The sequence below is a fragment of the Paramormyrops kingsleyae genome, chromosome 4, assembly GCF_048594095.1.
Source record: "Paramormyrops kingsleyae isolate MSU_618 chromosome 4, PKINGS_0.4, whole genome shotgun sequence".
In the NCBI taxonomy this organism is placed as follows: domain Eukaryota; kingdom Metazoa; phylum Chordata; class Actinopteri; order Osteoglossiformes; family Mormyridae; genus Paramormyrops; species Paramormyrops kingsleyae.
The window spans coordinates 40974486-41115583 of record NC_132800.1 but is presented as its reverse complement, the minus strand read 5'-3'; the positions used below and the strand labels follow the sequence as shown (position 1 = coordinate 41115583).

At 42.1% G+C, this 141098-nt stretch overlaps 1 protein-coding gene and 1 long non-coding RNA gene across 5 annotated transcripts; both read left to right on the top strand.

The window, feature by feature from the left end:
- Positions 1–7809: 7809 nt before the first annotated feature.
- LOC140588853 (uncharacterized) lies at positions 7810–14468 on the top strand. Of its 2 annotated transcripts, none has more exons than XR_011990062.1 (4): positions 7810–8112; positions 13278–13361; positions 13835–13935; positions 14346–14468. It is a non-coding gene; the product is annotated as an uncharacterized lncRNA (long non-coding RNA). The 2 variants fall into 2 exon arrangements; XR_011990061.1 differs by having other exon boundaries at positions 7810–10524; positions 12706–13361.
- A 65372-nt stretch (positions 14469–79840) lies between these two features.
- LOC111849743 (vasoactive intestinal polypeptide receptor-like) lies at positions 79841–140726 on the top strand. Of its 3 annotated transcripts, none has more exons than XM_023822888.2 (13): positions 79847–80236; positions 89264–89357; positions 94297–94407; positions 112582–112688; positions 114109–114206; positions 123368–123500; positions 127959–128112; positions 128220–128280; positions 130765–130837; positions 133216–133307; positions 133907–134036; positions 136106–136147; positions 137539–140726. In XM_023822888.2, exons 1-13 carry the CDS (start codon positions 80180–80182, stop codon positions 137728–137730), a joined length of 1344 nt encoding a protein of 447 aa, XP_023678656.1. In that variant the 5' UTR covers positions 79847–80179; the 3' UTR covers positions 137731–140726. The 3 variants fall into 3 exon arrangements, with proteins under 3 accessions (XP_023678657.2, XP_023678656.1, XP_023678658.1); XM_023822890.2 differs by lacking the exon at positions 79847–80236 and adding an exon at positions 88385–88493; XM_023822889.2 differs by lacking the exons at positions 136106–136147; positions 137539–140726 and adding an exon at positions 135553–136085 and having other exon boundaries at positions 79841–80236.
- Positions 140727–141098: the final 372 nt, after the last annotated feature.

The following is a 141098-nucleotide window of genomic DNA, read 5'->3' as shown; positions in this document are numbered from 1 at the left end:
ATGTTTTACAATATTTCGACTTAATGATGCATTGGCCTATTCCAATTCTATTCATCTCACACTGCTTTCGGCTTGCGATAAGTTTATCAGAATGTAACCCCATTTAGTGGTGGATAGTTCAGGACCGGAAAGTAAAAATCCAGACTATGATTCTGTTCCAATAAGTTGCATACTCTGTGAGTGTCACTCTTTATCCTCAACTGCTTGGTTGAAACAAAATCTTGGTCTGGATTTTTACTTTCTGGGCCTGATCTATCCACCTCAGACCCCATCAAAATCCTGGGAGCATCTGCATATGTCAGTCCTTGTTTTAAACAACAGATAAATGTCAGTAAAAGGAAGATTCACAGGAAGTGAAGGGGAAGGAGGGATGAATGTGCTATGGAAAAAATTTGGTGAAGAGATGGACTGATCCTAATGCCAAAACTACAAAAATGACGGATGTTAAAAGCAACTATTCGAAAAAATTAAAAAGCAGTTTCAAATAATATGAACGCCCGCCACTGCACAAAACATTCAGCCTGAATTGTTTCTGTAACAACAAAATATGAGTTGTTTCCGTAAAAATGTTTAAGTGATACGTGAATGCTTTGTATAAAAACATTCGCTAAGAGGCTTAAAAAATCTAACCTGAAAGATGAAATTGAACAGCCTATCAGATCTGCAAAGGCGGCAATTATGCAGCAGCGCGATCGTCGCTCGCTGAAACCTCAGAAGCCACAGTGTGGGAGATATTCCACAAAAAATAAGCCGTCTCGCTAATTAAATGTCATCCTGTCTCCGCTCACTCTCACTGAAATGAATAAAACATGCTGTTAACAGTTTTACTGCTAAACGCACATTACAGTGGCAGCCATGTGTAACATTATAATTACATTACAACAATACTGTGGATTAATCATTTTAGCCGGAACACTAAAGTAATTGGAAATGGCAACGCATAGTAAAATTCTCCTCATTACTAAATGGGGTAATTTGCAGCATTACATGAATATTTGACCACAAACGGAAGCAATTGGTAAAAAATAATAAGGAACCCCACAATAAAACGTTTTTCTGGGTCAGTATTACTAAGACATATTTTACAAACTAGCAAGTTGCATATGACTGAAATACTTTCTCCTTCCAGACAGAGGGCCGTTGCTTTCTAATTCAGCTCAGAGCTAATTTACCTAATTACTATAGACGTGAAGCTGTGATATTCAAAAGCCGTGCTCTGAGCGTCCCTCTCGCTTGGTAACGAGGCATCAAAGGCAGCATCTTATTAAAGGATCTCGTAGACGTTTCCTAATGGTCAGCAGTGCATTTCAAACAGGCCCTGCATTAATAATGGACGACCTGGCACGCTGGGGTCTTTAGTAATAGCAGATTTCGTCGTGTTTTAGTAAGGCTGTGTCTCATAAACACAGCGGCAGAGATTAAAAAAACTCCACCAATGTTTTCGGCGATTGTAGCCAATCTGAATACACGGATCCAATACAGAATACACGGATAACTTGCGGCTAACGACCGGCAGATAGACGGCGTCGCTAGTCATTTAAAAGGTGCAAATCCCCGAATATATAGAACATAAGGCTGAGATATTTTCCTAAAATAACAATTAATGCCTGTGAACATTTTATGTCGGCAATCGACACCATTCAATGCCCTATATCACGGTCAACGTGAGCATTGTGGTCCAAGCGGAGATTGCTGCAGCCCACGGAGGCATGGCCGGAGGGGAGTTACCCTTTGTTAGCTTTTCTTTTGGCACTCCGTGCATCCGGGACTGGGAAAAACTTGCAGGAACAAAATGTTGAAGACTTTATGGTGAGTATAAACGCCTGACAGGCAACAGATAGGTTATGCATTGCGGGTGGTGGCCAATGGCGTAAATTTCATTTAACAGTAGGGGGGGACAATAAATATAAATTTTCTCATGAGCAATTTTTGAAGGGGACACAAATAATACAATCAAATTGTACTTATAAAGATATGTCCCCACAATGAAAAACTTTGCTTCTATCATTATTATTGTAGCACGGAGACTGCGTCATTATGGTTATTTTCAAAGTTTTTCTCAGGTTCAATGACAAAGCAGATTTTTCTTCAAAACTATTTATTGCATTGTTTGTTGTTTACAGTCAAGCCATCAACATACAATAAAATTTAAACGACTGTTTAAATACATAATAGAAATTGATTATACAAAAATACAGTGGGGTCAGTTCGGACGTAGCACAGTGCTCATTTAGTAAATGTACAGCTAAACAATATGCTAATTGTGGCCGTTAATGTTAAGTTAACATTATGCCAAGTCGTCACAAATAAAACAATGCATGGGGAACGGCTTTGGCGTGTTAGTTGCAGTGCAGTATGCAACAAGCTATTGTAAACAAGCTAACATTAACTAGATAAGTAATATTTTAATCGCTAATATAGCAGATTCATGGAAAATTACATCGGTAATCAGCATTTTTACCGCAACTAATTTATGAATGAGTCTGCATCAACTACATTAAAGAGAATCGCTTTGTTTAAAGTGAATAAAATACGTACCTACTTACTGCAGTTCAACATTAATTGAGCCGCAGCCACACACCTGATTCGTGTGTGTAGAGTAGGTGAGATGAACTGGGAAAGCAGGCAGTTGGCCAAACCACTGTGACGAAGGGGAGGGGGAACTGTTTCTAAATACATTTTTTGCGTTTGTTTTTTTTCCTACTTACAGAACGAATTATTTTAGGTATACATACAGTACGTATATTTTTCACAATAGATAGTGCGATTAGGGTGGGACATGTCTCCTCCGTCCCCCCCGAGATTTACGCCCATGCTGGTGGCATTTGCGTGTAACTCCCTTTTGGCTGAATGCCCCACCATGGTCCAATGCACAATCTATATCCCGTTTATCCCACGAGAGGACGGTGGATTGGATTTGGTGTACCAGTGCCCATGCACGTATCACCCTAAATAACCTCATCACGATGCATTGGTAAAACAGAAAACACGTTTCCCCGTCACAGTTGCTTAAATATAAAATACCACCGTTATATGTTCAGTTTTTAAAATGTAAATAAAGCGTAGTGGCGGTTGGTGGTTATGTGTGGATGGTTTGACCGCATTCTGAAAAAAAAGGGACGTAGGCCTATTAAACATTTTACAATCATGTCAACAGTGACGTTTTCCAAATAAGTGAGAAAATGTGATTTTAAATGACAAAATTATATTAAGAAGTTATGAAAAAGTTACTTGATTCATAATTTAATCTCAACCCAGCTAACAAGCGACGTCACCGTGACATTTTTGGCCGTCCAATTTTGGTCCGCCAGGTAATGTTTCATTCACAACGTTAGGTGGACGTCCGATTTTGGTCCGCCCAGTAATATTTCATTCACAACGTTAGGTGGGCGTCCGATTTTAGTCTGAATCCTTGAAATAATTGTATTTGATCGTTTTCCTGACAGCTATCTTCTTAAACAGAGCCACCATACGCAGTAGTTTATTTTTTCACTGCTAAGTTTGGATCAGGAGTTGGTTATTGTAAAAGAAGTAATGTACGTGCATGCGGTGATATTTGTATAGCTTTTATCTGCACCCTTTTGGCAGTGCGGCCATTGCAGTCGGGTCTCGCACACTATGACAAGAAGTTATCCGATTTGACTGCAGTCACTTTATATTCCACCCCTGCAGCTGCAGGCAGATCTCGCTCAATATCACATCAGCTGCAGACAGCCCAAGTCGAACGTACCCAATTTCACACACCATACCTGATAATTCACACGCCGAGAAGCGATAAAGTTCGCGAGAGGATGCGCAGGCCAATAGCTGCTCTAAGGGCATACAACTGTCTTGACCTAGCAACCTATCAGCTAATCATAAAATAGTGTTGCCAGGTCAAGTATGATAATTATTTTCAGTTGTAAGCGCGCGCTGTTCTCATGCGCTCTGAATGCGTCCATAGTTTGCAGACAAGCTGTAGAAGGACACGCAAGGTAATCGTTTGTTATACATTTTCCATTTTGTTACATTTCATTATGAGCTAAAGTGCTTGAATGCAAGCCGCTATCTTGGTCGGGTGTGGCGTGTGAAATTATTTAAATGCTGGTTCCCATGTATCGTCACTCAAAACCTCTTTAAAATAAATAAGTTGAAGACGTTAATTAAGCAGTATTATGCGATAGGATCAAAATTAGACGCCTGAAGAACGTATTTGTAAAATATCACCTGTCTGTAACATTCACAACATTCCCAAAGCCTCTGCCTAATGTTCTGCATGAAACGTTACGTGGCGGAGGAAAATCAAACGCCCGCCATACATTGTGAATAAAATGTTACCTAGCAGACCAAAATCGGACGCCCGCCGAATGAAACTAGCAGCACTGGCGGACCAAAATCGGACAGATTCTCTCAAATGAAATGTATAGTTTTACTAAAATGTATACATTTCAATACAAAAAAAGACATTTGGCCACAAATGAACCCCTTAAACAGTGGTCTCTCTCTTAAATACGATCGAGCCCATATCTGTCCACGCGGCATTAACATCCGCTACAAACGCTCATATCGTGAGAGAGAAAGTGACCACACGTTGGTAAAGTTAGTTTGCGGTTCGTTTTTCACGTTGCAAACGGCCATAAAAACCTTATATATGCACGAAAAAATACGAATTATGGCTCCTTGTGATAGTCCTGTTGTGTGAATTCAGAAAATATAAATACATTGCGTAAAAACAGCCTTTAATGTATTTTGACCAGTTATTTTCATTAGCTTCTCACGTCAAAACCAGACGTCCTCATGACTCAAAAAGCGTCTCATATTAAACATCCTGATTTGTGAAAAATTTCACAACTGATAATTAGTCCATATATCGCGTGTAAACCCATAAAAAACACATTGAAAAACGCGCGTTTTAAGGAGGACCGGACAGATAGTTCTTAAGGTGGACCAACAGTATAGCCCAAATACACACATTTTAATAATTCCATTAATCATACATGCATTTAAACTGGTTAAAACTGATCAAGATGACTTGTGATGGTCAAACAAAGACCTTTCACATCTTCATATACCCCTCAGACACTGACATCGATTTGTTAAAGCTTTCACAAGTCATATTTTAAGAGTTATGACTGATTAAAGGCCCTAATAATTACCAAGATGACCTCTGACTGACCAAATCAAAACTTTCACACCTTCATCTATCCTAGAAGGACTCACCCTGATTTGTGAAAGTTTTCACAAGTCATATTTCATGAGTTATGACTGATTAAAGTACAGTAGTATTTATGGCGGATCAAGGTCTCAACCTAGGTGAATTCAAAGGCCCTAAAAATGACCAAGATGACCTCTGACTGACCAAATCAAAACTTTCACACCTTCATCTATCCTAGAAGGACTCACCCTGATTTGTGAAAGTTTTCACAAGTCATATTTCATGAGTTATGACTGATTAAAGTACAGTAGTATTTATGGCGGATGAAGGTCTCAACCTAGGTGAATTTAAAGGCCCTAAAAAGGACCAAGATGACCTCTGACTGACCAAATCAAAACTTTCACACCTTCATCTATCCTAGAAGGACTCACCCTGATTTGTGAAAGTTTTCACAAGTCATATTTCAGGAGTTATGAAATATTTATAATAGTAATGACTGAAATCCTATGACATGAAATAAGCACAACAGTACATGGAAATTCAGTTGTGATGAACATCTCTGAAGTCCATGTGTGCTCCTTGACACAACAGAGAGCCACAACAGACATTACAACAGTGATACATGAACTTCTCTGGGTTGTGAAAGTTCAAAAATGTTATGTTGAAAGTTGAACATCATTTTATTACAATGAACTATTAGTGTAGTTTAAACATGACATCAAATAGAACAGTAACATAATATTTAACAAATCACAATTATTAATAAACAATAAAACAATAACTTAATAAAATTCACAATGTTAGTTTTTACATATTATGTACAACATATACAAAACCATGTTTTGTTTGGGTTACTGATGGTGTCAATTTCCTATTCTGTGAGGTCTGTGCATTTCACGTGTCCACAACATGCACTCGTCACATTGGATCTACACAGAAAATCACCCAAACAAAACATGGTTAAGGTTAAGACCTTGATCCGCCAAAAATACTACTGTACTTTAATCAGTCATAACTCATGAAATATGACTTGTGAAAACTTTCACAAATCAGGGTGAGTCCTTCTGGGGTAGATGAAGGTGTGAAAGTTTTGATTTGGTCAGTCAGAGGTCATCTTGGTCATTTTTAGGGCCTTTGAATTCACCTAGGTTGAGACCTTGATCCGCCATAAATACTACTGTACTTTAATCAGTCATAACTCATGAAATATGACTTGTGAAAACTTTCACAAATCAGGGTGAGTCCTTCTGGGGTAGATGAAGGTGTGAAAGTTTTGATTTGGTCAGTCAGAGGTCATGTTGGTCATTTTTAGGGCCTTTGAATTCACCTAGGTTGAGACCTTGATCCGCCATAAATACTACTGTACTTTAATCAGTCATAACTCATGAAATATGACTTGTGAAAACTTTCACAAATCAGGGTGAGTCCTTCTGGGGTAGATGAAGGTGTGAAAGTTTTGATTTGGTCAGTCATAGGTCATCTTGATCCTTTTTAGGGCCTTTAAATTCACCTAGGTTGAGACCTTGATCCGCCATAAATACTACTGTACTTGAATCAGTCATAACTCCTGAAATATGACTTGTGAAAACTTTCACAAATCAGGGTGAGTCCTTCTGGGTTAGATGAAGGTGTGAAAGTTTTGATTTGGTCAGTCAGAGGTCATCTTGGTCCTTTTTAGGGCCTTTAAATTCACCTAGGTTGAGACCTTGATCCGCCATAAATACTACTGTACTTGAATCAGTCATAACTCATGAAATATGACTTGTGAAAACTTTCACAAATCAGGGTGAGTCCTTCTGGGTTAGATGAAGGTGTGAAAGTTTTGATTTGGTCAGTCAGAGGTCATCTTGGTCCTTTTTAGGGCCTTTAAATTCACCTAGGTTGAGACCTTGATCCGCCATAAATACTACTGTACTTTAATCAGTCATAACTCATGAAATATGACTTGTGAAAACTTTCACAAATCAGGGTGAGTCCTTCTAGGATAGATGAAGGTGTGAAAGTTTTGATTTGGTCAGTCAGAGGTCATCTTGGTCCTTTTTAGGGCCTTTGAATTCACCTAGGTTGAGACCTTGATCCGCCATAAATACTACTGTACTTTAATCAGTCATAACTCATGAAATATGACTTGTGAAAACTTTCACAAATCAGGGTGAGTCCTTCTAGGGTAGATGAAGGTGTGAAAGTTTTGATTTGGTCAGTCAGAGGTCATCTTGGTAATTATTAGGGCCTTTAATCAGTCATAACTCTTAAAATATGACTTGTGAAAGCTTTAACAAATCGAGGTCAGTGTCTGAGGGGTATATGAAGATGTGAAAGGTCTTTGTTTGACCATCACAAGTCATCTTGATCAGTTTTAACCAGTTTAAATGCATGTATGATTAATGGAATTATTAAAATGTGTGTATTTGGGCTATACTGTTGGTCCACCTTAAGAACTATCTGTCCGGTCCTCCTTAAAACGCGCGTTTTTCAATGTGTTTTTTATGGGTTTACACGCGATATATGGACTAATTATCAGTTGTGAAATTTTTCACAAATCAGCATGTTTAATATGAGACGCTTTTTGAGTCATGAGGATGTCTGGTTTTGACGTGAGAAGCTAATGAAAATAACTGGTCAAAATACATTAAAGGCTGTTTTTACGCAATGTATTTATATTTTCTGAATTCACACAACAGGACTATCACAAGGAGCCATAATTCGTATTTTTTCGTGCATATATAAGGTTTTTATGGCCGTTTGCAACGTGAAAAACGAACCGCAAACTAACTTTACCAACGTAGTGACCACTGCTGTTTAAGGGGCTCTGGCGCAAAACGTCACTAAACCGACAGAACATGTGAGAAACAAAATTAATTAAACGATTACAAAATGGCATTAACATTGTTAACGTAGTAAGTCACGGAAATGTGAGACATATCCCAGCAAACATTGGTCCGACGGCGACATTGTGTCCCCGGCCAAAAACAGTCGAGGTAAGACGGCATAAATCGGTAAAAATATGTGACACAGAACATTGCCTAAAAATGCATTCAGATACATTTGTACATGTCTACAGTTGTCTGCGGTTGCATGTATAGCTGTCACTTTGAGTTTTAGCTAAGTGCATTTTAATAGTGAGTGCATGCCCAGCAAACATTGGTCCGACGGCGACGTTGTGTCCCCGGCCAAAAACAGTCGAGGTAAGACGGCATAAATCGGTAAAAATATGTGACACAGAACATTGCCTAAAAATGCATTCAGATACATTTGTACATGTCTACAGTTGTCTGGGGTTGCATGTATAGCTGTCACTTTGAGTTTTAGCTAAGTGCATTTTAATAGTGAGTGCATGTGTGAGCGAAGGTCCACTATGTGACGTCCTTTACACGTGCATTTACAGTCCATCATGATCCTTTATTAAATCCACTGTGAAATTGAGCACGAAACATGCAAATGCGACTGTGCTTACACCTTGGTTAATACTGCAATAAAAAGTAAGTGCCCCGAGTAGTTTTTAAGAGGTTGTGAAAAGACGGCCACTGACGTCCTTTACACGTCTATTCAAGCAAGACTCATTGTGGGGGAAAAAGGATATATTTTTTAAATGAAATGCACATTAATGTTTATTTACATATTGTTTTATGACAAATTATTCACAAAGTGCTCTGTGATTGTGAAGCCACGTACTGCATTTGGCATTATGCGCTCCGTGTTTTCGAATATTAAAAAATTATTTTATTATTTTTATTAGGGGTGCACCGATTGCAGTTTTCTGGCCGATCAACGATCACCGATCCTTAGGCAACCTTACCTGCCGATCTCGATTTTTTTTTGCCGATCTTGTTTCTTTCATAACTAAAAGACAGTTACTTCAATGTTTCCATTTTTATTGAGTAAATTGATATGAATACTCACAAAATACGAGGTAGTGTCCTCAAATATAAATGAACATATAAATGAGCATTGCTGTTTGAACTACAAAATCATATTTTTTCTTCCAGACTTTAATTTCTCTAATTTTGTAAAAAAAAAATATATATATAGCTGTTATGACACACTTGTCCAAAAAATAGGGAGGGAGGCAGCCTGCACTGCACCTCTCTCGGGAATGGGAGAAAAGGCTGATTTAACCCTCTGGGGCCTAGGGGTAGGAAACACACTTTCACTGACTGGGGCATGATCACACATTTCATCACACTTAATTCATGGCAAATAAATTATTTCTTATATATTTGTTTTGCCATTACACTCATCTTTATTTTAATATATATTGTAAATATGTCAGATTTTTGTTAAGTTTGAAATTTGACATCAAAGTATAGACATTGCAAAATGCAGTTTGGAACACTTGCAGAAACATTATAAAAGTACATAGTAAGCAATGCTGGCAGTTTGTTTTGATCCCAGATATCTGATCACCAGTCTTGGCTACATGAAGATGACTAAATGGTGTAGATGCAACATTAATTTGGATAAATAAATAAGAAAAACCTAACTCATGTAACTATTTCTGGCTCCTTTCATTGAATATGTAGCAACTTTCATGTGTATGAATGAGCCATTGTCACCTGGCCACGTCCCCAACCCCCTTTTATGGCGCTGAAGGGGATGTATCTGGATTGCGTTTCACCGTTGCGCTGTTAATCAAATTACCATGCGAATGCGATTTGAATACGCGCTAATGCGGCTATTTAGAATGTGAATAGCGATCTTCGGGTGAGAGCGGTACTACACGCCCCCGATGCAGGTAAAACAAAGTAAGATGACATGGTTTACTTTTTTGCCGATTTAACCTAATTAAAAAAACTTTAATACTTCCGACAATGGACGTTTTGAAAAGAAGACAGATTACGGATTTAGCCAGCGTTTTTTTCATGATTATACATTAAGATTTCAGCGAGATATTTATAAACTGAAATAGACGCGAAAAGTACGCGATGTCGTCGACGACATACTCGACCCCAAAGAGTTAAAAGCATATAACTAAGATCGGTGGATCTCATGGGAATATGGTCGATTTCTGATCCCCTCAAATTAACGTGATCGAGGCCGATCGATCGGTGCGCCGATCGATCGGTGCACCCCTAATTTTTATGAAATTTATGTATTTACATATGAACAGGTATATACCTGGTTACCATTTAAAGTCCGAATTGGTTGTGGATTGTCAAATAAAAAAAAAGTTTACTCGCTTTACTCTGCATGCGTTTTATTTCCCCATGTGGATACATAAAGTTTTTTAATTTGAATTTGGAAACAGTTGGCAGTCTCGCGATATACCGCGATATTCCAGATTATCTTGAGAGAGGGAGAGGAAAAGTTAACGCATTTTCACGAGTCTTATTTACTGACAAGGAGAGAGGAGGGTGAAAGTTAATATATCTATATAAAAAAACTACTGTTGGGTAAGTCCATTTTGTATTGTTTTATAAATTTTACGTTTGACACGAAGTAACTAAAATGTAGTTTGAGTTTGGCTAAAATTAACTAGCAGGCTAAAAGTTAGTAGTGTTAACGTTAGGCTGCTCCTAAAAGCAAACTCTGTTCGCAGGTGTAAAGCCCCATGCGGTCTCTACACTTAAGTTGAGCTATTTTATGCAGTTGAGCAAACGTCTTGGTGGAAAACTGATAGCAAAATGACCAAGTCCCCAAAATATTAAGTTTGCTGGATTTTGTTTCACTGCCTTAAAAAATAATTACAAATGAGCAGAGCAGTTTCATGCTACTGCAGGAACATGGTGTAATAGATATGGGGTTCCCAACCCTGGTCCTCAAGGACACCTGGCCTATTTGTTATCTAATTATCCTTGCCCTACCCACTGCTGGTTACCTGGATCAGGTGTGTTCAGTCAATCAGAAGCTGGAAGATATAATTTCAGATAAGATTGGAGTGGGGGAGGGCAAATCAGTAGTGCGTTTGGTAGGGCAAGAAGTGCTGTTGTAACTGCTTAAATTGACTTTAAAGCGAGATGTTTAGTGAAAGATCTTTTAAATAAAGTAAAAAAAAATAATTTGTTAAAACCCAAGCAAATGGTAAATATTGTAGTAGCTATGAAATTCAGTCGATAATAGCATACCATGTTTTAATGATCCAGTAAGTTTTACTGTTCAATGTAGCCTTTTGAGATTTTTCAAAAAGTAAATTACCTGAAAGAGACTGTGAAATGTTGAGCAAAATGTAGGAAGAGCTCAAGAATAACATGGGCTGGCGTCTGTAAATGAATTTTAACATGGATGTTTTCAGTAGAGGTCGACCGATATTGAATTTTACCGATAGCTAGGTTGGTCCGTACTTGCCGATAACCGATAGTTTTTAAAATGGATACTGGATTAAAAAAAAAAAACTAAATTAAAACACAACACTACATGTAAAATAGTACTAAACTTTATTACAAAAACCAAACAAAAAAACAGTACTGAATCATGAAAATGTGCTATATGAAATAAATATGAATATATTAATAAATATTGAGGTAAATTAAAGACATGCTTTCAAACTGAAAGAAAAAGTAACACTCCAAAAAGTAACTACAAAATGAATTATAATAATAATTATATAATTATATAATATTATAATTATATATAATATTAATTATATAAATGTATATTATATGTGTAGTCTCCCACTATATTTGCTTCTATTTTGAAAACCATAGGCAGAGGCTCATTATATACCCGTCTTTTTAGGCAAGAACCAGATAATGAGTGTCACGTCATGAAATGGTTTTAATACGAAGGGAGCTGTATTACGTGATAACAAATTTAATAAAAACATCGTAAGTTAGGTCTATAATAGTAATGATTTCATTTCAAACAACAAATATATTATATAGAGAAGGTGAGCAAAGTATCAACAGAGCTTTTTGAAATCAGTAAAACACTGCGTCGCAAAAAGATTCACTGTTTCGAAGCGCTCCAGTCGGATCCCCCCATCCCCCCGGCAAATCGCACCCTGTGCCTGAAGATAAAAAGAACTGAAATCGAATGCATTCCTGATGGTAACAATCATGACATTAAACATTTGGGTCGGACTTGCGTGTATTTTTGCCACATTATTTTAACCGCTTGATGTACTGCTAATGTTAGCGTCCTCTCAGCCTTGTCGACAAACATACTGCTGTTCTTTCTCCAATGCAGAATCTAATCAACAAATAAATTACTTTATATTGAGATGAAAACATGTACTGTAGTGTACTGTATACATAAGTTTTCGCTGTCTGTGTTTTAAACATGCATTTGAAGTGTCAGCGTTGTCCGTGCACCGCGCTCTCTCCAGGCAGCTTGCGCTCTCTTTGCAACTAACAGTATCACGTGTCAAAACAAAAGCATGTGCTTTACAGCGATTTTCGCCTATAGAGGCGGCACTTGCCATAGATATATATGTTGGCTCTCGCACTGTATAAGGACAACGGACCGTTCTCAGCCGCTTCAGCTCTGACGCAACCCGGAAAAACTATCGGCGTGGATTTTTGCCGATAACCGATAGTTCCGGGAATCAACTATCGGTGCCGATTAATCGGCAAAACCGATACATCGGTCGACCTCTAGTTTTCAGTAACTACTTTAAAATAATTTTGTAATTTTAGATTTGCTAAACATGTCCTACCAGAGGAAGTGGAGACGACGAAGGGCAAAGGTTGATTCCTTAGTGGAATATGATAGCAGCTCTGATTCTGAGGGGTCAGTGGAGCCAGCCTTGGTGGGAGAGTGCAGTCCCCTCACGGAGGGATCAACACACGACGAAATACATCCTATGGTGGCCTGTAGTTCTTCTGTTAGCACAGCAGTGGTGTCAATTAGACATGAAGAAGAATACAATTATGATACTGATTCTACTGAAACTGAGTCTGAGCAGTTGGATGAGGCTTCACGTTCAATTGTTGAAACACCATCTCTTCACAAGGACTTGGCTAGTTGGGCAACTGCTACAAACCAGACCCACAAGGCATTAAATGAGCTTCTGGATGTGCTCAGACGTCATGGCCATCGACTTCCCAAAGACGCTAGAACTCTTCTTGAAACTCCACAAGGAGTGCCAGTTCAAAATAAATGCAATGGACAGTATATTTATTATGGTATTGAACGTTATGTTCTTGAACATTTTTCAAAAGAGACACTGCCAGGGAAAGTTGAACTGTGCTTTAATATCATATTACAGATTGTGATGTCACATTTAGGTTCAGCAACTGTCCAGAGTTGGGGGATATTTTCTCAGGGACTGTGTCAATAAAGTCATGAACAGGTATGTATTTTACCTTGCATTGTTTGTATTGCTGCATAATTCAGAAATAAAATGTATATGTAAATGTATATTCTGGCCAAAATAAGAAACCCAGCTTTGGGTATTATTTTTTTTTATTACAGATTTAATCTTTCACACATTATACAGTATCTCCTCACATACATGCCTATTTTCTAGTTCAGAAGGTTTTAGATGTCTACTGACTTAGTCTGCCAGACTGAAAACCAAAAAATCAAAACATAATTTCAGTGTAAGCCATTAATGACTAATTAGTTGTCTCAAAAAATGTGGATATGGATAAGAACATAGTTCAGGGAACTTGTTACCTGACAGATGAGTGGTTGTTAAAGTGTATGATTTAACATTGCATGCAAGTAACATGCTGATAATATTACAACTACAATAATTGTAATATTGACCTTACATGTAAAATTTCCTGATGGTGAAGTAATCCTGAGTAATTTCTTTCACAGAATCATGTCGAATGCCTTAATGGCAAAATTCAACATGAGGGGTGGTGGCCAACTGCAAAAGAAGCCATTTAGAGATACAATCATATTCAATATAATTCAAGGTAATTTTGGCCTTATGACGTGAAATTTTGTACTTTTAAAAAAAAAAAAAATTTATTGGTACCTATCTATTGAAGGAATATTGTCTTAAAGACCACAGAAATGTCCTGTTTACTTTCACACAGTTACACACCTACTTATGGAACTTGCTCAACCACAGTGGTTTCGAAGGGGAAGGGGACATGCTATTTTTTCATTCACCTAGCACACATTTAATGCAGAACATCTTTTATTAACCAAAGATTATTCAACAGAAAAATGTCGTGTAATGCATGTTGATTACTTTTTTCAAATGTTTCGTTAATGAAACTGATAATGTTGTTCCAAGATGTACTTTTAATGTCGTTGTAGAATCATAAAGACAATTTTGCCCTTTTGTAATATATATTTTTTTAATATTCAATTCCCTCAGATGCAGTAAAAAGATGGAGCGCAAATGCAACAGACTCCGAGATTGAGGCAGCAATGGCTGAACACCTAAAACATGCTCCAGGAAGAGTTGGGGGTGGGGGATATAGGAAATGAGCCCGTTGACAGAAATAATTCATGTGTGTGTTCATGTTCTTGTTCTTTTCGTTCTTGTTTAACTAATGTTTAATTGTTACTATTTACAGTTCTACTATATATATATATATATATATATATATATATATATATATATATATATATATATATATATATATCAGCCTTTGTTTAAAAATGTATACTTTTATATTTGTATGTGTGTATGTATGTGTTTATATATAATGCACACAAATATATTTAAATATATTATATATATTTATTTGTATATTTATATGTATGTATATGTTATATAAATATATATATTTTTCTTATTTAATACAAATAAGAAATGTTTTGTAATGTAAACGTCGATTAAACGTTGTATAGACGTTGAGGTCTGACTGGACTGATTTTGGACGTTTTTTGAACCATTTATATTCTGATGTGCATTTCACAATAAGGACGTTTATATTCAGGCTAATAAGTACACTGACATAATGCAGAAACACATCTTAAAAACATCCAGACGACGACGCATTAGACGTCCAGAAAAGATGCCAAAAAGACGTCTAATACACGGCAAGTTGACGTCAAAGACGTCCGTTCAACTTTCATTTCGGAACTATTTTTCAACCATAACGGGACGTGTCGGAGGGACGTCATTTCAACGGTCATCAAACGTCCAAATGTTTGCTGGGATACTGTGGGGTGTGTGATATGTTATACCTTATAGCAACAATGGTTCCGGTCAGAGTATATGAGCGGAGCGGAGTGGGAGCGGAGCGAAGCATGGAGCGGCATGATTTTGCCTGGAGCTTGGAGCGGATTTTTTGAAAGTCGGAGCGTCGCGATTTTCTCTCGCTCCGAGAGCGCTCCACTACCGCTCCGGCCCATAATGCAACTGCATTAGCTATAGCATGAACGAATTCATGTTGTGCAAAGCACAGTTAAGCACCACTGACAGAAAGATGGATTTTCTGAAATACTACCTTAAAGAAGGTGATCAAAAATACAAATGTATCTTAAAAGGTAATAACGATAAAGGAGAAAGCGAGTGCGGGGAGGTGGTTACAACGACAAAAGGTTCGTTGTGGAATCTTAAAAGGCATGTGTCGAGAAAACACGATACAGTGTTCCACTCACACTTGGACAGCAAATCTAAAGGTCGGTGGTTCATAATACATTTCTTTGTCTCTCTAAATATTAGAGGTAGAAATTATAATTTTCTAATATAATCGCCGTCTCACCTGAAATGCTTTAACAACCCAGATTGCCAATACCAACTGCATAAATCAATTTGTTAATAACTTAAATATTTAAAATTCATTTTAGCACCGTAAAATGTGTAATTTAAATTTATTTACAGAGGAAGAAGCACAGAAAGCAAGCAAAGAGGTAGAGAGCAGTAGATTTAAAAGCTTCTTTCAACAAAGAACGACAAAAATAAATATTTTGCAGGAGAGAGAGTGAACTTGACCAGGCCTTCTTTAAAATGATCTACATGGACTATGAGCCACTCACCAAGGGGGAAAGAGAAGGGATGTGTCATTTTGCAAACATTGCACAGCCAGGCTACATCCCACCTTGCTATAGCACAGTCTGTGACACACTCATGCCACATGCCTTGTTAGAGTTGGAGAATAAGTTGCACGATCTGCTGCAGCACTGCAATGGACTCTCAGTCAATGGACTCTCATTTGCTGTGGTGGCAAATCAGAGCGCTGCACCCGCCCCCGCTGCTGAACCGGCACCTCTGATACTGTCTGAACATGATGTGAGGAGAGCTCTGAGGGCAACCAACTGCAGGAAGGCAGCGGGACCAGATGGCACCATATTTACGTGTGCTAAGAGTATGTGCAGATCAGCTGACCACGGTATTCACCAGCATCTTCAATGCCTCCTTAGCCCAGCAGGTAGTCCCCACCTGCTTTAAAACATCAGTGATTGTTCCGATCCCGAAGAACACCCGCCCAGCCAGCCTCAATGATTATCGCCCAGTAGCCCTGACATCTATAGTGATGAAGTCCTTCGAGAGGCTCATGAAACCCTTCATCAGCTGCTTCCTTCCCTCTGACTTTGATTCATTGCAGTTTGCATACCGGACAAACAGATCCACCGGAGACGCTGTTGCACAGGTCCTGCACACCACATTGAGCCATCTTGATGAGGGATGTGGTAACTATGTGAGAATGCTGTTCATAGACTACAGCTCAGCATTCAACACCATAGTCCCCCACACCCTCTCGGAAAAGCTCCAGGACTTGGGTTTCAGTACGTCCTTGTGCAGGTGGATACACAGCTTCCTGACCGCAAGACCACAGTCAGTGAGAATAGGGGATGTGTACTGCCATACACTCACACTGAACATAGGGGCCCCCCAGGGATGTGTGCTGAGCCCCCTTCTCTACTTCCTCTACACTGCGGACTGCAAGGCCAGGCACCCCACTAACTCCATTGTGAAGTTTGCTGATGACACAGTGGTGGTAGGACTCATCTCCAGGAATGACGAGAGGGCCTACCGGTGTGAGGTGGATGGTCTAGCAAAGTGGTGTAAGGCAAATCACCTCTCCATGAACATCAGTAAAACAAAGGAGATGGTGATTGACTTCAGGAGACAGAGAGATGAGCAAACTCATACCCACCTCCAGATCAACGGAACCCCTATGGAGAGAGTCTCCCACTACAAATACCTCGGCGTCCACATTACTGAGGACCTCACCTGGAATACACACACAGACTTCCTCATCAGCAAAGGCAGACAGCGCCTCTATCACCTGAGGCGTCTAAAGAGGTTTAAGATCTCCGGAAACATCCAGAGGAGATTCTACACTGGAGTCATTGAGAGCATCCTGTGCAACAACATCACGGTGTGATACGGGAACTGCACTGTTCAGCAACGGAAGGCCTTGCAGAGGGTAGTGCACACAGCAGAACGCACCATGAGAACCCCTCTACCAGCACTGCAGGACATCTACACTGAAAGGTGCAGATCCCGGGCCATCAGGATCACCAGTGACTCCAGCCATCCCACCCATAAACTGTTCAGGCCACTGAGGTCTGGGAAACGCCTCTGTAGCCTGAAAACAAGAACGGAACGGTTTAGGAGGAGTTTTTACCCACAAGCAGTGAGACTCCTAAACCACAGCACATAACTGGGCAACACAATGGACAACTACACACACAACTTAATTTCTTCCATCTGCAAATTATAAAAACATCTGTACCTCATGGCACATCTGCACCTTACCTTGTCTGCACCTATGGCACTTTATTTATTACATGGTAAATGCATATTTACTTCTGTATATAGATGTATATAAATTCATTTTTCCTCTTTTTATACTTACCCTCTGTTAGTACTTATATACTTATCCTACGTCTAGCACAGTCGGAGTTCAGCCAGGAAAACACATTTCACTGTATGTTGTACCAGCTATAACTACATGTGACAAATAAAGAATCTTGAATCAGTGGCCATTGATATTTGGACAAGCCGACGGGGTCACAGTTTTCTGGGTATTGTGGGAAGTTTTATTGATGAAAACTTTAAAGGCCACACTGTTCTGCTGAGCTGTGAACACTTCCAGGGACACCACACAGCAAAGCACATTTATGAAAAATACGAGGAGGTCCTGAGACGCTGGAATGTCCAGCATGGTGTGATCAGAGTAGTTACTGATAGTGCCAGCAATATGGTGAAAGCTTTCAATCTGCCTGGTTTCAGTGAATTTGGGGATATCCTGGACCATGATGTCGGGGACGAGGAGACAGATATTAAGGATAATGCTCCAGATGATGCACTCCTGCAGCTCCATGCAGACCAGCTGGCCAATCAGTTGAACGTGATGGTGGAGCACTACGTCACAGAATCAAATCTTCACCTGCGATGTCCGACTCACTCCAACTGGCTATTAAAGATGCAATCGCAAAGCATAGTGCAGTCAATTCAATAATCAACAAGGTCGGAAAAGTAGTCAAAACGGTCAGAAAAAGCACACTGAAGTTAGGTGTTCGTCCCACAACTGCATGCGCAACCAGATGGAACAGTCAGTTGCGGATGATTGAGTCGGTGCTAAAAATGTTTGAGAAGGATGCGCTGTGGCAAAACAGGCTGACTTCGATCACAGATGATGGGAAAATCACATGCAATGATGTTCTCATGCTTCAAGGCTTAGTGAGAGTACTCACAATATTTGCCGAACTGACAGATTGTTTGCAAAAGGAACTGGGAAACCTGGGGATGATCCTGCCAGCAGTTGCAGAAATACACAGAATGATGGCTGATGTCTCCAGTCCACTGGAAATAGCCGCATTCGCAGAAACTCTAGCAGAGAACTTTTCAAATCGTTATAAAAGGTTTTATGATGACACCCACGTTATTCTTGCAGCATTGTTAGACCCCCATTTTAAGAACGAGTGGATTGCAAGAGATGAAAAGGCAAGTAATTAACTACACAAAGCCACATTCAGAATTCCATGGTTTTATTACAGTAAATGTGTATTAACAATAGTTTATATCAACAAAAATAATACAACATTGATTATTGTGAAAACAAAAATAAAACAATCGTATTGTTCCTGTAGGTTAAAAGGAAACAGATTGAGATCAGGGAGTTGCTAGTTCATCAAACACAACTTCTCTGCAGTATGAATAAAAAAATTACATCCCCTTCCCTTGTCGCTGACCCTGAGCCATCAACCTCAAAGAAAGTCAAGTCAATGTTCCAGTCATACACAACTGACACATTCATCTGCAGCACTCGACGTAAAAGGAGAAGTTGAACAATACCTGGCAATGCCAAGAATGAACCCCGACGTTGACGTCCTTTGCTTCTGGAAGGACAACTCTATTATGCTGCCACAACTTTCACACATTGCAAGGCGCATATTCAGCATCCCCAGCATCTCGGCCAGCTTAGAAAGGGTGTTTTTTATTGCTGGCCTGATGTCAAGCACTAATCGCTTGTGCTAGATACCCTCCACTCTGCAAAAGCTCGTTTTTCTCAAAGTGAATGCAGCATTGGAGATTTAATTTTGATCATTAAAAGAGTGACTGTTCAACCAACAATTTGGTTTAAAGAGAAGGCAATAATAGCCTACATGCGTATTTTTTTTTTCGTTTGGCCACTTGTTTAACTTATTTTAGTTTAGTAATTTATTTATTTTATTTAATGTAATGTTTTTCTTCTGGTTATTTATTTAATCTAGCCACATCCAGCATTTGTATTTCATTTTGTTCAAAAGTGAGCTAAACGATAGTCAATATATATTTGGCTTGGGCTAATATAGCTACTGTTCTACTAAAGCACGTTGATATTTTTCTCCGAGTATTGTGTATTTGTTTTTCACTGAATGCACAGAGGTTCGATATAAAAATAAATAAATAACGCTCCACTGTAATTTTTCATTAATTAGAGACATTTTTTTTCATGGAGCGAACATGGAGGTGTCACGGTCGGGCGTAAGGCGAGCAGGGAAGCAGGGAAGCAGGCGATCGGAGCCAGTAAGTCGGTTCGAAACGGGGATTTATTGCGGAACACCAGGACCGGGGAAACACGACAAGCAACATCAATGACGAGTCTGGGGACGACTGACTCAGACGAGGACTAAATACAAAAGACAAGCCACGGATAACGAGCCACAGGTGAGAACAATCAGGGTGAAACAGGAGGTAATGAGGTGGGCGTGGCACACATCGGGAGCGGACGGAGCGGGGCGTGACATATTTTATTTGTTTATCTTTTATTCGGGGAGATCAGTCATTCTGTCACGGTCGGGCGTAAGGCGAGCAGGGAAGCAGGCAATCGGAGCCAGTAAGTCGGGTTGAAACGGGGATTTATTGCGGAACACCAGGACTGGGGAAACACGACAAGCAACATCAATGACGAGTCTGGGGACGACTGACTCAGACGAGGACTAAATACAAAAGACAAGCCACGGATAACGAGCCACAGGTGAGAACAATCAGGGCGAAACAGGAGGTAATGAGGTGGGCGTGGCACACATCGGGAGCGGACGGAGCGGGGCGTGACAGGAGGGAGCGGGGAGGGAGCGAGGAGCGGAAAATGGTAAACCCAGAGCGGAGCTGGTTCCGACCGCCAGGAGCATGATGCAAGATTGAGGCAGGTCCTGGAGCTAATAAGACAGTCGAATCTAAAATTGAACAAGGAGAAATGTGAGTTTGCAGTCAAGAGCTTAACTTTCGTGGGAGATGTTTTGTCTGAGGAAGGGGTCAGGCCAGATCCAAGAAAAACTTCAGCAATAGTCAACATGGAACGGCCTCAAAATAAAGAGGAAGTTAGGAGATTCCTTGGAATGGTCACGTACCTGGCCAAATTCATTCCCCAGCTGTCAACGCATTCAGTTCCACTCAGATGTCTCCTTGAGCAAAAGAATGAATGGATGTGGGCTCATGAGCAGGAGATGTGCTTTCAAAAATTGAAGCGCATCATTACAGAGGAGCCAGTGCTCAGATATTATGACCCGCACAAGAGCACATGAATCTCAGCGGATGCCTCACGATATGGCCTAGGTGCTGTGCTTTTGCAGCAACATGCTGAGAGCTGGCAGCCGGTAGCCTACGCATCAAGGGCCTTGACGAGTGCAGAAACCAACTATGCACAAATCGAGAAGGAACTTTTGGCTTGTACGTATGCCTGTGAAAGGTTCCACCAGTATGTCTATGGACAGTCCTTTGAAGTGGAAATGGACCATAAGTCACTGGTGTCCATAATGTCTAAGGCTTTAAATGACTGTCCCATGAGAATTCAACGAATGCTCATCACACTCCAAAAATACGATGTCAACATGGTCTATACACCGGGAAAATTCATGTTCGCAGCTGATACACTCTCTCGGGCTGTAGACAAGCATGAAAGCCTTACCAGTGAGAAGGGTGCGGACATACAAGCGTATGTTGACATGATTGTAATCTCTCTTCCCGTGTCCTCAGAGAAAACTGAACAAATCAGAAAGGCAACAGATATGGATGGAACAATGACACAACTTAGAGAGGTCATACTAGAAGGTTGGCCAGAAAAGAAAAGTGACTGTCCAAAGCAAATTCAAGATTACTGGTCATGCAGAGCAGAGCTTTCAGTAGTAAATGACATCATCTTCAAGGGAAACAAGTTTGTCATTCCAGTGTCGATGCGCAAGGAGATGCTGCCCAAGGTTCATGAGGGGCATCTAGGAGAGGAGAAATGTAAGCGCAGGACCCGTGAGGTGATGTATTGGTCAAGGATAAATCATGACATCAGTCAGCTTACAGCTTTATATGAGATATGCTTCACATACAGACCCAGGCAACAAGCGGAGCCACTCATGCCTCATACAGTGCCTGATTATCCATACCAAAAGGTTGGGGTAGCCACATTGTAGTTACTGATTATTTCTCAAACTATCCAGAGGTTGCAACACTTCAGGTGACATCCAGCCAAGCTGTTATTGCTTTTCTGAAGACAGTCTTCGCAAGACATGGAGTTCCCTGTGAAGTGTTTTCGGATAATGGCCTGCAGTTTTGTAGTAACGAGCTTGATGTCTTCGCTACAGAGTGGGGATTTCAACACACCACATCAAGCCCAAACTACCCTAGGTCCAACGGGCTAGCGGAGAGTTCTGTAAAGATTCTGAAGGGTCTCATGAAGAAGAGTTACGATGGAAAGACAGACTTCCACAAGAGTCTAATGATTTACAGGAGTGCTTCTCTTCAAAATGGGTTGTCCCCAGCCCAAATGCTGATGGGTCAAAGGATACGCACTAACTTACCCATCCATCAGGACTTGTTGATACCCGCTGGGGCGAACGAAGTCAAACAAGAAAAACAACAACTTAAAGACAAACAAAAAGAAAACTATGACAAGAAAGAAAAGATCCTGCGAAAACTCAAGCCTGGGGATAGAGTTCAAATCCTGAACCATGCATCAGGAACATGGACGCGATAAGGTCGTGTTGAAAGAGAAGTACTACCACGCTCGTACGAGATTCAGACCGAGCGTGGTGCAATTCTAAGAAGGAACAGGGGGGACCTAAGACCACAAGTGACTGTTCAAGAAACAGAGTCGCGATCAGATGAACAAGATGTGTCCGACATATTCGCAAGTCAACAAGTTGACAAAGATCCTGTGGATCACACTAACTCTGATCTGCCAAAAGAAGTTACTGCTTCACCTGGGCAGTATTGCAGACCAAAACGCACTGTTAGACCTCCTGAAAGATTAATTGAAATCTGTTGACTGTTTAAAACAAAAAAAAAAAAGAAAAAAAAAAGATTGATTATTGTAAAAGTTCTGTGATGGTTTGGTTGTGATGTTGTTATGAAGATGTTATTTTGGCAATAGAACAAACTGATATAACAAAAGATTTCAAAGGAAAGTTATTTTCTTTTAAAGGGGGGAAGATGTGATGTTATGCCTTATAGCAACAATGGTTCCGGTAATGTGTTGTGGACCGGACAGCTGTCAGCGGTGCACCGGGCTGTAGAAGGAAGTGCAATGGGTGTGCGCACTGAAAAATATAGAGGGATTTTGCAGCAAGTCGTCATCCTGTGGCATTATTACAGTTTTTCCCAATTGTTTACACACATTTTCTGAAAGCATGCCTCATATTGTCAGAACTCTACACACAAATCAAAAAACACACACACAATGAGCAAAACCCTTCAATTCTCCTGCAAAATGAAACTTTACATTCAAAACAATGTAATTTCAAATGACACACACAAACCATCATATGAACAGACATTTATAAGAACCAGTTGATCACTGATGTGCTTAATGTAAAACACTATGACCACTTCTCCATTCCTCATAATGACTTACTGTAAGCCTTTTTTTGTTCAGTGTTACACTTACTCCAGACAGTACATAGGCCTACATAAGTGCACTGTAAAATATTTCAGAATATTGTTTTTATACAAAACACACAAATACACGGTACCAAATGTATTTTACTGTATTTTTCCCACAAAAACAATGTACACAGTGTTCATGCCAACCAACACAAAGTTGCACATACCGTGGTCTACATATACGAACAGAAGAATTTACTGAATACAGTTACAGTAAAAAAAAAAAAAAAAAAAAAAAAACTATGCTGCATCCTCTCTTCTGTTTCGGTCTGGCCACAGCACCTCATCCACATCACAAGCAATGTTTGCCCTGGCCAAGCAGCGGGGGAAATATCGCCTAGCATGGCGAATCCAGCCATGAAAAGCATCAACTGCTATATCTCCACATGCATCGTCCATAGCTTGGAGAAGGGGTATACGTGTGTGTGGATTTCGGTCATGCACTTTCCATCTCCAGGCAGAAAAAAATTCCTCAATAGGATTGAGGAATGGAGAATATGGAGGGAGATAAACAACTAAAAAACGTGGGTGGGCAGTGAACCAGTTACGAACCAGAGCAGCCCGGTGGAAACTTACATTGTCCCAAATGACAACATACCTGAGCTGCTCTGGGCCATCCATCTGATCTGGTGGAATGAGTGTGTTGTGTAGGATTTCCAGGAATGTGATCAGATGGGCAGTGTTGTAGGGGCCAAGGGTAGCATGGTGATGGATGACACCATGGTTGGTAATTGCTGCACACATTGTGATGTTTCCACCACGCTGGCCAGGAACTTCAACAATGGCACGCTGGCCAATGACATTCCTTCCCCGCCTTCGTCTTTTTGTGAGGTTGAATCCAACCTCATCAATGAAGATGAACTGGTGCTCCACTGCAGCCACCTCTAGCTCAAGGACTCTCTGAAACACACATGATACGTAATACAGACTTGGAGTGGTCACTATTGTGAAGCACAATCAGAGTATGATTACTGTACAGTACTGAAAAAGGTATACTGTAATTTATACAGTGTTGAGAGTATGCATCAATTGTGGGATTGTATGGGACTTACTTGCACATAGTTATATCGCAATTCTTTGACTCTTTCTGAATTGCGTTCAAATGGCACCCTGTAGACCTGCTTCATCGTCAGATTATTTCTGTGCAAGACACGGTCCAGTGTTGATAAGCTTACCCTATCAATATTTTGAAATATGTTGTTGTTTTCTATTATTTTTCTTTGTATTTGCCGTAATGTTATGGCGTTATTTTCTAGAACCATGTTTATGATTTCAGTCTCCTGTTCAGGAGACCGAAGACGCCCCCGACCACCTAGTGTTGGTAATCTTTCAGTTCTGCAATAAAAATAGTATAGTGTAAAATACTGTAAATAGGCCTACTGTGTAGGAATACAAAGTAGGAAAACATTTCCCAAATACTTGAAACATACTTTACAGTATTTTCACAGTCTACAGAACAGTCCACAGGCAATACTGTACTACAGTAATGTACTCATTGAGTACAGTGAGATTTCTTACCTATTCTCATTTCGGAAAGTCCGGATGATGGATGCTACAGTGTACCTGCTCAAATTTGGCTGTACTCTTTGCCCAGCCTCCCTCATTGTTAGACCATGGTTGACCACATGGTCAACCAAAGTGGCTTTGATCTCAGCAGAGATTACATTCCTTGGCCTTCCTCTTCCTCGTCCTCCCCGTCCTCCTCCTCTTACTCTCACTCCTCTGGCTCTGCCTCTGTTTCCAACGTTGGCATCCATTGCTCCAAAACTGAAGAGCTCACCTGTTGCCCTTTTATAAAGCTCTGATTTCTAAATTGCAATTATGTGTAACAGGTGTTTACCCATGTGATGAGTTAGTATGCAAAGTAGGGCAACTGACTACAATTTTGAATGACAGTGTGTTCCTTGTGAAAACAAGAGATTTTATTCATGAAAATTGTGCCAAATTCAGAGAATTGTGTTTAGTGTTTTGAAAAAAGTGTGTTTTAAAACTGCGATTTGAGTGTAAAGCAGGAATTGTGCTTGTAGTTTAGCAGAATTGGTTCAGGGGGTTGGTGCATCAGTTACATGTTGTAGTCATTGTATCTCAAGTACAAGTAATTGTGTGTAAACAACTAAGAAAAACTGTAACATAACAGGGTGCGTGTAAACACGTTCTTGCACTTGTTGTCGAGTACCGCGGTGAAGTTGGTTTTATGTTCGATATTCGCTACATTTACTAAACTGCAATATCTTCGGGATCATGACGGCAATTCTTTTCAGATTAGGCTCCACATGTGAAGTTAAACAAGGAAAATATTTCACACTTTAAGTTAGCTCCACATTCTCCAGCAATATGAATTAAAAATACAAAGCAAGATGGGAATATCTTGCAAACACAAAACTGCCGGAAAATTTAGGGACCGTCTTGAAAGTGCAATGCCAATCAGCATAACACCACTTGTACAGTATGTGTCCTATAACCGTCTATCAATACTGCTGTTGGAAAAATTGTAATACCTCCTTCATTTTTAAGCCAATCAACATCAAACCAAAATCAGTGTGTTCCTCTGGCCCTCTCTCATCTTTCACACCCTATGAGGAAATTTTCATACTCATCTATTCACACCCATCCATTTTCACACCCACCAATGGTGACGTGTGGTGATGTTTTGTAGCGCAGGAAAAGGAAAATAAAATGTAAACTATGAAGAAGATGCATCATTGTCAGTTTTCTATAAATTTGCTGTTTTTAATTTAAGCAGTTTCAATAAAGTGAAATTCTCAAGTGACGACCATTTAGCTACTTTGCTTTTCATATTAATGTCAACATCTTTTTTTTATATTTTGTTCATTTTTGGTGTTCTTTTGTCTCTGACATTTATAGGAGCTATATTGCTATTGGCCGCGGAACAACGCTGCCAAAATGGTGAAAAGAGGGGATATGGCAGACAAACAACTATGCCCTAAATACCAAGTCAGAGTCTTCACGTTTACGGGTAATTTTCATTGGACACGGTAGTGATGATTTTCTCTAATCATATACAGGTGCTGTTGTTTACTGTGAGGGATTTTTACTGTTTATGCCAAATTGCTTTATCTACAGACAACTATCAATTAGCAAGGAACAGGGTGTCATACCCTCGTGTGTGCCACGCCCCTCATTACCTACGTGTACTACCCCGATTGTAATCACCTGTTGCTTGTTCGGTTCAACCTGTCTTGTATATTTAGTCCGCATCTGCGTGAGTTTCCCTAGATCTGTCATTGGTGATGTTAGTCGTTGTCTATCGTGCTGTCTGCTTCCCTGCTAATAAACCTCTGTTTCTACCCATCCTCTCGGCTCGATTTGCCTGCTTCCCCGTTCGCCCGCACGGAAACGTGACACAGGGCACAAAAAGGACTTGAAACATCTAATGTTGAGTCCGATAGGGGCAGTGTGAGGAAGGTGCGGCATCCTGCAAGATTTATAGAGGACTCCTCCAGTGAAGGTATTATTACATTTTGACATTAAAAAAAGTTGCAAAATTGGGTTGCATTACTCCATTAAATAAGTAACTTAAAATCATACCATAAAATCAGTGATTGTGATGCAACCAAATGATCTATCTTCATTAAATGAATGTGAGTATGGCAATGAAATGTTTAAATTCTTCTCATACTGATTGATTACATTGTTTACTTGTAATTATTATTTTCCCATTAACACAGATGGAGTTCCTGTTGCGAAGGAATAAAGCTAGGTGTTAGTACTTTAAGTAATACACATTTGAAGTAAAGTGAGCAAGACCCTTAACCCCAACTTGCTTCAGGGAGACTGTCCCTGAATTTAGAAAATGGAAGTCGCTCTGGATAAGAGCATCTGCTAAATGCTGTAAATGTAAATTATCGTAACTGTCACGCCCAGCTCCGTCCGATCCTAATGTGTGCCACGCCCACCTCGTTACCTCCTGTTTTTGCCTGATTGTCATCACCTGTTGCCTTTTCCTTTTGCCTTGTCTTGGGTATTTAGTCCGAGTCTCAGTCAGTCTTCCCCAGATTAGTCATTGTAGTGTCCGTGGATGTCTCTACCTGTCTGTCCTTTGAACCATTAAACCCCTGATTACCCGTAAGTTCGGCTTGCTTTCCTGCTTCCCTGCTCGCCTTCTTGCCCAGCGTGACAGTAACACTGAATAGTTACATAAATGTCATTAAGACAGAAGTGTGTTCTTACATGCATGTGTAACCCCTATGGAATTACTGCATCACAAATTGATTCTTATTCTATTATACTCACACTTTGATTTTCGTTCATTCACCCATAGTGGATACTCCCTAAACACATTAGTAGTGGTGAGTTATTTGCAGACACTCCCTAAGTACTTTCCCAAGAGAGAAGAGACTTATGTTTTTTTTCCGTTTTTTTCGCATACTCGAATCACCCCGAAAAAAGCGAGGAGACGTTAACTTTAGATTACACACCGAACATCACTACACAGCCATACACGGACACTACGAGGTTTTTCTCCAGATTTCTTCGGAAATTCTGTCTTTTATTTGAAGATATCCTGGACTGATAGATTCCCAACGAGGGAGTGGTAGGATTGGAATACTGTGAAATGCACCTTTTTTTTTTTTTTATGAGAACGCGGAACACTTTCCCCATAATGGTTTTCTTCTTTTTGCTGTTTTTTTTTTTTACTTAACTCTTTTCCCACACACATTATTTTTTTTTCCTGAGATCTCAGAACCTTAAAGACTGATATACTCCCTTTTAAGGGTTATTTGTTTCAACGTGTTCTAGTTAACAATTTATATTGATATTCCATGCCATACTGGGTTTACCCTATAAATGGTTTACATTAATATCTCATATCATACTGTACTTGTTCTATATTGTCTGAAGTGAACTGTGATCTGAATTGGAATTCATATTACCTCCGAACTGTTAAGGGATTTTATTTATTTATTTATTTTTGACAGTACCCAATACACCGTGAGGAATGTACACATATGCATACATATATTGACCTGAAGCCATAATCAACAATACAAGATTCTCTTTTATAAATCCTGATTGGTGTTTGTATTATTGTGGGTTGGCGTAATACAATAATCAGTATTCACTACCGCAGTCCTCCTGTACGAATCTTGGACAGAGTAAGTAGACTTGACTAGTAGTGATTTATTAGGCATCAGAGCCCACCTAAGTAGGCAGAGAGAGAGAGAGAATTGCATAGTTACAGCAGTGGCGAGCCAGCCAGGAGCATTGCCATAGGTAGTTACCCTGCCTACTCACAATACGCTGAAATTTACCCTTTCCTCCTTTACCACAACTCCTGACATAATGGATCTCTGTGACTGTTTTAGTGTAAATGGCCGAAACTCCCTTTTTGTCACTGGCATTGAAGACATCTATATTGATGCGGAAATAGAACAGGTATTTTCAGTCAATGGAAACGTTTCTCAGGTCGTTAGAATCCCAGATGAACAGGATGAGCCACAGGGTAGAGCTCTAATAGAATATTCAACAGATAAGTCCATTTCTAAAATTGACCCCGTAGTCTTAGGTAACATACCAAGCCCAAATGACCCAAACGTGACATGGCATGTCAGGACTGTAATAAACATGTGCGAAGAGGAGGCCAGGAAGCGACTAGCTCAACACTACTTGAATTAACTTAAGGCTGTTGTTGGAGGTAATACAACAGGTTTTCTGAGAGCACTTCAAGATGAATTGCAAGTCATTAACGATACTGATTGCAGCACACCTACCACCCCTAGTGATCCGAGTGTGACAGTCCAACCCACGTCAGGTCCACATGCACACCGTGCATCCTCTCCTAGCAATCCAGCTAGCCCTGTTTGCATTGATCAAAGCATTGTGACTCCCTCACACATCCTGAAGATGGTTGTTGAACATGTCATTCGCAATGAATCGGTCCCATTACACTCTTTCCCTCATCTTAGACTTCGCACTTTCTCTGGGCGCACACCAAGGCCCAATGGTGAAGTTGACTATGAGACCTGGCGCACCCAGGTTGACCTTCTGATCAGCGATTCTTCGTTGACTGACAGTCAGAAAGTGCGAAAGATTCTTGAAAGTTTACTGACTCCTGCTACTGATGTAGTAAAGCCACTTGGCATAAACTCATCTCTGAGCGCATATGTGACTCAGCTTGATTCTGCTTTTGGTGTCGTGGAAGATGGAGAGGAATTGTTTGCAACCTTTCTGAACTGCAGCCAGAACAATGGTGAAAAGCCCTCCATTTATCTTAACCAACTGCACACTCTCCTCACCAAGGCCATATCTAGAGGGGGAACTTCCCTTAAAGATTCATGCAAATTATTGCTCCGTCAGTTCTGTAGGGGCTGTTGGGACCAGAGCCTCATCATCAGTCTGCAGCTTGAGCTCAAGAAAGAGGAGCTGCTGGCATTCTCTGATCATCTTCTTCTTATGCTGAGGACTGAGGAGGACCGTAGGTCTGCAAAATACGACCGCATGAAGAAGCACTTAGGAACCACTAGAGCTGCTGTACATGCCCACTCCATCCTTGGCATGCCCACTTATGATGCTGACCCTGTCCTGATGCCTCAGCACAAGCACAGCGAAAACACAAAGCAAAAAAAAAACCCCGATTCAGCAGAACAAACAGGTGGAGAACCGAGATGACACCGGTGAACTGGAAAAGAAAATTGAAGCCTTAAGACAGGTAAAAGAGCTGTCACAACGTGCAAAAGACTCCAGAGGATATGGTAATACTGAACGCAGTGGGTGTCTTGCAGTCAGTTCCACTCATCAGAATACTACAGTGCCCCCTGGCATGCCCCGAGCCTGGTTTTGTTTTAGGTGTGGTGCAAATGGGCACATCGCTGCCAAGTGTACGCATGATGCCAACCCAGGGCTAGTTCAGAAGAAAAAAGCTGAACTGAGGAAAAAGCAAGACGACTTCAGACATCAGCAGGACCCCTTTCACCCTTCTTTAAACTGTTGACAGCTCCTGCTAAGGGACACCCAGGAGCTGAGAGTTCAGGTAGCTTATGTCCCATCCCAGCAGACTGTAAAGTCACTACACAGAACCCCACTGGAGAATACCATCGAACCATTCCACCCTTACCCTCAGGACTCATAGGCTCTTGCTGTGCAGCACCAGTCTTTATTGAAGGTGTGCCATATGAATCCATATTGGATACTGGTTCACAGGTCACTACTGTTTCTGAGTCTTTTCACAAGAACTTTTTGTCCTCTCTTGTCCCATGCTCTTCTTGAAGTTGAGGGTGCTGGTGGTCAGAACATCCCCTATCTTGGCTATGTTGAAGCCAATATCTCTTTCCCTCAGACCATAACTGGTAAGGAGGAAGATCTGATGGCTCTAGTGCTTGTAGTTCCAGAAGATCAATTGAACAGCAAGATTCCCCTTTTGATTGGGACCAACGTCCTTGACCAATGTGGCATTGGGCGTGATGGCCTCAAATCCCTTTTCCATGCCCACTCCCGTGGTGGCTATGCTCAACTTTTCCAACACATTGCTCAGAGCCATAATACTAAAACCCGCTCACACACTGTTAAACTGCAAGGACGCAGATATCTCACCATACCCGCTCAACAGAGGCTATGCACCACTGGCATTGTCAGAGTAGGCAAGACTACTCACCACACTGATTTTGTGCTTGAGCCACAGGAACACCATTCATTGCCAGGTGGAGTATTCCTTGAGTCTGCTCTGGTCAATGTCCCGTGTGAAGCAAGCTGTAAAGTCCCCATCGTCCTGCAGAACATGAGTGATCATGAGGTTACACTGCCTCAGCAGAGTGTTCTTGCACAGATATCAGCAGTTCAATGTGTCACCCCACTTGACTCTGACAGACATGCTCCATGTCTGCCCAAACCATCTTCTAGCGAGCTCACGTTTGATCTTGATAAGTCGCCCATCACTGAGCAATGGAAGAGGCGTGTTATGGAGAACCTTAACAGCATTCCTGAGGTGTTTGCCATAGATGATTTGGTCTGTGGGCACACCACTGCGGTCAAACATCACATTAGACTGCAGGATGACACCCCATTTAAAGAAAGGTCGGGACCCATCCATCCATGTGACATTTGAGAGAATTACTTGATGCAGGGATCATCAGAGTCTGAAAGCCCATTTGCTTCCCCGATTGTAGTTGTACGGAAAAAGAATGGAGCTATCCGACTATGTGTCGGCTACGGGAAACTGAACACTCACACCATTAAAGATGCATACGATCTCCCAAACATTGAGGAGACTTTCACTGCTCTAAATGGAGCTAAGTGGTTTTCGGTGATGGACCTCAAGTCTGGGTACTATCAAGTTGAGGTGGCTGAGGAAGATAGGTACAAGACAGCATTTGTGTATCCATTAGGATTCTTTGAATTTAACCGGTTACCTCAGTGTGTGACCAATGCACCAAGTACTTTCCAACGCCTCATGGAGAAGTGTGTTGGCGATTTGCATCTGAATGAAGTGCTCGTTTTTCTCGATGATGTGATCTCAGAGACGTTGGAGGAACATGAAGAGCGACTAATGAAAGTACTCACACGCCTGAGGGACTATGGATTGAAACTATCCCCCGAGAAATGTCATTTCTTTAGGACATCAGTAAAGTATTTAGGTCATGTAGTGGATGCTCAGGGAGTTCACACAGATCCTGACAAGGTTTCAGCCCTCAGGACCTGGCCACGTCCTTCTAACTGGAAGGAGCTGAAATGTTTCTTAGGCTTCGCAGGGTACTATTGGCATTTTGTCGAAGGGTACTCGAAGATAGCCAAGCCACTGAACCATCTGACAGCGGGTTATCACCCAGCAAAGAAAAGAGGAAAGGTGTACAAGCAGCACAGTGTGGAAGGTCACCCCAACCCAAAAGTTCCGTTTGGAGATGAGTGGATTCCTGAATGCGACACTGCCTTTCAGACATTGATCCAAAGATTAACATCTGCTCCAGTCCTTGCCTTTGCCAATCCGCAGTTGCCATACATTCTTCACACAGATGCCTGCAGGCAGGGTTTGGGTGATGCTCTATATCAGGAGCAAGAAGGACGGCTCAGAGTTGTGGCTTATGCCAGCAGAGGACTCTCAAAGAGTGAACAGAACTATCCCACTCACAAGTTAGAGTTTTTAGCTCTTAAGTGGGCAGTCTGTGAGAAATTCCATGACTACCTATATGGGTGTGACTTCACGGTTCTGACAGACAATAACCCCCTCACGTATGTCCTGACATCAGCTAAGCTGGATGCTGCTGGCCATAGGTGGTTGGCCGCCCTCTCCACCTACCGCTTTAATGTCAAGTACCGGCCCAGCCAGGCCAATGGAGACGCTGATGGGTTGTCTCGGAGACCCCAAGAACCTCCACGTGAGGATTATGTCTTTGCTAAAGAGAAAGAGAGAATAGAAGACCTCAAGAGGCGGCTCATGGATGTGGCGGGCACCACCATCTTGTGTGAAGTGCTCTCAGCTATATGTCAGCGTCATATTGTGGCCTGCGTGAATGAACACTGCTCAGGCACCATCATTGCCGAGTCGCTTGCTGTTGATGCGTCATTGGTGCCTGATTTCTTTGGTCAAGACGTCCTACCATAAATGACGCCAGCCAACTGGCGCAAAGCTCAAGCCGATGACCCACACATTAGCCGTGTTATTAGATTCCTCACCAAAGCAGCAAAGCCCAGTTGCTCAGAAGCAGTGTTAACTCTCTGGGGTCGAGTATGTCGTCGGCGACATCGCGTACTTTTCGCGTCTATTTCAGTTTATATCTCGCTGAAATCTTAATGTAGAATCATGAAAAAAACGCTGGATAAATCCGTAATCTGTCTTCTTTTCAAAACGTCCATTGTCGGAAGTATTAAAGTTTTTTTAATTAGGTTAAATCGGCAAAAAAGTAAACCTTGTCATCTTACTTTGTTTTACCTGCATCGGGGGCGTGTATACCGCTCTCACCTGAAGATCGCTATTCACATTCTAATGTTGACTTTAACATTTAATAACATTCTAACTGTCAGCTTCGGTGGGGAGTGCGAGCAAGGAAGCAGGCAGCGAAGCCAGAAAGTCCGGTAGAAGGTTTATTTTTAGAGGCAGAAGGACAGGTGCGGACATCGACGGACTATACAACGATGACAGATCTGGGGTACACTGACTTAGACACAGACTAAATACAAGACACAGGCTAAGGGTAACGAATCACAGGTAAGAGACAATCAGGGAATCACACGAGGTAACGAGGTGGGCGTGGCACACATCGGGAGCGGACGGAGCGGGGCGTGACAGAACCCCCCCCCAAAGGCGCGCACACCGGGCGCGCCAGAGAGGAGGCGACGGACGGGACGAAACCGGGGAACAGGACCTGAAAGACAAAACAGAACGTCAACCAAAACCAGGGAACAGGATGGAGACGCAAAACAAGAACAGGGACGAAAAGAAGGACAGGACCTGACAGAGGACAGGGAAGGCGGACAGACAGATCAAGAAGGGAGACACAGGGGGAACACCCACAGGCGACACGAAAGGGCCAGGAGTGCCAAAAGGAGGAACAAAGGGACCAGAAGGAGAGACAGGCGGGACGAACGGAAAGGGAGGAGGAACAAGGGGAGCACGAGGAAGCCCAGGCGGGCGACGGGCAGCGGCCGGAGGGGTCGCAGGCGGGAGGGAGAAGGGAGCTGAAGGGGACCACCCAGGGGCCAAGGGAACGGGACGAGGGAGTGACGGAGGGGACACGGAGGAAGCAGGAGGGAACACCGGTGCAGGCAGGCAGAAGGGGGAAGCCGCGGCAGGCGGAGGCGCAGCCGGAGCCGGCGAAGGCGCCGTCCGACGCCCAGCCGGAGCAGGGGGGCCCGGAGGCGACCGACACGGACCCGGAGGCGGGACCGAGGACCGGCACCGAGGATCCAGGGGGGGACCCGGCGGTGACCGCCGACCCCGAGCCGGAGGACCCGCAGGCAGCCACCGAGCCACAGCCAGGGGCCGAACGAGCGAGCCAGGGGGCAGGGCGGGCGGGACCCGGGCCCTACGCCTATGTCCCCGTCCCTTGCTGGAGACGGAGAGGCGGGGTCCTGGGGGGCGTCGGCCTTGCCGGGGTAACGGCGAGGGAGTCAGGGCCTCAGGCAGGGCCGCGGGCAGGACGGGAGAGGCGGCCTCAGGCAGGGCCGCGGGCAGGACTGGAGGGGCGGCCTCAGGCAGGGCCGCAGGCATGACGGGGGAGGCGGCCTCAGGCAGGGCCGCGGGCATGACGGGGGAGGCGGCCTCAGGCAGGGCCGCGAGCATGAGTCCAGCAGGGGGCGCCTCGGTGGGCTTGGGTGCAGGCGGAGGCGGCACCGGGACCTCAGCTGCAGCTGCAGGCACCACCAGCACGTGGCCAACAGGGGGCGCCTCAGCAGGCACCACCAGCACGTGGCCAACAGGGGGCGCAACCGCGGCGTGCACCTCAGGCAGAGCGGAGGCAGCTGCAGGCGTGCGACCAGCAGGGGTCGCTTGGGCAGGCGCCTCGGGTGTCCGGTCAGCAGGGGGCGCCTTGGCGGGCGCCGCCAGCACGCGACCAGGAGGGAGCGCCACGGCAGGCGCCGCCATCACACGGCCAGCAGGGGGCGTAACCGTGGCCACCTCAGGCCGTTCAGGCGCCGGCAGGACGGGCGAGACAGGCAGTTCAAGAGCCGGCAGGACAGGCAAAGCAGGCAGTTCAAGAGCCGGCAGGACGGGCAGTTCAGGTGCCGGCAGGACGGGCAGTTCAGGTGCCGGCAGGACGGGCAGTTCAGGAGCCGGCAGGACGGGCGCCACCATCACGCGGCCAGCAGGGGGCGCCGCCATCACGCGGCCAGCAGGGGGCACCTCGGCGGGTGCCGCAGCCATTTGGCCAGCAGGGGGCGCCGCAGCAGGCGCCGCCAGCACGCGGCCAGCAGGGGGCACCGCGGCGGGTGCCGCAGCCAGAGTGGTGGCAGCTGCAGGGACTGCAGGCAGAACAGGCGGGTCAGGTGGTGCCGCTGGCATTGCGGCGGAAGCTGCAGCAGGCGGTGCCGCAGGCAGAGCGGCGGCAGCTGCAGCAGGCAGGACAAGCAGGGCAAGCGGGTCAGGCAGGACAGGCGGGTCCGCTGGCAAAGCGGCGGAAGCTGCAGCAGACTGTGCCGCGGGCAGAGCGGCAGAAGCTGCAGCAGGCAGGAAAGGCAGTGCCGCTGGTAAAGCGGCGGAAGCCGCAGCAGGCGGTGCCGCAGGCAGAGCGGCGGCAGCTGCAGCAGGGAGGACAGGCAGGCCGGGCAGGTCAGATGGGACAGGCGGGTCAGGCAGGACAGGCGGGACGGGTGCCGCTGTCACGTGGTCAGCAGGGGGCGCCTCGGCGGGCGCCACCAGCACGCGGCCAGCAGGGGGCGCCTCGGCGGGTGCCACCAGCACGCGGCCAGCAGGGGGCGCCTCGGCGGGTGCCACCAGCACGCGGCCAGCAGGGGGCGCCTCGGCGGGCGCGGCCTCCACGCGGCCGGCTACAGGGACTGCAGGCAAACCAGGCAGCGCAGCCGCGGGCAGATCGGCGGCGGCAGCAGGCAGCGCAGCCGCGGGCAGATCGGCGGCGGCAGCAAGCAGCGCAGCCGCGGGCAGATCGGCGGCGGCAGCAGCAGCAGGCGACGTCGCGGGCAGAGCGGCGGCATCAGCAGCCGGCGGTGCCGCGGGCAGAGCGGCGGCATCAGCAGCAGGCGGTGCCGCGGGCAGATCCGGAACACGCAGGTCCGGAGCCGGCAGGAAGGGTGCTGAGCGCGTGGGGGCCCTCCCTTTCCGGGCTTTGGGAACCCGGGGAACGCCGTCTCTTGCGGCGCGAATTCCGCCTTGCCCCAGACGCTCCGGCCGATAGTAAAAAGCCTCCATCGGAGGGGGCTGCTCCGGATGCGAGCTGGCCAGGCTCGTAGCGATGGTGTCATCAAAGGCGGGGAGGAGATAGCAGGCTCCCAGGAAGAGCGACGGAGTCTCTTCCTGCAGCTTCTCCCCTCGCTCGGCGAGCCGGCGTTGTAGCCGACGGAGGCATTTCCGGGCTTTGCCCAGAGGGTAGTCCTGCCCCGACGGGCGCTCCTTCCGGAGCAGGTCCCGGCCCCGGCTAGCCAGCTCCAGGGCTACCGGGTCCTCCTGTACCTCGGGCTGGGAATGCCAGTACACGAAGTCCTGCAGCAGTCCGAGCCGGTGGTGCTCGGACTGCTGCTTCGTGCTTTCCGAGAGATCTGTCATTCTGTCAGCTTCGGTGGGGAGTGCGAGCAAGGAAGCAGGCAGCGAAGCCAGAAAGTCCGGTAGAAGGTTTATTTTTAGAGGCAGAAGGACAGGTGCGGACATCGACGGACTATACAACGATGACAGATCTGGGGTACACTGACTTAGACACAGACTAAATACAAGACACAGGCTAAGGGTAACGAATCACAGGTAAGAGACAATCAGGGAATCACACGAGGTAACGAGGTGGGCGTGGCACACATCGGGAGCGGACGGAGCGGGGCGTGACACTAATGTTATTAAATTTTTTGATGTTAATAAAGTGAGATGACTGAAATATGGAATAAATGCATTATTCATATTTAAATATATATCTGTCCATCCATTATCCATACCGCTTTATCCATCTGGGTCGCAGGATTTAAATATATATTATAATATAATTATTTAAAATTATATATTGCATACATAATGGTTTATTATATTTATATATAATATATACAGTATATATATAATATATATGTATGTATGTATATATATAATATATGTATATGTGTGTGTGTATATATATATATATATATATATATATATAAAACATTTTTATATAGGTTTGTATACACACACACACACAATTTACAAAACATTACATGTAACAGTCTTGGTGGTGTGGTGGATGAGGTCTGTTGCTTCACGCCTCCAGGGTTGAGGGTTCAAATTGTGTCCCTTCTCTGTGGGCTTGGCGTTTGCATGTTCACGTAGGTCTCTTCCCTGGTCTCCACTCCCTATACAGCTCCTCATCATGTTTGTTTGCCCTGTGACGGACTAGCATCCCATCCACGGTGTACCCCAGCCTTGTGTCCTATGCTGTTTCGGATTGCCTCCCTTGTCCCCCTAACCCAGCCCTGGATAAATGCTTGGAGGATACAAACAGTGGTTACATAATTATATACAGTATTGTTACTTTTGTTCATACAGCAGGTAATTGACTATCTGCAACCCTGCAGGGAGTTACAGGTGGATGTGTGAGCGCTATGGAGCAGGTGGTACCTCCCGCTGAAAGACACTGACATCCGCACATTGTCAGCGGCAGCAGTGATGCAGTGCCCTTATGAGAACACGCTTCTGACAACAGCCACAAGGGCTCCTCTTTTCTTTGTGCTTTGTCTGCCGCCTCTGTAAACAAGCTGGTTCAAAGTCTAGGGTTTCTTATAATGTAGGTAAAAGGTGAACAATCATCAGGCATTTTTGTATTTAAATCAGTGAAGTGTCACTGTTTATGAGGACAGCTTGAACTTTGTAAATGAACCCTAGCATGACTTACATTGTCGGTGAACTGTAATACTTATAAGACCTACCTGATCTTTAATATTTTGGTCAACAGGGGGCAATATATTACACACTGTAAGAATAATGGTCTACTGCTAAGGCTATTGGAGGAGAACTGTTGCATATTTCATATTTAGTAAATGTGCTCCACCTTGTGGAGAAATGTATATATGCAAAGCAGGGAAGAATCAGTGTTGAACTGAATGTGTTCCTCAAAGTAACACAATGGAAGCATCTAAAATTATGCAACAGGTTTTGCAGAAAATACTATCTTCAGAAGAAAATGATTGGAAAGTGGCTTATTCATGGCCATGTATTGGAGGAGAGCAGGGCTGCCAGTTCTCATGCATTTGGTGTGGCACTCACCCTTTCTGACACTCATGCTCTCTCAAGAAATCTTACGGCAAATCTATATTATTCCATTATACTGTAAACCTAAAATTAGCTACAGCAGAAGCATTGGGGTTTGCAAACCTGACAGACTATTTTCAAGGTAATAAAGCTGTTATATGTATGTAAATATGCAGACTTGTCTTGAACTGACAGCTGACCAAACTTGACAACCCTGGGAAAGTATTTAAGAAACAAAAAAATCTAAACCCTAATTCTTTTCTTGTCACTTATTGTAGAGGTACATACCACTATTAACTCTGAATTAATGTAGTAAACATGAGGGTCTAGAAAACATATATTGCTGAGCTGTATACAAACAATATCAAAGGCAGTACAGTAAATTAGTTATTATTGCCTTGCATTGATCAGGAGTCACATCCAATCAGCAGTTTAGTGGCCTTTTGTTTCTCCTGCAGCCTCTCTAAGGCCTGAGCTCCAGGCCCTGGCCCCAGCCCAAGGCCTGCTCCCCTAAGGAAGCAGGCTAGCCTTGTTCCTCTAAGGCACCCAGACAGCTTCCTTTGTTAGGCAAATCTCTTTTGACAGTTGGCAGACTGTGGAGTTTCAGTCCTAAATCATTCTACTCAACATCCCGCTCTTACTGTGTCTCCGGCCTGCTTTTTAGAACACAGGTAAATCTACAACCACCACCCCTCCCCCCAGACCAACAAGAACCCCCAAAGATACACAGCACCAGTCATGTCTCCTACCTCCCTGTTCTTTCAGTATTACAGTACCATCAAATGGCACATCACCAATCACACCAAGCATTCAGCTAAAGACACTGGTATGGATATTGCACATTGGTACATTCCCCCCCAGGTAATATGAAACAGAGGTTTGTCAGAGGAATGTGTACTGCACGTATTCCCTGAGCAGGACAGGTGCAAATGCAGCAGACTGATGAGTGAAGTTAAATTTTGCTGGCCTTGGTCAGAGGTAACCTTGGTGACAGGTGACTTTCGCCAAATTTGGTTAATGGTAACCTTGGCAACAGGTGACTTTTGCTGACCATGGTTGGAGTGCATTTCCCAGAATTCCTCAGCAATGATGGAGTCTGACCATGTACAGCACAAACTGCACTCTGTTTGATGAATGAAAAATGGCAGATGCGGATGTGTTGACGCAACCATTCTTCGTGGTTTGATGTGGTTATTCACGTTAAGACTGGTATTAAATGAAGCAAACAATTTCTACAAATATTGGGAATAATCAAAAGATACCCGGTGTAAGAACCTTTCCTTGAACCTGTCCCCTCAAGCCATATCACCTTGCATTTGCGGAATGAATGAAAGTTTCTCATAATTCATAAAGCTGTCTCCAGGATTTTTTTTTTTTTGCTCGTAGGTAGGCCTGTGATTTATCATGAACAAATTCTCCAGTGTGCTTTAACAAAGCTCACCCAGGGAGGACGATGACATATTATACACATGAAACGAGAGCTGCAAGGTCGCGTGTGGCAATATTACGCAACTCTCTGCCTCATTTCTGCTGTGCCAGGTTTGCAGCAGCAAATATACAGGTCGCAGACTGCCTTCTACCAGGCTTCCATGAGTGGACAAGTTAGGGCTCATGGCTTCCAAAATGTTACACAAATGGGAAACATCTATTGAACTTGGCTTTGTTAAAAAGCCCATCCACTCATATGTTCTTCATGATGTGAAGACTTGGAGCACGTCCCAGGAAACACGTGTCATTTAAGACCCAGTTGCAGTTCATATCCCTTATAGCAGTGTTTCCCAATCTGGTCCTCGGAGACCCACAGCCAGTTCACGTTTTTGCTCCCTCCGATCAAGCTGTGTGACGGTCCACAAAAACGTGGGCTGCCTGTGGGTCCCTGAGGCCCAGATTGGGAAACACTGCCTTATCGAGTCAGTAATCTGGAAAATATGTTGTCCCTTTACATGCATTTATAGGGTTAATGATAGGGTTAGGAAGGTTAGTGGAAGGATAAGGATTAATATTGGAGTTAGTGCCATGGTTAAGGTTGAAGGTAATGTTAGTGGTAGGGTTAATGCTAGGGGAAAGGTAAAATCTTGGCTGTGTTTGGCCTGAAGCTGCGATGGCTTACGGCCTGACCATATAAGCCCCAGCTGCTTGGGGGGGGACAGACCCTCACCGCACCCACCACGGATGTTATTTTTCTTTGGCTTGCTGTCTGCACAGCATATCAGAAACCTCGCCTCTCCTATCTGCAGACGGCTGCGGTGACCACTGGCTGTTTGAATTCCTTTCTTACTGTTTACCTTATTTGGATAAAGCAAACTGAGATTAACTCTCTTTTTTTAAATTCCATGGTCTTATTTGGTGACTCTCAGCATGTGTTGTAATGTATGATGTACCTGTTAACTATGGGAGTGACTCATTCATCCCAATAGAACACGAGATAAAGGTATTATTTTTATAATAATGTTGATTTCAGGTATATTCCTCATCCAGCATGTCCCCCGCCTTGTGTCCTGCGCTTCTTGGAATAGACTCCAAGCTCACTCTGACCTTATACTGGATAGGTGGTTATGAAAGATGCCTGGGTGCTTTTCCATACACACTGGTAAAACCTGTTAATATTTTTATCAGCTGAGTAGTTTCTCTGAAATTTTACCTGTAAGATTGCTTGCTTGCCTTGTAAACGGATAGATTCTGTTTTCAGTCGCCAGATGCCTGCTCGGACCCATTGCCCGTCCTCACCACTGTGCCCGCAATTGCTGCCTGATGCCCAAGCATGCATTATTTGTGTTCGCTTCTTTTTTTCTGATAGAATACAAATCAATTGAACCCCCCCTCCCTCCCCCTGCCCACTTCTTCTACGCGACTTTTGGGCCAGCAATGAAATCTCAAGTCAACTAGACATTCTTCAGTGCAAAATGTGTAAAGTCACAGATTAAGTTTCAAAAGGAAAAAAAAAAGTTTCTCGCTTGGAAGACATTTTCCTCACTCTCACACCACATTCCAGTAAATTTTTTATTCCTTTGTATTTTATTACCACTCATGTTAGTGTAACTTGGTGTCATTTAATTTTTTAATTGCTTATATGCTAATTATGGTCCCCCAAAGAGAGTTTAGAATATAGACATGCAGATATCTGTTCATTTATAATACTGACATGCAGATGTCTGTTAAGTGTCATTTATGTATAAATGAGGTCGTGGGTTTTCAGTCAGCGCCCCTAACCTGTCTCTGTTCTACTCTTATCTTGATTACTTTATCTGTGGCCATTTGAAGGACACAGCCAGACCAGTAAATTTAAGGTCGCGGATTCGCAGGAAAACGGCACACAGAGACTTGACCGTAGATGTGGATGTTTTCCGTAAAATACAGGTTGAATGCAAAGGGAGATACAGGGTGGGGGCATAAATGACATGGCGACACTAGAAATAAAATAATAGTTCTGTGTTTATGGATGCCGAACATGAGGTGACACAAGACCCTTAGTCATCCATCAACATGGGAAGATAAAAGAACATACAAACCAAATGAGGGAGAAGTGTATTGACCTTCATAAGTTAGGGAATGGGTATTAAAAAATAACTACTCGCCTTAAAATGCCCATTTATACTCTTAGGGGAATAATAAAAAAAGTGGACAACAACTGGAACTGTTACAAATCTGCCTGGAAGAGGACCCAAGTTTATTTTTCCCCCACGTACAGGGAGGAGGATCATAAGAGAGGCAAAAAAAGTTACCACTTCTCTGAAAAAACTATCAGATGCCCCCTTCATGCAGACAGATTATTAGGAAGGTATGCCAGAAAAAGCTTTTTTTTTGTCAGTTAACCACAAACATAACATAACATAAGTTTGCGAAACACTACTACAACTTTGACTGGAACCAAATTCAATGGTCTGATGAAACAAAAATTGAGATTTTTGGCAATAAAAATAAGGTAGGTTTGGCGTAAAAAGAAGGATGGCTATAATGAAATTAACTTTATCCCAAATGCAAAATATGGTGGTGGTTCTGTGATGTTGTGGGCTGTTTTTCCTCTAAAGGTCCTAGAAACCTGGTTAGAGTACATGGCATTATGGACTCCATGAAATACCAGGACATTTTAAATCAAAATTTGGCTGTCTCTGCCAGGAAACAAAAACTGGGCCGTCATTGGATCTTCCAGCTGGACAGTGATCCTACGCATATGTCTAAATCAACACAAAGATGGTTAGCTGACCGCATAATCAAGCTTCTGCCATGGCCATCTCAGTCCCCTGACCTGAACTCCACTGAAAACCTGTGGCTGAGCTGAAGAGGAGAGAGCACAAGAGATGGCTAAGGACCCTGGATGATCTGGAGAGTTTCTGTAAAGAGGAATGGTCTCAGATGCCCTGCTTGGTATTCTCCAACCTTATAAAATGTTATAGAAGAAGACTCAGTGCTGTTATACTGGGAGGTTGTACAAAGTATTAAAAGCAGGGGTGCCAATAATCGTGGCACATGTGTTTTTGTTAAAGATAATTATTTCTCGATGAAGGATTTTTTTTCTTGGAATAAATTAATGTTAATGAAAGGTTGGATTTTTGACATGAAGCTACTTCCCCAAAAGGTGGATTTTTTCTAACCCTTTTTACAAATCTTTACAAGGGGTGCCAATAATTGTGGAGGGAGCTGTATACACACACACACACACACATGTTGGTGTACTAAATGGGTATGTAAATGGGGACCGTCCATTAATTTCTATGGGAAAATCCCTAATCCCAGTCGCGACACCCTTAACCTCTACCCATCTCTAACCTTAACCATAAGTAACCAACCGAAATACAAGAGTTTTGGCATTTTTACTTTTTTGATTGCATTCACAGATTTTTATAAAACTGAGGTTATCCAAATGGGGACCTCAAAAGATGTCCCCAAAAGCAGGGAAATTTTAGGTTTTACTACACTTTGGGGACAATTTAGTCCTCAGATGTGATCTATGCAAACTCACACACAAACACACACACACACACCAGCCCAGTTAAATGAACCCAGGGCCCCCATTGAGATTTTCTACATTTGCAAGCTACCCATGTAACATTTCCTGAAAATACACTCAATATTCTTTGCTAACAAGTAAATGTACAGTATGTTCACCATTTCAGTACCTTTATTAGCAAGAAAATGTCCATCCATCCATCCATCCATCCATTTTCTCCCGCTCATCCGAGGTCGGGTCGCGGGGGCAGCAGTCTCAGCAGGGAAACCCAAACTTCTCTCTCCCCGGCCACTTCATCCAGCTCCTCTGGGGGAATCCCGAGGGGTTCCCAGGCCTGCCGAGAGACGTGTCCTGGGTCTTCCCAGTGGGACATGCCCGGAACACCTCACCAGGGAGGCGTCCAGGAGGCATCCTAATCAGATGCCCGAGCCACCTCATCTGACTCCTCTCAATGTGGAGGAGCAGCGGCTCTACTCTGAGTCCCTCCCGAATGACCGAGCTCCTCACCCTATCTCTAAGGGAGTGCCCAGCCACCCTGTGGAGGAAACTCATTTCGGGCGCTTGCACTCGCGATCTCGTTCTTTCGGCCACTACCCACAGCTCGTGACCATAGGTAAGGGTAGGAACGTAGATCGACTGGTAAATCGAGAGCTTCGCCTTTTGGCTCAGCTCCTTCTTCACCATGACAGACCGATGCAGCGCCCGCATCATTGCGGACGCCGCACCGATCCACCTGTCGACCTCCCGCTCCATCGTCCCCCCACTCATGAACAAGACCCCGAGATACTTAAACTCCTCCACTTGGGGAAGGATCCCATCCCCGACCCGGAGAGAGCATTCTACCCTTTTCCGGCTGAAGACCATGGTCACTGTCCCAGCGAGAGCCGAAGGTCACGGTCTGATGAGGCCAACAGGACCACATCATCTGCAAAAAGCAGAGACCTAATCCTGAGGTCACCAAACCGGACACCCTCAACGCCCTGGCTGCGCCTAGAAATTCTGTCCATAAAAGTTATGAACAGAATCGGTGACAAAGGGCAGCCCTGACGGAGTCCAACCCTCACCGGAAACAAGTCCAACTTATTGCCGCCCATGCGGACCAGACTCTGACACCGGTCATACAGGGACCGAACAGCCCTTAAAAGGAAGCCCGGCACCCCATACTCCCGGAGCACCCCCCACAGGACTCCCCGAGGGACACGGTCGAATGCCTTCTCCAAGTCCACAAAACACATGTAGACTGGTTGGGCAAACTCCCATGAACCCTCCAGAACCCTGCGGAGAGTATAGAGCTGGTCCACTGTTCCACGGCCGGGGCGAAAACCACACTGCTCCTCCTGAATCCGAGGTTCAACAATCTGGCGGACCCTCCTCTCCAGAACCCCCGAATAGACCTTTCCAGGGAGGCTGAGGAGTGTGATTCCCCTATAGTTGGAGCACACCCTCTGGTCCCCCTTCTTAAAGAGGGGGACCACCACCCCGGTCTGCCAGTCCAGAGGCACTGCCCCCGATGTCCACACGATGCTGCAGATGCGTGTTAACCAAGACAGCCCCACAGCATCCAGAGCCTTAAGGAACTCTGGGCGGATCTCATCCACCCCCGGGGCTCGGCCACCGAGGAGCTTTTTAACCACCTCAGCGACCTCCGTCCCTGAGATAGGGGAGTCCACACCCAAATCCCCATACTCTGCTTCCACATCGGAAGGCGTGTCGGTGGGATTGAGGAGGTCTTCGAAGTACTCCCTCCACCGACCCAAAACGTCCCGGGCTGAGGTCAGCAGCACCCCATCCCCACCATAAACAGTGTTGATGTTGCACCGCTTTCCCACCCGGAGCCACCGGATGGTGGACCAGAATCGCCTCGAAGCCGTCCGGAAGTCGTTTTCCATGGCCTCGCCAAATTCCTCCCAAACCCGAGTTTTTGCCTCAGCGACCACCAAAGCTGCATCCCGCTTGGCCTGCCGGTACCCGTCAGCTGCCTCTGGAGTTCCACAGGCTAAATAGGCCCGATAGGACTCCTTCTTCAGCTTGACGGCATCCCTCACCACTGATGTCCACCAGCGGGTTCGCGGATTGCCGCCGCGACAGTCACCGACCACCTTACGGCCACAGCTCCGGTCAGCCGCCTCCACAATGGAGGCGCGGAACATGGCCCATTCGGACTCAATGTCCCCCACCTCCCCCGGGACTTGGGAAAAGTTCTGCCGGAGGTAGGAGTTGAAACTCCTCCTGACAGGGGATTCCGCCAGACGTTCCCAGCAGACCCCCACTATACGCTTGGGCCTGCCAGGCCTGGCCGGCTTCCTCCCCCACCAGCAGAGCCAACCCACCACCAGGTAGTGATCAGTTGACAGCTCCGCCCCTCTCTTCACCCGAGTGTCCAAGACGTGCGGCCGCAAGTCCGACGACACGACTACAAAGTCGATCATCGAACTGCGGCCTAGGGTGTCCTGGTGCCAGGTGCACATATGAACACCCTTATGCCTGAACATGGTGTTCATTATGGACAATCCGTGGCGAGCACAGAAGTCCAACAACAGAATACCACTCGGGTTCAGATCGGGGGGGCCGTTCCTCCCAATCACGCCACTCCAGGTCTCACTGTCATTGCCCACATGAGCATTGAAGTCCCCCAGCAGAACAAGAGAGTCCCCAGAAGGAGTGCTCTCCAACACCCCTTCCAGAGACTCTAAAAAGGGTGGGTACTCTGAACTGCCGCTCGGCGCATAAGCGCAAACAACAGTCAGAACCCGTCCCCCCACCCGAAGGCGAAGGGAGGCAACCCTCTTGTCCACAACGGTAAACCCCAATGTACAGGCACCCAGCCAGGGGGCAATAAGTATACCCACTCCCGCTCGGCGCCTCTCCCCGCAGGCAACTCCAGAGTGGAAGAGGGTCCAACCCCCTTCAAGGAGACTGGTTCCAGAGCCCAAGCCGTGCGTCGAGGTGAGCCCGACTATGTCGAGCTGGAACTTCACAACCTCGCGCACCAGCTCAGGCTCCTTCCCTATCAGAGAGGTGACATTCCATGTCCCAAGAGCTAGCTTCTGCAGCCGAGGATCGGACCGCCAAGGTCCCCGCCTTTGGCCACTGCCCAGCTCACAATGCACCCGACCCCCATGGCCCCTCCTATGGGTGGTGAGCCCATTGGAAGGGGGACCCACGTGCCTTGTTCGGGCTGTGCCCGACCAGGCCCCATGGGTATAGGCCTGGCCACCAGGCGCTCGCCATCGAGCCCCACCCCCAGGCCTGGTTCCAGGGGGGGGCCCCGGTGACCCGGGCAAGAGAAAACGTGTTTCCAATTTTTTTCTCATAATAAGGGGTCTTTTGAGCCGCACTTCGTCTGGTTCCTCACCCCGGACCTGTTTGCCTTGGGTGACCCTACCAGGGGCATAAAGCCCCGGGCAACTTAGCTCCTGGGATCACTGGAACACGCAAACCCCTCCACCACGATAAGGTGTCGGCTCCAGTATGTTCACCATTTCAGTACCTTTATTTGCAAGAAAATGTCATACATTTAATTCATCAAAGTAACCTCCTGTAGCAGTTATAACAGCAGAGAAAATCGAGGCATTCTTTCTACAAGGGACATTAAATACTGCACTGTTTCATAGGATGAAACAGTTAACTACAGTAGTGCATTTAAAGCTGAAGGACTGCCTAGAATTTGACTACGCCATCACCAGACAACCAGTAAATAGGATGTCAGACATGCATTGTTACGTACTCTTTCCATGTTGTAAAGGAAACTTGTTCTATTTGACTGGTATTTGACTTATTTTCATTTATTGTTGTTCATTCAACTTTCTAGTGCTTAACATAAATAAAAAATCTGCAGTTTATGAAATGAATGGAAAAACGGTAAAAACCTGTGGTCTGCACAAACTTTTGACTGGTAGTGTACAGCATTGGAAACCCAAGCTCACTCAGTCCTCATGTTATCCAATAGAACTGTCGTTGCATTTTCTCAAAAATATATCTTGTGGACTGAGTGAGTTTTGCAAAATTTCTCTTCAATTTTTTTTTTTTTTTGTCCCGCCACCACCCCCCCTCGTTGGAGGACAACTTTATATTTATTTCCAATTGTGTATAAACAAAAATTTCTCCAGACAAGCCCACATCACCCCAACAAACCCACATCACATTTCTCTTAAATTTTTAATAAAAAGGGAGATTCAGTGCCATGGAAAGTCCACCAGTGACTGTCTGCTGACATGCTATTTTCCTGTGAAGTTCAGGATAAGGCCGTAAAGAAACGACACTTGCCAGCCAGGCTTATCGTCTATCCGCAGCCTTGCTCAGTGGCTGTCAGCTGTGCGACTTCCTGTTGCACAACAGTATCAGCAGGAAAACAGCATTGCACCACTGGAAAGGCAGAAAAATGGCATATGTAAACACTTGTAAACATTTTACAAAAACAAATTATCCATATTCAGTGAAACATTGGCCCTTTTATCTACCACACTGCCTTTACCAATAACATGGTGTCACTTAAAATACAAACAGATTAAAATACAAATGCTAACATGGTGTCACTTAATATACACACATGTTCATAACTATGTAACTTTTAGACTAAGTATTTAAAATAATATAAATTTATTGTATACTGACATTTTATGGTAATGAAACATTATTTTTTTTTAGTGAAAGGGAAGACCAGCCACCATATAGTGTTTTCAATATAACAAAATGAATCTCATCCTGATGCAGAAGTTCATATAAATTCAGTTTAGCTATTAGACATTAAAACTAAATGTAATCATTAAAACTGGTTGTGACTCTCACTTCTGAACAAAACACCCCTACTCCCATGCGATGCTTAAAAAAATACAATTTAATGAAATAAAATGTAAAAAAAAAAAAAAGCTGATTTGTAAAAGTCCATTGCAGGTATTATTCTGTGGCCCTGTATCTCAGCAAAGAAAGCCTGCGAACATCATGTTTTAGCAAATTCACACTTAATAGCATCAGTGTCTGAATGGTGTGTTAATTATGCTCTTATTATGCTATTTTGGATCCCCGTTAGGGTCATTATGGTCCAGTTCTTGGGCAGTGACAGTGATCATGGTCCCCACCTGGTACAAGAAGCCATAAGGACACTTTAAGTGTCACAGCTCATCTGAGCGACATGGGCAGTGTTGGCCGAAATTGGGTAACATCTGGCTGTTTAAACAGGATATCGCCACTAGAGTCTGTTTCGCCTGCTTTTCAGGGTGTGTCATGACCGGTGAAGAGCTGCTTTAAAACAGGCCTCTGGGGAGGGGGGCCGGGAGGGGGGGGGGGCTCCCCCTGCCATAAAGCAGAGTGCTATGAATTATGAAACTCTACCCCTCAATCCTTCTGAGCCCTTTCCTACTCGGCTGAGTTTATCCTTGTACTCATGGGGCCCAGTTACACATAGAGGTTATATAAGGTGAGGGACCAGGGTTCCAGGAGCCTGTGGCACAGAAGCACCATCATCGGCAGAGTCCATATGTAAGTGCGGCTTTATAATGCCCCACCGATCATTAGATATCGGGCAATTTGTACAGCATAAAGGAGGTCCAGCCAAGCGGTCGGTGGAAACGCCAAAGCCGTGCCGACACTGGGAGGTCAAGGTGCAAGTCGACAGGCAGTTCGTCTCACCCCAAGGGACACAAAGACACCTTTCACAACTGCTCGCTGGGTGAAGGACAGTTAGACTATTTTTTTTGTTATTGCAGTGTTGGGCCACTTGGGTGTTGCTATCCGAACCAGAATGGCCCTGTGGCGGCCATTTTCCAGTATGATTTGTGTCTGTTTGTGCCAGGCACATTTCAGTGTAACTCTCTGTGGATCCTGCTAAACTAATCTGAGCAGAATTTCCATCATCTCTGATTTGTGATATGGCGAACCGAAAGGTTTGCGGTTGTAAGCCGACGGCTCCGCGGAGACCATGATGTTACGGCCGTTTGTATGCCGAAGGAGTTTCGGTCCTGCTGCCAAGTGGCAACTTTCCAAGCCTTGCAAGTGGATAAAGGTCGAAACCACATTAAAGAAGCCTAAACTTCAGCTATCAGGAAACAGGATGTCCTTCTTACAACAGGCTGCTTCCATTAGTGGAAAGTGTGCATTTATTAAATGGATACAAATAAAGTCAATAGCCTGCATAATACTGTGCTGGAGACGATAAGCTCCGCGGTGACAGAACTATGAAAAGCAAGCATAGACTGACAGGCAAACAGACAGTGATTTCTCAGACTGCACAGTGTCTAATGTCATCACTCGAGGACCCCAGCCTCCAGCCGTCAGGAGGAAACTGTCAGGACTGGCCCTTAAACAAGCCTTCTTTGGTCGGGAGGTGCAGACGTCTGGGGCTTAAGAGGTGCGCAGCGGAGGAACACGAGCAAGAGTCATGTTTGGGACCCGGGTCCCCCAGGTTTTTCCTCTATGTCAACAAAGTCATGTGATTTGATGATGTCTTATTTGGCATTTATGTAAAAATGAGTACAGATGTATTGGAATGCTTCTTTTCACATATCCCATCTTACTCTCTTTTGAGACACACACCCACATAGAGGTGAGAGTCAGGTGCCAAGGACTGGCTCCCCTGGGTCACACACCAACCCAGGATATTGCTGTTAATGAGAGTCACAGACTAGGACCACTTATATGTCATATTCCAGACACCTACTACTGTGTATTCCAGAACTATTATATATTGACCTAAGTGAGCTCATTACATCATTTATAATCCATTTATTATAGACAATGTTTCATAAACATAATAACAGAGCCACACAGAAAGCATTTCATTAGCTTAAACTTGGATTCCTGTCCCCGTGTCATCATTAACTTTTTAATTGTACGTACAATAACATTTCCTATGAAAGAAAGCCTACAAAACAGAACAGTTATAACTTCCTTCTGTGTGACGAAACAAAAATGAAACCTGCTTCACTGGGTGTGAGGTTTATTAACCAATAATAAACACTTCAACAATCATTATGTCACATTCACTCTTATTTTTGGAAAACAATTTATTCAGCACAATGGGGCCTATTCATCCAACAAATTTAAAGTTGTTTGCTCCACGGCTGCTGAAAGCCAGATTGCATGACCCTGATTGCACACATGCCTGCCTCATCGGAAGCGTATATTTTCATACCACCATAGACTCATACGAATGCAGTCAGTCATGAACCACAAATCCACAAGTCACAAGAAATGGAGGCTGCTGTCTGGATGAGGTCACAATCAGTCTGTCTTTATAGATTTGTTTCTGTCCAAATGTATTTCTGCTTATTTTAAAATTCAAAAACAATCCACCCTATGCCACACACACACACATACACACACACACATATATATATATATATGAATATATATAACATTGTGTATAACGATTAATTTACTATCTTTTATACAGCTTTCACTTTGCATTTCAAGATTTATATAGTGGACTATAATAGTTGTAATTACAGATTTTCTTGACGAAAAATCTACTGATTCCTTTAAACAGAAAAATGTGAAAGGATATTGTGAAAAAAATAGCACACAAGCGTGTGAGTTTGGAGTGTTATAAATGATAGAAGGGTGACTGGCTGTGAGGTGACCTTTATCTGAAGTCATAACGAACATACTGTAGATGATGCTGTGGTTGATAATGGATGTTATAGGGAGGTGAGAGTAGAATAGAGGATGTCAGAAGGACATGCAGAGATAGGCAGGGCTGGAAACCTCCGCTACACAATGAGAGCTCTGCAATCCCACAACAGAGAGTTAGCATACTTGTGTTATTCTGTCAGAAATACTGACAACTGTTTCTGCCTCCAGAAACTCCAAGAGCCAGCCATCACACAGGAGTCTGGACCTCTGAGGTGGCACGAGATGATCTTCACCTGAGGCAGGAGGACACTCCCGTTTAGACTGTCCCAGAGAGAGGAGAAATTAGGTCCTGAAACACAGTGGATGGGATTTATAAGTGCTGCTGGCCACTGATTGGTTTAGCCCATTTTCCATTGGTAGTTTTATTGGTGCTCTTTGGTTTAAGCGGAAATCCTACTCACTGTGGTTTTTAAAGCTTTATTTGCGGCTCTACTTTTTAAATACATGTGGCTGGGGGGGGGGGGGCGGCAGGTGAGGCTTGGGAATGTTTTAAAAATCAGGTAATTGTAGTTTTTACACATGATCTGTGGAAGTATAAAAGAAACAGCATCGCTCACTGGAATCAGAGACGTACATTTTTTGTGCATGTAATACAATCCATGAACCATACTGTGTTACTCATATGTTGTATCAGGTAATTTTAAATAGTTAAACAAAAGAGCAGAGAAAAACACAGTGAAGAAGGCAGCCACAGATGTAAACTGGTTGGTGACATATCGTGGTTTTGGTGAGCTTGCTGAGTGGGTGCTGGCAGTTAAGGGGGGGGGAGCAATTAAGCCGACTGTAAACATCCGTGATTCCGTAGAAGGTCGGGCGCTGCTTAAATCCTCCTCCTCGGACAAAGCGTGTCAAATCACAAGAACATTGCCCCTCTAAGTTTGTTTCGTAAAATCTTACACATAGTTTGTCTAAGTATTTATGACCTGGTTGTTATGATGTGAATATGCAATATCTCTGCACATGTTTCAGAGGGATTTATCCGTATCATAACAATTTACAGGCCACGTTCCTCAGAAAATTCCATCATTCATATTATTTTCTCCAGAAAATAGGAGAGTAGAACAATTTCTCCACTACAGGGCCAAATGAAAAAGGCTAGATGGGGAAGATCTAGGCTGATCCAGACTCAACTTATTTATTTTTCCATTGCAAACAGGAACGCGGACCAGGGTGCTGATTCTAAGGTGGTGTTGATTGACATACAGTAACTGTAGTATTGGCTGAGCTCACATACCACCAAATAACAGCAAAATAATAAATCATAATAAAAGATAAAGGACTCTAATTTATATATATTTGCAGCCTAGACGCCTGAGCTTAACTAAAAAAAACCTTTATTACTGCACAAATGATACTGCAGAGCCAGCTACAGAGGCATGAATTATTAAGGGACATGGAATGCGGACATGAAGCACTTTTCATTTCCGACCGATTGCTTCGAATCCCACTGGAAAAATCACTATACAAACACACATGAGGGATTATTTGTGTGCTTATTATTTCACAATATTATTTGCTTTTACAATATGGAGCCGCCGAAATGAAGAATGAAATGTACAAATGCCACAGTTCAAAGCATTACTCAAGCAGACCCTTTGCGATGGCAGGAGATCATAGAGTTACAGAACTCCGGATCGCTGGTGTGGATGGTTCCCGTGATGGAAGCTTGGCAACAAAAAACACTGTGAAAAAGACCATAAATGGCAAAATAAGCGCATCTGGGACATGAACCAAATCTGGCTTCAGTTACTTTTTTATCTTGAATTTTATCAACTTCTATCACTGTCTTGCTTTTCAGTTCTGATGGATAATGTGCCCAGTGCAGGTAACAGACCCTCCTCTTTGCCACCCCCCTACTCCATTTGCCTATCTGAGGAGGCCACTCACTCCCCTTCTGCTAACGCGACTGGCAAACTTATCAGCCTGTTGGGATATTTCTACTCAACACTGCACTACAGCCATATCATAACATGTAAACAACAATAGCACGTTACAAAATAACTGGAAATGAAACCCATCGCAAATATTTTGTGGTGTAACAACATTGCTAAAAGAGCTTCTACGGACACACAGAACAATGTGTCTTAGGGATGTAAGGATAGAATAGGGCTATTATTCTGAGACGGGAGTAGATACGGGTTCGACGAACGGTGTAGGGAGGGATGAAAAAAACAGCCATCTAAACATTACGTGGGAAAAACATTCAGTAAAAGGGTCCTGAGGAGCTGCAACTGAGCACAAGGTTAGGCATTGGGGTCTGGGTTACCCCCATTTATCTGTACTGGGGAGCAGGAATGAAGAGCTGGTGTGCTTATCTCCTGAATTTGCCCTGCCCCACAATCTCTTGTACATGATGGTAGATTTAGCAATCCACTAACAGACAAATAAGACCACTGACTGCATAAGACAAGGTACAGTAGCTGAATGACATCCCCAAGGACTGGGAAATTTAACATACATTCATATGGAGAAAATAATTTTACAGAGACATTTTTGGGGTGTGTGTGTGTAGGGGGCGGGTGGGTTTTATGGATTTTTTTTGGGACCTGATACCACAGACAGAATAGCAGTGTGTATAATGTCAGAGTGGTGCATATTATGTTATAGGTTCTCATTTAGGAGACGAAATACCCTGTACGATTTACCACCCACAGAAACAGCACAGGACAATACATATTCCCAACTACACTGTAAAACTATAATCCAGGGAACATAACAGTGATGAGCTTTTATTACCTACAGATTCTAGACATGATGCAAGCAAGAAATGTCGTTTAAATCAAATGCAATACAAACAATTCCCATGTGTGCTGCCCGCGCTCTGCCCGCTCACAGTGATTAAAAAATAATTTATAAATGACCCTGCGCGGTTTATTCAAGCTGTACGCTCTCTTATCTTGCTGCAGCTCTGGGTTAATAATAGCCTCATAAAGACACAACACGCAGTGTCTTCTTGACGGATGCGCCTTTCATCTCTCTCGGTATGCGTGTCCCACACAGCGAAGGGATCTGACCTGCTGCTGACTCTCAACCAACGTCATTAGTGCCCTCAAGACAGAGAGTATCATCAGTCAAGCAGTAGGGGGCGCCAGCGGCCATGTCTTAATGGCGAATAGTGCGCGCTGCTTTAAATGCAAGCGCCACAGTCCCATCGATGTCCCAAAGGCAATGAACCTTTGCGGTAACGCGGTCTTGCTGCAAGAAGGGCGTGCAAGGAGAAACCAATGTGAAGAGAACTGAATGTGCGCTACAGTCATACTTATGAATATCTGTGGTTTCGTTCGGCTTTGCTTCTGACAAATGTGTAGATTTTAAACAACATCAGGAGGCATTTTACTTCGGTCTGGGGCTGCGCTCTGAGTAACCGATTTTTGTAATCCCTGCATTTTGTAAGTGAATTGGAAGAAAACAAATACTAGAGGCAAGTAATGTACATCATGGTCTGAAGAGGTGTGTGCCAATTATACTGGTAAATATAGTTTTCTTCCTTGGAAGTAGCACATTTATAATGGCCGGATTGCATGGAAAGGCCCGCACTCTTCGCTGTGAGTCTCGTGGGAGTGCTGTGACCTCAGCAGTCCCCATCGGCATTCCTGGGGGGGTGTAGCCGCACGTCTCTCCAGTGCACATCATTTTCCTGACAGAGGTCTGAGCAATTCTTTTGCCCTCCAGTCAATCTCCATGCTTAGTCACCCAGCGAAATGGGGAACCATGAAACCATTGATCTGACCGTGTAGTACGATGTCCCGCAGTGACCCTGTCCCAAATAAAAAAGGTTAACTGCGGATCTCCAAATACATGTTTATTACATACAGCTACATAGACATTAAAATCAATGTATGTGCAGAATCTAAGGAAAATGCCTCTGTAATATTGTTAACAGTTGTGCACCTTCATAATGCATTCATTATGCATTCATAGAACATTCATAAGCAGCATGCAAGTACACCTTAACATCCTAACATCCCTTAACAGCTTTAATATACATTAATAACAAACATTACATGATTATACAATTATAATGTTTGTTATGATATAATGTTTGTTATTAATGTATATTACAGCTGTTAATGGATGTTAGGGTGTTATGGTATACATACAGTACATGATGTTTATGAGTGTTTTATGAATACTTAATGAATACATTATGAAGGTGCATTTAATGTAAAGCGTTACCAATTAAAGACAATAATAGCCTCATCCGGGGTGTACCCCAGCACCCCTGTAACACTGTAAGTGGTTGGAAGATGGATGGATGGAGCATTATTCACAGAACATTATTGAAGTTGAATTATTGTTTTATGTGGGCATTATAATAAATTAGAGGAATTCTGAAATTTTTACTTCAGCAACGGTCCACACTATGTAAACATGATAAAATACAGCAACTGCAGACATTTGTCATTCTCCTACCATAAACCCATTTTCACAGGTGTACAGGTGTACTGAATGTTTTATGAATGCAATATAAAAGCATTATGAAGGTGCAGTTCATGTAAAGCGTCACTATATTTTACACACTTTAATTGTATTAAATTATTGCCCCCTTAAAGATGGAGGAGTCCTGTGCCTGGTATAGTTAACAGATGCTAAACAGGTTGAAATAATTAACCAATAGCAGCCAGCATATGAGTAGTATTGACACTGGCCCTGTGTTCCGTTACGCTTGGATTCACCTCTGTCACGTTGCACAGAAAGCTGAGAGTCAGGCGTGTGGATCGCATCAGGTGGGTGTGGCTCCTTCAAAACCCCTTCCCCCCCCAGGTTTTGTTGTCGTTGGAAAACTCACATCAGGCTTTATCTTCTAATGAACTCATCAGGATATTTGTGAAAATGAGAAGGTGGTCGCAAGGTAGACAGTAGGCAGACACAGGCAGCGTCCTCGACCTCGGTCACTGAAAGCGATCACGTTATAATCCACATACATGAAAGGAGGTTGCATGTCATGACTTAATTTCTGGTTTGGAATTTTGCCAAGGAAATGGATGCAATTAAAATTGCAAAACACTAATTAAAGTTGGCAAAATAAAATACTGGCTCTAAGATAATTATAGGATGGTTTCATTGCATGATATTGACAAGAAAATATTAATTTGTACCCAATGTTCATTTGATTGTCTTTGAATGAAATATGACACATTGTGGAAGTAGGGGTTCATGTGAATATTGGGAGGGGGGGTTCAACTTCAACCCTCCTATGCCCCCTCACATGAAATGGAAATAAAAGCTCTAATTATTGAGCCATATACCCCACCCCACCATGGGCACAAATGTATTCCATCCCCATTTTTGTAAAAACCCAGTGATGCCTTTAAATTGCTCCACATAAAAGCAATTCCTATTGTTAGTTGTTTTGAATCTTATCATTCAAGGAGTTTCAGTGAAATGAGGTTAGGAAGGTCATTATATTATTCAAATAAAGTCTCATGAAGAATAGATAAAAATACAGGAACGCACTGGGATGTTTAAACTTCACCTTCATTATGCTTTCCAGTTTTATTCGCTCTGGTAAACAGATCTGACACAGCTGGGCAGCTGGTGGCCTTGTGCTGATGGAGGCGTTTGTGTAATGGTGCGGTTTGGTGCTCAAAGTGCTCATTTCAGACCAGACAGCCTGCCCTGGAAGATCTGTAAACTTTAGCATAGCATAGTGAGCATCGGCGTGTTTGTCTAGAAGGCAAAGATCACCCACGGTAGGGTCCTGCGGTGCTGCTGGGAGGGGATGGGGGATGCTGAATGTGCATTCCCCTGGGATGATGTCACGCGGGGGGTGGATATGGATCAAGGCAGTGGTATTCCCCAGACGGGATGTTGATAGGGTTACGATGAAATTGCTAAATGCATACGGTATTACACTGAATCAGTATCACAAGCAATATTATACTATTTCGCCTTCCACAATACACTTCTTATTCCAGGGATTCAGTGAGCATATTATATAGCACATAGGAGAAGTGTCTTTTATTGCAATCTTATCTCATTTTCTCTCTGGTCCTAGTTCTTTGTTTTTAACACTGAAATGAATTCAGTATTAAGGTAGTGCAGTCTTTCTATGTGTTTACCAGGTTGTGTAGTGTTTCTGCTGTGTTAGCAGGTTCTGTAGAGTGAATTTTTTAGGTGATTTTTTTTATGCCAGTAGGTATTACTGTTTTGTGCATTGAGTGAAAAATCTGTTTGTTACAAACTGTCATAGATTACAGGGATTATCAGCTTTGCATTGTAAGATTTTAGCCATTGGTAGTATTTAAAAATACTAGCGACTAGAGTGGTGATTTTCCAGGTGAAATATTCCCTTGCGTGACTGTGAGTGTGTGCCTCAGTGCCCTGGTGATGTTTTCACCTCACGTTCTCCGGCCATGGAGAGATGAAAGTCTGTGGGCTGTTTTCACCGTGTATGAAGAATGCTTGCCTAAGAGCCGTAATGGCCGCCTCAGGCTTCGCTCGCTGGCAGTTTCACCCCGTGTCACGAGGCCTTACATGAGACCAGTAAGGTGTATGGACTTTGAATCAGTCCTAGAGGATATTTTGCTCATTTATGAGTGAATGAGGGATCTTATTGATTGTGAAAAACTTTTCAAGCTCAGCTTTTCGAGCTCTCAGATTTTTCACCGACACCAGGTATTCTGCCTTCCTTGACCTACCTCTGCCTTTCCTTGGCTCTCCTCCTCTCTCCGTGGCCCACCTTGGCCTTTCCTCTACCTTTTCTTTACGTTTCCTGGAAACAAACTGTGCTTATCTAGAACACCATTGAATCACTTAGGCATATTCGCAACAGCTATTAATATGATTTAACACTGTCTGTTCATTGCGTTAATGAAAGTTAATTCAGTGTCAGTTTACTTTCATTTTGATGTTATTTCTTTTAACTTTTATCACAATTCCAGATGGTTTAGCTGCAGAGGCTCATGGGTAGTGCCAATTCACCCCTGACCCTTTGTTCCTAGACTTAATTTACTGACTTAATGCCAGACTGCAGGCACTGTCTTGACCAGTGGTGTAAAATTAATGTACTAAACCGTCCATCCCTTTGTGCATTGAGTTGTTCACTGCACAGGTACATTTTTAAGGACTGAAACTGTCCTGCAAATTGGTAATGTGTGAATGTGGGTTTTGATTGCCTTAAGATGCATTTCATTTTGTTTGCCTTAAGATGCTTAGACAAGAAAAATCATCAAAGATGATCTTTTGCTGTTTGTGATATGCTTTTGTTTGTGATGATCGTCTGAAGCCATCCCTAAATCCTGAGTTGGTGCTGGAATATGGCTTTGGGACCAGTGCATTTTCCTTGTTTTGTTTGTTATTTTCGTTCAGTTTCGGTGTCTTTTGGGGATTAAATGCTCATTCACTTCAAAACAGGGGGCAATAGCCTAAGCTATGTGCTCTGGGGTAAAGGGGCATCATGCTTTTGAACAGAACTGTAAAAGAAAAGACTAATAACCTGTCTATGGCTCATTAATGACTCATTGGTTACCTTAGAAATTAATGCAAGTGTTCCCAGATGAATCTGCATAGTATAATGAGGGGATAATACACTGTCACATACCTTCTAAACAAATTCCTGATCGAAAACAGAATTTCTCCACAGTCCTCCCATGTTCATGTAACAAGCGGATCAGCATTGATGACCATTTAGGCTTTTATAACTGTGCATCAGGCCTTTTGCTTTGTCCTTGTTTGGCCAGCTGGTGTCACTGGCCATCCTTTTTCTGTCTTGAAGCCCTATTTGCCTACTGTGTTTCCCTGCTTCCCGGGCTGCTGCATAGCTCTATGGGTTGAATGAGTAGTTCAGTGGCTGTACCCCTCCAGTCATGAGTTTCCTTTGTGTGGTGTAGTTTATATTACTATATTCCTTGTGTTTGGTATTGTTTATTTTTGACTTTGCTTTTTGACCGTGCCCTTGCCTGATTCAATCTGTCATGCTTGTACTTTTGTCCCTAGTCTTTTTCTAGTGTTATGAACCTCTAAGTTTGTTAATGTTTCTTTGTTTCTATGCTTGTTAATTTTATTTCATTCCACCTGTTTGTTGCCCTGCTCATGTTTTGGTTGGTTGATGTTCGTGATGGTCCCCTCCTGCCCTTTGTTAGTCCTCGTTATCTGTGTATTAAAGTGCCTGCCTTTGTTCATTTCCAGAGTCAGTCGCTGCAGTTGTTCCGGTGTTGTTAGTAGCTGTTGTTCATCTTACTGCATGTTTGTTGCTCTGCTCCATTTCCTTCGCCTGCTCCCAGTTTTGCTCTGTTCCCTAGTTTTGTTACTTTTTGATTTCTTATAGTTAGTAGGGTTGGGTATCGTTTGGGGTTTTTTCGATACCGGTGCCAAATCGATACTTTTAAAACGGTACCGGTGCCAAAACGGTGCCTGAACCGATACTTTACAAAAGCCACAAAATGATGGTGGATGACTCAAGAATACATTTTTATTGAACAAAAAATTGAATGCTTAAAATTGAACAATATATTAAAAGTTTAAAGTATATATGAATATATATGTAAATACAAAAAACAACAACAAAACATAAGCCACCTATGTAATGTTAATTTAACATTACATTAGCCTACTACTAACCTGCGGAAAGGTTGCTGTCGTCATCATAATCGGTGGACTCCTTTTTGCTACGGTTGGTATTGTCACGCCCTGCTCCGTCCGCTCCTGATGTGTGCCACGCCCCCTCATTATCCACGTGTGCTTTCCCGATCGTGCCCAGCTGTTCCTTGTTAGTTTGGCTTGTCTGCTGTATTTAGTCCGCGTCTGAGTCTGTTACCCCAGATCCGTCATTAACGTTTGTGGATGTCTTTGTCCTGTCCGTCCGTGAATAAACCCTGTTACCTGCATTCACGGCTTACCTCGCCTGATTCCCGGCTCGCTCGCTCACCTGCACAACAGAATGACGGATCTCTCCAACGCACCTCCGCAGGTCGACGATCAACGCGTCGACCTGCTCCACGAGGTGCTCTACTGGCTCCACCAGCCGGAGGTCCGGGAGGACTCCGGACTGCTGGTGTTAGCCAGCACGAGCGGGACCCTCCTCCAGGAGGTCACGCCGCTCACCGCAGCGCCTGTCATGGCGGAGGTTCGAGAGAACCTCCGGCGGCTCGTCGAGGGGGTAACAGAGAAGCGGCTCCAGCCGCTCACGCTCCCTGTGGCAACCCCGCCTCCATCGTCATGCCCCAGCCGCAAGAAGAAAAAGAAGCGGAAGGGGAAAGGAGAAGCAGCCGCCCCGACGCTCTTCTTGGGGGCTTGCTCCTTACTCCCCGCCTGGGATGACACCGCTGCTGCACCGCCTGCAGCAACAGCGCCTGCTGATGCTGCCGCCGCACTGCCCGCGGCTGCGCTGCCTGCAGCTGCCGCCTCTCTGCCCGCGGCTGCGCTGCCTGCAGCTGCCGCCTCTCTGCCCGCGGCTGCGCTGCCTGCAGCTGCCGCCTCTTTGCCCGCGGCTGCGCTGCCTGCTGCCGCCGTTGATCCGCCCGCGGCTGCGCTGCCAGCTGCCGCCGCCGATCTGCCCGTGGCTGCGCTGCCAGCTGCCGCCACCGAGCTGCCCGCGGCTGCACTGCCTGCTGCCGCCGCCGATCTGCCTGCAGCACCCCTTGACCCGCCTGTCCAGCCCGACCCGCCTGTCCTGCTTGACTCGCTTGTCCTGCTCGACCCACCTGACCCGCCTGTCCTGCCTGCTCTGCCTGCAGTCCCTGCAGCTGCCACCACTCTGGCTGCGGCACCCGCCGCGGTGCCCCCTGCTGGCCGCGTGCTGGCGGCGCCTGCTGCGGCGCCCCCTGCTGGCCAAATGACTGCAGCGCCTGACGAGGCGCCCCCTGCTGGCCGCACACCCAAGGTGCCCCTTGCTGGCCACATGACGGCGGCGCCCGTCCTGCCGGCGCCTGAACTGCCTGACTTACCCGTCCTGCCCTGCTCGCCAGCAGCCACACCCGCGGCGCCCCCTTCTGGCCGCGTGATGGCGGCGCCCGCTGCGACGCCCCCTGCTGGCCGCGTGACGGCGGCGCCCCCTGCAGCGCCCCTTGCTGGCCGCACGCCCGAGGTGCCCGCAGAGGCGCCCCCTGCTGGCCGCATGCCCAAGCCCGTCTCGCCTGACCTGCCCGTCCAGTCCGGCCAGCCATGCTCGCCCACAGCGCCCCTTGCTGTCCACTCGCCTGTCCTGTCCGGCCAGCCCTGCTCGCCGGTCCTGCCCGTCTCGCCTGTCCTGTCCGGCCAGCCCTGCTCGCCGGTCCTGCCCGTCTCACCTGTCTTGTCCGGCCAGCCCTGCTCGCCGGTCCTGCCCGTCTCGCCTGTCCTGTCCGGCCAGCCCTGCTCGCCGGTCCTGCCTGTCTCGTCCGTCCAGCCGGCTCCTGAACTGCCTGTCCTGCCGGCTCTTGACCTGCCTGTCTCGCCTGTCCTGCCGGCTCCTGACCTGCCCGTCCTGCCCTGCTCGCCTGACCTGCCCATCCTGCCCTGCTCACCAGCAGCCACGCCCGCTGCGGCGCCCCCTGCTGGCCGCGTGATGGCGGCGCCCGCTGCGGCGCCCCCTACTGACCGCATGCTCGAGGCGCCTGCAGTGGCCCCTGCTCTGCCTGCGGTGCCCCTGGCTGACCGCTCGCCCGTCTCGCCTGACCTGCCCGTCTCGCCTGTCGCCTCCGGCTGCATCGCCGGCTGCTGCCGCTGCTCTGCCCGCGGCAGCCCCTGTTGGCAGCTCACCGGTCCAGCCCTGCTTGTCTGTCCAGCCCTGCTCGCCTGCGGCTCCGCAGGCTGCAACGGCCACGCCCGGGGTCCCGCCTGAGACTCTGACTCCTGTCCCCGTGGGGGACCTTGAGTGGGACCCCTCGGGGATCCAATTGCTGGGTTCCCCCGACCCAGGTGGGCACCGGTCTCCTACACCGGTGCCCCTGAGAGGAGAAGCCCGGCAGGCCCGCCTGTCTGTGTCCAGCAAAGGGAGGGGACACAGACGTCGGGTCCGGGTCCCGCCCTCCCTGCCCCCTGGCTCGCCCTTGCGCCCCCTGGCCGTGGCTCGGTGGCTGCCTGCGGGTCCTGCGGCTCCGGCTCGGCTGTCGCCTCCGGGTCCCCCTCCGGTGCCTCGTCGCCCGCCTGCGGTCCCTCCGTCGGCGCCTTGTCGGCTGCCTCCGGGCCCCCCCGCTTCGGCTGGGCGTCGGACGGCGCCTTCCCTGGCTCCGGCTGCGCCTCCGCCTGCTGCGGCTTCCCCCTTCTGCCTGCCTGCGCCGGGGTTCCCTCCTGCTCCCTCCTCGTTTCCTTTGTCGGTCCCTCCGTCTGTCTCCTTGTCCCCTGTGTGGTCCCCTCCTGCTCCGGCCTCCCTTCCGCCTGCGGCCCCTGCGGCTGCCTTCCCTCGCCCGCCTGGGTTCCCTTGGGCTCCCCTGCTTCCTCCTCCCTTTCCCTCCGTCCCGCCTGTTTCTGCTCCTCGTCCCTCTGTGTCTCCTCCGTTCCCTTCTGGTCCCTTTGTCCCGCCTGTCTTTGCTCCTCGTCCCTCGGTGTCTCCTGTGTTCACTCCTCGCCCTGTTGTTCCTCCGTTTTCTGTCCCCTCTGTGTCTCCTTTCTCTGTCTGCCTGTCCGCGTTTCCTGTTCTTTGTCGGGTCCTGTCTTTCGTTTCGTCCTTGTTCTTGTTCTGTGTTTCGGTCTTGTTCCCTGTTCTTCGTTGATGGTTTTTGGTTTTGTCTTTCAGGTCCTGTTCCCCGGTCTCGTCTCGTCCGTCGCCTCCTCTCTGGCGCGCCCGGAGTGCGCGCCTTTGGGGGGGGGTTCTGTCACGCCCTGCTCCGTCCGCTCCTGATGTGTGCCACGCCCCCTCATTATCCACGTGTGCTTTCCCGATCGTGCCCAGCTGTTCCTTGCTAGTTTGGCTTGTCTGCTGTATTTAGTCCGCGTCTGAGTCTGTTACCCCAGATCCGTCATTAACGTTTGTGGATGTCTTTGTCCTGTCCGTCCGTGAATAAACCCTGTTACCTGCATTCACGGCTTACCTCGCCTGATTCCCGGCTCGCTCGCTCACCTGCACAACAGGTATGACTGGGGCTGGGGTTATCCACACCGATCGTGCCAGCTGTTGTCCGCAAGCTGTCAAGCACGGTGCATCCCTCTGCTTTTAAGTTTATTCCGTGTACCCTCAAATGTTTCCCCCTTTACACGCAACTGCTGTAAAACATTTGCTGCACGCCGCGGTGTTGGAATCCTTTCTTGTGAAATATAGCCACACTATAGTTTTAGGCATTTTAACAAAAGTTGTTTAATTTAGCAAGCTAAGATAGCGGTAGACCACCTGCTGCCGTCAGAGCAAGTGTAACGTTAGTTGCTGCATTCACCCAAGAGCATCTCGGATGGTCTCATTTCCTGATGATGTCACGTGTGTGTTGATGAATCTTATGCTATAAGACCTTTTTCACGAAAACCGGAAATACGTAATCGTAGGGTAAACTTAGTTCCGGTCAAGCGTCAATGCATTAGAAAACCCAGGATCAGAGAAAATTCAGCAGAGAATATATACAACCTATCTGACAAATTTGCCCAAATTTACATTTGCGGATGTTGCTAAACTCGTGGAGGAAAACTCCGTCACGAGAAAGAGCAAACTTGATAAAGGCTACAAATTTTTCCACGAAGAATTTGTCCATACAGTAAGTATCAAGGTAACTGTTACTGAATTGCTCACCACATGTAATTTTTAAAGGAAAGACATTAACGGCTTTTGTTAATGTTTAAAGGTAGAAAAACTTTAGATGTATTTGTTAATAGGCAAACAAAAATGTGTTATTTTAAATGAGTATAAATATATATACCTTAACATTAGACGCAAGATGAACACCCTACACACGCACACAGAAAAGCCCGGACATTTGCACAAACGCACAACCAAGAGTGGGGTTTTAGAGTTTGATAATCAAACTAAAACAAAAAACACTTAAAATGTACAGTATAAGGATCGCTTTGTTGTAGCGAAATTTTTAAATAGTGTGAGCGTGATGTAAATCATTTAGGCAACAAGAATTGAGTAGCTGTAGGAACTAGTGAGCAAAATTTAGCAACAAGCATCAAAAAACATTTTAGCTGTGTTTTGTTAATTTTAAAGAAGTTGGCCCCGTTTTTTCTAATTACATTTATTAGCTATAGGAACTAGTGCCCGGTATATTAGACTAGTGCCATGTTTCAAATAAACCCCTTAACCATAATGTTTTTAAAGTAATGAAGCACTTTTCGGCAAATGTGTTATTTTAAATAAAACACTCTAAGCACATCGACGGAACTCAGAGCCGCTATCAATGGATCTTCGCGTTTGGTGAAATACTTTTTCTATTTTACAATGAAATAAAACTGTTAAGCTGATTACGGCTTTCTCTCGTTTTTAAAAACTTGGGCTAAAATATTTGTGCTTGTTTCGCATTTGCTCTTTTTGACAGTGTTTCGCTCGGGCATGCCTCTAGTTATTTAAAAGTTTGGGCCTTGTGTCATTTGTGCTTAAAATACGGTGTTTGCTTCTGTCTGAGGTGAAGTGTCTGCTGCAGACGTAAGCAGTGTTGGGGAAAGTTACTTTTAAATGTAATATATTACAATACTGAGTTACTCCCCCCAAAAAGTAACTAATTGCATTACATAGTTACTTTTTATGGAAAGTAATGCGTTATATTACTTTTGAGTTACTTTTGCGTTACTTATTTCTTACCTGGCTAAAGCTTTTTGTTGTTCAGGCCTTAGAATTATTATTTCATTTTCTTTTAAAAACACATATATAGAATAATAATATAGAATTATATAATATTCTCAGAACTTTCAGAGCTATGCATGCCATTTTAAAAAAATCTCTTAACATTAATTATTGAAAGTTGAAAATTAATGTGTTTGTTAAGTTTTTATTTTTGTTTTGGTAGGCTATGGCCTACATAAAGTAAATTCACTGTCCAATGAGATAATAAAGAGTGCAATATAGGCTAGATAATTGCCATTGTGAAATAAGTTATACAGTATTAGGGCAAAAGACAGATCTTAAACATTTAAAATGTTTAATAACTTTTTAGAGAACAATGAAATTGTACTACTCAAGTGATCTGAATTCCTTAGTTCAAATTTTATCAGATTATTCAAGTCAGCCTATGTGTTTCTATGATGCTTCAAAAACATTATTTCTCTGTTCACGCTGCACTTCATCTGCCAATGAATTCAACGATCTTATCAGATCTCCAGCCGCCATGTTTCAAACGATCTAAACGTAACGCGCTTCCGCCAATCCCCGCCTTGACGCAATGATTGCCGTAGGGTGGGCGTGGTCAGCTTGGAATGCATTTTCAAAGCAGCACTGAGTGCGTGATTCTACGTGACTACGTTCGTTTTAATTAAATATTTTTTTAAGCAAATTAATTAAAATAGAAAAGTAACTTGCGCTACTTTTTTAAAAAAGTAACTCAAATATTGATGTGTAAATTTATAAAGTAATGCGTTATATTACTCGTTACTTAAGAAAAGTAATATTATTACGTAACGCACGTTACTTGTAACGCGTTACCCCCAACACTGGACGTAAGTGCTCCCCTTTTTAACTGTGAAGTTTGGTCCTTCATCCCGCCGGATAGCCTGAATCCATTTACGTCGAACTTCACCATTAACAGGGAAGGAATGAAAAGATAGATGTGACTGCTTTTGGGCATTACAAGAACAGCCCGGTACACTGCAAGAAGAAGGTCGCTGCATGCGCTATTTTTTTTTACACCGGCGGAAGTAAAGATACCCTACGATTACGTATTTCCGGTCAAAAATGCGGAAGTTGTGAAAAAGGTCTATTACAACTGTGTCATCATAGCCCCAGAGAACAAATATTTCAATCGACAGTTCAGGCATCTAAGTGGCACCGAAATTCGCGTTTTGTTTCGGTCCGGTACATACCGGTTATATAGGTACCGGTGCCGTATTGGCACCGGTTTTCGGTACCCAACCCTAATAGTTAGGTTTTGTTTTTTCCATTTCTATTTGAGCCCTGGCAGTCCCTTTATTTGCTCCTTTCCTAGTGTTTTCAGATTCCGTAATTAACCTCTTTTGCCTCTGTCAGCTCAGTGGATCGTCACTTTTTTTTCTGCCTGTGCCATAAAACTGATTTGTTCAACCACTGTCTATGTCATTACTGCTTTGTGGAAAAAGGTTCAGCTGTGTGACGCACTTAAATAAAATCAACAAAGGCGTAAAGCAGTATATCAAAAGCAGTGTTTCCGGCAGGTCTGAAATATACTTGTGGTGGTTCTGGTCTGCTACATGTAACAACAAATATGAGTGACCTTTTACACAATAATCTGATTTATTGAATATTTCTGTTTACTTCACACAATTTTTCACAGATCTAACATTCCCCTCCATCTCCCCACATGGGAAGACAAAGTGAAAATTAATAAGAAGAATTGTACTCTTTCATCCATACAAAGATGGCAGAGCACTTAATTTTTCTGGGTTTTTCAAAGAAGAGCTCCAGCACCTGTGCATATGGGAACACCTCTGGTGCTGGTCCATGTATTGATATTCTGATAAACCTGCAGCTAGATCTTCTCTTTTCAGTCTGTTACTCAGGTCAGTTTAGACCTGAATAAACAAATGTAAATCAGACACTTGGCTTTAAATTAACTATAGAGAAATTAAATCCAATACATACACTCACCTAAAGGATTATTAGGAACACCATACTAATACGGTGTTTGACCCCCTTTCGCCTTCAGAACTGCCTTAATTCTACGTGGCATTGATTCAACAAGGTGCTGAAAGCATTCTTTAGAAATGTTGACCCATATTGATAGGATAGCATCTTGCAGTTGATGGAGATTTGTGGGATGCACATCCAGGGCACGAAGCTCCCGTTCCACCACATCCCAAAGATGCTCTATTGGGTTGAGATCTGGTGACTGTGGGGGGCATTTTAGTACAGTGAACTCATTGTCATGTTCAAGAAACCAATTTGAAATGATTCGAGCTTTGTGACATGGTGCATTATCCTGCTGGAAGTAGCCATCAGAGGATGGGTACATGGTGGTCATAAAGGGATGGACATGGTCAGAAACAATGCTCAGGAAGGCCGTGGCATTTAAACGATGCCCAATTGGCACTAAGGGGCCTAAAGTGTGCCAAGAAAACATCCCCCACACCATTACACCACCACCACCAGCCTGCACAGTGGTAACAAGGCATGATGGATCCATGTTCTCATTCTGTTTACGCCAAATTCTGACTCTACCATTTGAATGTCTCAACAGAAATCGAGACTCATCAGACCAGGCAACATTTTTCCAGTCTTCAACTGTCCAATTTTGGTGAGCTCGTGCAAATTGTAGCCTCTTTTTCCTATTTGTAGTGGAGACGAGTGGTACCCGGTGGGGTCTTCTGCTGTTGTAGCCCATCCGCCTCAAGGTTGTGCGTGTTGTGGCTTCACAAATGCTTTGCTGCATACCTCGGTTGTAACGAGTGGTTGTTTCAGTCAAAGTTGCTCTTCTATCAGCCTGAATCAGTCGGCCCATTCTCCTCTGACCTCTAGCATCAACAAGGCATTTTCACCCACAGGACTGCCGCATACCGGATGTTTTTCCCTTTGCACACCATTCTTTGTAAACCCTAGAAATGGTTGTGCATGAAAATCCCAGTAACTGAGCAGATTGTGAAATACTCAGACCGGCCCGTCTGGCACCAACAACCATGCCACGCTCAAAATTGCTTAAATCACCTTTCTTTCCCATTCTGACATTCAGTTTGGAGTTCAGGAGATTGTCTTGACCAGGACCACACCCCTAAATGCATTGAAGCAACTGCCATGTGATTGGTTGATTAGATAATTGCATTAATGAGAAATTGAACAGGTGTTCCTACCTACCCTGTTCATGGTTGCAAAATCAAATTACAGATGCTCCTTGGGTTACGATGGTCCATGTTATGATATTTCGACTTCCTGATGAATTTAATACATTACATGAGAAATTCAACACTTTACTATAAAATAAGCTTTATGCTAACGATTTTGGCCAACTGTAGGAAAATGTAAGTGTTCTAAGCATGTTTTTAAAGTAGGCTAGGTTATGATGTTCCTTAGGTTAGGTGTACTGTCTTAAAATTAATTTTTGCCTTACGATAGGTTTAACGTAATGTAACCCTGTTGATCGAACATAAAGTGTTGTCAAAGAGATAACTTTGCTGCATATTGTGCAATGGTCATGTTGCATGTGCTAAACACACTCTTGAGCTTTGTAGCTACCTACTCAACACAACTGCCACTTTGAAGCTACTATGAAAGTCAGAGGACACTTAAATAAGAAGAAAAGGAGTTGCTTTACCTGGTCTGTGCTTGTAGAGTGTGCATTTTAAATTGGATTGTGAATGGTTAAAATATCTCCACGATCTGCATTTACAGAGAGATTGTTAGTATCATACTACAGTATTAGTCTATTAGTTGCAGTTATATGGCTCATACACACATCTAAAGCTGTTTTGTCAACTAAATCTGTTTCGACACACCAATAAACCGGCAAACAGTAGGTGGTGCCTTGGATTTCTTCCTCTGTTTCCTTTTCATGCCCTGGTCCCAACATGTAGCTTTGGGCTATGGCAGTGAGAAAGACCCTGACTTACTTAAAGCTAAGGTCAGACAACTACAGATGTTACCTGGGTTATAACAGGATTACATTCCATTAAACCTATCGCAAGGCAAAAATGAATTTTAAGACAGTACACCTAACCTAAGGAACATCATAACCTAGCCTACTTTAAAAACATGTTTAGAACACTTACATTGGCAATGTAGCAACACGGAAAACATGGAGGGGCAGGTCTATAAAAGGATTTCATTATAGGTAATATGGAACTTGTTTGGATTTTACAAGTTGGATAGCAATACAACAAATCTTTGTAATCCCCTCAAAAGAAAACACCCGAAATAGTATGCTGTTATTTTCTTCTTTTAGGTTTTTATAGGGCTATATTTTTAAAACAAGGGAATTAGTTTAGTTGTACTGTTAAGTAACTTGCAAAACAGTCTTAAAACCAACTTGAAAAGAACCCACCCTTAGGTGCTTGTACAATATCCACCGTATCTTCTGCCATAATTCCAGAGAACGTCTCTGGCTACATCCCAAGACTGCTTTCTTGATGGTACCTGCATGTACAGTATGAAGTCATCACTGAGGTAAGAAGCTTTTATGCCATGTCATGCATAGATGTCGCGAAAGGTGAATTTCTCTTCCGCAAAGGGTACTCTCCGCTAGACTTCCTGACATCCCCAGCAAAAAGGTGATTTGAGTGAAAATTAGCCCTTGATAACTCGTTCCCTAAGGTATTGGGACAGCATTTCAACACCTGAAATTCAGAAAAACTTTCAGGTGAAGGAAAAGTTTTTTTGGGATATAGCCTCACTCTGGCTGTGTCCGAATTCAGGGGCCGCATCCTGATTTAGCCTTTGTAAGCTGCGTTCTTCGAAGGTCGAACATAAAGTGTTGTCAAATGGTATGGTCTGGCCTACAGATGATTTCTTATTTGCATCAGCAGCTGACCTCGCCCTTACCCGGCTCTGCTAGCCGGGACACACCCACTTTTCCTATACACAATGAATCTTAGGATATATTGGACTGCAAAGGATCCATTAAGTGCATTCTTTGTGGAGCGGAAAAAGAAGGATGCATTTCTAGACCGCATTTGAAGGAACTTTCGAAAAGGGATAGCCTTCTCGCATCGCTGTGACACATTCGGTCTTCAAATGCAGCCTTTGAAGGATGCAGGCTCTGAATTCGGATACAGTCAGCCTCCGTTTTTCTGCAGAACACATGTGCAACTATCAGTACCCTACTCACGATAGCAGAATGAACTGAACCAGAACGGATACAGCAAGGGGAGATTGTCCACAAGTTAACCGATCACGGATGGCATAGTTCTCTCAGTTGGATAAAAACATAAAAATAGCCTAGAAATTCTAAAAGGGTTCACCAAAAATAACCTACTTTGGTGGTCATTAATATACCTGGGCGCCCAGGTAAAGTCTACGTGTGGAGGAACATTGCCAACAGTACAGTTCAAAGCAATATTGGAATTAGGATCTTTTTATGATTTCCTGCAGGTGTGATACCCTTGTTTCTTAACACTGGGAAGTTATCAGGAAATGCTTCTGTCAAGACACTTATCTGTTTGCAATCAGCAACACTGCACCCAGCAGTGAGATCAGCTGGTCATTGTTTAACGATCCCTTTTTTGCATGTTGCTGACTGATTAAGGTAAATGCTGTTTCTTCATCACAATCCGTTACGCTCTCTTTGTTATTCCAAAGCTGTCTATCCCCGAATACTAACACTTTACAAATGGCTTTAGTGACAGTATCATGCTCTCAGAGTATAATTTAGCAGCTAATTATGCTTTTTTCCTTCTCACTTTTACAGCCAGTTAATGATTACACTAAAACTCCAATTAGTGCTTGTTTTCCGTGATTCATTGTGCAGGAGCCGGTGCTCATTTTCGGTCTACACCGCGGTTATGGTAAGAGCCATACACCTGTGCTTTTCAGATTCAATTTGATTTGTATTGCCCATATCAAGATGAGTTATTCTGTCTGCCCAGTGAGATTGGACACATCAGATTCTGATTGTTCCAGGGTCTGTTCTCTTTTGGACTCCCCATTGTCAAATGTATACAAATTATGTAGCATAATTTGACTGCACACACTGGTTATGCTTAGGGTGACCAGATAATCCATGTCAGGGAGGACACTGAGCTTGGACTGGAATTGTAAATTACTATTTCAATTAAACGGATCTGGATTTCACTTGAGCACCGAGTTCTTGATGTGTGCTGATTGATCAGTCTCCTATAATCATGCATGTGTCATTAATGCTAATGTGAAACAGCTGGATGAGTCTTTCAGTCAAGGAAACAAACCAAGAAGCATAAGAAGAGCTGAACTATTTAGCCGAGCACAGGAGCCTTTTAATTTGAAAGTAGTTTGTAAAACTAAAAGTGTCCTCCCTGACATGGATTATCTGGTCACCCTAGCTATGCTAACCCTGGGTTGAACATTTACTGATGGCTGTTATCGCGCACTAATATTTTGTAGATGTTTACTTTTGTTTTTTTCAGGGCCACTCGGGGTTTTTCAGTTCTTATTGTGAAATAAACAGAATACAGTGGTACCTCGGTTCTCGAACTAAATCCGTTCCGAACTCCGGATCGAATCCTAAAAAGTTCGAGTTCTGATCGAATGTTTCCCATAAGAAATAATGGAAAACCAATTACAGTAATTGGTTCCCGGCCCTCAAAATTACACCTAAATAGGTTTTTTTTTTTTTTTCTTTTTTTTTTAGCATTTAAACACAAAATGAACAGCATAAAACAAGAAGAGTTTTTTTTTCTTAATGGCTTCCAAAACAAAGATCTTATCCCAACATTACCCCTGTCCTGCCCCGATCGTCCACTCCTTCCGTGTGCCATGCCCCCTCGTTAACCTCGTGTGGGATCCCCATGTGATCAGCTGTTTCTGGTTGTTGTCATTAGTCCTCTGTATTAAGTCCGCGTTTCAGTTTGTTTCCCCAGTCCGGTCATTGGGTGTGTTCGACTTGCTTAAGAAATTTGAGTTCTAGTGAGTTCAAGAACTGAGGTACCACTGTATATGAAAAATAAAACGTATCAGATTCCAAGTTATTCAAAGATCAAATGAGAATACTTTGGGTGTATTGAATAAAAACACTAAGAACTCAAGCGTTTGGTGGTAAAACCAGACTTCAAAGTTGTACTTGCGTCTCAGTGGAATTGTTCAGTCTGGTTTTTCTTCTGTTCTTCCAATTGTTGCTTTTGCTGTAACCTAATGTACCTTTGGTACTTTTTTTATTTATTCACCGGTGCTTGTATACAAAGCCACATACAATTGATGGTAATGCAGATAATCCCAGTCGGAGCAATTGAGGTTATGGGGCTTGCTTATGGACCCAATAGTGAAAATACTCTGCTGACTTCAGGACTTGAATTGATGACCTTCTGATCACAAGCACAACACACCACTATACCTGCTATATATACTGTAGTGTACACACACACACACACACACACATGCATGTAGGGTAAACATATCTTTATGGGGACCACTCATTCATTTCAATGGGAAAAATGCTAACGCTAACTATGACAACCTTAACCCCTACCCTGCCCTAACCATAACCATAAGTAACCTAACAAAATACAAGAGTTTTTGCATTTTTAGTTTTCTCATAGCAGTCACCGATTTTTATAAAATAGAGTTTTCCCTTATGAGGTCCAGGAAACCGGTCCCCATAAGGGAAAAAAAACGGATATTTATCACGTTATGGGGACATTGTGTCCCCATAAGGATAGGTAAACCCGCTCATATTCACTGATCTACCATGACAGCTGACAAGTGAAGTGAATATAGAAGCTATATTCAGTGACCCTGCATTGGATTAAAGCTGTCATGGTTACTTGATTAAACCCAATTACTTGATTATTAAAAAGCATCAATTAAGATTTTCTTTCTCGATTACATGTCAATATGGTGGAAGGGAGACACACGGAGGATGAGGGTCTAAAGTTCTGCAAAGCAGAACTTAAGTATCACCACATCACGACTGCAATGCAAAAAACATCTTAAAAGAAGACTTTCAGGTCTGATGGACAGCCAATAATAATGACAGCCAATAAAGCTTGGCCATAGATATGTGACATTTATCTTCTTGGAGTAGCATAGCCTGTCTTTGTCATCACTTTGACTGAAATTATTTTGCTTGATTTACATTTTAAGATTGCTGTATGTGAAAATAATCATGGCTAAAAAGAAGGTTGGCACTGTGACTTAGCCACATCATCTTACATAATACGGCACATGATAACCATATAGGCCTCATATGTATTATTAATAATAATAATCATAGTAGTCGTAGTGGGCCAATTTTGTTAACATAGGCCTAGGCCTATTGTGTGTTTTAAGGCTGAACAATATGGGGAAAAGTTTGCAGTTCACATTGCAATACTGGTTATATTTGGGTGAAAATTAACTATATAGCCAAATAGAACTTATCTACCGACAGAGTCAAATACGTCAAATACGTTGATGGTTTTACCTTGAGTTATGCCAACTGACACAAAGTAGTCCCAATAAAGCACTTGCTTTTGCTCAGTACAGTCTCTATGAAGTATAAAATATTTTCATATAGTGGAAGACAAATGTCTTTTCTCTTGATCACTCATTTTTGTTTAATCCAAACGTACCACACGGTCTGTGATTCCTTTGATATGAGTGACTCCATTCGCCAGGACAAGAATGATTATGATTGCCTCTTAGAGTGCCTGCCACAGCACAGGCAAAAGCAGTGGCGGTAAACTTTTGAATGATTTTTTTTTTTCTTTTAACTTATACTAGGTAAATTTGAAAAGGAGCCATAATTAAAATTGCATAGCTTGTTAAGTTAAATGATTAAATGATTGAATAAATATAATTTATTACAACTTAATGATGGTTTGAACCCAGCAGATTATATACGCGATTACTCGATGAATCGTCAGATTAATCGTTGATTACTCGATTATTGATATAATCAGTGGTGACAGCCCTATATTGAATAAATGTGTCATGCCCCACTCATCTGATTCCCGGGTGCCACGCCCCCTCCCTCGCTGCCTCGTGCGGAATCCCCATGTCACCGGCTGTGTCTAGTTTCTTTCAATGTAGTCTGGTGTATTTAAGTACTTCCCTGTTCGTCTTCCCCTAATCCTGTCATTGACGTTACTGCCCGCCTGTCCAGTGTGCCCAACTGTCTCCCCTGTACTGCCCTCATTTCCCCAATAAGTTGTTTTCCCGACATCCTGGACTCCCGCTCCTCTGTCTCCGTTCCGTGCCGTATTTCAGCATGTAACAAAATGGTCGAAAGCTTCTAACAGTTATGCTTCAGAAATATTCAAAGTTATGTCCTATAAGTAATGCACAGAATATTGAATGAAGAGGAAAAAACACAGCTCTTTCTGATCTGAAAAACTTTTGACATTCAGGTCATAAACTGTAATAACCTTAGTGTTGCCTCGCAGATGCAACAGAGAATTGAATTTATTTCAGGAAAGAGAAAAAAGGTGAGAGTTAAAAGCGTTAAGTGGGAGTTTTGGTGTGATGCTGTGTGATAGCGTCGACGTAAAACGTAAGCTTTAAAATGCAAATCGGGTGGCAGCCCTGTAACAACAACAAACTACAACAAATTTATTTTTGTATAGCGCATTATCACAACATTACATCGTCTCAAAGCGCTTTACAGCATCCCCACCCAAAGCCCCCAGTGAGTAAGCCATAGGCGACAGTGGCAAGGAAAAACTCCCTAGAAGGAAGAAACCTTGGGAGGGACCAGACTCAAAGGGGGAGCCCATCCTTCAGGGCCCGGCAGGGAGAATCAAATACAGTAAAATGTGAGACACAAACGGGGAGCATAGGGGAGATGGCAAGCCGGTGCCAATGCTCCCTCCAATCGCCAGGCAACCAGAAGGCAGGGAGCGGGTCATACAAGGAAGATGACACAGGCAGAACGACAAGCTGGATGCACGGACGTCATTGGTAGAGGCGACGTGAGATATAGCAGGGTGTGCTGGACATCTTGATAGATTGAGGGCTCCAGGCAGCACCCCCCAGGAGAAGTAGGGGAAATAAAATATGCAATTAGTCAAAGTAGGGGAGACTATAGGCAGTGCTAAAAGTTAGATGAGTGCAATATGAAGTGCAGTGCTCCGGCAGATGTGGCTATGGCAGCATAAGTAGGAGGGGGAGGCAGGTGGGAATGCAGGCATGGGGAGTCCCTGAAATGTCAGCACTCCAATCCCACAAGCGATTGCGAAGCTAGAGTGACAGCACTGTCAATTCAGTTTATCCAAAGCCAATGGCACCGATCCCCACCCAGCTCTACACCTCACACTATAGGTTTAACTGGGAGTGAGAAGTTAGCTAGAGCTAGAACTAGTGTCCCTATAAGCTTAACTAAACAGGTGTTTTTTTAGTCTAGACTTAATACAACCAAATGGCTGTATTAATGCTTCAGTGAAAACCGTAATTGGGTTTCTGAAGGAGTTGATTTCCTGGCTGCTCCCCAAAGCCAGAGAAATCCAGACACTGAAGGGGACTATTACAACATATCCTGCTTAAAAAATACACGGATTCTTCATGACTTTCGGCATTACGTGAGAAAGTTTATCTCACTGCTCGTTTTCTGGGTACATCGCCAACTTTGCAATCATAATTAAGTTTCTGTGTATAGACAAGCCAATCCCACCCTCCAACAAAACGTCAAGTGTGTGTATTTCCTAATAGCGACCATAATTTAGCAGCTCATTGCAACTGCAATGTTAGTTTTAATGGCCACTGATTATAAATGCTTTTCAAATGTGTCACTCCCTTATGTTCTGGGGGCTTTGCTATGACATACCTCAGCCCTGCTTAAATTCATAACTGTATTTAGTTATACATTCTGGCACTTAATTATATAGAAAATGAAACTAAACCTCATGCACAGCAGCTCCTTTGAGAACTGTTGAGACAAACAACAGCAATTCACTGAAGCTGCACCATGTCTCTGTGGTTAGGTGTAAACCACACAAGACATTTGGCCATTTAACACTCTCCAAGGGTGTTATATGAAGGTTTGCTTATCATCCTGTATCTTTAATTATACATACTGAAGTTCCAAATAAATAAATTAATGCATGTTAAGTGTTAATGTGCTGCATTAGTTATTATTAATTGTTACACAGCTTCATAGATAGACGTTTTCCAGAATAATTTTCAGTTTGGGGAGATTTTCTTGCACGTTTCCCAAGCATTTCTCAGATAAAGGCTGTTGAAATTATAAATGTCTTATGAGGAACCATCTCGAAGATGACGTAAAATGTGGAAAACGAATGATGACGTCATCACCGAAGGACGCTGGTGGGTGGAGAATTCTGTGTGTACTGTGGATGAAGGTCGAGTACTTGACGAATTGATGTACATAAGTTTAGCTGATTGACTTTCTTAGTCATTCACTTCAATTCAATTTGTACAGTGCATTTTCACATTACATTGTTATTTGTTGGGCATTGTAACTGGCTGAATCCTTCAACAGTCAAAGGAAATGTTGTACTTTTAACCTGGATTTTTTTACACGACAAACTGATGGGTTTTGGAAACTTGGTAATCTCTCATTTTTGTTCCCTCCTAGCTTCCATCATGCCTGTACCCGGTATTTGATGTTCTTGATTGCTTTGTTGTTTGGTTCAGGTGTGGAGCTGGAAGGGAGCAAAAACGTGGAGTGTCTGGGGGGCCCTATGGACTAGGTTCACAAACACTGGTCCTAACATTGGGATTATCTTATATCTCTTCCATGGCTGGTGGGGACATAAATGGAGAAAGGCAGAGGGATGGTAACACAGATGCTAATGAACGAACCTCAGATGGATATTGGGACTGAGGTCTAAAAATGTGTTGATGACTCAAGGTTTTTATCTTTGAACACTCCTGCAGATTGTTGCTTCCCGATGTCACAGAAAACCACATTCATACATCAACAAATAATCTTTTCCCAAAACTTTTAAGACTTGAATTGAATGCATTGAACCGGTGCAACCGCTGGTAATGTTATCACAGATTAATTTTCCATTTCACTTATGCATTCAATATCTTTGCTTTTTTATGAAATGATGTGGTCAGACAATGAAGAGCAGCATGGTTTCTTTTTAACTTCCCCTGTTTTTTCTGCATTGTCTCTCTCTGATACAGGAGTGGCATCGACACAACGCTGTTTATTTTCTACGAGTGTTGGAAGAGTTCAGCACCGAAGGCATTTGCGTGTGAAATCCAGAGCTCCCCAGCTGAGCTAAGTCATCCTTTAAAATGAGTCAAACTAATCTACCATTAACCTCCACTGTAAGGGTGATGGTGACCTTGCATGTGGACTCCAGAGCCCTGATGAGTTTCAGGGAACCTCACAGATTCTGCAGTAACAGGTTAAGGGTGGTCTACCACCCACACTAGGAGGGCTTAATGGGTTTTTGAGGAAATTCTATGCTAAATACACTGCCCGTCCAAAAAAAAGTCACCATTTGAATTTTTTGTTGTGCTGCCTTTAGCTTTGATTATGGCGCATATTTGTCATGCCATGGCATATTTGTTATGCAACATCTCATCCTTTATTTTCATCCAGATTTGCACTCATTTCTCACCAAGATCCTGTATTGACAATTGAGTTGAACCACTCCATAAAGCCTCCTTCATCACATCCCAGAGACCTTCAATGAGGTTAAGGTCACAACTCTGTGGTGACCAAGTCACGCGTGAAAATGATTCCTCATGCTCCCTGAACCACTTTTTGACAATTTGAACCCATTGAATCTTGGCATTTTTGTCCTGGAATATGCCCATGCCAACAGGGAAGATAAAATCCATTTATGATGGATGGAGGTGTAACCTGGCCATTCAGTACATTCAGGTACTCAGCTGACTTTACTTTATTGCTGCATAACGTTGCAGGACTGTAATAATGATCTAGTCATTGGCTTTTAATTATTTGCTGATATAAATTCAAATGGTGACCTTTTTTTTGGACAGGCAGTGTACGTTAAGACGTTTCAGATGAAGTTTTGGTGACATGGCTAACACTAGCAATGACCTGAGTCTGCTTGACCATGACAGACAAATGCCTGCTTTATACTGAACACGAAATGTTGCTTTATAACAAAGCCCTTTTCCTGTATGGATATTCAGTTCAATTCATATTTGTCATATGTATGCTAACATAGGGTCAACATTACAATGAAATGTGTTGGACTAGAGCAGGGGTGGGCAATCATATCTGCAAGGGGCCAGTGTGTATGCAGGTTTTTTGGATAACCTTTAGGTCAGCTGTTCAAACCCAGGTGAGAGGACTCTTCAGCCAATCGGTCCTCTAATTAGTAATCTAATTAGGGAGTTGCAGCGAAAACCTGCATACACAATGGCCCTTTGCAGATAAGATTGCCCATCCCCAGTCTAGATGATAAATAGGGAAACAAGTGTTTCAGTATCGGAAGATAAGAAGATGAGATATGACTAAGAATTAGAAATGAATAAGTCATAAATAAGGGAATAGCTGTGTGTGTATACATGAGCGGGGGAGGGGGGGACAGTATAGTAATATTATGGTGATCCTGATTTCACAGTTATTATAGTAATAGGTAATATGGTTCCTTTGATGAGTGATTTTTGTGCAGTTCACTGTAAAATATTTGCTATAACAGAGAAGCCCCATTATAATCTATTAACAAGAACATGAAATTCAGGACTAACTTTATGAAGGATCTATATATCTATATATCCATTCTTTAACCTCTTGTCCTGGTGTCTATGGTTCCTCAGGCTCCTAGGGTGGCCTAGAGCTTATTGCAGGATGTGAAGGAAATGAGGTTTGGGTATAGCCTGTATAGAATCCACTTATCTCACCTGGCAAATCTCCCTGTTTCTTAGTTTAGTAGATTTTGTACATGCTTTGCAGTAAAGAAAGAGAAGCACCCACTCTACTTCTGACACGTGATGCCCCACGCTAACAAACTGCGATGTTCTATTGCATTATGGACAGCTGGTAATAAGGTAATACTACTGGCAGACAAATACAGTGTGTGCCCCGCAGGGGAAACAGTGCATTGTGGGAAAATGGCCATATCAAAGAGACACCTCATTTGGCGTGGGAAAAGAGATAAAAGTTTTACGGTGTCATGTTTGCTTTGGTGTGCTGGTTTACAGATTAACTTAAATGGTATAAAAAAAACTCGAGACGCTGATCCGGTTCCTAATATTTGCCCAGCAATACAATCCTGACTGTCAGCCTTAATTAAAATAAAATGCAAAAGATTTAGCTGTAAACGTGTTAAACAGGCAATGAAGATTAATAATAAGCGAAACTGTAAATGTGTATAAACCCTTTATAATAGATATACCATGTATTGTCAGTTATACTTAAAGACTTTGAATCATCCATTTAACAAATTCCAGTGCTTCAGTTTATTTCCACACGTTTTCATAGCACTCAGCGCTAGATGGTGGTTGTGACTATTTTTACTTTGTTCTTTAAAGTGCAGATGCTCATCTGATCCTTGTTCCTAACACTGTAGTAAATCTTCCAGTACTTTATGGTACCTGGGGACATTATTTCCTTTATACACATTCTACGCTGCCGTCATTGTCATCTGTCTTTTGTTAACTTGCCTTAAAAGATCAATAAAGGCCCTGCAATCTGTAAGATCTCATTACCTCGCTTCAGTTCCCTTTGTGATCAGTATGGAATAAATTTGCTTTAAGTAAAGCATAAAATAAACGACCTCTGTCGGGATTTAAACACAAGTGCACGTGGAAGCTCACTTAGCTGTTTCTCTAACTGCTCACAAGTGTTAAAAGCTGTGACCCCCTCTCTGAGTTCTAAACTATTGTGAGAGCTCGGAATTCAGTATAATGCCTGTAATCTACAGTGAACTATCTATGTGAATGCCACAGAACTGCAGTCCCTCTGGAATGAAAGATGACATTAATGCAAGAGGGAGAGCCATGACCGAAAAACAGCTTTGTAGAAGAATCAAGTCTAAATGGACAGATCAGGGGTTAGGAAACCACTCACTGCGATTCACACCCCTCTAAGACAGTTAAGAAACGCCCTCAACCGGGAAATATCTCTTAAAGATGCAAATTTTCAAATTGGCGTATGTGTTTGCACCCGAGTCATTTCCAGTTTCTCCCGCTATATGCGTGTATAATTTTGCGCATGGCTGCGGAGTCAGATCCACGCGATCACGTGGCCCTTTTGCTACGTTCAGTATCTTCATCTTTATTGTAAGGCTTTGAATTTATACGAAAAAAACCCAGCGGAATCACAAGGCTAGCACTGAAAGCAAAAAAGCGGGGCTGATTCCTCTATAAGCAGACATACGCCTGAACGTATTTCGTAACGGAATGCACATTGTGTAACAGTTAGAGATATTAAATATATTTTATTATTTGTATATTCAGTTCAACACTTTATTATCAGTGGAGTAATATGTGTGAATTATATACTTTTACTTGCTCAAACAATAAAATGCATTGTAATTTTGTTTCATTTATGATTAGACCTAATTGTTCAAGAAATACGGCTGTATTACGATGGAAACGAAGACGGGAGACACCTGCCCTCCCTCTAGGCGCGTTTGGCGCTGTCGTGGATGTGGGCGATGCTGATCGTCCATTGGATATCGGCACTGGGGCAAACCCACTGGATTTCTGAATGGAGCCAGTTGAGGTCTGACAGATGAGCAGCGCTAGGGACAGAAACGCGGAGCTGCTGGTCAAGAGCTGTCGGCAAGTTCACGGGCGGGCGCAGGTCGGACATTTCGGCTAGTTCGCGCGACTTAACCTTGCTCTTGGAGACCTTCTCAAGAAGTATGTGCACGGCGATCAGATACAGCTGACGCTCTCTGGATACTATTTTTGGACATTTCAGCAAAAGAAGAGGAAGCGTTTCAAAGGTCCAGCATTCAGAGCCAAAGGAAATGGATGCGTCAAAATGTATCTTTATTTTAACTTTGAACTACTACTTGTCCAATACCGTGAGTACTAACTTCCGTTTTGTATAGAACAAAACGTGACATCAATGCGCTGAAAAAAAATCCTTAGTTTCCTGCCGTAGGGATTGCTGATGAAGAAAGGAAGAAATATGTTGGATTAACGCGTTTAGTAGGCTGCTATAATGTACTGACTGTTTTTCAAAAGAGTTTCAAATTATTCTAACCATTAAAGGCAGTTTAAAACGTAGCGGCGTGTATAGTGACAATACATATGTTTCTTTAAAATATTAATTAACTTTCCCTTATTTTACTTTTATTCGTTTACACGTATAATCCGGTACATTATATTGATGACCGGATATTTTGACAGAATGTATTCATATTATATAAGTTAGTATAGTGTGGCGATGCTTTGAATCATTTGTCTATCGCTAATAATAAAAGTTGAATAAACAAGGAAATAAACCATAAAAACATACCAATCATCACATTTAAAATATGAATGCCATTGGGGGCTATAGCTGCGTATATAGTACTGCAAGAAAGAAACCTAGACGCAAGATGGGCGTTTAGTAAATGTAGGTACGTTATTCCGAGGTGTGCCCTTTACAATGTTTGTTGAAAGGATTAGGAGACATGAGTCGTATATTAATGAACTGAAATAAACTTTTATATAACAATTGAACACTGCAGAAAACATGCGAGTTTTCCTCCATAGTTGACTAGCCTCGGTTGCATCGTTGCCTGTGTTCATATAGTGTCATCCTCACTAACGCGACACATGCGTTTTACATAATTCTGTATCATTGTCTTTGGAAAACTCACAGAACGTGTTAAATCTACAGTTTGTAGAACGGTTTCATATAAATCTACTTCGTAAACGGGCTGTGTGTAAAGCAAAACTCATTGCAGGCACGACCACCTGCGTAAATACTGAAGTAAGTAGCAACAATGCGCATAACGTTCGCAGTAGCTAAGACAACAGCCGAACTTGTTAGAGCAAAATAAGCTATGGTCAATGACAGATATAATTTTTGTGACATAAACAGCAATTTAAAGTTTTCACCACGAGAGCAGGCTGCCTGTGACACAGGCACGCATTCATACTGGGATGGCTTCATTGTACCTTATAAACCATTAACTATTTTAATGCTAAATGCATCATTTCAGGCTATTAAAGTTCTTAATTCCATAGAAATTAAGAAATTAATAGAAAACACTGACGAATTGCCTTTGCTTGTAACATTTACCTGGTATATCAAAGAACGCTACCTCCAATAGGCAAATAATGGAAAATGATTTATACTAACAAATAATTCATTACGTTTTGTATAATAATAATCTAGAGCCCCCGAAGGTACATATCCACATGAGAAGGGAAATTCCCGTACTGAATATACATAATTTCGTAAATGCAGTTTTTTGATCTGCATTTACACAATGACAAAACCATCTCTGTATATAGATAAATATTAATCCATTTATTTATTTATTTGCTTTAAAAATGCCTAAAATTCTCGTCCTGCTAAAAGACAGGGCTTGATTTTGATTTCCAAATAATGTTTTGCCTCCGCTAACGCTGCCAGAAAATTGCATACAGATCAGCACTTCTGGGGCACAGACGGCATTTGGCAGCTTTTTATGTGGGCTGGTTGAACTGGTCATTTGAATAACAGACGATCGAGTTTCTTTGTGTCAGCGCTTGCAGTTTAAAAGGCCCAGCAGGCTGAGTCCCATTCTCAAACAAGTGTCATATTGTGGCAATATTAACAAGTTTGCAAGATCCAGAGGCATTCATATTTTCTACCCTGTTATCCAATCTATGGTAATTCATCTATCAACAAGGAATTACTTCCCAGTTCAGTAGTTTACTGTGACAGAAGTAAGTAGAATTCAAATGTAATTTAAGTTTAATATAACTGATTATAGAAGCATTTTTCATATGCCCTAATGTTTTCAGTGGCATATAAGGACAGATAAATGATTGGATGGATGGATGGATGAATGTATTTTATTCAATATGACTAGGCGATTCTTTTGTTACAGCAGCAAACATAAATAAGACAGCAGCACCAGAGTACACATATATTATTGTAGGAAAGGAAGAATTTAAGATAAAATAAAATGAAATAAAATAGAAAACAGGATGCCCACGTGAAATCAGTCACATTAGTAATCAGACAGATAGGTAAGGGCATCGGAATAATCTACTATAAACAATAGTAATTAGGATAGCTGTAAGTGTCAAAGGTTGTGCAAGTATGGAACATTAAATGAACAATACAATACAGTATCAGGTGTGTTAAATTAAGTCTGTATCTAAGCTCTGCAGGGTGATGGATCTCCAGGAGCAGGAAAGAGCAGACATGGTGTATAAGATACATGGAAGAAACCCTGGGGAGCACTTAGGAGGGTCTTCGCTTGACTTTTAAACAGAGACCCCACCCTGACAGAAAATACGGAGACGTGCAGGCAATTCTGGCCATTCTCCTCTCCGTCCCATGACTGAGGGCACCCAATCATGCTGTCAGGCAGACATACGATTAAAATAACATTCTGACATCAGGCTGCAAAGCGCCAGCAATGAGAATGAAAAGCAGCAAGCAGATAAAGAAGTTGGGGTGACATCATGGATGAGGAAAGGAGGGTCCTCCAGTGATTTGACACTCAATGGATCGGCTTATTGGTGAAACAGTAATCTCTGTGTGGAAAAACCTGACAGCCCAGCAGCAGCAATTAAGCAATTAAGACGTTATTTATAGGCAGTGAATGTTTGTTTTTTCCCCATGCTTCTGGAGCTGTGGAACATGCCAGTGAATTCCAGGACACAGCTCTGCAGATATGCCCACTTGTCGCTCGTCCTATGGCGAATCCCCCCCTCTTTGACACTGAAGCCCACTGTGTGATTCTGTTCACGGTGACATCTGTGTTTTCATACCACCTCTTGTGAGTAAGTTTCATAGCTGCTGCCTTGTCATAAGATCTGGCTACTTGCATCGCATTATTTGTTGGAATATTGTGTAGCTCAGTGGGTTGGGGAATTTGTGCAAGATAGTGGATTCAAAGCAGGCAGCTAGTTTAGTAATCGTATAACCGCCAAACACTTGAGTGAGGCTCTGAACTCAAATTGCTCCAGGGGTGCTGGATGCTAACTGGGCCTGCCTCGTGTCTGCAAGCTTTCCCCATTAGTTTGTTGCTATACATTTTTGGATTTCAGGAGGAGTATGAGTTAGGCAAATGTGATATTAGTTTATCCTTTTGAATGTGTACACGTCTGCAGGAATGATTCATCAGACACTTAAAAGAGCAAAGTAATTTTGTAAAAAAAATAATCAATGTATAAATAAATCAAGGTCCAATCAATTAACATAAATGGGTAACATATAGATTACAGTAAGGGCTTGGATCGCTCCCAAAAACAGAGGACATTCACATTTCTTTGGACAAGTGTTGGCACTGCTTGTATAATATTTTATTTTTGGCCGATAGCTTGGGCTACATGATTCAGGATGAATTGTATATATAGCCGTTTTGCATATTGAACATGCTCTCCTATCCATCTGTCTTAAGTTCCTCCTCAAGCTGTTGTCTAAAATTCAGATTTTGCTTCTGGCTGAATGCTTAAGCGACAAAGATGTCATTTCACTGATGAGAATCTCCGCGAAGCTACCCTTTTGTCCGGCTGCCATTTTGAAACTGAGTAAAAATTTACCTTGTTTGGTAAGAGAGGTCTATAATGGTAAAGAAAAGGCCGAGGATGACATAATCCGTATCGTCACCGGAGAATAATAGCAGCGTGCGGCTCTCCTGGTGCACGACGGCCTCCAGGCTTGCGGTATTTCAGAGAGAATGCTGCAATTCCGTGAGTCATCAGCCTTTGAAGGCACACTTTCTATACCTCCATCAAGTGGGCTCTGCCTGCTTGCGATTCTCTGCTCAAGGTCTTGAGTCTGAACGTTAGCGGTTGGAGCTTTTTAACGCCGATGGACGTATCACTGCGGCATCCTGGTGGAGCAGCGCCACAGGGCACACGGCTGAGCCTCCCGAGGATGCGGTGGGTGCACGTCTGAGCACGGCGTGCCGCCCCTGTCCCGCCACATCCGGAGCGCGTCCTCCATCTGTCAGTCGTTTCTCCCTCGTATTTATCTTGCTGGAAAACAGGGAGGCCCAGTGATCATATTAAAAAGTGGTTTTGAATAATGAAACATCAATTATTCTTGTTCCCTTTTTGGAACGTTAATGTGGAGCACATTCATTGGTCACTTTCCAGCCCACCACTCTTTTTTTATCGGGCTTCTATTGATTTACTGGGGCAGATGATCTATGAAACTGGCTCTCAAGAGCTTGCTTTTTATTGTTTTTCTTGACTCGAGCTGCGCTGTGTGATTCTAAGGCAGTGAAAGGTGACAGATATCTAACGGTGTACTGTACCCGGTATACATGCAATTCTTGTAATATGCATTCAGTATTCAGATAATTTTATTTATCATAGAAGGGCAATTCAGTTACACAACCAACGCGGTCCACATAAATAACACTCAATACAGAACAACTATGTGCATGTTAGGATAATTATAAACAGACAAAATGAAGCATTACATGAAATGTTAATATTGCAAATGTTATTTCAAGGATAATCTAATTAATGATATTATAATCACTTATAGTAGGAATTACAAAGCTATAGTTATACATTATGACTATGTTTCGATTCAGCTTAATCGCCATACGTCATGATTTTTTTTTGGCTGTAAGGTAGGAGGTAAGGTGACATGGTTCATGGAAAGCGCATATCATTTAAGACAACCAGCTGAGAGCAGAAGACTGTTGCAGGTAGGTTGTTAGGTTTATCTATCCTGTTTGCCCGTTGTGTTACCCGACTATGTCTCTTAATTATCAGTTATCCTGCCTTGATGGCCCTCCTGTGTTGACCCGGGTGTTACCCTTTACAGGTTAGGGCTTAGGCCCTGCCTGGTAAGTGGAGCATTTGTGGTGTTTGGTTGCTGGTGTTTTCCTTGCTGGCAGCAGTGTCCATGCCCTCCTTGTCCCCTCAACTGTCTTAATCTACCTTGGGTATTACTCAATAACCCACTAATACTCACATTTGCATCCAGCTTTCCCTGTGACATATGCATGGCAGAAACTTGTTTTTTTAAACAAAATCAAGCTTTGAATCCTACTCTAGCTCTTTGGTGCAAGGCGATATGTTCAGCTGAGACTGAACAGATGTACGGCATCTTTCCTTTTGGATGACTGTAAATCAGTGTTTCCCGATCTGGTATTTGGGGACACACAGAACGTCCACATTTTTGCTCCCAGAAGCTGGAATGGAGCAAAAATGTTGACTGTCTGGCAGGGAGCTCGGCGGGAGCAAAAACATGGACCAATTGTGGGTTCCCAAGGACCGGTTTGGGAAACACTGCACTAAACTAATGGCAGAATCCGGAGCTGGTTCTCTGTGAATCAAAAGTTTTACCTAAATGTATATAGTTAAGCAGCACTTTCAAGAAGTGTAACTTTCACTGGGGGTCATCTGTGACCATGAGATTAGAACAAGGCATCAGGCCTTAAATGTCTCTGCTACGTCTCCACACCTTGCCAACTGTTGTCATCCCACATGTGTCATCTTGTCTTGAGCTCAGAGCTGCATGAATGACTTTCATTTCATGGAACTCCATGGAAACAGCCTTCACTGTCAGCGTCAAAGCTGCCAACTATCCATTGAAATAGTGTCCTTGCACTCACGTCTATTAAATTGTACCAAAATAGTGATTCATGCTAAATCTTAGGAAATAATGGCAGCTGTTTGGTTGCCTTCAGAGATGTGCCCCATGGTCCTCGACTTCACCTCATGTTTTATTTTTCTCTGCCAGTTTCTGTTTTTTCAGTTCGGATGGCACAACAGGAAAATGTCCATCTTCGCATTTCAGGAATAGGCTGACGGATCGTTTGTGACGACTGCGATGACGATGTTCGATTTCACACGCACTGTATCCGCATGGTCAGATGTCATATGGTTGTTACGAAAATCTCTCAGCTATGAAGATATCAAAGCCTAATTCATCTTTGTTTTCCATTTTTCAAAGTAGACCGGAAACTTGGATGCTAAAGCCCTATCTTCAGAATTTACAAAGATTAATTTAACGTAAGAGAATCACACAGATATTGTGCATGATAACGTGCAACAGTCAGAATATTTCTGAATGACGTCTGGTGATATTTGAGGATTAGAGATATATCACACAGCAATAATCAGTTACTCTTTCCATTCAAACACTGCTCATGGTGTTTGAAGGAAAACTTGTAAATCTCCACAATAAGAAATAACTAAATCATTTATAAAAGCCAAGGCAAAGATTTTTGTTTTGTTTTTAAAATCTGTTATCTGCAAATCTCAAGTGTTTTTTTTTATATAAATGAGTATAACCCTCTTTAATCTGAAGTACATAGTATACTGATTTAATATGACAATTCCCCTTTGGAATACATTTGCATGTCTCAGTTAAGCATTGAATTTTTCTTCTCTGAAGTCAGAGGGCTGGTCACTGCTTTCCAGAAACATGCCTTAGGTATGTGAGTTTCCCTGTCACCATTCTGTTTTATATTCTTTAACCTATTTGTGATCTCCTGGGTGTGCTGCATAGCCAAAACCTATTACACCATTTCGAGGTACCTAGAGAGGAGCTGTTATCATTATGATGGATTTTGACTGTTACAATAATGTTAATGTAACATAAAATCATAGTATCCAGTATTTTATTGGCACGCTTCTTTAGCAGTGCACATAGTGTATCAATGTTTGCAGGTTAAGTAACCTATGCTATTCCACACTGATGGAAAAATGTGTTTATTCATTCTGAATTCATACATCTTTGCCTCAAGCGGAATACTTGGCAGATATCTTATTTTGGATTTATTGCGATAATGAAAAAAGTTTTTAGAATGGTTATTTGGTAGTGAAACTTTTTAACAAAGGATTGAGATCGGTGCTTCTGAGCCGTTAGGCTTCTCAGTAAATCGGTGGGTAGGCTGCTGTCAGGATAGTGCACGGTGATATGGACAGCAGGAATATCATACTGCTTTGTATCTATTGTTTTCCTTATTGTTAAAAATCTGACTCTCTATCTGATTTTTGCATATCTTTTTTCCCCCTCTTGGTAAATAGCAAACCGTTTTCATTTCCTTTCCTTCACATTCCCCATTAATAAACACCAGTTTGAATAAGATCATCTTGGCTTCTGGATTCCCTCTGGCTTCCTACACTAGTTTGAAAAACCCTGTGGTGTTTAAAACTTGTGTTTTGGTCCATTATCCCTCCTGCCCCCTTAAATGTAACATCTGTAGTTTTACACACTACCTGATATAACCCGAAGCCGTTTTTGCAGCTTTGGATGCTCTTGCGTCCTTGAGACAAACGGGACATTTCATGATCCTTTTGCATTAGATCTCCCACAAGGCCCATGTGACAAAGATCTGATCTGATCTGATTTAATCCCCAAAATTAACAAAAGTCCTTCTAAACAGTTACTTGCATAAGCATGTTTTTGGAATTCATCTGTGCCCAGAAGTGGGTGATTCACAATCAGCCGATAGGTGACCACATATACCGGACAGGAAATCTCTCCAAACACCCTGATTAGCCATGAGCATGTTGAACCACTTCAGCAGCCATGTGAGCTGCTATTTATACTGATCTCCTGGTGATGGGCTTTTTCACTCCAAGGATAATAAGGCTTTGCCAGATGAATAACTGAACACTGCAGAGATATTTCTGTGTTTATATGGACTCAGAACTCAAATGGTAACCATTACAGGCGTGCTCTGTGGGGGTCGAATACAGCATACCGCACCTTTTTAATAATTAGCCACTTTGACGATTTGCGTACAGCTCAAGGCTTCACACTGGGCTTGTTTTCATCTTAAACATTTTTCATTGTCAGTTTGAACTTACGACCTCTCTTTACATTTTGTATTGAAATACCTATGCATTTGAACCATCTAACACGCAATTAGGCTGCAGTAAACCTTTTTGGGGGAGGGTAACACTATCCCCCCCAGCTAGGATTAGAATCAAATAACCAGTCAAAGTAAATGGTGTTTGGAGGTGGAAGGAACAGCCTTTTAAATGCAGGATCAGACATGTCGGAGAGCACTAGGATGTTAGAAGATTCTAAAGGCTCCCATGGTAGTGCTGAAGCCGAAATGCGCACTTCTTGTTCTTGTTTAAGGATTTTATTTCCTGGTCCACAGACATGAGGGCTTAGGCTCTCAGGATCCCTTTATCCTTTATCTGTCATTGGTGAGTTTGTCCTGTTCTTCCATAGCTCTCTGGCTTTGCTTTTATCCTGGGGACTTTGTGTCGGTGGCTGTCAAGTTGCTTGTCAGTACTTTTTTTGAGGCACATGGCCAGACCTGCTGTGGTTCGTCGTTCTAGTTTATGTGTAAGGCGGTAAAATGCAAACAACAACAAAAAAAAGCACTGAAAGGCTTTAAATAAATTAAATATTGGCACATCTGTGATAACATGTGTTGTTCTCCCTGTGTGCTCAGATTTTTTTCCCAAAACTGAAGGACGAGCATTTAGGCCAGTTAGCATCTCTGAATTGCTTGTGCGTATGTGTGACTGTGTGTAAGAGTGTGTGCATGTATGTGCCCTATGGTAGACTGGTATCCCAGACTTCTGTGTGACTCTGTATAGAATAGATTATAATAATAATAGATTATATATTATTATTATTATAAAATGGATGGATGGAAATACTGGCAAATCTTTCTTTAAATTTCTAAATATTATTATTATTTTTTTAAATGCATGAGAATCCAAAGTTGTCCTTTTTCATTACTCCAATGGAATATGGATGTTTTGTATTCAAATTCCTTTACCATAAAGAATGGTATATGAGGTACACAAAAGTAATTGAAATTTCATTAAAAAGGCACAATTAACCCTTGTTTTTAAAAAAATATTTAATATATGGATGAACAAATTAGAAATCTATCTGTTTTCAAATGCAGTGTGACAGTGCAAAACAAATTATGAATAACAAATTGTTTTTATTTTTCTAACAGGTGCAGTCTGTGCAGATGTGTGACGTTGTGATTGAAATTGAAAAAGAGAGAAACCGGTGCCTGGAAGAGTCAGAGTCAGAGAACATCACCTCAGGTACACGTTGCTTGCTAAGGTTGCTTGCTGTCTACTGACCTTCTACATCTGAAGGTTTATGGTCTTCTAATGAGGACGAGTGCAGCTCAGAGTGTCTCCAGCATATGATCTGGAAAATGACAGATGGGAATGTGAAAATGTTCCATTTTTCTGTGGGTTACCTGACAAAGGGAGAGATGTCCACCTAGAACTGTTATGTATGCTCTCACTCACTCATGCTTGGCACCAAGCCTACCATGGAATTTATCAGCAGACGAGAAGAAAATGGGGATGAGGATGAAACTACTTGGGAACAATATGTCCAAAATCCCTGTAATTATAGACACACATTTGGCTATATTTAGGTTATTTACTGAGCAGCGGATCTCCTTTTCATATAATTGTTCCCAGCTGATAACCCTTCGCCCTGTTGCTGCTTGATACTTTGTTATATCAGCCATAGTGCAGGTTGGATTAAATATGTATGGCGACGGGCTTTAAATCAACCACAGCTTTCAGCCTAGTCTCTAAGCTCGTAAATTCACAATAGGGAGGGCTTACTCTCCATGGCCACTGGGAGCTGTAGGTTATGCAAAACCTCAGGGTTTGTATCGTAATGAATATTAAACCTGCAGTTGCTCGTTTGGCATGCTGTGGAGACAACCCTGAGATGGATATGGGGATGGAAGACGGAAAGATGAATGGATGGATGGATGGATGGATGGAAGCACAAACAAGCAAACAATGAGTGGCACTAATAAAAATTAACCAAGCACCACATGTTTGTCTGGTGAATTTTACCCACATCTTATTCAGTTTGTTCCTTTCAACCCTCTGCTTTTAATGGACTATAAATACACGCAGCATAAAGAGCAAACAAACAGGCACCTTTCTACATTTAAACAGGAGGCACGACTTCAGGCACGTCGTTTGTAATCACAAATCAGGTGATCTCTCTGACAAATGGGAACCAGGAATTCATACTCATTAATTTGACTGATAAACCTCGTGCTTATCTCTATAAAAATGCTGTATAATTAAATAGCCTGTGCAGCTTTCGAAGCCAGTTCTCTTCGGGCCTCCGGATTAACTCTTTAGTGATGCCTTGAAATTCAATGCTTTTTACTGGCATTGTGGTTATAAATAAATGAAATGTATCGTTTCTGAAATACAAATTACCCTTTGATGTAGTACTTTGGCTGGTCCTATTAATGGAATTGGCAGATTATGCATTCGGATGCTGGGAACATTTTAATTTTAAGGGCAAGGAGCGATTACAATAAATAAGTCCCTAAAGGAAACATAAGCATAAGAATTTATCAATTAGCATTAATCTTCCCCATAATGTACCTTAAGAGGTATTTTATTTACAGCAGGTCCACTTCAGACAGACAGCACCAGGTGAAGGTCCATCTACCTCAGACAGGTGTATTTCATTAAACTTCTAAAACTAATTGCACATCTTGTTGAACTTATAAAGTCATGAGCCGATTTCTACAGATTCTGTATTATTTGATCTTTTAATTCTCTTAATGTCTGAGATAATGACATTCTGGTTTGTCTAGGTTTGGCAGAGAAAGAAGTCCTAATTACTTAACACAAATGAAATTGATTATTTTAAAATATATACACCAAAGAAGTCTCTTAAAAACCATATAGATTCCACAGACCTTTGATACCTCCACACACACACACACACACACACACACTGAGCTTTTATAGGTGTTAATATAAGTGTAAGTTAAATATTACCATGCAATAAAAAGCTTAGCCCCACAAGGGATAAATATGTAATAATATACTTATAATGTGTGCGCCAGTTGGAATGGAGAGATAAAAAATGGATACCTGATTCCTGAATTCAGCAGCTCATACATATATCATGCTGTGGACTTTTGCTCCAAAAGTCCAATATATTAGAGAATCTCTTTATTTTTAAACTGCAAAACTGACTGCAGTGAAAACATTAATTAAAAATAACTTGCATTGAAAATGAAAGAATGATGTTTTAACCTTCAAGTAATTTGTGTGACAAAGTGAAGCGCGCTAAAAACACGCGTCGATGGACTTGTAAAGTACGGAAGCATTGCTAATTTCCGTACACCACCCAACGATTACATTTTTAAAGACCATGTTGTTTTCTTTGGCCACTTGAAGTCCACCTGGCCAGCAAGAAGTATACTCGGTCTTCCCCCACCAGGAGTGTTTACGCACTGGGTCAGAGAGTATCGTCTGAACTGGAAGATTTCAGTCTTTTTTAGTTACAGCCAATTACAACCTGCCTTGGAAGAGCAGCAGCAGTAGTTACGGGGTAAATATTTGATACAAGTAATCTTCTTGTTTAGTTTTCAAAAAGCTTACTTGATTTTAGCCGTTTTTTACCTTCCAGCGTTAATGATTAAACACCCCCCCCCCCTCTCCGATTTTAACTGACCTTCCTGATGTTGTATATTAATTAAATCACCCAGTGGCAACCTGTTTTGTACGTCGGCCTCTTATAAAGCCCTTGTGCCACTTTGATCTGGGTTTGATTGGGTTGCAATAACCAGGCTGACACAGGAATTTCTGAACACATGTTTTATCAGAATCTTTCCGTCAAGGTTATTTTATAAGCTAGTTTGAAATCAGCTAAAAATAACATCTCCATTACGAGGAATAATTTTAATTTATAGGAAAATGTGTAAATAATACAGAGATTTGAGTAAGATGTGCCATGACGTATACAGTACTGCAACTCAATTATATTTGCATTATTGTATTTACCTGCCTTACAGTAACCCTACAGCATAAACAAATTATGGTTAAGAAGGCACAGTATTATACACAGTACCTTAGTTCATAAAATCACTTGCTTAACAAATGCAGCACTTTCTGCATCATATTTCTGTATAGGTCTCACTAAACAACAGTAACGCTGTACATGTTAATACATATTAAAATGGATGGGAACATTTAAAATGGAATATCCATAAGTGTTACATTTGAAATGAAATATCTATACATTCAGACTGAACATGATGTTTCATATTGATTTTCAATAACAAGAAAAGTCTGAATTTGAGTACAAAATTAATGTTTTAGTTCCAATAATGGAACTGAATGAAACATGTTGTTGGGCCTGTGGTTAAGGAACAAGACAGGGCAGGGCAGACCCCAAGGAACTTCATGCTCATGACTATCAGCTTCAGAAAAAGTACTACCACCCAAAAGTATGAATTCTCAGTCCCCGCCGTCATCTTGTGCAGGTGGGATATATTTCTCAAAAGAAGTTTCAACTTAAGAAACTGTTTAGAGGGACATTACAGAATGTGCAGACTCAGTTGTCCCCAGTAAAGTGGATCAGTGGGTGACGCCGCTGTGCTTATGAGCAAAAGGTCACTGGTTCAGACTCTGTGGTTGACAGAGTGATCTCACTGTTGGGCCCTTCAGAAAAACCCTTAACCCCAGTCGCCCCACATATTTGTTGACTCTACTTTCTCAATAAACATACACTATATTGCCAAAAGTATTGGGACACCTGCCTTTACACACACACATGAACTTTAATGACATCCCATTCTTAATACATAGGCTTTAATATGGAGTTGGCCCACCCTTTGCAGCTATAACAGCTTCAATTTTTCTGGGAAGGCTGTCCACAAGGTTTAGAAGTGTGTTTATGGGAATTTTTGACCATTCTTCCAGGAGAGTATTTGTGAGGTCAGGCACTGATGTTGGATGAGAAGGCCTGGCTCGCAATCTCCGCTCCGCTAATTCATCCCAAAGGTGTTCTGTCGGGTTGAGGTCAGGGCTCTAGGCAGGCCAGTCAAATTCCTCCACACCAGACTCGCTCATCTATGTCCTTTTGGACCTTGCTTTGTGCACTGGTGCGCAGTCATATTGGAACAGGAAGAGGCCATCCCCAAACTGTTCCCAAAAAATTGGGAGCATAAAATTGTCCAAACTGGCTTCGAAAGCTGCAGCATTAGCAGTTCCTTTCACTGGAACTATAGGTCCCAAGCCCAACCCCTGAAAAACAACCCCACACCATAATCCCCCCTCCACCAAACTTTATATTTGGCACAATCCAGTCAGGCAAGTAACGTTCTCCTGGAAACTGCCAGACCCAGACTCGTCCATCAGATTGCCAGACAGAGAAGCGTGATCAGTCACTCCAGAGAACACGTCTCCACTGCTCTAGTGTCCAGTGGCGGTGTGCTTTACACCACTGCATCCGATGCTTTGCATTGCACTTGGTGATGTAAGGCTTGAATGCAGCTGCTCGGCTATGGAAACCCATTCCATGAAGTTTTCTCTGCACTGTTCTTGAGCTAATCTGAAGGCCACACTAAGTTTGGAGGTCTGTAGCTAATGACTCTGCAGACAGCTGGAAACTTCTGCACACTGTGCGCCTCAGTATGCCTTGTCCTCGGCCCTCCCTCTGGATTCCCAGATTGCACCTTGTAGATCTGTCCACTAAACCTAGTGTGCACCTGAACACATCCCAACACGCTTAGGACGTTATGTAGGAGCAACAGCTTCAAATAACCCCCACAAGCATTCCGAATGCAACATTCCTCCAACCTGCCCTCGCCCAACAACAACTATTTACACTGCTGCTAATACTTATCCACATGACTGCTGCTAATTAAAAAAACTGCACTCTTTAATGCTGCTAAAAGAATATGTGATTTCTCATTGTCTCATTCAGCTTGATACCATCTGTATTGTATATACAGTATTATTATTTTGGCGCCCCACCCTGGGTTATTCCCTGCTTTGCATCCATAGTTTCTAGGAAAGGCTCTGGACTCCTATGACTCTAGACAACACTAGTGGATATAGAAAATGGATGGATGGATTGTTTTACATTTTATTTAATTATTTTTTCTCATTTTTTATAAAACGTAGTATACAGAGTTTGATTGTAAATGTACAATGACAATAAAGATATTCTAATTCTGATTTATTGTGCCGACAGGCTGCGAGGGCATGTGGGACGTCGTTGCCTGCTGGCCCCCCGCCCTCGTTGGGGAGATGGTTACCATACCCTGTCCGGATTACTTCAGCTACTTCAGTAACGAGCATAAGGGTAAAACAGCTTTTGCTTCACACATCAAGCCCCTACATGTAATAACAGTATACACACCCTAATTCGGTTCATTTTTATATAGCGCTTTTTCCAGCACGATCGGCCAAAAACCACTTAACATCCAGTGACAGTTTAGGGTAACAGTGGTATAAATATATTGTGAGTCAAAGCCAGAAGACAATGGAGGACATGAAACAAATCAAAAAATTAACCTCTGTGGGTCCAAGGTCAGTTGACTATACTCCCCCCCACCACCCAGCAATACACAGACCATAAAACTCCTTGTACTTGGAATAAGGACTAGGCATGATTCCATTCATTCCATGACTGGGTTTAATGGTCTATACAATAACTGTGCAAAATGATACAGTGTGGAAGAGGATGGTGATGGTCTCACTTTCTTACAAGTTACTATTCACAAGAAAATGTTGTTGTTATACTCGAGATTTGCAATAGGAGAATAAAATCAGTTTTACCAGTGCTTCTCTGGGGTGGCACAGTAGTTGCTCTGTTGCCTCACAGTTCTGGGATCAGGGATTTAGTCACCAAATGTTTTCCTGCATGTTCTCCCCGTCTCGTTGTGGGTACTCCCCTTACTCCCCGGTCCAAAAAAATGCTGAGGTGAATTGGAGGTACCGAATTGTATATGTGTGTGTGTGTGTGTGTGTGTGTGCGTGTGTACATGTGTGTGTGTGTGTGTGTGTGTGTCAAAACGGTTAATTGGAGTTACCAAATTCTGCATGTGTGCATGTGAATGATGTGTGAGTGCATGTGAATGATGTGTGAGAGCAGGGTTCACGCCCTGCTCTGGGTCGTCCTCTGCCTTGTTCCCACAAACTCTCGACTCCCTGTGACCCTGAATAGGACATGATTTACCGGTGCATGATGGGTGGTGATGTGAGGGTTAAGCAGACATATACCTATGATCTGTGATTATTGTATAATAGAAAGAAACACTACAGCTATGTGGTGGGCAAGGAATGGCCACAAAGCACGACATGTAAACATAGCCTGTTTCTGCTGCCAAACAGCGTCCAGACATATAACATCCATCTTTTAATCTCCAGTCATTGTTTTAGTTACACATTTATAAGATTGGCAATTTATCATTTATTTTTAAGATATATTACTCTGCGGAGATAATGGTGTGAAAGTATTGCCAAAAATTTAATGCCAAACAGAGTCGGGATAATTCATGCTATAGTCAGTATCTTATCACTTTCCATATAGAAAGCCAAATGCTCCATTTAGCAAATTGAACCGGCATATTTTAAAGATGAAAAAGGCAGATGAAGCCATTCAGTATAGTAACACAAATATAATAGTTCTAAATTTTGTTTAATTTTAACTATGTTGTTTGTTTACACGCATGTAATATTTTTGATGCGGTTATGCATACGTAAAATTTGAATAAAATCTTTATAAGAATCACATAGGGAACAAGCTGTGAAATCTCAACAATTCTTTATGAGGTAAAGCGGCATAAGTAAAGCCTCACAGCCTATAACTGTAGACCCAGCGTGTGACAAGCAAATTGACTGTTGTAATGAAATTAGACTAGGCTGATGCAAGGTGTCTCTTACCGCTCCCCGGACCCCTGCAGAAATGTGTAAATGATAGCAGGTCATATTTAATTGCATTGCACATTTATTCGACTTAGCATTTTTTTTTCCTTCATGGGACCTGTATTGTCAGTGAACGGGAGTTTCAGTGCTTATTATTACAGATCTGTGTTCCAGAACAAGAGAATGATTTTGATTTGATTACAGGAAATTGCTGTTTTGTGCAGATAGCGAATATATTTGTGGATTGGAATCAAGCAGCATTTGTTTTCTCTCACTGAACTGCAGAACTGGGAAATTTTAATGCATTTAACGCAATTTTAACTTGCATTTTACTCTTCCCTTGTTTATGGGCAATAAACAGCAAAACAACAAAAATAATAATAATAATAATAACAAACAACAACAACAACCATATTACTACCACTACAACTAATAATAATAATGATAATAATAATGATGATAATAATAATATACATGTGTATGTATATAAATGGCAGGTATACCAATTAAACTAAAATGGGCCCAGGTAAATGACCCAGCTTGGGGTGTTTTTACCCCAGTATTTGTAGCTTGTCCCATGGCAACCCCTCCTAGTACAGGGAGATTAATTAACAGGGGAATGATTAATGGCTGTGATGTCAAGGGCAGGTCATCGACCCAGGGGCGTGACTGATGGAGGAACCCGGCCCTTATTTTCCTGTTGATTATGGCCTGCCTGCCATGTACCCTGGTGTTTCTACGCTACTTATCGATGTTTATCGTTTATTTTATGCACATGTTTCAGAAACTGGCTCACAGGGGGTGTAAATGAACAACAAAAGGGAAACACACAACCAAAGCCTTCAAGGACTAATTGTAAATTATAGCCACCTGCTTTCATGCACATAGGGTTATATACGATGCCAGTGTTAAGTACAAATAAAAGCTGTGTTTTCACACAAGCGTAGTGGGCAACCATTGCTGCGTCTGCCCGTTTCTGTAATTAGTCCATGCCGGGTATTAATTATTGATGGCAGTGTTAGCTGGACAGCAGAGTCCATTAAAACCACTGCAAACTGGCTGTAAAAAAAATGGAATGAATCACTGTTCAAGTAAGGTCAGAAAGGCTGGGATTGCGTGCCTTCTCAGGCGTATGGCAGCATAACCTGGCTGAATTCAGGCGATGCTGTTATGTAGGAATACGGAACGTTAAATAAAGGTTAACACGACACCCAGAGTGCGTACTATTGAGGTTGGCTTTGCCATGGATTGGTGTTACTAACTTTTTATACGCCTGAATGCAGCCACCTTGAGGTACCATGGCAGACTGTTATTTACTGTACGTTTAAGTAACGATATGGCACCACTGCTCAGTTTTACTGCCAGCAGACTATTCTGTATAATTATGTTTACAGCTTACGGTGTTTGTTTCTCTGTTGCTACCAATCCTGCACTCATTTTATTTATTTATGGGCTATAGCCTGAGTGTTATTTAGATCTTTTCCATATTCCATATGGATGAATTGTCAGATTTACGAAGTAAATTTCAGTGAATTTCAGTCATAGAGTTCCTTTGATCTTTGATCTCATCTATTTATTAAATAATTGTGGGGGAAAAGATGCACAGGCAAGCTCACCATCTCTGTGAATTTTATCTAATAAATGTTATACAATTATCGGTCAGTACTTCAAATGAGTTGTGAGAATCATATAAAGGAGACTAAATTATAAAGTTAATTTGCAACCAAAATAATTAAACAATTACCATCTTCATATGACTTGTTGTACCTTATTAACCCTCATGAAAGTTTCCAGTTGCAACAGCAAAAAGGAATTTGGGCTGGCTTGGTTTTGAAATGGCTGTCACTTATTTTTATTATGCTGTTTCTAGGATGAATGTTGTTTTTGTTTTTTCAGTGATCTGCTTTGCGCTCTTCTGATTATCTAGATTAATCTGAGTTTTGAAAACTTCTCTCCATCCTACTTTCCACATTGTTGCAGATGTGTGTGCATACAAAGAAACTAGAACAGAAACATGCCACAGTATCGACATCCTTGTGTCGTGACCCTGTAATTTAAAATGTCAATAAAAATGGCAGCCAGTTTACGTTCATGCTTGTACTATCGATTCAGGGAAAAAAAAAACTGGAGGTTATTTTCTGTGATATTAAACATCTTGAAAACGTTGTTTTGATTGCTTTATGACTGACATGTCATGCTTCTGCTCAGAAGTGGGATTAAGGAGGAGGGAGTGAAGAGCCAGAATGATACATTTGCCATGAGGTGAACAACAGAGAACATCTGTGATGGTTCCCAGATGCCATGTCTGCGCTCTTTTGTGGCTTTTGGGGCTTTGATGTGAGATAAATCTCCAGTTCAATATATTTTACTGGCAGAGTTATGGGAGATCCTGTCAATTGTTTTATTTTTTTATTTTGTTTTATCTCTATTTTTTTTTTGGGTGGGGGGGAGAGTCATAACCAGGAAAGAGAGAGACAGAACAGGGAGACAAATGTGAAATGTGATGCGTAAATGAATATTTAAGGACTAAACAAATAGCTTTTTTGTTTTGTTATTTTTGTGACATTTTAGATTTTCTGACAGAGCTTTAACAATTGCGATTACCCAGATTTTAAAAATGACTATGTAAAGATGCGTAATCACAGTATCACCTCTTCCTGTGTCCCAGGATAATTGTATAATACCGGACACAACCTAAGCACCATGTGCCATTTTCTGCCCATCTATAATGTCCCTCTGGATTACGGGTCATCAGAAAAAGACACTGTTTCAGGAACGTCACCTTAGAATATTTATTCTGTTTTACTGTCCATATGAAGCCCAAAGTTCCGAGTTAAAATCGAGTTTATTTGTGGCTATGATATTACTTTTGTGCACAAATGTGTGCCTGCATGGTCATAACTGTGACATGAAATCTTTAGAAAGCTGCAAGCAGGCCAGTAAAATGGTTGCGAAGTACTGTTTTCGGTGACATATTCCCCTGTGGTGTGACCTGCACGTGACCCGGATAGTGCATCTTCTAAGCTGATAAATCTCGAGGCCTTTTAGTGAAAGCAGCTAAGAGCTGTCACATCGTAAATTATACAGGAACTGAGCCACCAGTAGTCCCAGCACATGGATGTTAAGGCTAGAGGGGGGGCTTTTAATTCATTGCTTTGTCTCCTCCCTAATTTGCTTCCTTTCTGTTTGTTGGATGAAAGTGGGGTATACTTTCAGATTTCCTGAAAATGCTTGGAAAAATTTGAACAATAGCTGGCAGTCAGCTAGCGTTTAGCACCTGATGATGATTTGTCATTTTGAGAAATACTGGAAATACTGAGAGGAAGACTGCTGTCCAGGTGAATACCCCCCGATGGCCCCTGAGCAATGCAGACAGACTGTTTTAGATTGGGACATAATCTGTATTCCGCATTTTCATTTAATGTCCCAATTTCCTGTTTACACTCCTCTCTTTTGGAATCTGGCCTCTCAACAAAATGAACAGGTGATTCGCGTTTACCCTTACATTCTGGATTGTTCCATCATATGTTCCAGTGAGGAAAGACGTTCCCTGAGCCAGATTTAGAAGTGGTTTTAATGTCTTTGGTAATGACATTGTTTTATGATCATTAATTTCACACAGTGGTTTTAAATATGGGTGAAACGTCCTTTGACATTTTATTGGTTTGGTTTTGTTCGTACTGATCAGCGTTGGTGCAGTTAGTTATCCAGAGCACAACATATATTTTTCTGTATCACTGCTTTTTAATTGCAGTTTTGCTTAACTGTTTCACATCTGATGATATTTTGTTGACTTAATACTTGAAAAGGACATTTTTGATGTTACTAGCATTTGTTCTTACTATCAGGCCTACATTTCCTGTTTTATTTCTTTCTATCACTTTCTCAGATTGTTTTTAATATTTTTAGTTAGATCTCTTTCAATATAGTATGTCAGTCAGAAAAGAGGTTTGTCGAATCAATTGTGAGATATCACACTGAAGCATTTTCCCACTGTTAATATGACCCTGCAGTGTTTTTATACAAGCAGAATATGCACATAAGTACTTTCAAAAGTACTTTTTTGTATTTCTGGGACCAGACTTTGACTCCCAGACATGGAGTAATTGATCTAATGCCACGTTTGGTGACCCGAGTAAACAGTCACTCTCGAATCCCATTGCAGTAGTGCTGTTGACTCATCGTTTTGGAGTTGATTATTTTCTCTTTAGCTAAGGTTCCTTCCAGCCTGTTGCCTTTCGAAGGGTCTGTTGCTTTCAAGAGGCTCTCTGCTCAGTGGTTCATTTTTAATGTAATGGTTTGAAAAAATGGGTGGGCACATGCTGAAGGGGATTGATCACTAGCATGCACACTAAGAAAATCGATTTATTGTGTTAGTCCGACTAAAACCGGACTTTTAAAGTACATGTAAACATGTTAGTCCGACTGAAATCACACTAAGCTGAATTTCTCTTAGTCGGACTAAGACACTCATGTAATGCGATTGAGAGTCAATTTACTCCTGCATGTATACGTTCAATCGGACTCAAACTGGCCGAGGCGTTCTGTGCATGCTCCACGGTCTACCCCCCCCGGGCTTTTACCCAGAAGTAACAGAAGTGTACCAAAATGTATGGCTCTGTAAAGCTATCCAATTCACCACTCAACTAAAGGGCGCTTTTCCACTGCACCAGGTACCGTACTTTAGGTACTTCAAGAAGGTACAAAAGTACGGTACTTCATGGTGTTTGATTTCCACTGGTGTAAAAACCAGCACCATATGACATTACAATGCAAGGCATGGTATTTTGTACTGAATTTGAAAAATGACTGTAGTAAATATAAATATAAATATATATATACACTCACCTAAAGGATTATTAGGAACACCTGTTCAATTTCTCATTAATGCAATTATCTAATCAACCAATCACATGGCAGTTGCTTCAATGCATTTAGGGGTGTGGTCCTGGTCAAGACAATCTCCTGAACTCCAAACTGAATGTCAGAATGGGAAAGAAAGGTGATTTAAGCAATTTTGAGCGTGGCATGGTTGTTGCATACGGGCCAGTCTGAGTATTTCACAATCTGCTCAGTTACTGGGATTTTCACTCACAACCATTTCTAGGGTTTACAAAGAATGGTGTGCAAAGGGAAAAACATCCAGTATGCGGCAGTCCTGTGGGCGAAAATGCCTTGTTGATGCTAGAGGTCAGAGGAGAATGGGCTGACTGATTCAAGCTGATAGAAGAGCAACTTTGACTGAAATAACCACTCGTTACAACCGAGGTATGCAGCAAAGCATTTGTGAAGCCACAACACGCACAACCTTGAGGCGGATGGGCTACAACAGCAGAAGACCCCACCGGGTACCACTCATCTCCACTACAAATAGGAAAAAGAGGCTACAATTTGCACGATTTGCATGTTGCCTGGTCTGATGAGTCTCGATTTCTGTTGAGACATTCAAATGGTAGAGTCAGAATTTGGCGTAAATAGAATGAGAACATGGATCCATCATGCCTTGTTACCACTGTGCAGGCTGGTGGTGGTGTAATGGTGTGGGGGATGTTTTCTTGGCACACTTTAGGCCCCTTAGTGCCAATTGGGCATCGTTTAAATGCCACGGCCTACCTGAGCATTGTTTCTGACCATGTCCATCCCTTTATGACCACCCATCCTCTGATGGCTACTTCCAGCAGGATAATGCACCATGTCACAAAGCTCGAATAATTTCAAATTGGTTTCTTGAACATGACAATGAGTTCACTGTACTACAATGGCCCCCACAGTCACCAGATCCCAACCCAATAGAGCATGTTTGGGATGTGGTGGAACGGGAGCTTCGTGCCCTGGATGTGCATCCCACAAATCTCCATCAACTGCAAGATGCTATCCTATCAATATGGGCCAACATTTCTAAAGAATGCTTTCAGCACCTTGTTGAATCAATGCCACATAGAATTAAGGCAGTTCTGAAGGCGTATTAGTATGGTGTTCCTAATAATCCTTGACAACATACAATGAGTGTATGTTTAAAAGTCAGTTTAAAGTTTACCTCCCCTGCTTTTGAATGGACGCTGCATGCTTTCTCCGAGACAATCATAATCATTTTCATCCTTGCTGTTTAAATAACTCCTTGATGGGTTTGTGAGACATTTATGTTGAATTCCTTTTTGTTTCATAAATACCCCAATATTTATTACGACAAAATCACATTGCAATATTTGAAAATTTTCCAATACCCTGCTGTCATAGTATATTATGCAAAATACTTTATTTCTTGTTATGCTATTCTGATCTTGTTATATCTGTTCTTCTCTCCAGATCACAGCTAAAGCTTGTGTCACTTAATTTGTCCATGCAGCCATTATAATTTCTTATTTCTTTATGTCTGTGGTGTAAGGGGTCAACCAGAAAAAGCCCAATACTAACAAGCTGAAATACAATCAGTTTGGGGTGAACTGCCTGTTTAACAGCTCTATAGAGTTTAAGTCAGGGGATTCTGGGGTCCAAGTTACCTGTCACAGCATCCATGTCAGCCATGTCGTTCAGCTCAAATCAATAAATATCAATAGCTCTGGAAACCTCTTCTGATCTATATTTGTTCAAGATTAGTTATATATTACTACGAAGCCCCTAAGAGGTCGGGGTGAAAAAATATTTTTTGAAATAGTTTTCCGTCACTAATAATAACTGTAGCTACTGTGTCCGTTTACAGTACGACTAATCCACCAATAAGTATTAATTTAAACGATACAGGTATGTCCAGTTAAGTGTGCTTTAAGCATTACACTATGGGGGACAATGTACACCATGTAACTTTAATGCATGTGTTTTTATACATATCTATTAATGTTGGAACTGTGTCAATTTACCACCAGTAACTGTAAACAAGACATCAGGGCTATTGAACGTGATGTGCACACACAAACATTATTTAGGTTTATCCTTGCCATCAAGTTGCAGCAAATAATAAGTGAGCAAGTGTAGCAGAACTGCAAAGCTATTGCGAGAAGCTTTCCCCAATTTGAACTTGTCAGGGCTTAGTATATTCCACCTGTGTGTTGATGGTTATTGATTTATTCTCTATTGATTCTATCTGAAGTCCACATCCATTTTATAAAAGCCCTATTTCTTCCTCTCTGGTCCTGTTTGCCGTCCGCCCCGTAGGAAATCTACCACTTCGCTTCCCTGCGCCCCTGGTGCATAAGCAAAATGTTAATGAAGAACATTCATTTGACGAGAGTCTTCTATGACTTTGGAATGGAACTTTCTGGTTGTTCTTAATTTCCTGCTCAATGCATTGTAGTGAATTTTCCTGCTCAAACAGAAGTTCATGTAGCATAATTCTGAGACAGACAACCAACAGGCCACAGATCAAACTCTGACTTTTGTTTGAACTTGAGGAAAAAAGATGGAGGTAGGGTATGAGGTACACAGACAAAAAAATACATAAATCAAAAGATTTCTTTTGCTACTGAGGTCTTTAATCTTAAAAATTTGTGGATGATTTTCTAACCTACTGTCTGAAATGCTCTGTATCCTATTAGAACCTGCTCCAGGAATGTCCTGGAACAGGTTTCCCTAATTCTGTCTTTGGTAACCCTCAGACAGCATACCTGAGCTATCAAGCAATCAAGATCACAGAATTTCTGGTACAGGTGTTTCGGGAGCTGGGAGGGAGCAATAATAACTGTCTGGGGGTCCACCAGGACTGGTTTGAGAAACAACAGGTACCAAGGTCATTAATATGAGCAATTGATGTCTTTATAGTAAAATCCTTGCTCTCTTGTTTTGCCTGATGATGAAAGACCTCCTTCAATCATCCCTTATTGATTGCTGGTGCTGGTTACAACACAGCAGTAGGTTTTCTATCTTCAGAATCCCTGTTCAATATGTCAGATGCAGATGACATTTGAAATCCTATGTCTGACTCTGTAAATCGTGTTAGACTCTTACTAGACTATAGTAATTAGATTCTTAAAACTGCCACATTTCATAATCCTCAAATTGTGTTGTAGGTTGGTAATCAAACATTTTGAATAAGCATGATTTCATTTTCTGAGAACATTGTGCCGTTTTGGATACACAAATCAAAGGGTTCACCTGTAGACATGTCCAAAGGACAAGACTTGAATTTTAAATGACAGTGTCCAGAGATACTGAATATATTTGACATTATTCTCTGAGTATCCCTGTTTGTTTATAGGTCTTCCTGCACCGTAATACTGCCTCTATAAGGAGATGTTCCACACGGGCACACCGTGTGTAAATCTGTGTAAATGTGTCACTGCACTGGTCTTTCTGGGGCAAATTCATAACTGAGAAATCTTTGATTTATGCTATGACCCTATAATAAGAAAAAAAGCAATAAAATGTCTCCACATCAGTCTTGCTTGACATTTTTCATCCTATCTGATGTCAACAGCATGGTATTTCTTCTTTGTTTTTTTTTAAACTCTTTATTTGAAGCTGTCATCTACAGTATAATGTACTGTAGATACCTTCATAATGCATTATAATGGTCGGTATAACAATAAAGAATTACAACATCTTATATTGACAGTGATAAATCATAGGAGTTGATTATAATGCTTCCTAAGCACCATTGAAGCTCTCCTGTATATTGGCCAACATAAGAATTAACGATGCATTATGAGTGTATCTACAGTGCATTATAGATGAGAGCTTTATAAAGCATTGATAATGCATAATATGGCTATAATGTGTTATGCCTTTTTATAAATATTTAGAGTCATGTTTATAATGCTTTATGAATACATTATAATGTATTGTGAATGGGTTCATAGATTCTTATACTTATAGACATGGCATTCATAGAAAGTGTTTTTAATCCATTATCAAACACTTTGTAATTGAATTGCATTTGGGAACAAATTTACCAAATATCGATATCAGCCATTCTTTTTTTAACTTTATAAATGATTTCTAGTAATGTTTTACTATATACATTATAGGCCTATCAAGAATTAAAGTAGACGTGTTAAAATGTACTGTACTTTATTTTGGCACTTGGTCCTAGCTGAAACACTTCAGAATAAAATGTGCACCTTGTTCCTCCACTGTGTTCCAAAAACGATAAACCACGTCTCCTATGGGAAAATATACATTTCTTTTTAGTGACCATATAATTGTGCACCATGTGCATTTGCTCTCTTTTACCCTTGACTCCCCCCCCCCCCCAGCCAGGCACATCGGCTTGTAAACACACGATGCTCCATGAGTTTGTCTTGGAGTATTAAATCCTGACTGAGGTAGCCACCAGTACTTTGAGGAACACACTTCTGCAGGGGGGGAGGGGGATTAATTATAGGCAGGCCTGGGGATCCAGCATATCAGCAGCGATCGATGGAAACAGGAAGATCAACCACTGTGACCAAATAGGTGAGAAAACTGAACTACAGAATGCTACAGGAGACCTCAAGGCTAAAAAGAGTTAGCCCAAATTCTATTTCATCACATGACATGTGGAGTAAATGGGTAATTGTGCCATCATTATTATTAATTGTGACGACACCATTTAGCAGAAACATCAGATGGTGTTTATTTACTTACATTTGTCCCAGATGTCACTCATTTAATTTGGAGCAGTTAGGATAGAAGCTAGAAGCCATTTAACAGCAACTGAGCCTCCATTATCCTAATTTTCCCTATTAAGATGTAACCACAGTTATTGGCGGCAGTGTTTACAGTACATACAGCAAGCTACTGTACTGAAATGGGAACGGCACCGGAGATACCTAAGTATACCTTACGAGAGTGTTTCTCCATGTTAAAGGGAGACTCCCCTGTTTCAAAAGTAAGCAGATGTTCTTGTTTTGATACTGGAGTGGAGAATGAATGCGTGCTACCCCAGCGTGGCTCCCGCTGGCCGTGCCTGAGCCTCTGTCCTCCAAGCAGCTCTGGCTCTGGGGCCTTAGGCCGTAATGCACTCTGCCTGGATGTTGTATGGAGTGAGCTCATATCGAAGCTGTGGTTTGCTTTTCATCAAATCCTGCCCTGTGCCTCAGAGCCCAGAAGTACTTGGTTTAAGTTGGGAGGTTCAAGTATCTTTACTTCAGTGCGTGGGCGACAGTGTCGACTCCTAAATTACCTTCAGACCCTTAGGCCGCCCCAAATCAGACAACTCAGGGCCTTACAGCTGCTTTTAAATGGTCTAATAAACTGTGTGTACTCCCCAAACATCAGTATAGTAAACAACGTGTTATGTAAAACATGCATCCAAAGGAGCCCTGCAGCCGAACAGCAGTTTGGTTTTTGGTTGACCTTCTTATTTTTATGCATTACTCGTTGACTTTGGTAGAGAGACGGCCCACCACAAGCCAGCCCACGTGTAGGAAAACCTTGCAGTGACCTTGCATAAACCACAAAATGAAATGTATTACTGACAGCAACAATTGTTTCAGTCAAAGTAGAGTTTGGTCCTTTTCAGTTATTTGTAATTGACTGTTTTGAGATAGGGGGTGGCATGGTGGTGCAGTAGTTAGCACTGTTGTCTCACACCTCTGGGACGTGGGTTTGAGTCTCCGCCAGGGTTCCATGTGTGTGTAGTTTGCATGTTCTCCCTGTGCTATCATGGGGTTTCCTCTGGGTAACTGCTGTTGCAGTGTGTACTAACAGGGAAAGCACAGGAAGTATACTCTGCCCTCACCATGGAGCAGAGCTCAGACTGTACCACTGTTAAAAATGCCATCCTGCATGCATATGAGTTGGTGCCTGAAGCATATCGACAACGCTTCCGAACTTATAGGAAAGGAGGTCAGCAGTTCCCCTCCCCCCACAGTCCAAAAACATGCTGAGGCTGATTGGCATTACTAAATTGCCCATGGGTATCTATGAATAGTGTGTGAGTATGCCCTGTAATGGGTTGGTGCCCCATCCTGGGTTGTTTCCTGCCTTGTGCCTGCAGCTTCTGGGATAGGCTGCAACCCTGAATAGGATAGGTGGTTTCAGAAAATGGATGGATGTTTTGACATACAGAATCTGTCAGAAATGTCATTTCTCTTATGTACCTTTTTGTTTTATAACAGAGTTATTCTTCTTCTTAAAGTGTATATTTTAACAAGAGGGATTTTAAATTATATCGCTAAAATTCATGGTCCAACCATCACTAGCATTTCGCATGAAAATAATGTCCTGTCTGAAAACACAATCTATTCATTATTGTACTTCTGCAATTTCAGTTTGCCAGATATTTCAGCATGTTCTATCACGAGCCTAGTAAGTGAAATGAATCCAATTTTCCTTGTAAACCTTCACTGCCAGCATATTAATTTTGAATCAGGGCATGTTTCTGCAATAGTGCAGTGAGAAGCCTTTGCTGCAATGTGGACGAATTATGCACAAAATTAGGGTCTAATCTTTCCTTACAGAGCTGGCCCTTCAGTGTAATTTACCCCAATACCATTAATGAAAGCCCTAAATTATGTATGATTTCAGTAAATTAAAATGAAACAGTATTACTAGATGTGAAATTGTGAAAGCCTGTTTTGTGTTGTAGCTTTAAGTAATAGGTTTGGCCTCTGTCACTGGAATAGGTTTTGTACAGTTTGTGACATAAAATTTCTCCATAATGATAGATTTTTTAAAAACATACCACACATAAAATAGACATTAAAAAAGAGTTGTCAGCCTCTTGTGTGAAAGCATGTAGTGTGAAAACACAAAGTAACAACTGTTTTTATTCATCTGTTGTGTCGGGTCAGGAGGTGTGAAGCTTGCATAAAACTGCCTGGCTGGGTGATTTCATGACTTTTGGGTGAGATGAATGTTCAAGAAGTAACACGTGTTATAAAGTAACCTTTGCAACTCGAGATTTCTTTTGGGATAGAATTTTTTATTTTCTGGCGAACACAACTACTAAGAGTTATAACCTAGTTAATATATGTGAATGTTATCAACTTGTGTGCCGTGATCAATGATGCCAGATTAGCTTTGGGCCAAATTATTTTCAGCTTAAAATGTTTCATATGAAAATGGAGAGACAATGATATCAGAGATGATAAAAGACAGCTGTTTAGTAGGAACCTTGGAAAAGTTATTTCCCTGAGCGTTGGCTCGTGGTAGTAAATGTGGACATTTACCGTAGTACGAATATAAACACAGGAAATGAGCCTGTGCCAACAAACACACACAGAAAGCGTGCACAAGTGTGACAAGAATCACTATCAACAGACATAAACAAGAGGGTTTGAGCAAACACTGGGATTTTCAAGTGGAACAAATTCTGGAATAGTCTGTGATTGCTCCCATTTTGATACAACTCATTGTTGTGGATTATTACTGTGTTTCAGTGCATTAACCTGTTTATACCATTTCACATATTTCAAACTGCTTTACATATTTCTGTTAAGCATCTTATTTACATGGTTTTTATCTGTTTGTGACATTTTATAAATATTTACGCACTTTTCTGGTTGTTCAGTCTCTTTTAACATCCATTTATTCTCGCTATCAATATAGCCGTAGTTGCACTCATGTCATTAAAAGTCAACATAACTAACTGACATAATGTTATATTGTTATATGTTATCCGATGTTATATCTATTGTAATGATTAAAATAGTGTTTATCATTAATTTTACATAATTACAGCTCATTCTTGAAATGAACACAATCTCATCAATAAAATCATAAAAAAAATCTGCACCATAAGGGTTCGTTGGTCATAATATGCATTCGTTCAGTAATTTTCAAATTTGAGGACAGCTTTCTGTGTTTCACTTTGACATTTTCATTTATAGCCTGCAGTATGAACATTCATTTATCCAGGCAGACAGTCCTTTTCCCCAGATGACCTAAAAAAAGGCCTGTTGACATCAGCTTTCTGTAAAAACCTGAGAAATATATTTGAAGTGCAATTTCTGTTTTCTATGTGTTGTTTCTGTGATTGAATATTCTTGATGTATTTTTACCTCATTGGAGGGATCAGTTCTGCGGTCATTTAGCATAACTCTGAATGGTAAACAAGCTTCTGTTCTGTCATTATTGCATCTTGTTTTGGTTTGTTGGTTTGTAGACATGCCAGTGTATCCATCATGGAGCCTGGAGCTGTTTTTGGTCTTAGAGAAATGGTGTGAATGACATATTTAGCTGGGAAAACACTTGGAACTGAATGCAATCCTGTCAAATCAGTTGGCCATAGTTTAATTATTCTGGATCAGTCAGAAAGTACAGTACAGTGTATCTGGGCAGTCTTTGACTCCTCACAAACTCTCTGAGGATTGAGAGTCTTTGACTCCCACACTGCATGAGCATGCACAGTGTACATTATGAGGGATGCATTACACAGAGTGTGCACGTGTTTGTTCAGTCAAACTGCGGCATTTAGTGACATGCGATGGATGCTGGTCTCCCCGGTGCAACTACTGAGTGCCAGAGAGCTTCCCCGACTGAGGAATTATGGGTAATGCAAGGGAAACAAATTTTTTCTCTGTTCAGGGCGCACACATTTTCAGCGAAGCAGATTACAGTCCAATTTATTTTATAATAAAAAGTGCATTGATAAAGGTGTGTGTGACTGTGCACAGGAGAACATAAAGATTGCATTTATACAGATTGAGGAAGTGTATTAGTGCCATTGTCTGCCTGGTCACCATGTGGGTTTGAATTGAAGATTGGTTTCCATGTTCCTATGGGCGTTTTTTCCTCTGCAAGCCCACCCTTGATGGGCATACTTGCCCACATTGATCCCCCAAAGTTCTACCAAAAAGGAATCATTTTTTTTGTTTTTGTTTAAGGCCTGTTCAGTCCTTGCTATTTTGCATAGTCCCCCCCCCCCCCCCCCCATGTGGTAACATGCTTCTCAGTGGGGTCACTGCCTTTCTGTCTTCCCCCTGAAAATTCTTTCCCTGCCAACCCCTGACCTCCGCATTAAAGCCTCGTAGAGGGGATTAGGTGAACATCTCACAACCCCCAGGAACCGTAGCTCTGTAATTAGAGAGGGGTGCCTTTCAGTGATCCTCTTACCATCGCCTGTCAGCCAACCCATAATGCAAACTCCCACAACTGCAGAAATTTACATTTACTTTATTCAGCATATGCTTTTGTCCTGGTGAGGCAATTAGCACATTATGAACATACTGTACATCCATCAATGGGTTCAATAGCCACAAATGCAGCTAGGCTGAGCTTCCCATGAATCCCCGGTAGAAGTCTAGCAGGACATGACAGGAATGTGAAAGATTCTTCTAATCCCAGAGTAGGCAGCCCTGATCCTGCAGTGCTGGTATCCAGCAGGTTTTCTGTCCTACCTGATGAGTTACTATCTGCCTGAGATCAGGTGTCGTTCATCAGAGACCCAGTAGGATGGAAAACCTGATGGATGCTGGCACCCCAGGATCAGGGTTGCCTACCCCAGTTCCAATCCATCTTTGGATTGTGCATAGATACTTCAACACCATTGAATACAACAATAGACATGTAATTTATAGGTAGATAATGTGGGGATTTTTATAATTGTACAACAGTGAAAAATGCTAACCGCTTAAGCTAGTTAAAAATGACACTGATGCCATATTGTTTTCTATGAATCCCCTGATCAGATTTATAAATGGAACGTGAAAGAGTGCATGTGGCTGTTGAATATATTGTGTTCAAAATGGATTGGTATACAAACCATGTGAGGTTCACAGGAGACGTCTCAGTTGGCATGAGCCATATCGACGGACTCTCAATTAACACTAAGTGAGGGAAAAAAAGAAGAAAAAAATCAATTTTGTAATTTCGCTTAATCTCCCCTGTGCAAATTCAATTTAACTCCGAATGGTGAGCACAACAAGAGAGAGAGAAGACAATTTAGTTTACAGAAGCGAGTTGGCGCAAATCCAGATGGCAGGGGGAGCAGGATCGCCCTGGAGGCTCTCACACGCAGTGTTCTGTCCAGCCCATTGCATTTCCCCGGCAAGCACCTCGCATTCATAAGCTTCACTGCTCCCACTGTCCCACCGGAGCTTTCAATTTGGTTCTTCGTAATGCTTTAGGTATTAGACATTGACATCCTGTGACTGAGAAACAGGAAGTTCAGTTTATGAAGGTTTGTGATATTCTATGATTTATTAAAAGCTTTTCATTATGGTTCTTCACAGTCTGAAGCAAACTCAACATGTCCAGGGTTGTTTATCTTGTACTGGTGTGATGAGAAAATGCCCATTTTCTCTTTTGCCAACACCGTGATGTTAGGGCTCTGATTAATTTCAGCTTTTCTCACCACTCTGATCCTCATCAGTCACCCATTGTCTCTCAGTAGATGCTTGGCGGTATATCCTCTCTGTTCCCAGGTCCCAGTGACAGCCGAAGCCCGTGTAGCTTCATCGTCGTGAAATTGGCTAGTTAAATCAGTGCTTGTCCAGAAGATGGCGCCCTAGGTGGCCGTCTATGTCACCCAATAGGGTTGGCCGTCACTTCTTGGTCCCCTTTGCCCAGCCATCTCCTTGAAGGCTTTCACATACAGTATCTCCTGCCATCTGCCCATTGTGACTTTGAGAAGAGTTGGTTTAACTAGAAAAATTGGGGCACCCCTGGTTTGGCTTCATTAGGACACCTCTTCAGGAAGATGCCCACCCAGGAACCTTCACTAGGAAGATACATAAATGATTTCCGTTCCCCAAACGTGCCCCTGTGCCTCAAATAAAATTGGCTTACTGAATCGCGTTTCTTTTTCCCTCCATTAATATGGACATGACTAATTATCACGCGACAAGAAAGGGTCAGGGAGACGCTGGATGAAGCAGCAGTTGCAGTCTAGCCAGGAGAGCAGATTGCGCGTCAGTAATAATGATTTCCATTTGCTTAATTGAGAGCTGGAACATCGGGGTCATTAATTTGTAATGAGATATGCCATGCAGATTCTGAGTGTAAAATAACTCGCTGGAGATATTAAGTTTACTCTGAAATTTCTATTTACGCATTTTTAGTAGAACATTATTATGCAATTCATATTTGTACTTCTGTTTAATAAGATGTGGCATTTTTGAGACATCCAGTCTTAGTAATGTTAATTTCTGTCATTGTAGACTTAATTGGTATTTGTTTTGCAAACTGATTATAGAAAATTATGACATAAGAACATAAGAACTATACAAATGAGAGGAGGCCATTCGGCCCATCGAGCTCGCTTGGGGAGAACTTAACTAATAGCTCAGAGTTGTTAAAATCTTATCTAGCTCTGATTTAAAGGAACCCAAGGATTCAGCTTGCCCTATGTTATCAGGAAGACTATTCCATACTCTGACTACACGCTGTGTAAAGAAGTGCTTCCTTAAATCTAGTTTGAAATGTTCTCCCACTAATTTCCACTTATGGCCACGAGTTCTTGTATTTGAACTAATGCTGAAGTAACAAACAAATTTCTTCTCATAGAAGGAGCTTAGAATCTCATTTGTCAGCAGAATTTTATTTGCAGTTACGATATGAAAAGCAAATAATCAGACGTCAGTTTTGACTGAACATACTAATGTCTCAATAGAATGATACAGCTGGACTCATTAAATGGTTCTGATACCATACACAGGTATCAGATTATTGTGTGATGGGCCTGAAGTCTCCATGATGTGCGTCCCAAACTCCACTGTGTCTTTTGAGAACTGATGTCGACCCCCTCCTACAGGCAATCTCTCGAAAACATGCACGGCGGACGGCTGGACAGAGATGCACCCAATGACGTATGCTGTGAATTGTGGGTACAACCTGAACGGCTCCCTAGAAGACGGTGCGGTAAGTATGGCGTGCTGCAGATTTATGGTGCGGGAACCACTTACCGTCAGAGCGATGAAAATGATCATGTGACATGGGGATGGGACACGAAATAGGGCGTTTGTTGGGGGGCAGGAGCATGGGAAGAGATTTAACACAAAAACCTTTCAGAGACCAAAAAAGGGACAGTTACATGAAATAGGGCAGGTTTAACAGATTAGGTTGGGATGGTTGATGTAGATTTAAAAATTCAAATTGGAAAACTATCTGTACACTACACAGTCAGTATTTACCATACCAAAGTAACGGTAACTCCTAGTGTGGAATAGAACCAATCTATTTTCTACACAATATTTTCCCCGTAGGAAGCGTGTATCCTTCTCTCACCTTGGTGAGCCTGGCAGCCGGGTGGTGTTTTGAAAGAAGGCTGTGTTTTTATCAAGAAATACCTGTTTTAAATTCATATTCAGTGGCAGGAATGACTGAAGGTGTGCTGTGTTGAGTGGTGGAGATTTTTAACGGTATAAGAAGCTGGATCAGTTCAGTGCTGAAGGACAGCAGTGGGTGGATGGGGACACTTAAAAACCTTGTGGGCCTGGCCTGAAGTGAAGGAAAAAACTGGAGAATAAAACCTGCAGATAGGTGAACTGCTGTCTTTTAATTGCATGTGTGTGTGTGTGTGTGTGGTTGTGGATTATGTTTATATTACATGGTGGGGACCAAATGTGCTTGGTGTTCCCCTGTCTTGTCCCCTTGGCTGCCTGCAATAGAGTTACAGTACGTACTGATGGATGTAAGAACATGTATGGTGATCAGGGGTCAGAAAAATGTTCTGTTAACAAAGGTCAGAAAAGGAAGGTCATTATAACTGACATTGCCAATGAGCATGAAAGGATTTTGAACTTTGCTTATATGCATTTAGGTATGAGTATGAGTGACTGCTACCAGACTTTATGGCCATGTGTCTGATTCTAGTCCTCAGATGCACTAGCAGGCAGAAAATCTTACACAAAGAATTTACTCATTCTGGAAGAATACAAGGCGATGGCTTTGATGAATTTGTGATACAACTCAACAGCTATTGTCACTTCTTAATGCACTTCACTGGCAGATAAAGAAGTGACGTTATCGTTCCAGTCACCTCGGCTGTGAGAACTACATACGTGAAGTTACAAGTTTTTCTCAAGTTTCTCTCCATTTCATAACACTTTTTATCCTAGTCTTCTCATGGAAACAGCATTGAGCTGTGGGCTCCATCTGAATAAGTTGGCTTCAGTTTCCACATAACGTGTTAGAAGATGCATAGCCCCAGGGCTTTTGGCTCTGGATTAACAATTTGCATCCAAATGTTTGTCCAACTCAGGCCAGTATCAAATGCTGTTGTTGTCTATTGTATGGAGACTTGTAACGTCTGACATGATTGTTTTTGTGTGTCCCACAGGGGAATTTCTTTTGGTCAGTGAAGATTGGCTACACCATTGGCCACAGCGTCTCTCTCATCTCACTGACGGCAGCCCTCATCATACTGTGCATCTTCCGGTGAGTGAGTGATAGAAGCAGAGGGCAGTTTTGTTGTCCTGCTCAAAATTTAACAAACTACACTTGCTGTTTTTCATGCTTTTTTACTGTGAATGGTTTTCTTTGGGTTGTTTTTTTTTTCAGTTTTCTTAGACGTTCTGTTTTTTTTCTGTGTTCCCAAAATTGCAGCAGAAACCCAGCGACCCAAAGTAACATAATGTGTTAACATTTTCATTTGACAGTAAAATTTAAGTAACTGTTATCAGGGGTAACAGTGGGTGACTTGGCCTAAGTAGTCAGTCTGAGGTCAAGTGGCTCCATGTTTGTGGCCTTTAAAGTGTCCTGCACTCGATTTTTATGTAAGCGCATTGTATGATTATCAGAGTCTAATAGTCAGATTAAAACATTAAACAGCCTACGGCTCTGCTGACCCTTGGGGCAGATTGGTCACCATATCCAAAGGAGACAGGCTGCTTCAACTGCTATCTTTTGCTCACTTAAGGAGAGGTCCATGTTTATCAAGGAGGCTGTCTGTCTGTCTGCATGTCTGTCTGTCTATCTATCTATCTATCTATCTATCTATCTATCTATCTATCTATCTATCTATCTATCTATCTCTCCTGCCATCTAATCCTACAGTCCTTTCTTTAAAGCATTGGCTCTCAACTGGTATAGCCTCACAAATCTGAAACCACATTATTCCTGTCTAAATATTGTTGCACTTTACGTCAATGTGTCCTTGTTCAACTGCCCTGTGTGCCTTTAATTGTCCCTCGGAGACAAATAAAGTTATTTTGAATTGAATTTGAATTGAATTTACAGTTTTTCTCAGTTGCTTTGGTGTATTTCCCACAACAGATTTAACAGTTGCATAACAGCAAGTTCATTTCTCAAAACACTAGTGCAAATGGCAAAACATCATGGATGACCGACAAAAGCAGGTAACCTCTTCAAAATACTTAGTCCATGCCTCAAAAGCGAGTATTTATGTCATTGAATATGTCAGTGCTATCAAAATCCCAAGTCCATGAATCATCGTCCATGGACATGACAGCCAAAATGTAAAGTCATGTTATCAATATAAAATTGGCACAATGTAAACATTTTCTGACACAAAACATCTGAATGACAAGGGCAGGAAACATAAAAATTAAAAACACTGATTGCGGGAGATTGATTCAAGAAGAATATTTTATTGATTGCACTGGTATATGGTGATATACCATGCACTGCGATTGCAGTCTAGCAATGCATTTCAATGCTTTATGCATAACATATGAAATGAAACAAAAAACAATTACAAAATCAAAAAGGGGAACAATATATACATACTGAAACTCTAAATCACTGATCATCAACTGGCAGCCCGCGGGCCGAATCCGGCCCGCTGAGCCGTTCAATCCGGCCCGCGACTGGATTCCAAAATTGTGAGGATCAAAAAGAAAATAGTGGTCCACACTATTAAAGCAACTAAAAATAACATGGGAGCCTGAATCAAATGCCTTCAGTTTTGTAATGAAATGGAAAAAGTATAAACATTAAACAAAATGTTACAGTTTTTTCCAATCATTTTCACACTTGTCTCAATACCATGCCCACTTTTTCAAAACACTTAACACAGTGGGCTGTACCAATACACAACTGAGCACACCACTTAACCTTTGGTGCAAAATGCCCTACAACCACCAAAACATTTCACCCAAAAGTGACTCATGCTGCCATAACCATGACAAATGCTGTCAGCCAACAACACTACTGGGGCACTCAATGTTCATTGGGCTAAAAAACACTAACAACTTTCAGCATTGCAAATTACATATATAAAGTGTGGCTGTATCCTCCAGTTTGGCACAAATTACTGTCATGTTGCATTGTAAAAATAAAATAAACAAGAACTACTTTTGCATGTGAAAATTGTAATACCAACCAATTCTGAAATGCTGCAATATATTTCATTAGAAATCATGTAAGTGTTGCTGTTTCTTTTTTGCAGTATGTAAATATTTAATTCCTAGCAGAAAATGCCAATCCAATGATGGCCCCTTATGGCGAAATTGGCACTAACCAAACAAATTCCTAGATAGGTTCTTAGCTGAAATTTCAGACTGGTGTGTGTTTTCATTCAGATTTCCAGCTTCAACCATTGTAAAATGCTTGGGGTGATCTAGGGCAGGGGTCTCCAACTCCCGTCCTGGAGAGCTACTGTCCAGTAGGTTTTTCTATCCTACCTGGCTTCTGATGAGTCACACCTATACTCAAGTAAATACCAGGAACACGTGTGGCTCATCAGAAGCCAGGTAGGATAGAAAACCTACTGGACAGTAGCTCTCCAGGACCGGACTTGGAGATCTCTGATCTAGAGGGATGGTGGTGGTCTAGTAGTTAGGGATCTGGCTGGGCTCCCATTAGGAACCCCAGAAGATTGTGAGTTCACTCCCAGGAGGTGCCATCATTGTGCCCCTGAGCAAGGCCCTTGACCCCAACTTGCTCCAGGGGGACTGTCTCTGTACATATAGTACTTCACTGTATGCCTGCTAAATAAATACATGTAAATGTTGTACTGTAATATATGTGTTGCCATACCCACTGTTTTTGCACAGATTACATTGTGTTGCCTTGCAAAAAGGAAAGGGCCTCATTCATATAGATGATGTAGATGGTAACGAAGCAGCAAACAAAAACAAAATTTTACATTTACATTTACATCATTTTGCAGACGCCCTTAGCCAGAGCGACTTACATAAGTGCTTTAAGACTCCACAATGAATTTTTCCCGATACTAGCTCAATAAAACCAAGGCTATGAATACCATCGATCTAATACTCTGTTGGAAAAGTGCTTTTTTTTTTTTTTTTAAGGAATGCCAGAAAGTATAATGCCAGAAGTGCTAATTCAGGTATTTCTGGAAAAGGTGTGTTTTAAGTCGTCTTTTGAAGACATTCAGTGACTCAGCTGTTCGGACATCTAGGGGGAGTTCATTCCACCAACTTGGTGCCAGAACAGAGAAGAGCCGGGAGGTGTGTCTTCCTTGTGCCTTGAGGGGTGGTGGGACCAGTCGAGCAGTGCTGGAAGATCGGAGAGATCGTGGTGCAGTGCGGGGTGTGATGAGGTCTTTTAGGTAGGATGGAGCCAGATCATTTTTGGCTTTGTATGCGAGCATCAGTGTTTTGAATCTGATGCGGGCAGCCACAGGAAGCCAGTGTAGGGAGCGTAGCAAAGGAGTGGTGTGGGAGAACTTGGGGAGGTTGAAAACAAGTCGATCAGCTGCATTCTGAATCAGTTGGAGGGGACGAATGACGCTCAGTGGTAAACCCGCTAGGAGCGAGTTGCAGTAGTCAAGGCGGGAGATGACGAGGGACTGAACGAGTATCTGGGTACTGTAGCCTGTGTGGAAAGAAATGGACGTATCCTTCTGATATTACAGTTTTTTTCAATTGCTTAAGCACAATTTTGAAAACGGGGCCCGGTTTTTCATAACATTTCACACAATTATTAAAACACTTCACACAATTAGCACAACACCTCAGATTATTAGCAAAATGGAACACTTCAGTCAAAACTCTACAATTTCTTACAAAAACCTTATTTTCTTGTCAAAACATCCCACAAATCCATCATATGGTCTGATTCTGTTTCATTCAGTTAAACACTCCTGTGCTTATCTTAAAATACTTGTAACATTTACACAGAGAAAGTGTAACAATATATTTGTAAACATTACATGACACTGGTTGTGAAGACCAATGGAATTATTTATTTATCTTCATGCCACAGTTTTTGTAAATACATAAGCCCAGAAAAGAAAGATCACACTAAACATGATCTGCATCTCTTCGCCTAGCTGGGTCTGGCCATAGGGCCTCGTCAACATCACAGGCTATGTTATCATTAGCAAGGCAACGTGGGAAGAATCTTCTGGAGTGACGTATCCATCCCTGTATTGATGTTACATCAATTTCGTCACAGGCTTCCTCCATAGCTTGGATGAGCGGCATCTGGACATACGGCCGGAGATCATACACCTTCCACCGCCATGCTGAGAAGAACTCCTCAATGGGGTTTAGGAAGGGGGAGTATGGTGGAAGGTGCAGAACTGTAAATTCCAGTTTTTGCTGAAACCAGTTTTGGACCTCAGCAGAACGATGAAAAGATACATTGTCCCAGACGACAATGTATCTCATCTGGTTCCTTTGGTTTGCAGCTGTGATAATGTGGTGTAATCTGTTCAGAAATATAAGAATGAGGTCAGTGTTGTAAGGACCTAAGTTGGCATGACGATGGAGGACCCCATTCTGTGATATGGCTGCACAAAGGGTAATATTACCCCCACGTTGCCCTGGTACATTGACAATAGCCCTGTGCCCAATGATATTTCTTCCTCTTCTTCTCACTGTACTTAGGTTAAATCCAGCCTCATCAATGTATATAAATTCATGCTGGACTTCATCCGCATCCATTTGCAAAACTCTCTGAAATAAAAAATCACATTGTGTAGATCAGTAGACTGTAAATCTGCTATGCAGGTAAATTGCATGTCCAGTTCCAAAACGTTATGTGTGCACTGCACCATACTACAGTCAATAAACACAACTTACCTCCACATATTCACGCCGCAGGACTTTCACCCTATCTGCATTTCTCTCAAATGGAACTCTATACAGTTGTTTCATCTGGATTTGATGTTTTTTAAGGAGACGGGCTATTGTTGACAGAGAGACTCGTTGGACATTATTGAAAACTGTGTGATCATTGACAATATGAGTTTGAATCTCTCTAAGTTTGATTGCATTATTGGCCAAAACAAGGTTTATGATCTCTCTCTCCTGCTCCTGTGTAAAAATGCAACCCCTCCCTCCTTGGTGTTCTCGACGTTCAATCCTGTGGGCCGAAACAAAATTGTTGCTAACTATAAACTGTTGATAGAGATAGTATATGTAGTAAGCTATGGATTGTCTGATGACAGAAGATACGTTTCTCACCTGTGCTCTTGACGAAATGTCCGAATTACTGATGCCACCGTGTACCTGCTTAGGTTAGGCTGTACTCTCAGTCCAGCCTCTCTAAGTGTAAGTCCATGATTTATTACATGGTCCACAAGTGTAGCACGAATTTCATTTGACAAATTTGGTTGTCTTCTTCTTGGTTCACGTCCTCCTACTCCTCCAGCTCTTCCTCTTCCTCTTCCTCCACCTTGTTCTCTCTGGATTCCTCCCCTCACCCGCACTCTCCTTCTTCCTCTCACACCGTCCATTTTTGTTGAAGACAGTGACCTATTGCCTTTTTATAGTGTTTGTTAACCTGATTGGTGTGTCTATAATTATTCACCTGTTTGTGTGCACACCTGGTGGCTGTGTTTAACTAATTGGTTCATGGGTGTGTTCATTTGAAAGCCTTTGCTTTGATATTGCAAGGAAGTAACATTATGATTAATTTCAGTGTCAAAGGTATATAAGTGTGTTTAGTGTTTTGCAAATCACTGTGTGTAATGTTTTGCAAAAAGTGTGAAGCTGTTAATGTGCTTATAGTTGTGCAGATCTGGGCTGGTGTTTTGCTCCTTGACTGTTTGGTTTTGGTAATTGTGGAAAAGTTTTAATTTTAGTGTGTAAGCAATCGCAAAAAACTGTAAACAGGAGAAACCGACAAGAGCGGGAAACGTTGGCGATATGAGAGGGAAAGGACAGACGATTGTCCATGGTAACCCCAAGGTTGCGAGCAGAAACCGAAGGACGGATCAGGGAGTTGTCGAGGGAGATCGCAAGGTCCAGGAGGGGGGATGAGTCAGCGGGGATGTACAGCAGTTCCGTTTTACTAGGGTTGAGTTTCAGTTGGTGAGCAGTCATCCAAGATGAGATATCAGCTAGACATGCAGATATCTTAGTGGAGACATGAGTGTCTGAAGGAGGGAAGGAGAGGATGAGTTGAGTGTCATCTGCATAGCAGTGGTAAGAGAAGCCATGAGAGGATATGACCTCACCAAGAGATTTGGTATAGAGGGAGAACAGGAGTGGGCCAAGAACTGAGCCCTGAGGGACGCCAGTGAAGAGACTATGTGGGGTAGATGTGAGTCCTTTCCATGTCACTCTGTATGATCGGCCTTCGAGGTAGGATGCAAGCCATTGCCAAGCCAAACCACCAATGCCAAGACTCCTAAGGATGGATAGGAGAGTCTTGTGGTTAACCGTGTCAAATGCTGCTGATAGGTCAAGAAGGACGAGGACAGATGACAGTTTAGCTGACCTAGCAGCATGCAGCTTTGCCATTAGGAAATTTCAGCTAAAAGAACAATTATTTGTGTTAGTGCAAGTGCATAGTGTCCTTTGTCTGTCAAAATGCAGCATATTTCAATTGACAGTGCTCTGAATTTCATTAGGTTTTGACCTGAAAGTTAACTGTTTTGAACAGATTATCTAAACGTCTGAAAAATCGGCTGTAGTTGTACAAAGTTTTGCTGGTGGCGAACACTGACTGAGAGAAGTATTCATGAAATTTGGGGGAAGTGGTGATTGAATGCATATTGTGTCAAAGCAATGCAAACATATACATAGTTTAGCTCACATGGTCCAATGGTATGGTGCATGTGTTAAGTGTTTTGAAAAAGTGGACATGGTATTAAGACACGCGTTAAAATGATTGGAAAAAACTGTAAGCCAAAATTAGATTTTTATTTGATTTTCTTCTTGGGGGTCCAGCCCCCAAGGAGACTGTCTGGTAAAACTCTGGCCCTCTGACAAATATAGTTGATGACCCCTGCTTTAAATGCTTTCTACAGTTGCAGGTGATCCTGAATATTGGGCCACATGTTCTCATCCACATCACAACAGATATCTTCCTTTGCAATGTAGTGTGAAGAGATCCTCCTTCCACCTCCAAGCTGAGAAGAGCTCCTCAATTGGGTTGAGGAATGGGGAATATGGTGGTAGGAATTCCATCAGCATCCTGGGGTGGTTGGCAAACCATTGCCTGATTGGGTTGGAGTGATGGAAACTCTCATTACCACAAATGATCACATACTTTGGTACATTTTCTTGACCAATCTCCTCTTCAGGAATGGGATCCCTGTAGAGGGTGTTCAAGAAGGTCAGCAGATGTTAGGTGTTGTATGGCCCCACAAGAGGGATGCGAGTGTGTACCCCATTGTCCGAAATAGCCGCACACATTGTGATATTCCCACCCCGCTGGCCTGGCATGTCAACAGTAGCTCTCTGTCCAATCAGATTACACCCACGTCTCCTTCCTTTGGCCAAGTTGAAGCCAACCTCATCCATGTACTGTATATGAAAATGGTGCAGGAATCATTAGTATTGTAAATACATACCAAAAAAGTTTTGTAGAAACCTATAAAAATACACTTGATAGCCAATGATATCTTGTTCAACACTTTTGACTGCAATGACTTACACAATGACAAAATGACAAGTTTGTCTGGAGTGTAAGACCATGCAAAAGAGGGCTAGCACAATGCATTTTGATCATCATCACATAAGCAACCGCTGATGTATGATATAGCTGAGAATTGCACATAAGCATCTGCCTGAGTGTAGTAAAGCAATTGCAAAATGACGAAAACAACCAGAAATTGCTGTTATGATGTGCACGACTGATTAGAGGTTGTGGGAAATGAACTGAGCAGTTTTGAGAACTTCAATTCTGTTGTGAGAAATGCATCAAAGCAACTGAGAAAACTTGTAATTGAATTAAGTCATGACTGTGTGTTTTTTGTTTGTATTTACTTATCTCTTTTTGTCACCAAAAATTGGGAGGAGGCATTGTGCATCATTCACAAGCACAAAAGTCCACGACTGCAGAAAAAAGTTTCAAAATTTTTTTTAACCACACAACCTGTGACACAATGAAAATGTACCACAACCCACTTTTCGTTCTCCAGCCACCTGTTGAGAACTACTGCCTTAAAGCCACCAATGAGTTATAAGCTCTTGCTGTTTTTGCATTTCTTATTCCTTAAAGTGCTGCACTTCTGGGGCGTTTAAAATGTGAATGAGGACAATATTTAGCACAGTCACCCCAGTCAGTAAATAGCAGAGCAGTGGGTTGTATTTTAATCGCCAGCTAGGTGATCATGTGGCTGATGAAGCTGAGAAGATGGGGGCTGGAAGGGGGGGGCAAGCGTATTTAAGAAATGAGTCCTGTTTTTGGTTGGCTGCTTAGATTGAGCCTGGCTGATGTACCCTCTCTGTTTATTGATGCAGCTAATACAATTCTAAAAAACTACAAAGGTTTTTCTTTTATGGCTAAACATACACTGTCCCTGCATGCAAAATGAGCTGGATTCGCATTGCTCCTGTTTGCGGTCCAAGTGGTTTGCTTTTATATAATTTTCACAGAGGGTAGTATATACTGTCTTCATACCTCAGTGACTTTTCATGGTGTTTTAAAGAAGAGGATGTTATTATATTCAGGAGATATTTATTTAAAATTGATATTCACCAGCTGTAATGATTGGAGGTATATAGTGTGTAATGTCATGTTACGAGGGAACAAGGACTCGAGGGCGGGCATTGGGACAAAACAAAAGGGGGATTTATTGAGACAGAAAATAAACTGGATCACGAGGGATCAAAAAACAGGTGGAGGGGAACAAGGAAGGACACAGACAACAAGAGGGATCGACGTCAATGATCAGACTGGGACTGGCAAGACAAACAGGTGCTTAAATACTAATGAGGGGTAACTAGCACCAGGCGTGGCTCATCGAAGCTACATCAGGGAGGAGACAGGAGGGTCAGGCGTGCAAGATGTGACATATACAGTAACACATTTTTAATTTGTTTACAGTTATTTTTTCAATTTTACTGATGATTTTCATTTTATTAGGCTTAGAATTAGGTTTTTTTCTCTTTACCTGTTGAGACTGATGTTAGATTAGCCGTCCTAGCATAGTTCAAGGTGGGCATATGATTTAGGAATAATAGGCACTTGTTGTGGCCTGTGCTGCCTGGGTTAGGCTCCAGGCCCCCCTGCTCAGAATGTATGACTAGGTGACGGAAAAATTGAAAGTCGTTCATTGTTTGCTTAGGACCTCACGATCTGTTACAAATATATTCTGAGTTAGTGACAAGCTTAAAACAGGTTAGACTCAGGTCTTTGTTTCAAGGGCAGAAGATGGACGCATCCTTGGACTTATAGCCAGATGTTCAAAGCTCGCTTTCCCGATGTGTTTACAGAAAGCTGCACTGCACGAGGAATTACATCCACATGCACCTGTTCGTGTCCTTCATCCTGAAGGCCATCGCCGTCTTCATCAAAGACGTGGTTCTCTATGACGTTGGGGAGACGGAGAACTGTTACTCTGAATCCGTGAGTCATAACCCAGTCATTTTGTTTTCTTACATGAAGATGAGTTTAGGGATAATTACTTTTATGTTTCTCAACTGGTTGGTGATTATGTTATTGTGTTGAAGGAGCAAAGGACCTAGGTTCAAGCCTGGGGCTGGCCAAGTCAGTTCTTTAAGGTAATGTGTGGCTCTGGGCCTGTGACCAGAATGTCATTGGTTCAAATCCCGTTGTTAGCAGGCTGATTTCACCATTGGAATCTGAGTGAGGTCCTTACATTCATTCTGTACTTTTTCCAGAAAATTTTACATAATGTGTTTTAAAAAATTTAAATATATTAACATAAGCATATTATCCCAATATTATGTATTTTATGCGGCATATGTTTAGAAAAAAAGCGCAGCCTTTCTTGCATACCAAAATATGTTTGTCTATTAATCTAGAAATTGTTTACTTATCTAGATAGTACACACTCTTTTGGCACTACAGATCAGGTTTTGTTTGCATGCTGTGATATCGTACTTTTCATCTTTAACCAGTAAGACCTTGTTCTACAATGGAATTAAATGCTTTTTCTGATCGGAAATCCTTCCGCCATCAAGCTGTGTCGGCCTTGTGTTCTTTGCTTACCTTTAAATTGACAAATGTTTGGCCTTGCCGCAGAGTAATTTGAAGGTGTGGTTTTATTTGCAAAGCTCTTAGCAGAGAGATTGTTACAGGTGAAAATTAACAGCTGGCTATTGAAATGTGCATTACAGTATGTCTGTGAAACGTTCAGTGCATCAAATGAAAGGCCAGCAAATCTACAGATTTATTTTGAAGTTCCTAGTCTGAATCCAAGTTTCTAACACAAAATGTATTTCATTTTAAAGTTTTCATTTTAGATTCATTATTATTAGATGGAAATAACTGTTAGTTGCTTGACATAAGTGTCTCAGATCTAATTTAACTTCCAAATTAAAAATTATGTTTGTGTCCCCTATGCATTCTGGGATAGGCTCCCGGCTCTCCGTCACTCTGCACTGAATATGCAGTGCTGGGAAAATAAAATAGATTTGCACAAATACCTTTTCAATTATTTAAATTGTGGATGATCTTTTTTTTACAGTGTACTTTTCCAAGGTTAGAGAACTAAGAACTGCCAAATGGAAGAGCTGAGCAATCATATGGTTAAAATAGCTTACTGGTAAATAATAATTGCGGTACGGCCAGGGAGTGAAAGATGTTTCAGGGCCGTTTTATTGCTTTTTTTGTTAGTAATGGTGTAAGCACAATACATTCCCCCATTCCCTAAGATCTGCTGTCCAAACAGTATATTAGAGGACCTCCCCTGCAGCTGGGACAAGCAAATGATGTTTAGAGAGGTTTGTGAGTTAATGATTTGGCCACGTGGGTCCACGGGAGCCTCAGAGGATTCTGGGTAAATGCTCAGCCTCCTCTGTCTCCTGCTAGAGAAGCAGTCACTGCAGGCCAGCCAGCCGCATTTACAGATCCACCAGCCACAAGGGAGAATCCAGCCATTTGTCAGGGAAACATCTGGCATGTTTTGGCCTGCCAAGCGTTACCGAGCTTAGGCTGAGAGTCTGTCAGCCACCAGGAAATTAGGTCTTTTAGCACAGGACAGAACTACATCAAGCCTCCTGTTTCGCTTACCTTTGGGTGAAGGGACAGCTGCTTTTCTTTGATTGTTCAGTCATTTCTGTTTCCTGCTACTTCACTAGATGACATATGGGCATCGTAATTAATTTGTTTATCCAATTGTGGTTAACGCGACCGTAAATTACATGTCATTAAATGCCTAATTATTTACTATGGCATAGTGCAAAAGTATCTTGAAACGAAACATTTCAAATCTTATGAACACTTTTGTTGGGGCTTTATTGAACTTTAAAAGCACACAAATGTGTTTTTTTCCCCCCGTATTACACAACAGTACAGAAACGGGTCTCTTAAAAGGAAATCAGTCGAGGGTCATTATTCCTCCTGATGTGGCGGCTCGGCTTCGAAGGTAGGTCCGTAATGGCGGAACACAAAAGCGCCGAGGTTCAGCACATAATGTGCCCGGAATGATAGCGGTGGGCTCCCAGGGGCTGTGATTCACCTAAGCGCCTCCCCCCCCCCAATCTGCCCTTTATGACAATACATCATCCATGCTGGTGATGAATCGTCACACATTCAATGTAAAATAAAGCACTGTAAAAGCTTTGGCTTGTCACTCCACAGGCGTTGCTGTAGTGAGGGCCCCCCCACCCAGCCTCTCTCAGAACGCTTTTCGTGGGGGGGCCTCACGCCTCACGAGCCACAGAGAGGATGTTCCGGAAGCCTCTCAGAGCAATATGGGACAATTTGGATGCATTAAGCACCGTGGTCTGCTCTAATCAGGCCTATTTCGGCTTGATTTGTTGCCGTCAGAGTGGCGATGAATCCATCTCTGAAATCTGGAGCACAGAATATCGAGAAGATTATTATTATAGTGCTTCGAGGTGCATGCAGGTCTTTGAAATTGACATGCAGAGTGTAGCTAAAGTATTTCTGAATTTTAAGGTGTTCAGCACTGGCCCAGTGCAGACAGTGATGTTTAAGACAAATTCGTTAATAATGAATAAACAGCTTAATGTGTCAGATAAACAAACAAACAAAAAAAAAAATCCCATGCAATTAATTTACAATTATAAAGGATCTGGAGATAAATTCCAAGGCAAACTTAAATATAAAATTGCTTAAGCAGGTACGGGGGCTGGATTCAGACTTACTTACATACATTCAGGTCATGCATATTATAAGTGCTTCTGAATAATTTTTTTCAAGATTATATTCTGAGCTCAGTAGATAGAGGTAATGTTAGAAAAACAATAATTTTTCTGGCATGCTGCTTTTTAAAGTAACGTTTCTTATTTGTGCAAAAATGTAAAAGTCTTGTGTTCATTTTTCTATACAGAAGGCAGCTTGCCTGTGCTTTTTAATTTGTTCTTCTTTATATATTCTTACTCTGCGTGGAGTGCTGTCCTCAATTCAAGATTGATTCCTTTCTGCTCGTATTACCTCAGCCTTGATTGCCCCCCCCCCCCCCCCCACAGAAAGTGCATCTTCTCTTTGGCTGGCCCTTCATCTGGGGTTGCACATTGAGCCTACCTCCGCCTCCTCTTCCTCTCTCTCTCATGTGGCACAGAAAGTGGCATTTAGGCTGATTGCCGTTGCTTGGAATTCCTTTCTCTTCCTGGATTGCAAAAAAAAAAAACAAACAAAACAACAGTTTCCCTAATGACTTTTTGGGTTCCCTGGTGTCCTTGAGACGTCCCTGCACTGACATATCCTGAGCCAGACTACGAGCTGCCATTTTACTGAACCCCTAGAGGCACAGCACAAGGGAGTCCACGCTGTGAATAAACAAGCCGAGATGGGCGTCCATAATACGAGGAGTGGGGAGTCCTGGGCAGTATATTAAAGTAGTTTAAAACAAGAGGGGCTATCGAATATGACAGATAGATCGATTTTGCTTCATTGAAGAAATTAAAAAAGCAAAATGTACCAGCAAGGCATGTTGGGATTTTTAAGGGAGTCGAGGTTTTAACCGTTCATGTTTACCGTGATGTGCCAGCATCACAGTGAAGGGGCTGTAGGCCCACCTTCTTCCTCATTTTGCCTGCGATTGGCTCTAGTCTCTTCCCCCCACAATCCTGTCCAGGATCAGGAGCCAGATGATGGATTTTCTTTGTGTAGGGAATTTAATGAAGGTAAAATGATCATATTGCATGTTATTTTAAAAGCCATAATATGGAGCTTCAGTAATTATGAGTTTGTTTTGTTGCACTCCTCTGAGGGTGTTTCATGTGTACAAATCAATTTCTGTAATGTAAGACCTGTTTTTGGAGCATCAGAAAACAGCTGCTGCTGGGAATTACGTGTCTACTAACTTCAGAGAATAATTTGTTTGGTAATATTTGTTGCATGTTCCCCTCCCATGGGGTGAGCTGATGGGTATTTCATCTTTACTCTGTTACACCACATCATAAAATTTTGGTGCCCAATAGATGAATATAATCCGATTCTCCCGGAGTAGCTTGTGGTTATTCAAGCCTTGCAAAATCATAGGAAAATGATGTTCATGGCGTTTATTACACGTATCTAATGAGCTGAAGGAGGAGAATTTAGAAGCGTATTCTACTGCAAGTGTTGCTCAGCCTTCTGCATGAAGAAGAGTGCCTTTCACTTGATTTTATATTTTTATTTGTTAATTTTAATTTTTAGAAGTCTGCCAAATCACCATCTTCTGTCAGCAGATTCATAAATAGCTGATCAGTCCTCTGAACAGTTACTTCATGTAAATGTAGTTTGACATGCTGTTCTATACAGTCAGTATGACTGCTGAAGTACTGAGTATTGTATGGTGGACATTGTTCATGGTAGGCAGGTCGCTTCCTGTCTGCCCTGTAGTGTGAAGCTCATTTCATGGTGTGCGTGTCCTTATATCCACTCTCCTAGGTGGGCTGCAAAGCTGTGATGGTCTTCTTCCAGTACGGCATAATGGCCAGTTTCTTCTGGCTCTTGGTCGAAGGCCTTTATCTCCATGCTCTTCTGGCAGTGTCTTTTTTCTCTGAGAGGAAGTACTTCTGGGCGTACATTCTGATTGGCTGGGGTGAGTATTAGCATGTACCTTATTTATTGGCATGCGGAGATATTGTTTATCACTTCTGCATCCCGCCATCTTCTAGCAAGAATAACAGCATTCTGGTGTCTTTGTAGGAGGCCCGACACTTTTTATCACAGCTTGGAGTGTCACGAAGGCTTATTTTAATGATGTTGGGTAAGTCTGCACGACAAGTTATTTATATGTGGGTATTTGAATTACTTCTGCAAGCACTAAACCTCTGGTGTTAATAGGTAGCATAGTGTTGATAATTAAGTATACCCGCAAAATGTATATTATAATGATAAAAACGGGTATTTATGATTTTACAAACATAGACATCGGACATTCTTTTACTGTTAACTGAAGCATGAATATTGCAATGGGTTCGTGCCATGCACCCATAGCTTCCAGGATAGGCTCCGGACCCCCTGCAACCCTGAATTGAACAAGTGGGTTCAGAAAATGGATGGATGGATGAAGCTTAATCGTGTGTAAAACTCACTTAATTTGAGAAATTGCCTTGACAAAAATTTTAAGATGGTCATTTATTAACATCAGATGACATTCAGTACCTTTGTGTGAAGAGATTTCAGTTCATGCAGATAGGAATCATGCAAATTCAGTGGATCCCTATAATAATTCTGGTAGGATGTCTGTTGTATTGCCCAGCCTTCCTCACTGCACTGCATCGCGTCTGATGTTTGATGAGTTTTCCTGCATGCACAGCTCTCAGGTCTGGGCATGGCTATTCCAATATCCTGATTGCTTCTTCTTTAGTCATTCTGTCAAAGACTTGCTTGCCTGGATTATTACTGTATGACCCACTTCTGATTTTCCTGAAGTGTGTTCCGGACTGAATGGTGTATTTCCTGATGGCCAGGTGACATGCTCAGGCCACAGTCATGTTCTGTAGAGGTGTAGGGGGACAGCTGCTCATGGACAGATGGCCAATCCCAGCTTACAGGGAATGTCCCCAGAATGTTAACATTCTGGATACATCTTCCCAGAGTTGGTAGAGAACATTTTTACTGTAACATTAATGAAATGTTAATTTGACCATTTACATTTCAATAAAGGGGGGCAGCATAGTGGTGCGGTGGTTAGCACTGTTGCCTCACATATCTGGGACCCAGGTTCAAGTCTCCACCTGCGTTACTTGCGTGTGAAGTTTGCATGTTCTCCCCATGTCATCATGGGGTTTCCTCCAGTTTCCCCCCACAGTTCAAAGACAAGCTGAGGCTAATTGCAGTTACTAAATTGCCCATAGGTGTGTGAGTGTGCCCTGCAATGGGCTGGCCCCCCATCCTGGGTTGTTCCCCACCTCATGCCCATAGATTCTAGGATAGGCTCCAGACCCCCTGCAACCCAGAAGGATAAATGGGTTGGAAAATGGATGGATGGACATTTCAATGAAGTTTCTGTCAATGTTATCATCATAACATTATTACCTAAACTTCTGTTTAACATAATTGATGTTGAAAAATATAGTTTTACAATGAAAACATTCTTTTATAGGAGTGTTCTGTATGTACACTATGAATGCACCATTTAGCCTTGAACCTGTGACCTCAGAGATCTAAAGCCACAATGCTTCCTGCTGCTCTACCAGGCCCTTCATCTGGCTGCACGTTATTTTGGTAACACTTTACAATACTGGTCAACAAATAAGTATATATTAATAAATTAAATAATGCCAAAGTAACCATGAGTTAATGCATTTATTAACAATGTACACAATCAGGAAATCCTGACGCATGCACCTTAACACCCAATGAAGTCATACAAGATTAAGCATTACTAAATGTCTTTCTTACCTACTAACACATTTCTGACCAAATTAATTAATTAATTAGTAATTAATTGAATATTAAAATTCTGGGAAAGTCAGGAGCACTGGACACTTTGAACGTTTCCATATCGTAATCATCACGTTCAGTAAACATTCTTAGAACGAAGAATTTTTGGCTGGGATGGTCTTGAATGCAGCCCATTTACTGTATAGATTATTTTTCTAACTCATGGGGAGGGGGGGGGGGGGCTGATAGCTTGCATTCTCTGTAAATTGGTAATCCAGTTTTCTTTTGATCTGGAATTGGTGTGTTAGCACAAAGCTTTGGGACCTGGTTTTACAGTCACACAAATGACCTCCTGGCTGAAAAAATCTACAGTCTATGGTGTATCTGAATCTCTCCTAATTATTTTCACGCAAGGTTTTGTTGCAGAATCTCTAAGAACAGCGTTATTGTCAAATGAGGATTGTTCATTACTTAATGTAAACTAGAAACTATATTGACTAAGTTTGTGATTTCTGAAACTAGCAAGAGATTCCATTAGTCATCCTATCATTATACACCAGACTGATTTAAAGAGGATGTGAAAATAGATTTTTTTAGATGAGATACTGTACAGGCGAAGCATCGTTTTACCTAGAAGACTATCAGTGGAGCGTTTCCTAAAAACCGTTCATTGGTCAAGATAATTTGCATGTATTGAATGTCTGTATGCATTTGCAGTTGTACTTTTATGGTGTTATACACAAGGAGACATTGCAGTTTGCATTACTATACTTTTTATATTCATGATGTTCATGATTTAATATATAATCTCTTGTTGCTGCAATATTGTGATTACATTTGTCAATTTTGTTTATGTTTCTAGGTGCTGGGATATCATTGAATTTACTGACCATTTCTGGTTGATAATTAAAACGCCAATTTTAGCCTCAATTCTGGTAAGTGTTGATAAGATTTTCCTTACTACTTCTATCTATTGTGGATCGAAACCCATTGGCCGGAGAGTATGAACAATGGTTCTTTTTCATCTGGGGAATGATTGGCCAGATGCCTGCACGTCTGTGTGTTCAAACTGCACAATGTCAAAGCAGGTGGCTGAGCTGCATCATGCTATAGGTTTTGGCAATGTTCTCGTGGTCATGGATCTTGAGCCAAGTGAAACTATTTCTTGACAGCTAGCTGTCTTTCATCGCCCCTTTGCTTGTGTAAAGATTTCTCTCCCCTCTGTCCCAGTCTGTCAACATTTCTTTATTAAAGATTCATTCAGCTGGTATAAGGCCAGAGGCAGAGGTGATCTTCTTTGTCTTCAACCCTATATAGTCTTCATAAAATACGACCAGGCGAACTTCCGACACAATGGTCCTCCCTCTATACCTTGACTTCTTGGACTGTTCAACACTGTAGAAATGCTGTGCCTCTCCCTCACTGGCATCAGCCCAAGAATATTATGAGGACCAGGCGTCTGCAGTTCTTCTTACACTATTTGCTGATTAATGTGGAGGTTCTTCTGGGTGGTTGGTGCCATAGCAATGTTTGTAAGACAGTGGAACACATGGTTATCTGGAGGTGCCACGTTGTCCTGAGAGATTCCTTGAGGCATCTCATTGTAGACGTCATTATAAAAGATATTGCATTATGAGATGACCTCTTACTCTTTAGGACATCATTGGTTCGTTTGGGACCGAGGGCATGTTTTACATATATCATAGCTGTCAGTGTGATATGAATACTTTTCTTCTCTACTGGGAAAAGTAATTTTTTGGTTTGGCATTTTTTGCCTGTAAATCCTTCAGCAATTGGAGAAGTAACCCTAGGAAAGCAATCTTTCAAAAGATTAAATGCTTTCCTAGGTGAAGATACCTATTTGAACAAGCTGCAGCCTGTAGGTAAGACTATGACTGTAGAATTTTATGTGTATTAAATATCTGCCTGGTCTTTATTTGCAGACAAATTTATTGCTTGTGTAGATGTCTAAAAGAATCCCTTCATCATTGGAGAAAAAACACCTTCCATTCTTCTTTGTTCAGCAGGATGAGGGAGACATCTGGCAACTGGCAGAGGTGGATAGTTCAGGTCAAGAAAGTGAAAATCCAGACCAGGATTTTGTTTCAACCAACCAATTCAGTATAAAGCAGGAGTGTCAAACTCCAGTCCTGGAGGGCCAGAGCCCTGCACAGTTTTTGGTTTACTGTACCCTCGTTTAACACCCCTGATTCAACTCCTTGTGCTAATTACAGCACAGCTCTTGAGCTGAGTCATTTGTGGTGGAACAGGGAAAGAACTAAGCTAAACAGGGCTCCGGCCCTCCAGGACTGCAGTTTGACACCCCTGGTATAAAGAATGACAGAGTATTCAACTGGTCAATTGAAACAAAATCTTGGTCTGGATTTTTACTTTCTGGACCTTATTACCAACCTCTGTTAACTGAGGATAAATAGGAAGAATAACAGGGTCAACCCGATAGGTGTGAAGAGCATTGTAACACTCCAGAAGAAGCTGCACAGTGGACTTCACTGCAAGGGCAGGGAGCATGTTGTGATATGTGAAAACAGGACCTTATTCAAGGAGATATGGAAATATGGCCTAACATTTTTTTAGGTAGTTCTAGACCAGAAGGGGGAGGATAGGAATCCTGCATTTTTCTTTTTTTGTGCATTTTTTTCTTGTCAAAGATAATAATTGTCCTGCAGATATGTGCAAAGGCATCTGTTCATGCTGATTCATCCACTTGAATTAGAGTAGGTGTGAAATTGAAACTCTTGGAGATCAGCTACCATCAGACTGAGTGTCTGTCACCCGTAAGAGAAGGGGAGGTCTGTCTTTTGTGGCATTTACCTTTGATTGAACTGCGATGCTTTTCTTGGGAGCTCCAGTAAACAGTTTGAATGTGAAATGAAGAACAGTGACAGGTTTTGGGCAAAGACTATCTGCTTCCAAATATCTGAGCTGCTTTCCTCATTGACTCATGGGTGCAGGGATCATCAGTCTTTGGTAAGGACACAAAAATCCCAGGACCCTTCTCTCCAAGGTCATCATGGGGTTTATGGCTGGGTGGAACCTTCTCACTGATCTTCTGAGTCTCAGGTTACTTGGCATTTCTCAGAATTACTTTCTTGTTGGTTTTCCCAGTATCTTAGATTTAAGCTTTCCAAATCTCATTTATTTCTGTCCTTCTTCTGCAGATGTTTACCTCCTGACTTAGGTCTTTTTTTAATCGTTTTGTGTGTAACAACTTTAAGGTTCTGTTGATGCTCCTTATGAAAGTTTTTACTGCTGACGAATGTAATAACTGATCCTGTCTTTCGTCTTTCATCAGATGAACTTCATTCTGTTCATTTGCATCATCCGCATCCTTCGGCAGAAGATAAACTGTCCAGATATAGGGCGAAATGAATCCAACCAGTATTCGTAAGTCTGTCATTCCATTTCATAACTGAAACCCTCTGCAGAGTGATCATTTATCTATCAGTTATGTCATTGTTAAATTTTTGGAGTTGTTCCTGTAGAGTTCCCTGTTGACATTTTTTAAACAAATAATTGAAATTACATATTATCACAATTAAAAATACATATCTGTTATTTCAGCCAGCCCTAATTACCCCTTTGATAGCTTAGTTGTACAGTGTAGGACTGTAGAGGCAAAGCTGACAGGCATGGGCGTACTTAGAGTTGAATGGATAGGGGGGCTGAGTCTTTTCTAGGGGGGGCTTATGGCAAACTTAAATATAATATGTAAAGCTATTCATGACTTAAGCTAATAAATACACTGCATGTTCCCACGTTTATTTGGGGGAGGGGTAAAAAACATTTAAGTCCCCCTAAAATAGGCCTACTGACGCCCCCGCTGACAGCATTATGTTGCTGGTTCAAATCCAGCTTGAAGGAGCGTGATTCATTTGAAGGTGCTATTTGCTTGACTTGCACATCACTTTGGACAAAATTCCAATGTAAATTTCTACTAAATAAAAACAACTGTTCATATTATTTTATTTTGTTTTTATGTGCAGGAGGTTAGCAAAATCAACGCTGCTGCTGATACCTCTGTTTGGAATTAACTACATAGTCTTTGCCTTCATCCCTGAGCACTTGAATACGGACATAAGGATGGTGTTTGATCTGATTCTCGGATCATTTCAGGTATGTAACGTGAACTAAGTCCCCTGGAGAAAAGCACTTGTGGAATTAATTTTTTTACAGGCAGTGATCTTGCAGTGAATGTATAGTTGTCTGGTCCATGTTCTTCAAACAGCTTATTAGTGAGACTGCTGATATTTGTTCTGGGAACTTCCCAGAACCAGGGGCTCATTGTGTTGTCACCATATTAGGAGGAAAGGCAGGTTCTGGAAAAAAAGGGGATGAAAGGTGTCAGGGTGCCATAAAGATCGAGCTTTTCATAAGCAGCACAGTCTGATTTGATTATTAGATTGTCTTGTGGAGATTAAAATTTACTAGCGCATTCAGAGGGAACAGAGGGAGTCTTCCTTTCAGTAAGTTTGTTTTGGGGTGGCACTGGGTTGTGGGTTTAAATCCCGCTTCCTCTGTTAAGTCATGCAGTTTAATTGTCTCTAGATTTCCTGCAGTGTGTGTGAACCCTGCTCAGGGTGCGCCATTAAGAGGCTGGGATATGCTTCTTGCCTCCCACTCCAGCACATGTGGTTGGATGATGGATGACTTAGTTATTGCTGTTCAGCATCCAATCAGATAGTTTCGTGTATCGAGTTTCAGGTCTATCAAAGTATTAAGGAGCTTCCAAACGCAGACTCACCTCCGTATTCACCACCATTCTTCAGATTTCTGGCTCCGTTCTCCGTTCTCCAGGTGACATTGGACTTTTCAGTAATTCCATTATGCTGGCAGAAATTCAAACTGAGATGCACTTTGTCTTAGGCTCGTAAAGGCAAGGATCCACTCAGTTATTTAAAGTAATTTAATATCCCTGAAACTGATTTGAGTTATATACAGTCTGTGAAGTTTGAATTAAAGTAGCATTCTCCCTAAATGCACATGAACAACCAAAAAATTGGGCCACTTACAAATGAAAATTATTTATTTTCTTCACTGTAACAGTACAGGCATCCAAATATTATACAAAGAATTCAGAATACACACGTATTCATCCAACTTCCAGGTGTTTATCCAGTACATGGATCTATAGAGAAAATATATCATTAGCTTTAAATTTCACCTAACAACTTTTTCTTTTTCTCGAAAAGACTCATACATTTGCACTCTGCACTGTTTGGCTATGAATCCATATTTCTGTGGAAAATGAAATCCGGTATTAACGATTTACTGATTTCAGGTTTTGAATCCTTTTGATAAGTTTGGTCTTGGTTGAGCGTTGCTGTTTTATGGGAAAATGAGCAGTGCTTTCAGAATTTTAAGTATTCAGACATATAAATCTGTCCGATCGTAGTCCTGTTATTTATTATTAAAATGTTATGGGGAGGTCCGTCCTTCCAGGACCGCACTTAAAACCTCACAAATCTGAATAAAAAAAATAAATTCCAAAGACATTGCCATTATAATGATTTTCCAGAAAACCACATGAGCATTTCAGCTAACCGCAGCTTATTGATCAGTCTTCAAGTACATTAGCAGCCACCTCCTCTGACAGTGATCCACATAATCTCCTGTTCTTATGCTATTTCAGTGCTCCATGAATTGTGGGACAGCCCTTCATGGTGAGATCAGTCCTGATTTATTCCCATTTAAAACTGAAGATTCCCTTGGGAAATTCTTTTCTTCATCTCAGCGATCGGTTGAAAAATCAGCCGTATTAGCAGGCACAGTGAATTCTTACTCAAAATGTAGCGAGTCATTTTTTCCATGTCCATAAATCCCAGAATTCCCAGATGTTTGTCATGGATATATTGTTTTTTTTCCTCATGAAACATTATATGTGTCCCAGCTACGTTTTGTAGTGTTGAATTTGTACATTTAATTGTTCTAACATACTGCATATCGCTCTCCCTATCAAAAACGTAAACAATCGCTAATCCTGTATTGGATGAGCAGCTGGCAAACAGGAGCGCTGCAGTCAATAGTGCCAATACTCAGTCAATTTAAATAATTTCCTTATTCAAAATGTCTTGGCCTATTAAGAAAACACATGAAATCAGTTACATGAAGATGAGCACAGATCTTCACTTTTTACCTTATACGTAGCATGAGTTGAAGTCTCATAACTACTTTCTCTTTTTCAGGGGTTTGGAGTTGCTGTCCTATATTGTTTCCTCAATGGAGAGGTAAAATTTTATATATTCCATACATGGTTTTATTATACAGACACTCCTTGGATTACAACGGTCCATGTTACGATATTTCGACTTTATGATGCATAAATGTTTTTCACTTTCAGTATAGTATTCAATAAATTACATGAGATAGTCACACTTTTTTTATAAATTAGGCTTTGTGTTAATGATTTTGCCCAGTTGTAGGATAAAGTAAGTGTTCTAAGCATGTTTACGGCAGGCTGTAGGGTAGGCTATGATATTTCTTAGGTTAGGTATGCTGCATTAAAAAACATTTTCACCTTACGATATTTTTGCTTTACAATAGGTTTGTCAGAACGTAACTCCGTCGGGAGAGATTGTACATATTTAAAGGAGGAGTTAGAGAATTTATTGTTTCCTTAACTCTTTAACATCATTAATCTGCAGGGATAACTACTGTTATGTGAGATGGTCTGCATATTTTAAGTAAAATGACTTGACTTGACTTATCCTAGTTAGTTTTCGGCTAACTTAACCAGACGGAGGCTTCCATGTCATTACATAAGCCAAGTCAGTAGAGTTATACCAAATGTTAGACTTGAGAAAATGTGCATTAAGATAATACTCCAGAATGACAGCTAAGCAAGCTGAGATCATTGCTAATCCAATGTGCATAACTTGGTACTGTAGGTAAATGTAAAGTTAAGTAAATCCGTTTTATATCGCTTCTGAGGTATAACAAACAATTCCTTTACTTTAATGCAAGGCCTTTGCTTACCTCTTCAATACAGAACCATAAAATGCCTAGATTTTATGATCTAGTTTCTGTCCCAGAGATGTGTTAAGTCCTTTCAGTAGGACCTGAACAGGTGACAGAGCTGCAGAGCTACAAAGGCAAGATACAGAGGGACAGAGGTGCGTAATTCAGGTCCAGAGAGTAAAATTCCAGACCAAGATTTTGTTTCAACAAACCAGTTCAGTATAAAGAGTCACAGTCATGGAGTACTCAACTGGTTGGTTGAAACAAAATCTTGGTCTGGATTTTTATTCTCTGGACCTGAACCACCCACCTCTGCAGAGGGATCATATTCAATTTCAGCTGAGGGTCTGAAGGCTGCAAGAAGGTATTCTGAGGTCTCACCTTGAACAGTTTGGTGATCCTTTGAAGTCCACCTACTCAGCCTTGCTGTGTTTTTATTGTCATTTATTTACTCAGTAGACTTTATTTCCACAAAGCTTTTCATGTACACATGTACTTTTCATGTGTTGTACCATTTACAATATAATGAATGTCTCTGGACAGACCATAAACCAAAGCAGCTTTTCTGGTACTTTGAGCTCTGTATGTGATCCACTGCACCTTGCTGATCCCTTGAGTAACTAGCACTCGTCTTACCTGTCTCCATTCTCTGGCCGCTCAGGTGCAGGCAGAGATCAAGCGAAAGTGGAGAAGATGGAATCTGGAACGGTTCCTAGACTCCGACATGAAATACCAGCAGCCGTCAATGGGCAGTAACGGCAACAACTTCAGCACACAGATCACCATGTTCACAAAGTGCAGCCCCACCACACGACGGGCATCTGCGTATCGAGATGAATCTTCCACGATCTAATCCCGACGTCCCCCCTCTCAGCCAGGTTCTGTAAACTTCTCCCTATGGGTCATCACCACCCTAGCTAGGATAATTCATGCTTTGTTCAGGAAAACCAATGAGTAAGGAGTGTGACCTTCTGGGAGATTGTTTGTTATTAGTCAAAAGAAAAACCACACAGTGCTTTGTGGTTGATGACAGAGGTCGAAGGTCAAAGGTCAGTGTCGATCACGGTTGTCACAAGTTTGGTAGGTGTACAGTACGAGTAGGCTGTTCCAGTCACAGTGATTCTGCACCATGGACTTTTGTTACAAATATGCATGCATCCGTCCATCCATCCATACATCCATACATACATCTTCAGACCATTTCACCTGGTGAGGGTCATGGTAGTTTTGTTGTTGTTCATTTAAAAAAGAGGAAGCCCAAACAAAAATAGGGGTCAACACTTTTTTATCATGAAAAGCTTCTTCCTAAGGAAAATTTGGCAACTATCATCTGGTAGGTAAAAGCAACAAGTTGGTCACTAGGAATTTTGGTTTTTGTGTTTTTGATGCAAGTCTTACCTTTCGTAATATTCTTTTATAAGGAAAATAAATATTTAATTATAAATGGTGGACAAGTTATTTCAAAAAGAATTTTATATTTTTCCAAAACAAACATTTCACTTAAATGTTTTTGTATGCTTACTTGGTAGCTTTGAATATTATATTCAGAGGTGTGTGAACTTTGAAAGGTTCCAGCTTCTAGTTTACAGTATAGACTGACAGTGGTTCCAGCGAAGAAATGCATCATTTGGCTGTCAACTTTCGTCATCGGTCATAGTGCCCATGGTACACCATGCATTTGTTAACACTGTTGTTTGCCTTCTGTTCATTATTCACTCTGCTGCAACCAAAAATATTTCATCAATATTCTCATGCTAAAAAACAAATCTTAGGGTTCCTCTCAGCTTCTCTTCACAGAGTAATAAGCACGAAATTCTAAAAGCATATTTGGTCAGTTTTATTACAAGGCGTTTAAGAGAGAATTCAAGTTTTATGATGCCATATCAACACATGGAGCAATATCTGCAGACGATAAATCATACAGAAGGAAAACCTCTCGTGTGTTGATGCCAAAGAATTAAAGTGAGGACCACAGTAGGGGTTAATGTTGTGATAATGTTATGGACCAGTTCAGTTCATTCCATAAATAATGCATTTGCACTGAAACACAATAAAATATAACATAAAGAAAAAAATATCAAATTAGCATCTGCAGAACAACTGGCCAGTTTATCCATTACTGCTAGTTGCTTATATTGATGTCTCTCCCTCCTGATACTTTGTAATATATCTTGGTAAACTTGGAATCTACACAATATAATATATGTGCTTTCATAATGTGTTGAATGTATGGAATTGCAGCTCAGAATAAAATACTCAACACAAAGTGATGACTAAAGACAGTTTTCAGTTTCTTTGGCTGAATGGAAGGGTGACATATGGTCTCAGTAGTCATTCAATGAGTCATACTGGAGTAACTCAATATTGGTTGTCCTGTGCCTTGGTTATTGGCCAGGATATTTCATCAGACCTTGTGTGATGTATAGTACACATTATATTTGTGACTTTGGGTCATATCTTATGCATGATGTCAACCAAGTTGTGTTTTTGGTGTACTTCGATGTTGTTGTTGAGTACTTGATGTATATGATTAACGTGAAGGTATTTGAGTCCACCATCTTGTACAGAGGAAACAGTCATTCTGTAAGCATCACTTGTCGCGTATTTTGAATACAGCAATATTGTGTTGACGTGTAATTGAAACATAGCAGTAGCAATGCAATTATACAGCATGCTTAAAACGCAATGCCCTTTGCTGCACTATACGCTCAGAAACGAAGTTGGACACTTCCTGTAGTTTTTCAAGTGTCACCTTAGACAGTCAAGGTGCCACTGACAATGGATTCCTTAAGGCTTTTGCAGGCAGGTATAGCACCCATCTGTGTTGAACAGTAATGTGTAGCAATAACATAGTGTTTATACAGAGGTGAGGTGGAAAATCTCTGTTCAGAGGGATCAAAGTGGTCACTCCAGGTTCATTACTGTCTATCACTTAACCTGCCCTAACATTGTTTCCCAGCTTTCTTGCTGATTGCAATCAAACATTATAGATAAAATCAAAATAGAAATAACTAACTAAAATGAACCATTATTCTTGCTATATGGGATAAAACCTACGTGTTTTTCTAACATATTAATTTCATTCCACAGATACTACAGTAGACTTAAAGTATCACTGTTATTACCTATTTCATTAAAAATGTATTTACTATAAAACAAATACCCCAAAACACGTTTCAATATTGTTGATGAAATTTTAATTCCCATTGAAGCCTTTGCTTTTTCTAATTTTATATTTTAATGTTAATGGAAATACCCTTTCATGACATTACTGTAAATACAATTGAAAAGTACCTCTGTGTCATTTGTCATAAAGAATGTATGCTTTACATGCTCAGATATTATATTAAGCTGTAGAATTTCACATTGTTTTCCATAAATATATTTAATGTTTTGTATTATATGTTAATAATGTATAGTATGATACTGTGTAGGATACATATGTATGATATCTAAAGGATTTATTCTGACGTTTTTGCATAGTATATTTTGTTTAGTATCACTTGTTAGGTCCTTTTTGAAGGTTTAACAGGAATTGATACAGAACTAGATGCTTTATTTCAATTCACCATGTTGACATGGTAATTTAATTACCATATGTCATTCTGTACAGCTTTTTAGATAAATTATTCACCACTGATTTCCAGTCTATTACCCCCTCCCCTTTTTGTAAATATGTTTTGTAAATATTTTGAAATCTCTGAATGCGATGTGCATTTTCCATTCCTGTAAATACTCGCAATGTTTACCACTGAATCTGGTGCAGTCGAAACATTTGTACAGTCAAATTTACGGTAGGCTGTTGGATCCTATACTAGTCAATTGAAATAAATGTTCTCAATATGTAGACGTTCTTGTGAGTCATTCGTCAATGAGAAGCCTCAGTGGAAACATGCTTTTATTACGAATGTGGGATGAATTTCTCTTTGGAAGGTTGCTCACAGCAGGGATGTTATGATTACTAATGTCTATGATTACTAATGTCTGCTCATTTATCTGTTTTTTTCTTGTAACTATGGAAATTTCTTTTTCTCTTCATGACAGCATGTATAATAAACCGACAGGGTTGTTTTGCTATTCTTTTTATAATTTCATTTAGGTCGATTATGGAATTAAAACTCCTGGAATACAAATGTAATTCTGTTAATCTCCCGTACACTGAGACAAACTGTTTCATTCTTGATTTATTTAACTTTTGTACTGAGGAATATGTGAGGCGGT

What these genes read in the sequence shown, in the direction of transcription:
- LOC111849743 (XM_023822888.2), top strand. Translation starts at nt 80,180, where the DNA reads ATGGATGCGTCAAAATGTATCTTTATTTTAACTTTGAACTACTACTTG. An exon ending in AATGAATCCAACCAGTATTC is followed by an intron (nt 133,308 to 133,906) that starts GTAAGTCTGTCA and finishes TTTTATGTGCAG; the next exon opens with GAGGTTAGCAAAATCAACGC. An exon ending in TGATTCTCGGATCATTTCAG is followed by an intron (nt 134,037 to 136,105) that starts GTATGTAACGTG and finishes TCTCTTTTTCAG; the next exon opens with GGGTTTGGAGTTGCTGTCCT.